The sequence below is a fragment of the Ahaetulla prasina genome, chromosome 16, assembly GCF_028640845.1.
Source record: "Ahaetulla prasina isolate Xishuangbanna chromosome 16, ASM2864084v1, whole genome shotgun sequence".
NCBI lineage: Eukaryota > Metazoa > Chordata > Lepidosauria > Squamata > Colubridae > Ahaetulla > Ahaetulla prasina.
The window spans coordinates 1386011-1497165 of record NC_080554.1 but is presented as its reverse complement, the minus strand read 5'-3'; the positions used below and the strand labels follow the sequence as shown (position 1 = coordinate 1497165).

The window sequence follows — 111155 nt, the reverse complement described above, 5'->3', positions numbered from 1 at the left end:
CCCGTCCTCCTCCACATTCGTTGCCTGCCTACGTTCATGCATGAGCACAGGTGAGTTGATGGGGTGCGTTTTTCGGGAGAAAAGCTGCACTGTTCCTGATTCCATCTGTGCTCACAGCAGACCCCACGCACGATGGTGGAAATGCTACGGCGCCCCGGGTGGAGGAGGCCTTCCAGTCCCTGAGAGGGGTGAATCACACTGGAAGAGTCTAGAGCGCTCAGAGAGAAGGCTCTCCAGTCCCTGAGGATCCCCAAATGAATCTCAAACTCTGTTCCTGATTCCATCTGTGCTCACAGCAGACCCCACGCGATGGTGGAAATGCTACGGCGCCCCAGATGGAGAAGGCCTTCCAGTCCCTGAGAGGCGGTGAATCACACTGGAAGAGTCTAGAGCACTCAGAGAAGGCTCTCCCAGTCCCTGAGGATCCCCAAATGAATCTCAAACTGGAAGGATCCTTTTGGCACAGCCGTCCTCCTCCACATTCGTTGCCTGCCTACGTTCATGCATGAGCACAGGTGAGTTGATGGGGTGCGTTTTTCGGGAGAAAAGCTGCACTGTTCCTGATTCCATCTGTGCTCACAGCAGACCCCCACGCACGATGGTGGAAATGCTACGGCGCCCCCAGATGGAGGAGGCCTTCCAGTCCTTGAGAGGGGGGTGAATCACACTGGAAGAGTCTAGAGCGCTCAGAGAGAAGGCTCTCCCAGTCCCTGAGGATCCCCAAATGAATCTCAAACTGGAAGGGATCTTTTGCCACACCCGTCCTCCTCCACATTCGTAGCCTGCCTACGTTCATGCATGAGCACAGGTGAGTTGATGGGGTGCGTTTTTCAGGAGAAAAGCTGCACTGTTCCTGATTCCATCTGTGCTCACAGCAGACCCCCACGCACGATGGTGGAAATGCTACGGCGCCCTGGGTGGAGGAGGCTCTTCCAGTCCCTGAGAGAGGGGTGAATCACACTGGAAGAGTCTAGAGCACTCAGAGAGAAGGCTCTTCCAGTCCCTGAGAGAGGGGTGAATCACACTGGAAGAGTCTAGAGCGCTCAGAGAGAAGGCTCTTCCAGTCCCTGAGAGGGGGGTGAATCACACTGGAAGAGTCTAGAGCGCTCAGAGAGAAGGCTCTCCCAGTCCTTGAGAGGGGGGTGAATCACACTGGAAGAGTCTAGAGCGCTCAGAGAGAAGGCTCTCCCAGTCCCTGAGGATCTCCAAATGAATCTCAAACTGGAAGGGATCCTTTTGCCACACCGGTCCTCCTCCACATTCGTTGCCTGCCTACGTTCATGCATGAGCACAGGTGAGTTGATGGGGTGCGTTTTTCAGGAGAAAAGCTGCACTGTTCCTGATTCCATCTGTGCTCACAGCAGACCCCCACGCACGATGGTGGAAATGCTACGGCGCCCCCAGATGGAGAAGGCCTTCCAGTCCCTGAGAGGGGGGTGAATCACACTGGAAGAGTCTAGAGCACTCAGAGAGAAGGCTCTCCCAGTCCCTGAGGATCCCCAAATGAATCTCAAACTGGAAGGGATCCTTTTGGCACAGCCGTCCTCCTCCACATTTGTTGCCTGCCTACGTTCATGCATGAGCACAGGTGAGTTGATGGGGTGCGTTTTTCGGGAGAAAAGCTGCACTGTTCCTGATTCCATCTGTGCTCACAGCAGACCCCCACGCACGATGGTGGAAATGCTACGGCGCCCCCGGGTGGAGGAGGCCCTCCAGTCCCTGAGAGGGGGGTGAATCACACTGGAAGAGTCTAGAGCGCTCAGAGAGAAGGCTCTTCCAGTCCCTGAGGATCCCCAAATGAATCTCAAACTGGAAGGGATCCTTTTGGCACAGCCGTCCTCCTCCACATTCGTTGCCTGCCTACGTTCATGCATGAGCACAGGTGAGTTGATGGGGTGCGTTTTTCGGGAGAAAAGCTGCACTGTTCCTGATTCCATCTGTGCTCACAGCAGACCCCCACGCACGATGGTGGAAATGCTACGGCGCCCCCGGGTGGAGAAGGCCTTCCAGTCCCTGAGAGGGGGGTGAATCACACTGGAAGAGCCTAGAGCGCTCAGAGAGAAGGCTCTTCCAGTCCCTGAGGATCCCCAAATGAATCTGGAAGGGATCCTTTTGCCACACTCGTCCTCCTCCACATTCGTTGCCTGCCTACGTTCATGCATGAGCACAGGTGAGTTGATGGGGTGCGTTTTTCGGGAGAAAAGCTGCACTGTTCCTGATTCCATCTGTGCTCACAGCAGACCCCCACGCACGATGGTGGAAATGCTACGGCGCCCCCGGGTGGAGGAGGCTTATGGTGAGGCATTAGGTCCTGTAATTGGTAAATAAATCTGTGTGGCCCTTTTTAATCCCAGATGTGGCCGTTCAAATCCCAAGTAGATTTCTTGCCTGGCTTAATTTAGACATGATGTTGATTCTTAGACCCAGAAAACATCTTAACGGGCCTTTTTAAGGCTAAAGTGTGCAGGTGATTTATAATAGATTTTATAGTTTTCTGCCTGGCATAAGATTAGCCATGGCAATTGTTCTTAGAACCAGGGAGGAAAAAAAGCCTCTAAGGTTCTTTTTAATGTTATGTGTAGCCAGTTACTGATAAAAGATTTCTAGTTTTCCACCTTGGAATAATATTAGCCTGGGCTGTGGTTGAAAATGCATGTTGTTTTTGACTCATAATTGTTAATCATGATAACACAGTATGTGGCCCTCATCTCAAGAATTTTGATTTCTTTTGTCACACACATTTGTCCTCTTTTTATTCTTAAAATACCTCTAAATGGGATTCAGGCTAGTTAATATTCTGTTTGACATGTATTTTTTGGAATGCAGCTGGTTTTACTCCTGATTTACTGTTGTTAAGTACTGTGATGCTTATGGTGGACAAGACATTTTATCTGTTGCCTATTTGTAATGTATCCTTCCATATCATCATCTCTTCACCAAGAGATATTGAAATGTTTGAACATTAAAGTTGTGTTTTTCTTTCGATGACAGCTGTGGTTTCTTTTACACCTCACCTTTGTTGTTTTATTAAAGATGTCATTTTAAATGAATAAACCATTTAACCCATCATGGTATTTTATTGTTGCTTTTGTAATTTTTATGATTATGTGACTTTTTGTCATCCTTAAAATATTGGATGATACCTATTAGGACTGTATTTTATGTATTATGATTTGAATGCTCAAGTTTGACTATATTTGTGATCCTGCAACTGGGAGCTGGGACCTGTTGAGCACCCTGCACTTCTGCTATTTGCTGCAGTCACCAAGGACCATCTTTTGTGAGGATTTGGGGTTTTGGTATAATCGGAAATGTCCTTTTCTACCAAAATAAACCACCAATGAAATAATTATTTTCCGTCTCTCTCATCAATCATCTATGAATCTTCTCTCTCTATGTTATCCAATCTTATTTATCCAGTAACCTTTTCTGCTATGCCTTAGAAAAAATAAAATGCCATGGACATACCTGGCCACACGAGGGCAGCAATCCCCGTTTTGCCATCCTCTGTGCCCTATTAGAAATGAAACTTTAGCTCCTGGAACTAATATTTATATCCCTGACAGCCTCTTCTGTGGCCGCTGTGAGCTTTCATCAAAGGTAAGAAACGGAAGAATGAAAATAAGCCACTCAGGGGCTTCTTTGACAAATGTTACAGCACACACAGAGTGGCCACAGGAGGGCAGACTTTCCTGCTTTTACTGAACTCACTTTTATGCCGTTTGCTTATCATGTATATCCTTTGAGTTACTCTAGAAAAAAAGCACCCGGTTGTAGGAATCATAGCAAATCACTAGAATTCCTGGCCAGGGGTTATGGGGAAAGGTGTCCACAGGAGACCGGGCTGCTTGGGGCCAAGGCAATGCAACGGGAAGGCACGATGATGGGACCTGGCATGGGCCAGGAGGGTTTTTAAAATCTGGCTGGGTGTTCTGGACCACCTGGGAGGCCAGGCAGGAGGGAAGAATTCCCCATTTTTACCAGCTGGGCTTGGGATGAAGAGAAGCCCTGCTCCAAGATCTCCTACTTGCTATCCGCACAGCCTCCACGAAACAACACAACTCCATATTTTGAGCTGGATTCCCCGAATCCCCAATTAACCACAAAGCAACAGCTAAAATCTCTGAGGTTTTGAGAAGGATTTCTCCTTTCTGTTTGTTTTTTCCTTCTAAAGGGGGGAAGAAGATAGACTGGGCGATTGCTTTGGGAGAGCGAGGGACACATTTCCCACAAGAAAACAGGGCCACGAAGGAGGTTAATATGCTCCCTGCCTAGGGAAAACTTAAAATCTCTCTCTAAACGAGCACAACACGCACAAGACAAATCATTAACACAAGGTTAATGATTTCTTTAGCAAGCAACCTTTTCTCGTCAAGCTACAATATTTGCTTCAATTTGCAAAATCTTGCTTCGCTTCCATGTTCAGTAGGGCCTTGCTCTTAATATGAAACGAAAGCAGCCACATCCGCTCGGGCAGGCCAAACCTCTCACATTTTGGGATGAGGATTATAACACCCCCACCGCCTGCCTAAATGGATTAATCCATCAGGTTAAAAAGAGATGGAGTTGACCCTCAGTGTGCCCACACCACTGTGAATGTGATGTGCCAGATCTTTGTCCCCACTTCTATACACCACTCACATTTAGGAACAACCTGTTGCTTGCCAAATTCTTGGCCAAAATAGCATTTTTGGTTCATCTGCATGACCCAGACAAGAAAGCGTCAAGGAACTTAAGGGTTTCAATCTCCATCTGAATTACAGGTAGTCCTCGACTTGTAACAGTTCATTTAGGGGCGGTTCAAATTTACAACATCACTGAAAAAAAGTGACCTGTTTCTATTTTTCACACTTACAACCACTGCAGCATCCCCGTGGTCACATGATCAAAATTCAGACAGTTAGCAACTGACTCATATTTATGACGGTTGCAGTGTCTCGGGGTCATGTGATCCCCTTTTGTGACCTTCTGACAAGTAAAGTCAATGGGGAAGCCAGATTCACTGAACAACCATGTTACTAATTCTCTATCCTTCCACTTTATTCCTTGGAGAAACTTCAGCTTTTTTGCCATTGACTGAACGGTCACTAAACGAACTGTTGTAAGTCAAGGACTACCTGTACAGGAGCAGAAACTTTTGGAAGATGTCCTGATGCAGGTTAGGAAAAATTGTAATAAGACAAGCAACTGGAAAAAAAGCAAGATTCAACCCAAATCATCTTCATCACTCATTTATTATAATTCTCATTTTCCCCCCTAGTTGCATTCAATCATATAATAACTCTAGTGTTCTACATATAAAACAGTCCATTAAAAAAATACATTTCTTTAAAGCTGCTCCTGTTAAAAAAAGCGAGATGGCTTAAGTAAATTACACACCCAGTTTGCCATGTTGTTGGATTTTAGCTAAGAGGTTTGCAAACCACAGGAAGTTTTATCAGTGACCACTGAAGTTGCAACTATCAAAAAAACCCTCCAAACTCTGGATTCTTAGCAGCCTATCCGTAGAAAAATCATCTTCTGTGCAAACCTCATGAGGACCGGAAGCTTGGTAAGAAAAAGATGAGTGCCAGATAAAGGGAAGGCTTATACATTTTTTGTTTCATACTGGATGGGTCCTTGAGCATAGCTGCATCCCTCCATTGTCTCAAGAGGTTTATGAGCCATTTTTCCATCCATAAACTTCATGAGGACCAGGAGCTTGATCCAGAAAAAAAGAATGATTGTCAGATAAAGGAGAAACTATTTCCCCCTATTGAACAGGTCCTTAAGCATAGTCTCAAGAGCCTTATGAACTATTTTATCAAATTGGCCTACAAGATATTGTATTGACACAATTCAGATACTGAATTGACACAATCTCTACAACATGACACTCATCAATATTGACCTAAGAAGGCACACTCTGGTTTTGACCTTTCTCTAGCCTGAAATTCTCAAGAATTGTCATTTTTGGCGGGGCGGGGCTGGGGAGGCACATGGGGTGAGATAGGAAGGAAGATCTCATGTAACATTTTAGTGGTTTTAGTTCACAACTGGCCAGCTCAGACATCTGTTTAGTACATTCGGACTGTTAGGAATAATCAAAATTGAGTAGCTCTCTTCAATCCCCCCCCCCAATAGATTGAATTGTATCTTCTACCCCCCGACCCCCCATTAGCGAGTGTTAAAAAGTGCAGTACAGTGGAAGATGCCCAGAGCAATATTTTCGGGGTGACCACATCTGGGGAAAAGGGAGAGATGCCCCCAAAGCTTCCAAGGGGCTGTGAAAACAACTCCCCAAACTTTCTAAAAAGTGCATATCCGGAGACTGGCTCTCTTTTTTTGCTTTTTTAAAAAATGTGCATAAACAGAGGAAATTGTTGCAAATATTTTTTTCTCTCCCCCCCCTCCTCCCCCCTGGTTTTGGGGACCCTTAAAAAATAGAAATAGACCCTTAATAGAAATCCAGCTTAGTCTGCACGGTTTTACAGCCTTTGTCGGAGTAAATCTTCTCGTCTTTGGGGAAAAAAGTCATCTCTCGGGCCACCTTTTCGACGATCTCTTCGTCGACGAAGTTGCCGCGCGATTTCATCTCCGCCCGGATACACATTTTGACGTGCTTGTACTCCAAGGGAAGGAAAGGCACGAAGTAATCGATGAGGTTTCGGTCGATCAGGCTGCTGTGCCACAGGCCGCCTGTGGGAGAGACGAGAGGTTTGAAAAAGGGGGAAGGTCTGGAAGAAAAGCGGACGTGTGGCCCACCATCAGTTTTTGTTATGCCCTCCTACTATGCATGCCAAGGTAGGAATTCGTAGCGGGGCCTTATCGGTGGTGGCTCCCTCTTCTTCCTGCAATGTTCTCCCTAAATAGATTTAGGAGATGGCTATGATTATTTCCAGAAGGTACTGCTTGAAAACTTCTGTCTTCAGCCTGTCCTTTCAGGTGCTGAGGTTGGATGAAACTTTCTCTACTGGCCTTCCTCCCTCCCTCTCTCCCTTGTCTCCCTCCTTCCTTTCCCTTCTTTCCTTTCCCTCTCTTCTCTCTCCCTCCCTTCTTCCTCCCCCATTCTGCCTTTTTCCTTCTCTCGTTTTCTCTCATTGTCTCTCTCGCTTTCTCTCCCTTTTCCCTTCCCTTCCCTTCCCATCCAACCAATCCAATCCATGTTGTCTGTCTATCCATGTCATCTATCTATCTATCTATCTATCTATCTATCTATCTATCTATCTATCTATCTATCTATCTATCTATCTATCATCTCTTCTTTCCCCAGTTTCAAGACAAACTCTTTCAGCTACCCTGGAAACTGACAATATACAGATGCCCAACTGACGAAGACATTCCCCATATCTTGGTATTTAAAAAAACCTGGCTTTTTTTGCGTGGGATTTGGGAGGTGAAAACAGCCAACGATGGGCAAACCCAAGATCACTACTCACTGTTCCGGTTGTTGAAAACGCCCAAGGACAAGACCACTTCCAAATCTTTCAGCTGGATCTGTTCCCTCTCTCGGCCGCTCTTCCAAAACTCTAGTGCCACTCTGGTGATCAGGTCGCCTCCCGCGTTGCTGTTCGGAAGCAGAGGTTGGAAAAGAACCAGCATTACAAACCCTTTCCTAGATCCAATTGGATCGCTTAAGACAACAGGGAGGCAACCTGCAGCCTCACTGCCAAAGCTCCTTGTTCCATTTTACCGCCTGCAGTCTTGATCCTGAATTTCAGTGTGCATTTTTTTCAAAAGTCAGCAACTCAAATTCCTGCAGTTTAATACGAAAAATTTATCTCTAAACCCTCTGGGGGGGATCGCATTTGCCGGGGTCATATTATCATATGTGGTGGACATGTATAGAAGCAAAAAATTACTGGTTTAGAATACAGACATGGTTAAAGGAAATGCTACAAAAATCTATAGAATTAAAGCCATAGATTTTCTTATTGGGTATTTTGCCAGAAAGATATAGCAGAGAAGAAATGTATTTAATTATTCACGTAATAACAGCAGAAAGAAATGTATTTGCGCAAAATTGGAAGTTAGAGGGAATCCCATCAGAAGGGGAAGTAATAAAAAGATTTTAGACTGTGCAGAAATGAATAGATTAACTTTAAGAATAAAAGATAAAGAGGAATCTGTGTATTTCAAGACATGGGAAAGATTCTACCTACGGTTAGAAGAGAGATAGAAATAAAAGACGATAGATAGATAAACAACGTTAAATAAATGGAAAATAAACGAGAAATTTATGTTGAATTCCTGCCTGCACCATAAGGATTGGCTATCAACATGGCAGAGATCCTGGCTTAAGCTTTCTCTGGAAAGCCCGTACATTTTGGGTTCAATTGTAGTGGTAAGTTGAGGACTATACCTGTAGTCTTATATAGCAATTATACGTTACGTTAGATGGAAGGAAAACCGGGGAGGGCTTTCCACTTCCGTTATAACAAAACTCTTGATTAACTCAGTTGGGAGATCTGCCGGTACCTGAGGAAAATGAAGATGGCTCTCCGATACGACACGCCGTCGATCTGCTCGTAGTAATCCAGGAAGGGTTTGATGGCGTCGATCAGCCCCGGGTGCAATTTATCCATTTCGTCGAAGATGAAGACGGACTTCGCGCAGCTGCTGACGTTACCCCGGATCCATTTCTGCAGCTGGTCCTGAAAACAGAAGGCATTGGAAGCTGTGCAAAGATTCCCCTCCCCGTTTCGATCGGAAAGCAACGGGATCCACTCTCCAGATTCGATCGCCTAACTCAAGATGCTTTGGTGAAATTCAACACAGGCAATCCACGACTCCAGTAACGGTTCGTTTACCGACCTTTCAAAGTTACAACGGCATTGGGAAAAAGTGACTTATGTCCGTTTTTCACACTTACGACCTTTGCAGCATCCCCAGGGTCACGTGATCAAAATTCAGACACTTGGCAACCGACTCATATTTATGACGGTTGCAGGGTCCCGGGGGAATCACGTGATCCTCTTTTGGGACTTCCTGACAAGCAAAATCAATGGGGAAGGCAGATTCACTTAACGGCCGGGCTAGTAACTTATCAACTGCAGCGATCCACTTAACAACGGTGGCAAGAAAGGTCGTAACATGGAGGAAAGCTCACCTAGCAATTGTCTCGCTTAGCAACGTACATTTTAGGCTCAGTTGTGGTTGTAGGTCTGCCTATAAATTGAGACTGGAATCCTTAACTTTAAATACCCAGAACATTGAAAGTTTTGCTTTCTATTCTTCCCAGCTTCCTCCTTCCAACTGCTTCGTCCTTTCTAGAAGTCACAAGATTATTATTATAATTTTTTACAAAAGGGGATTTCAATGCCCTGTGGAACCAGCTCAGCTTGTTTTCTGGTTTGTTTGGGTTTTTTTTGCTCTCTCCTGGAAGATCACTAGAGGACAAATAAATAGCATTTCCTGCTTGGCTGTCCAGCGTCGCAAGAGTCCTGGAGATGCCACCAAGCCCTGACAACTACCGTTGGTTTCCAGCTCCTTTCCTTCCCCTAATATTGGGGAGTGGGTTGTGGGAGGGGGCTGGGTCTTACTGTCGGGTTCCTTAGTCACAATTCTCAGGGATGCAAGACTTACTCTCACTTGGCCCGTCTGTAAAATGGACACAACGCCAGCCTGGAAGCGGCTGTAATTCTGACCAAGACTCTGCATATAACGTGCCTCCTTTTGGCACCGAACTGAAGCGACTCCGGTTTTGCTCTCACCTTGTAGAGAGGGACCAGGTGCTCGTGCGGGAAATGCAGCGTGGAAAGAAAGAGGTGCACGAAGGTGCTCTTCAGCCCGGCCGGGTAAAGGTTCTCGGCGATGATCTGGCTGACAAAGTTTTTGCCCGTCCCGGCCCAGCCGTGCAGCGAGAGGACCAGCGGCTTCTTCGGGTTGGAGTTGTGGATGAAGCCGGTCAGCGCCTTCAGGATGACCTCTTGGGCCAAGTGCTGGCCGAAGAGCCTCTCCTCCAGGGACTGCTGCAGGGCTGCGGAGAAGAGGGAAGGGAAGGGAAGGAGGGAGGGAGGGAAGGGGAAATGAACAGAAGGAAGGAAGGAAGGAAGGAAATGGGAAGGAAGGAAGGAAGGAGAGAAGGACTGTGAGCAACTCTAAACTTTTGAGTCTTTTCATAATCCTCCTTTTCCTAACAAATGGATTCCTAAACACTTGAAGAGTTCAAACAGGTGCCGAGAGGGGCTGGGGAGGATGGGAAATGTATTCCGAGAGGGGCTGGGGAGGATGGGAAGTGTATTCCGATGCTTCCACGGAGCAATCTGTGGGGAAGACCAGTTGGGGAAGACGGACACACAAACACACACACACACACGATATCCTTAGACCACACACAAAGGCAAACCCAGCTGGGGAGGATGGGATACGGACTCCTGTACCCTTAAGGCGAGCAGAGACCGGCGGAGGAGGATAGGAAGTTGCGCTCCCGTGTTTCCAAAGGCCGGCTGGGGAGGATAGGAGCTGGAGTCCGAACACACCGGGAGCAGGTGCGCAGGGATGCTGAGGAGCATGGGAGATGGATTCCCAAGGGAGGAGGCAGGGCGGGGCTGCTGGCCGGGGATGATGGGACCCAATACCTGCGGGGTCGGGGCGGTGGTCGTCCGGGGGGCAGCACTCCACGAAGGCGCAGTAGAAGCGGGGCTTGGCCAGGTAGCCGGTCAGCACGGAGGCCGCCCCGATGGCCAGGCTGACGCTGACCGGCTCCAGCGCCGCCGACCGCAGCGCCCCCAGCAGCAGCCCCGCCAACGCCAGCAGCCCCGCCGGCCGCTCCATGCTCGCCTCGCCCGCGCCCAAGACTACAACTCCCGGCACGCCCCGCGGCCCCGCTTCCGCCAGGCTCTGCGCGCAGACGCCGGCATCTTGCTCCAGGGCGCCTCTGCCCTCTGGTGGCCGGTCCGGGAATGACAGCCCGGCTGTGCAAACCAAAGACCAGCCAGCCAGGCAGCCTGGATTCCCAGGGTTTGAAGGGGGGGGGGTCTCCCCATCGTGGCTTGTTCTGAACCACGATGGCTGGCAGGATGGGTTCAACCGGAGTTGGAAGGGACCTTCTAGGGCAGGGGTCTCCAACCTGGGCAACTTTCAGACTTGAGGACTTCAACTCCCAGAATTCCTCAGCCAGCTGGCGACCCTCTTCTAGGGTCTCCAGCTTTGGTAACTGGCTGCTTGGGGAATTCTGGGAGTTGAAGTCCACAACAGGGTTAGGGTTAGGGTTAGCTGGCAAGGGAATTCTGGGAGTTGACGTCCGCCAGGCTTAAAGTCACCATGGTTGGAGACCCCTGGCTTGTTGTATTATGGGCTGTTGGAATCTGGCTTGTTGAGTTGTGGCTTGTTGGATCAGGGTTTGTTGAATGACTAGATTCTAGCCTTATCTTTAATTTAGGGCTTAGCAGCCATGTGCAGGCCCAGATCAAATTCATGAGGGCTTACCTTGGTGGCATGTAACAAGTGACCCAACTCTCCCAACTATATCTCCCAGCAAGCCTTGCTGCAGTTTCCTGCTTATCAGTTTTCCCTTTCCAATCCCCCTTTGCCAAATCCGTCAGTGGCCACACAGGGATAAGGTGCAAAGGACAGGATCCCCTCCTCCCCCGCCCAAACAGGTTTGTTTTAAGTCAGGTGTAAACTTGACATAAACTCTGTCCCTGCAAAGCAAACTTTGGGGAAACCCTGAGTAAACGGGAAAGTAATATGAGACACGCAAGAAATGTTGAAAACCTCCTAAGGTAAATACTATACTCACAGCAGAAAGCTTATCTATCTACTACTAAAACTCTCCTTATATAAACTTTAACTAGCAAAAATTCTGCTTTGTAGGACAATTTTTGAATCAAGATATGGACTAAAGCTGACAGAACGAACTCAAATTTCAGGAGCTCAGCCTGGCAAATTTAATAAAACAACTTTCCGCCTACTCCTAAAACACTCAATTCTGTATCCTTTTAACGGGTCAAAACGGGGCTCCCTAGGACAACAATTTCTGGATCCAATGACTCTCAAATACGCTTTCTAAAAGGATGCACCCAAAATTCATGGCCTGGCACTCCATGGAATTGAAATTGGGCAAATTTACTAAAACAACATTCATTGACCCATAAGACTCTCAATCTGTAACATTTTCAAGGCTAATATTTTTGAGGTTGCCCTCCACAACCCTGATTCCACTGGGGAAACTGGGAATTTTGGAAATAAATATATCCTCATCCATAAAACATTGAGCAAAAGTGTTCATTACATTGGACCACTGATTATGCTGAGTGACCCTTATTGATCCATCCATCGATCAATAATATGCCCTCTATGTAAACTTTTTATGTAAACTAAAAAGTTTACATAGTTTACAAGCAACCTCTATGGACGTCACACGTTTCAGAAGTCTCAGATTTCAACCCCCATGTTGCTCAACCAGTTAATGCAGGGTGGGGGGAATAGCTGAAAGTCTATGGAAAGGGACCCCTCCGCTCTAAATCACCATCTTCCGCCATCTTACCTTTCCATATTTCGTAACGAGTAACCGGCAGAAATCGGAGCTTCCTGTAGTCTCACAGAACCAGAAACTTTTTCACCCTTTTTGTCAATGTGTCAATAGTGACTTTTCAGCACCTTGGACAGCACCTTTTAAAAGTTAAAAAAAGGCTGAGGATCACACAGCTCAGCTGGGATCGTCAGAGCCTTTTTTTACCTTTTAAAAGCCTTTTTTTCAACCTATTCGGCCAAAGAGTTTGTAAAAAAATGCTTTTAAAAGTAAAAAAAAAAGGCTCTGACACTCGCACGGCTCAGCTGGGAATGGGGGGGGGTGTGTGCAGGGATTTTTACTACCGGTTCTCCAAACCACCTGGCGCCATTGCTACTGGATCAATCGATCCGGTCCGAACTGGGAGCATTTCATCCCCTGGTCAGTTGCCAAGCGTCTGAATTTCCTATCACGTGATTGAAAGCGATGTTGCAATGGTCGTTAGTGTATAAAAATGGTTAAAACTCGCTTTTTCCAGTATCGTCGTAACTTCAAACGGACACTAAACAAACTCTTGTTAAGTCGAGGACTTTTGTAAGCTTTTGGCTTTTTACAATTCCCTTTTTTTTTTCCTTTTCCCCCAGCTGTCTTCCTGGACCAGATACTGGATTACACTGTCAGGATCCACTCTGATCTATTTCGGAGCCAAGTCCTTAAGGGGCAGCGAGAGGAAGCACGTAAGAGAAAACGGGGATTATGAGCTTGTGAGATGCGTTAGTGGGCGAGGATTTTCGGGGGGGGGGGAACACGTCGCAGCCCCTCCAGAGGAAAATTCCCACTTCCTGGATGGTCGCCAAAGCCAACTCACCGCTTATTTTTATTTGACTTTCCGTTTCACAGTATAAATCGACTCCCGGAAAGAAAGTTTCCATGGTGGGCTGGATGGTAGCCCTTCCTGATGACCCGGAACATCCTGATATCTTTCAGCTGAACAATCCAGATAAAGGTAAGCACTTTTAGTGGGACTTTTAGAGAATGAGGTTGCGCTGAGCGACAAATAAGCAAGACCATATTTTTGTATATTTTTTTAAAGAGTTCTCGAAGTTGAGCTGTTGAATCAAAGCTCCGTGAAAACTTTTCATTAGGCTTTAAGGTAAAGGTAAAGGTTCCCCTCGCACATAGATGCTAGTCGTTCCTGACTCTAGGGGGCGTTGCTCATCTCCGTTTCCAAGCCGAAGAGCCAGCGCTGTCCGAAGACGTCTCCGTGGTCATGTGGTCGGCATGACTCAACGCCAAAGGCGCACGGAACACTGTTCCCTTCCCACCAAAGGTGGTCCATGTTTTCCTACTTGCGTTTTTTACATGCTTTCAAACTCCTAGATTGGCAGAAGCTGGGACAAGCGAGGGATTCGAACCGCTGAACTGCTGACCTTTCTGATCGACAAGCTCAGCATCTTATCTTAGCCTCAATTAAAAGAGGAATAGCTATAGAACATTTTTTTTAAATTTGAATTTATATCCCGCCCTTCTCCGAAGACTCAGGGCAGCTTACACTATGTCAAGCAATAGTCTTCATCCATTTGTATATTATATACAAAGTCAACTTATTGCCCCCAACAATCTGGGTCCTCATTTTACCTACCTTATAAAGGATGGAAGGCTGAGTCAACCTTGGGCCTGGGGGGACTTGAACTTGCAGTAATTGCAGGCAGCTGCTGTTAATAACAGACAGACTTAGTCTGCTGAGCCACCAGAGGCCCATTTGTAGCTCGGGGTTGAACTGCAGGGTCCTTGGTGCTCTCTGAGCTTGGTTGATAATCGACCAAGCTCAGAGCGAAAAGAAGGCCTCAGGGTGACATGATAGCACTCTTCTAGTATTTGAGGGGCTGCCACAAAGAAGAGGCGGGTCAACTTATTGTCTAAAGCACCAGAAAGCATGACAAGAAACAATGGATGGAAACATCCATCCATGGTCCATTTATCCAGAACTTTTCATTAACGACGATATTTTTCCTTGATGTTCCAGGTACCTGCCAACCTTATGTCATTTGAGTAACCTGCTCCAGTGTGCGGTATAACGTCCAGTGCCAAACTGCAAGATGGGAAGATGGGTTTCCATTGAAGCAAGGAGGAAAGACTTCAGAGCAAACCAGCTGTCTCTCCCAGAGCGACTTCAGCACTTTTCTACATAATTTGAAAGTAATTATGATACAGCTTCTAGAAACAGAAACGTGAATGTTATCCTTGGGACAGGATCTAACTCACTGCACTGATAAAGAGAGGATTTGGACTGTTTGGAGATGCAGCCTGACCCATCAAAGGATCCTTGGGTCCTTAACACTAGCCATGGAAGTCCCGACGGCTGTGGATTTTTGTCCTGCCACAAATTTACCTGTCACATCTCTGCAGATGTTTTTTTTTAACTGCTCTTTTTACGGTCAAGCTGCTTTATGTGACTCAAGAACTTTTGCCCATGTTGGGTTTACACTTATTTCTAATGCACAAAACAACAAACATTTGACAGTGTTAACTTGCTGCAGAGGGTCAACTTGAATAGAACGTTGTGAAACAACATTTTTATAACTTTAAGTGCATTGAGCTGCTTCGCCCTGTGGCTGCCTCAGATTTTTGTATCAAACTTAGGGAACACGACTGACATCCCGAACCGAAGCTATTTGGGAAATGTGTATTTTGGCACAAGATAAAAAAAATATCACCTGTAATTTTTCTGTTTGTAACTCATAATTAATTGTGCTGTATTTTGCGGTGGCTGTTATGCTTTGTTGTTTTTTAAGTTAACTGGAGGTACCACTAGCAACGAAGGGACTAATTGCTGCTGAAATACGGTCAGTTTTAAGGCTTCTTCTGGGTAACTTCATCCCAAAGGAAAGATTTGCCTTAAATTGTTTGGCTTGAGGGGCTGAGCGGGGGGGGGGGGGGGAGCTGTTCATCCAAAATGTCCTGCTGGACGAACGTCTCCTACATCTCCCAGGGTTAGTTCTAGAACTGGGCGCTCGTGTGGATATGTCTGTGCTCCAAGGGTGGTTATTTATTTATTTATTTTGCCTTGGGCACCTTCACCTACCCTGTCCAGCCCCGGACAAGTCGCCCTGTGGGACTGACCGCCGTTTTAGCCATTTTGGGGAATATGGTCCCCGTCCATTGATTTCCACGATGACAATTCGTGTAGCAACATTCATTCTTCTTAATTTATTAGCTCATGTAAACCTAGTGCCAAAATGCATGGTGGACTATTTTTTTTTCTTCTCCCCCCCCCCAAGTAGCACTCGATGGAGGCCAAAACCATAAATGTCCAGTTTTCAGACATTTTGGCCTTTGTGGTATCAGCCCATTTCTAGATTTTGGTTTCATTCCTCGGTGAGACATTTGCACTATTTTATTTTATTTTTTCCTCCCTCACGTCCCTTTTAGCCATATTTCCTGCATGGCATTTTATTGTAAAGGCCTTTTCTCTCCCAACCTTGTGAATTGTCTCCTTCCAGATAAACTATGGACGTTTTCACCCTCCTGTGGAAGTCTTTTTAAGTTTGGTTTTGTTGTTTTCTTCTGGCAAAAGTATTTTGTTACCTCAGTCTTCTATTGGATTGCTGTATTTTTTCAGCTTCTTACATTGGTAATAACTGTCTCACTAAATAAAGCAAAAACTTTAATGTAAAAAAAATGGCTCATTTTTTCTTCTTTGTTCTGATCGATGATAAAGCTATACAGTTCAACCTGCCCTCCTGCACCTTCCCAGGGGCTTCCTGGTGGTCCAGAACCCCCAGTCCAATTTCTATACCCCCTTCTGGCACAGGGCCAAGTCTCATCAAGGGCAGCTGTGTCACAGGGAGACCTCATTGTGCCTTCCCCATGGCCTTGCCTTGGCCCCCAGTTAAACCAGGTAGCCTGCCTCCTGCCTGCCTTCCCAGACTCCCAGGGGCTTCCTGGTGGTCCAGAACCCCCAGTCCAATTTCTATACCCCTTCTGGCACAGGGCCAAGTCCCATCAAGGGCAGCTGTGTCACAGGGAGACCTCATTGTGCCTTCCCCATGGCCTTGCCTTGGCCCCCAATTAAACCAGGTTGCCTGCCTTCCCAGACTCCCAGGGGCTGCCTGGTGGTCCAGAACCCCCAGTCCAATTTCTATACCCCTTCTGGCACAGGGCCAAGTCTTATCAAGGGCAGCTGTGTCACAGGGAGACCTCATTGTGCCTTCCCCATGGCCTTGCCTTGGCCCCCAGTTAAACCAGGTAGCCTGCCTCCTGCCTGCCTTCCCAGACTTCCAGGGGCTTCCTGGTGGTCCAGAACCCCCAGTCCAATTTCTATACCCCTTCTGGCACAGGGCCAAGTCTTATCAAGGGCAGCTGTGTCACAGGGAGACCTCATTGTGCCTTCCCCATGGCCTTGCCTTGGCCCCCAATTAAACCAGGTAGCCTGCCTCCTGCCTGCCTTCCCAGACTCCCAGGGGCTTCCTGGTGGTCCAGAACCCCCAGTCCAATTTCTATACCCCCTTCTGGCACGGGGCCAAGTCCCATCAAGGGCAGCTGTGTCACAGGGAGACCTCATTGTGCCTTCCCCATGGCCTTGGCCCCCAGTTAAACCAGGTAGCCTGCCTCCTGCCTGCCTTCCCAGACTCCCAGGGGCTTCCTGGTGGTCCAGAACCCCCAGTCCAATTTCTATACCCCCTTCTGGCACGGGGCCAAGTCCCATCAAGGGCAGCTGTGTCACAGGGAGACCTCATTGTGCCTTCCCCATGGCCTTGCCTTGGCCCCGCTAAACCAGGTAGCCTGCCTCCTGCCTGCCTTCCCAGACTCCCAGGGGCTTCCTGGTGGTCCAGAACCCCCAGTCCAATTTCTATACCCCTTCTGGCATGGGGCCAGGTCCCATCAAGGGCAGCTGTGTCACAGGGAGACCTCATTGTGCCTTCCCCATGGCCTTGCCTTGGCCCCCAGTTAAACCAGGTAGCCTGCCTCCTGCCTGCCTTCCCAGACTCCCAGGGGCTTCCTGGTGGTCCAGAACCCCCAGTCCAATTTCTATACCCCTTCTGGCACAGGGCCAGGTCCCATCAAGGGCAGCTGTGTCACAGGGAGACCTCATTGTGCCTTCCCCATGGCCTTGCCTTGGCCCCGCTAAACCAGGTAGCCTGCCTCCTGCCTGCCTTCCCAGACTCCCAGGGGCTTCCTGGTGGTCCAGAACCCCCAGTCCAATTTCTATACCCCTTCTGGCACAGGGCCAAGTCCCATCAAGGGCAGCTGCGTGTGCCTGTTTGCCTTGGCCCATTGCCTTGCCTTGGCCACCAGGTAGTCTACCTCCTGCCTGCCTTCCCAGGGGCTGCCTGGTGGTTCTGGACCATGTGTCAGCATTCCAAATAATGCACCCATTGAAAGCAGAACTCCAAGACCGATAGATTCATCGAATGATATGTTTATTGGATACATCATACTGGCATGAAACTGATGAAAACCAACTTTGAGACTTCCTGCGCTTTTCAGCTAATAAAAAGTGATTGTCTCGTTTCCTTGGTTACTCCACTCCACGTTTTTACTCCACTTTTTACTACAAAACCCCAGCTATGTATTTCCCCCACTTCCCTAGCCTTTCTTCTGCCTCGTGGCAACCCTGAAGCGTCAAAGATGGCCTCAGCCAGGTTCGCTTCAGGGTTGACACCAAGCAAGCCCGCTGTAGCCTGTCCCCTGCCTGGCTTCCCTGCCTCCCACCCAGGGGATGCCTGCTGGTCCAGGACCCCCACTGTTGGATACGTCCTACCATACCTGCTTCTAACCCTCACAAGTCTTCCTGATCAGCTCTGCTTCCACGGGAGGCCCTCAATTCCCAGATGGTTCTGCAAACGTTCAATAGTCCTAGTCTTAGTTGTTCTTCAGTTGTCCCAGCTTTGTGGCAGCCATCTTTAGATGGACTCTCTGTTCAGATGAAGTTTTTTCTCCTTTTCTTGGTCCTCCAATCACCGACATCCTCTCTGCCGTCCGTTTCTCAGGCTTGGTCAGAGTTTGCGGATCAAAATGTCCCAGCTATCCTTCCAACGTAGTGCTTGTAACTCAGATTTTAAGAGTGCCGGTTCTCCGTAGGTGAGGCGGCTGAACATGTGGTACGTAAGGTAGACGGAAGACATCCAGGCCACCACCAAAGCACTGTGCATGCTCTTGGAAAGCCTGGATCTGTGGGAGAGAAGAAAGAGACACACATAAAAAAGGAGATTGAGGCTCTAGAAAGAAAGCAGAGAAGAGCAACCAAGATGATTCAGGAGGCTAAAACAGAGGAAGAACGGTTGCTGGAATTGCGTAGGTTTAATTTAATGGAAAGAAGGACTAGGGGTGACATAACAGCAGTTTTCCAATATTTGAGGGCGCTGCCACAAAGAAGAAGGGGTCGACCTATTCTCCAAAGCACCTGAAGGCAGGACATGTTATTAGTAGTAATATAAGAATAGATACAAATAATGAATATGGTGGTAAATTTTAATTATTCTGACACAAAAATATGTTATAGCGAAAACAAATATATATACATATATGTGTGTGTGTGTACATATATACATATATATGTAATCCTTGACTTACAATCACAGCTGAGCCCAAAATTTCCTTTGATAAGGTAAGACGGTGGTTAAGCGAGCTTTGCCCCATTTCATGCCACCGTCGTTAAGTGAATCAATGCAGTTGTTAAGCAAATCCAGCTTCCCCCACTGACTTGGCTTGTCGGAAAGGTTGCCAAAGAGGATCGCGTGACCCCAGGACGCTGCGCCCGTTGTAGATATGAGTCACTTGCCAAGCGTTCTGAGTTTTGACCATGTGCCCATGGGGGGATGTTGCAGTGGTCGTTAAGTGTGAAAAAAGTTCAAGGGTCACTTTTTTCCCCCAGTGCAAATTGTACGTTCTAATGGTCACTCAACGAACAGTCGTAAGTCAGGGACCATTGTGTGTCTCTTTGCGTTTTCTTTCTTTTGCTTTGCTTCTGAGCTATTATTTTAAAAACGATTTTAAGAATATTATTATTAAAACCAAGGAAAGAAGACAGGCGAGGTTCTGTGTTCGGCTGCCCTACCTGCAGAGGAAGTCGCTGGTGTGCTGCAGAATGATGGCGATCAGGAGGATTTGGAAAGTGACGGCCGGCAGGTAACGGTAAAGGAAGAGGTTCTTCTCCATCAGGAAGAAAGGCAGGTAGTTCGCGGCCCATCCGCCCACGCAGATCCCTCCGGCCAGGAGCCACTGCTGCCAAGTCTCTGCAGAGAAACAGGACAGGGAAACGGGCAAGTCAGTTTCTCAGCCGGAGAAAATGCCAGGACGGGGCACAGAGGAGAACAAGAAATGGACCTAGTGTCTTTATACGTTAATTTTTTTTCCAAGATTTACTAGATTTGGGTGAACAAATGCTTCCTGAACGCCGTTCTGGTCTTTTCATTTTATACAGTTCTGCAGAGGAATTATTGAGTCTGTCATCTGCGCCTCTATAACTGCCTGGTTTGGTTCTGCAACCCAACAAGACAGACACAGACTTCAGAGGATCATTAGAACTGCAGAAAAAACAATGGCTACCAACCTGCCTTCCATGGAGGACCTGTATACTGCAGGAGTCAAAAAGAGGGCTGGGAAAATACTTACAGATCCCTCACATCCTGGACATAAACTGGTTCAACTCCTACCCTCAAAACGACGCTATAGAGCACTGCACACCAGAACAACTAGACACAAGGACAGTTTTTTCCCCGAAGGCCGTCACTCTGCTAAACAAATAATTCCCTCAACACTGTCAAACTATTCACTAAGTCTGCACTACTATTAATCTTCTCATCATTCCCACGGGCTCCGTCATGGTTCTTAATCGAGGACTTGCCTGTACAGCTAAAAAGGCAGCAGGACATGGGCTGCCCTGGGTTTCATACCAAACAAGGGAAATATCATACAACAAAGAAGAAAGAAAGAAGAGAGGAATAGAGGGTAAGATAGAGGAGGTGAAGGAGAGAGAGGGATGGAGGGAAGGAGAAGGAGAAGGAGAGGAGGATAAGTTAGGGGACAAGAGTAGGAGAGAAGGTGAGAAAGGAGGGAAAGAGGAGAGGAGTGGGGGAAAGGGAAGGGAAGGAGGTATGAGGAGGGAGAGGAGGAGGAGGAAGGTAGGAAAGGAGAAGAAGGAGGGAGGGAAAAGAGGGGAAGAAGGTTTGTTGTAAAACGGAGGGAAAGAAAGGGTAGAAGAGCAACTCCAAATGCAATTAAAATGTATTCTTATTGGGCTTCCCAGGGAGGAGGAAGGACAGGGTTGCTGGCCGGGCATGATGGGAGCGGCGGGGCGAGGCAGCCCCCTAATACCTGCGGGGTGGGGTCGGTGGTCGTCCGGGGGGCAGCACTCCACGAAGGCGCCGGAGAAGCGGGGCTTGGCCAGGTAGCCGGTCAGCAGTCAGACGCCGCCGGCATCTTGCTCCAGGGCGCCTCTGCCCTCTGGTGGCCGGTCCGGGAATGACAGCCCAGCTGTGCAAACCAAAGACCAGCCAGCCAGGCAGCCTGGATTCCCAGGGTTTGAAGGGGGGGGGGGTCTCCCCATCGTGGCTTGTTCTGAACCACGATGGCTGGCAGGATGGGTTCAACCGGAGTTTGAAGGGACCTTCTAGGGCAGGGGTCTCCAACCTGGGCAACTTTCAGACTTGAGGACTTCAACTCCCAGAATTCCTCAGCCAGCTGGAGACCTGTCATTTGCACCTCTATAACTGTCTGGTTCGGTTCTGCAACCCAACAAGAAAAACACAGACTTCAGAGGATAATTAGAACTGCAGAAAAAATAATTGCTACCAACCTGCCTTCCATGGAGGACCTGTATACTGCACGAATCAAGAAGAGGGCCGTGAAAATATCTACAGACCCCTCGCATCCTGGACATAAAATGTTTCAACTCCTACCCTCAGAACGACGCTATAGAGCCCTGCACACCAGAACAACTAGACACAAGAACAGTTTTTCCCCGAAGGCCATCACTCTGCTAAACAAATAATTCCCTCAACACTGTCAGACTATTTACTGAATCTGCACTACTATTAATCGTTTCATAGTTCCCATCGCCAATCTCTTTCCACTTATGACTGTATGACTATAACTTGTTGCTGGCAATCCTTATGATTTATATTGATATATTGATCATCAATTGTGTTGTAAATGTTGTACCTTGATGAACGTATCTTTTCTTTTATGTACACTGAGAGCATATGCACCAAGACAAATTCCTTGTGTGTCCAATCACACTTGGCCAATAAAAAATTCTATTCTATTGTATTCTATTCTCTTCTAAGGTCTCCAGCTTTGATAACTGGCTGCTTAGGGAATTCTGGGAGTTGAAGTCCACAACAGGGTTAGGGTTAGGGTTAGCTGGCTAGGGAATTCTGGGAGTTGACGTCCGCCAGGCTTAAAGTTGCCATGGTTGGAGACCCCTGGCTTGTTGGATTATGGGCTGTTGGAATCTGGCTTGTTGGATCAGGGTTTGTTGAATGACTAGATTCTATAATGGCCTTATCTTTAATTTAGGGCTTAGCAGCCATGTGCAGGCCCAGATCAAATTCATGAGGGCTTACCTTGGTGGCATGTAACAAGTGACCCAAGCTCTCCCGACTACATCTCCCAGCAAGCCTTGCTGCAGTTTCCTGCTTATCAGTTTTCCCTTTCCAATCCCCCTTTGCCAAATCCGTCAGTGGCCACACAGGGATAAGGTGCAAAGGGCAGGATCCCCCTCCTCCCCCGCCCAAACAGGTTTGTTTTAAGTCAGTTGTAAACTTGACATAAACTCTGTCCCTGCAAAGCAAACTTTGGAGAAACCCTGAGTAAACGGGAAAGTAATATGAGACACGCAAGAAATGTTGAAAACCTCCTAAGGTAAATACTATACTCACAGCAGAAAGCTTATCTATCTACTACTAAAACTCTTCTTATATAAACTTTAACTAGCAAAAATGCTGCTTTGTAGGACAATTTTTGAATCAAGCTATGGACTAAAGCTGACAGAACGAACTCAAATTTCAGGAGCTCGGCCTGGCAAATTTAATAAAACAACTTTCCGCCTACTCCTAAAACACTCAATTCTGTATCCTTTTAACGGGTCAAAACGGGGCTCCCTAGGACAACAATTTCTGGATCCAATGACTCTCAAATACGCTTTCTAAAAGGATGCACCCAAAATTCAGGGCCTGGCACTCCATGGAATTGAAATTGGGCAAATTTAATAAAACAACATTCATCGACACATAAGACTCTCAATCTGTAACATTTTCAAGGCTAATATTTTTGAGGTTGCCCTCCGCCCCCGTTCCCACTGGGGAAACTGGGAATTTTGGAATAAATATATCCTCATCCATAAAACATTGAGCAAAAGTGTTCATTACATTGGACCACTGATTACGCTGAGTGACCCTTATTGATCCATCCATCAATCAATAATATGCCCTCTATGTAAACTTTTTATGTAATCTAAAAAGTTTACATAGTTTACAAGCAACCTCTATGGACGTCACACGTTTCAGAAGTCTCAGATTTCAACCCCCATATTGCTCAACCAGTTAATGCAGGGTGGGGGGAATAGCTGAAAGTCTATGGAAAGGGACCCCTCCGCTCTAAAACACCATCTTCCGCCATCTTACCTTTTCATATTTCGTAACGAGTAACTGGCAAAAATCGGAGCTTCCTGTAGTCTCACAAAACCAGAAACTTTTTGAGCCTTTTTGTCAATGTGTCAATAGTGACTTTTCAGCACCTTGGACAGCTACACTTCCGATCGCATAATGCTCAGGTCTTGCCACAAGGAAGTTTTGATGGTGGATAACCGTTTGTCTGAAGTGGTGTAGGGTTTCCTGCCTAAACCGGGGGTTGGACTAGAAGACCTCCAAGGTCCCTTCCAACTCTGTTTCTACTGTGTTTGTATTGTATTGTATTGTATTGTATTGTATTGTATTGTATTGTATTGTATTGTATTGTATTGTGTTTCCCATCGGCGACAGAAGAAAATAATAAATAAACAAACCCTGTCAACTCTTACGATGTGTGGGTTTGAACTCCCAGAATTCTGGGAGTTGAAGTCCACAACAGGGTTAGGGTTAGGGTTAGCTGGCTAGGGAATTCTGGGAGTTGACGTCCGCCAGGCTTAAAGTTGCCATGGTTGGAGACCCCTGGCTTGTTGGATTATGGGCTGTTGGAATCTGGCTTGTTGGATCAGGGTTTCTTGAATGACTAGATTCTATAATGGCCTTATCTTTAATTTAGGGCTTAGCAGCCATGTGCAGGCCCAGATCAAATTCATGAGGGCTTACCTTGGTGGCATGTAACAAGTGACCCAACTCTCCCAACTACATCTCCCAGCAAGCCTTGCTGCAGTTTCCTGCTTATCAGTTTTCCCTTTCCAATCCCCCTTTGCCAAATCCGTCAGTGGCCACACAGGGATAAGGTGCAAAGGACAGGATCCCCCTCCTCCCCCGCCCAAACAGGTTTGTTTTAAGTCAGTTGTAAACTTGACATAAACTCTGTCCCTGCAAAGCAAACTTTGGGGAAACCCTGAGTAAACGGGAAAGTAATATGAGACACGCAAGAAATGTTGAAAACCTCCTAAGGTAAATACTATACTTAAAACTCTCCTTATATAAACTTTAACTAGCAAAAATTCTGCTTTGTAGGACAATTTTTGAATCAAGATATGGACTAAAGCTGACAAAACGAACTCAAATTTCAGGAGCTCGGCCTGGCAAATTTAATAAAACAACTTTCCGCCTACTCATAAAACACTCAATTCTGTATCCTTTAACGGGTCAAAACGGGTCTCCCTAGGACAACAATTTCTGATCCAATGACTCTCAAATACGCTTTCTAAAAGGATGCACCCAAAATTCAGGGCCTGGCACTCCATGGAATTGAAATTGGGCAAATTTACTAAAACAACATTCATCGACACATAAGACTCTCAATCTGTAACATTTTCAAGGCTAATATTTTTGAGGTTGCCCTCCGCCCCCATTTCCACTGGGAAAAGTGGGAATTTTGGAAATAAATATATCCTCATCCATAAAACATTGAGCAAAAGTGTTCATTACATTGGACCACTGATTACGCTATCTGAGTGACCCTTATTGATCCATCCATCGATCAATAATATGCCCTCTATGTAAACTTTTTATGTAAACTAAAAAGTTTACATAGTTTACAAGCAACCTCTATGGACGTCACACGTTTCAGAAGTCTCAGATTTCAACCCCCATGTTGCTCAACCAGTTAATGCAGGGTGGGGGGAATAGCTGAAAGTCTATGGAAAGGGACCCCTCCGCTCTTAATCACCATCTTCGGCCATCTTACCTTTCCGTATTTCGTAACGAGTAACTGGCAAAAATCGGAGCTTCCTGTAGTCTCACAAAACCAGAAACTTTTTGAGCCTTTTTGTCAATGTGTCAATAGTGACTTTTCAGCACCTTGGACAGCTACACTTCCGATCGCATAATGCTCAGGTCTTGCCACAAGGAAGTTTTGATGGTGGATAACCGTTTGTCTGAAGTGGTGTAGGGTTTCCCGCCTAAACCAGGGGTTGGACTAGAAGACCTCCAAGGTCCCTTCCAACTCTGTTTATACTGTGTTTATATTGTATTGTATTGTATTGTATTGTATTGTATTGTATTGTATTGTATTGTATTGTATTGTATTGTATTGTATTGTATTGTATTGTGTTTCCCATCAGCGACAGAAGAAAATAATAAATAAACAAACCCTGTCAACTCTTACGATGTGTGGACTTGAACTCCCAGAATTCTGGGAATTGAAGTCCATACGTCTTGGAGTTGCTATGGTTGAGAAAATCCTACCTTAGAGCCTCCCGGTCAAAGAAATGAGCAACGCTTTTGTAGTAAATTGGAAGGTAAACGATGTGAACTCTTATATCCGCCCTTCTCCCAAGACTCAGGGCTTACAGTGTATAAGGCAATAGTCTCATTCTATTTGTATATTTACAAAGTCAACTTATTGCCCCCAACAATCTTCCTTGCCTCCAGAAGTTGTGGGTGCTCCATCAATGGAGGCTTTCAACAAGAGATTGGACAGCCATTTGTTGAGAACTGATTCTTTAGCTTTTCAGAGTAGCTTCTTTTTGCTGCTCTGATCTCCCTTGGTAATACATTTCTGGCCTGATTGTACAGCATTTTATCACCTTTTCTGTAGGCTTCCTCTTTGGAACGACGTAGCTGCTTAAGTTTAGCTGTGAACCAAGGTTTGTTGTTACTGTTGTTAAGGGAATCACTGCAGTTCTCACAATAGTAACATAACATGGTTGTTAAGTGAATCAGGCTTCCCCGTTGAGTTAGCTTGTCCGGCGGTCACAAAAGGAGATCACAGGACATTGCCACCATCATAAATATGAGTCAGCTGCCAAGGGTCTGAATTTTGATGCCCGTAGATGCTGCAACCGTCATAAGTGTGAAACACGGAGTCACTTTTTTCCAGTGCCATGATAAGTTTGAACGGTCACTAAATGAATAACAGTGGCTAAGGGAGGCTGGCTTTGGGAAATGTACGGACGTGTGTCAATATTGATCTAATTTGAATGGGATTAGCCAGGTGGTGACCTTTTGGGTCAGAAAGAAAAATGATCCGATAGCTTTTTGAAAAGAGAGCTCTCTTGTCCTCATTTCAGCCAAGATGCAAATCAATTATTTAGCCGTGTCAGGCCATGCAAAAGTCTATCGCGGGTGTGCAAATGAGCTGCGTTCAACTTCTCAGTGCCCAAAAAGGAAGGGCCACCACACTCTTGGGGGACAGGTAAGTGAGGGTCTGGGGGATCTTGTCAATTCAGGGGGGGCAAAACTGCCCCCTCCCCCAAGATTTCTCAGTGTGAAATTCCGGAAGATTCTGGAAGCTGAAATCTAGCAGCTTCGGAAGGCGCCATGTTAGGAGAGGCTGAGTTGGCATCTCTGGGCAAAATTCGGTGCCACCGGAGCAAAAATGGCTAAGGTCAGCAGCTGCTGGTGGTTGTCTAGCCAAGGGGTCTCCAACCTTAGCAACTTTAAGCCTGGAGGACTTCAACTCCCAGCAAAGCTGGCTGGGGCATTCTGGGAGTTGAAGTCCTCCAGGCTTAAAGTTGCCAAGGTTGGAGACCCCTGGACTAGCCGTGTTCATTCACACAACCATTTTGGGTGTAACAGATTCCAAGTGTGAAATCCAGCGATGCTCTTAGCATCTTAAACCACGATATGGTTTACAGGTAGTCATTAACTTAGGATCCCAGTTGGGTGGGACAAAAAAACCCCCACAAACTCGTTTTTTTCTCCAGTGCTGTTGTAACTTCAAATGGTGGCTATGCAAGCCAAGGAGTACCTGGCATTAGTTTGAGCCTAAGGGGTTAGCCTGCATGCAGTTGGTCTTAGGTGAATGTGGGGTCTAGGATAGATCTAGGATAGATCCATCTAGTAAATGAACAGGGTAACGTGGTTACTTAGAGAGCTGGATGAGAGAAAATTTATTTCAACTTAAAAGGGGGTGATGGGTTCAACATACCTACTTCTTCTTTCTATCACCACCCCTTGCTAGCATCCTACTACTGCTACTCTCATCATCATTCTCTTCCTCCTCCTTCTCTTCTTCCTCCTCTTCTTCCTTCTCATTCACTTCTCCTCCTTCTTCCTCTTCTTCTCTTCTTTTTCCTCTTCTTTTCCTCCTCCCCCTCCCCCTCCCTCTTCCTCCTTCTCTTCCTCTTCCTTCTCTTCTTCTTCTCCTTCTCCTTCCTCTTACTTCTCCTTCTTTTCCTCCTCCTCCTCTTCCTTCTTTCTCTTCTTCCTCTCAATTTTCCTCCTCCTCCTCCAACTCCTCCCCTCCCCAGAAGTTGCTTCCTGTATGGTTTCATCCTTGACACTCTGCCCACTTAACCTGTCCAGCTCATCTTTGCCTTCTTTTGATGCAACAGATCCAACCTTTTTCTGATTGGAAGCTACCATCTAGACGTAGATTTGGGGTCTGGCTCTTGGATGAAATAAAACTAAGGAAAATACAACCATGACCATCATGGATCCTTGAAGGGCAACCTCACTGAACGATGGGTTTCAACACTTCTCCAACCTTCCCAGGTCTTGAAGGCAAAATACCAGGACTTGGACCAATGGAATAGACCATCTTGGACACACTGGTGAGTCCAGAGTGTCTCCATTATTGTAAGCCGGTTCTCATCTTCCTGGATCAAGTCTTCTATGATGGGAGGAGCTGTCTGCTCTCCCTTGGTGGAAATCTGGGATGTGGCCAGCAAGCCAACATCCTCCAATTCCTTGGAGCTCTCTAGTTTCTCCGAGGGAAAACCTAACTGGGCGTCGCCTTCTTCCAATGGATCTTCTGGTGCTTCAGGGTCTGTGGTCGACATCTTCAAAGAAGAAGGACTTCTAGTTTCATCTTCTCAACAGACTGGCTCCAATCCAACATTGACTAAGACTTCTGGATTCACTTAGAGATGGATTACAACAGCACGACCCATCCATCAACCTGGTTGCCCTCTCAATACCTAACCTCAATGCTTCAACTCCCAGAATTCCTTAGACCGGTGTTTCTCAACCTTGGCAACTTTAGGACACGTGGACTTCAATTCCCAGAATCCCTCGGCCAAGCGGGGGAATTCTGGGAGTTGAAGTCCGTGTGTTTTATGAGAAACACTGTCTTGGACCACTGTTCAGTGCTGCGAAGACATATTTTCAATATTACGTAATGGTTTGGGGGATGGTAAATCAGATTTTTTTTTTCTTTATTTCTGGTGGTAAGAATTGTGGCATTAATGCAGTTTATATAAAGATTTTTTTTCTACCACCAGGGGGCGGCATGAACAAGTGCTTGAAAAATCCTTATTCCTCTTAGTATTGACTTAATTCCTGGTTTATTAATTAAAACTAATTCTTAATTCATGCTTTGATGTCATCAAAAAGCACAGATCCCAGAAAATGCGCCCATTGAGTAAAAAGCTAAACGCCTCCTGCCTTTTCATACTGTGACGGTACGCGGGGTGAAAAATACGCTGCCTAGGAAAGGGTCGGATAAGAGAGGACATAGAGGCAGTCCTCGACTTAAGACCACAAACGGGAGCGGAATTGCCATCGCTAAGCAAGACTATTGTTAAGTGGGACATGCCCAATTTTATGACTTCCCCTCCATAGCTGTTAAGTGAATCACAGGGTCATTAAGTGGATCCCGCTTCCTCCATCGACTTTGCTTGCTGGAAGTTTGGTGCGAAGTCTGCTGTTGGTGATCACGTGACCCTGGGGATGCTGCGTGCGACAGTCATAAGTCTGAGGACTGGTTATAAGTCAATTTTTTTTTAGTGCTGTTGTAACTTTCAACAGCCACTTAATAAATGGGTGTGAGTCTACCCACATCCCTTTAAGGAGACATGTCGCAGGATGTGAGGGTTGAATCAATGGCCCCTGAGGAGGGCAGGAAGGTAACCCGGCTGTTCATCTCAAGTTGAGCGGAGCACACCAAGCTTAAGACCCTTCCCAGGCCGAGTTCTCCAGCTCAGCCCCCTGTGCTTGAGGGATTGGCATTGACATCAGCCCTGCTCTCTTCCCTCCGCTGTAGAAGAGCTCCTGTTTACAATAGCAGGAGAGGAACCAGAACATCTGGCAGGAAGGGAAGGAAGAAGCAAGCTGGACTGAGTCTCAGTGTCCGTGGGTCCAGCTCAGAGGGATCATCTTCCCAGCCTCCCCTTCCACTAGGCCTCTTTCCAGCTGCTGTTGTGTTTGGAGACACAACTAAGGATTTGTTAATCTCCTTTTGCATAAGCAAATCCAGTGGTTTAACAACCCCTGGGAAAGGGGCCCAACCGCACGCTCCAAACATCAACAAAGAAGTCTCCGTGAATTTTTCAGCTGCCGCTATTGCAGGGGTCTCCAAACTGGACTGTGAGCCTTCCCAAGAACTTCTATAGCTCAGGGAATCTGGCCAACTTTAACTTGTGAACTTCAATGCCCAGAAATCTGGCTGGGGAATTCTGGGAATTGAAATCCACAAGTCTTAAAAGTTGCCAAGTTTGGAGAGCCCTGAGCTATTGACGTTCCAGGGAAGACTCTTGGTCAAAAAAGTAATGTGGTCCTCTGATGAACGTGCTGGACCAAGAGCAGTCCTTGAAAGTCAACTGGATACTTATGGGCTTCCTAGAATTAAGGAGATTTCCTGATCCTTCAGAAGTTGTTGGTGCTCCATCACCGGAGATTTTTAAGAAGAGGTCGGGCAGCCATTTATCTGGAGCGGTATAGAGTCAAGGGCTGGACTAGAAGACCTCCAAGGTCCCTTTGAACTCTGTTACTCTGTTTTCTCTCTCCTTCCTGGAAAAAACAATACCGGCAGTCCACTTTCACGTTGCCCAGAAAACTAGATGGGCCTGTCCATGACATCACCAGAAGACAGGAGTGCATCAATAGACCATGAGAAGAACGGGAAGTGGTGAGAGTTTTTTGGCATCAGCATAGATCCTGGCAAACCATGGCTTAGGGCAATGTTGCGGTGGAATGTAGTCTGGATTCCCAGGAGGGAGGGGCTGCATTCCGGAGGACCAAGAGACAGTGAATGTTAGATAGTTCGTGTGTGGGAGAAAGAGGGTGGAGATAGCACCTTCTTAATAGTTCCCATCATTGCTTCAATGATGCAAGTAGTTGTCTTAGTTTGATGATCTTTCTGTCTATAGATAAAGAAAACTTTTCAAGTACTTCCAGGTGTCTTTTTTGGTTCTTGGGACCTCGATGGAGCCTCGGTGATGCATTGTTTTTATGGATTAGATGTTCTTGAAACTCACGAGTAAAGTGTTAGAGCAACAGCGAGAGCTCTTAGACTTATATACTCTTTCACGGCCCTCTCTAAGTTAGAACAATTAATCAGTGGAACACCTTGACTCCAGAAGTTGTGGAGGCTCCAACACGGGAAGTTTTTAAGATGTTGGATAACCATTTGTCTGAAGCGGTGTAGGGCAGGGGTCTCCAACCTGGGCAACTTTGTGGACTTCAACTCCCAGAATTCCTCAGCCAGCAAAACTGGCTGAGGAATTCTGGGAGTTGAAGTCCACCAGTCTTAAAGTTGCCCAGGTTGGAGACCCCTGGCGCAGGGTTTCCTGCCTAAGCAGGGGGTTGGAATAGAAGACCTCCAAGGTCCCTTTCCAACTATGTTTATTCTCCTCTCCTCTTGCCAGGTGAAGGTGTGTCCTTGTATGGGCTTTCCTACAACCAAGCCAACAACTGAGTTGGCATTTTTGGGATGCTGCTTTTATGCAAAGAGAGTGAAGGCATGCCCGAACAAGAAAGAAAAGTCCGATTGCCAGAAATAAAGATGGCATCATGCATTTTTTTCCCCTGATCACCCTTCTATATTTCGACACGCTGCTTCCAATAATTCTGAAGAAGTTTTGCCCCGGATCACTTGCAGACATGAGGAAACGCCTCTTGGCTGTTTCCTCCTCAAATCTCATTATGAAATTACTCCCTTTCCCAATCAGTCCATAAAAGAAAATTATGACCTGGGCACTACATCTCCCTATACTGCAAAAATACCTAAATAAATAATATGCAGGCAAAATCCATGTAAACAACAACGGTTCAGCCAGACAAACTCAACAGGCAGCTATCGTGGCTTGCCTTGACCTGGTTTGTCATGTTGTGTGAATGGGGCGGGGCTCAAGGAAACTGCATTGTGAAGTCAGGGATTTCTTTGTCCTTTACCGGGGAGAATATTTCAGTTAAGGCTGCTTATTCTTGCACCCCTCATTCGGTGGAAAGGAAGCCTCCATCTCAAAATTGTGGAACTCTACAGCTGGATTACCAACCTTGGCATTAGTAGGTTGTGTGAATGCAGCCAGTCTGCTCTGAAAACTCACAGGGAAAAAAGCTTAGGCAAAACTGCAGGTGATATTGACATGGCACGCCGCCCTGATGATGCTACCTAGTTTGGTAATGAGAAGTCTGCAAGCTCAGAGAGCACCAAGGAGCCCATAATTCAACCTGAACTACAAATATTCTCTTCTATCGTTAAGAAGCACACTTCAACAAACCCTGGTTTAGCACTCTGCCAAACCTTTCCTGGGTTTGCCTGTTGCACAAAACCACAACAAGCCCTCATTGATGGTTTGGCTGTCAGTTTCCACCTCACCAGGGCTAGGTCGGCCAAACAAAGCCACCTCGGCGCTTAGGGTGCTAATATAACCCCCGTTTTAATCACTCAGAAGGGCCCTTGGAGGTCTTCTAGTCCAACCCCCTGCTCAAGCAGGAAGCTCTAAGTCTACACAAACGATCTTCATCCATTGTTTCTCGTCTTCCCTTCTGGCGCTTTGGAGAATAGGTTGACCCCGCCCCCCTCTTCTTTGTCTCAACATCTGACCAAAACTGGGGACAATATTCCAAAAATGTTACTTTTATCCTAGTTAAGATTGGTTTCTTCTCCGCCTCTGGTCCAAACGCAGCCAGGAGCTCGCGTGGTTTATTAACGCGTTGCCCGAAGCGAAAGTGGCTGGCTTAGGTTGTAAGTGGCTGCGGTGTGTGCCTTTGTGAAGGAGGGCTAATCACCCACAGCAGCTCCTACACACACCCACACCCACACCCTTCTTAATCGCCAACCTATATAGTCCGTACCAGAACTCGTCAAGAAACAGATTCGTCCTCTCCGGCCAGACAAAATGATGCAAAACGAGGTTTTCGTGTCTTTCGTTTTTTTCGCCACGCTTTTGATCCTGAAGATGTACGCCGTGGCTATCCTGACGGGGCAAGTCCGACTTCGGAGAAAAGTAAGCCCAAAAGCGGCGCTTTGGGGACGGGGTGGTGGTTGGTGGGCAGCGAAAGGAAGTTTCCTTTCCTTGCAAATTCTTTGGAAAGAGGAGCAAATTCCTGGCTGCAGGAATCTCGCGGCATCACCGTTTGGACATCAACCAGCCGTCTGCTTCTCTGCCGCTCGCGCCTGTCTGCTTTTGGCAGCTGAAGGGGGGGGAGAGATGTTTTAGGGGGTGCAGGAGGTGTAACCCCATTTGAGAGGTAGTCTGCCTTCTCGGAGGCTTGGGGGTTCCAGAGCCCATTATCCCCAGCGAAGACGCTGGGACCTTCCCTGGGAGGGGAGAAAGAAGCCACGTATTTGCAAGCTGCAAGAAGCGATGCTCTTCTCCGAAGACGCAGGGAAAGGAATGTTTGAGGCTTTTAAAATATGGGGATTTTATTTTTTAGGAAAATATTGTTTTGGGATCCAATCTGGGTCGGTCCCCCGGGTGAGAGGTTCTAGCTTTCTGGAGCTGGTCCTCAGGGAATTGTGTGCTGTGTGTGGTATTTATATGGTGGCTGTTGGGTGAAGCTTTTTAGATGTAGATTGGGGTGTTGATGCTTGCTAGTAAGTGGTTGTGGTATTTATATGGTGGCTATTAAGCCACCAGCTATTAAGCCACTATTAAGCTATTAAGCCACCATATAAATACCACACTCAGAGTAGCCCAAGGCACATAGGAGTTTGGGCTCCAGCGTGACCCCCAAAACTTGGCAGAATAAACCTCTGGCTCCCCCATGACCAAGGTTGAAATCCAGCAGGTTCTGACAGGTTCTGGAGAACCGGTAGCGGAAATTTTGAGTAGTTCAGAGAACGGGCAAATGCCAACTCTAGCTGGCCTCCAAGTGGGGTGGGAATGGGGATTTTGCAGTATCCTTCCCCTGCCACACCCACCAAGCCACACCCCGCCCCGCCACCAAGCCCCGCCCACAGAACCAGTAGTAAAAAAAATTGAATTTCACCACTGCCCTTGACTGACCCAGATTGGATCCTGCAACCTTGGGACAATATACCTGGGACAAGTATATTTTCCTTCATCCATGACTATTGTTTTAGCACATTGTAATTCGTAATGTGCAATTAAAGGGGAAAAATTAGATACCTGGAGAAAACTGGAATATTAAATATGTTTGTCACTTTGTTATATATAAAAATGGGAGATAGATGATAGAAAGATCTGGGCTGCGTCCCTTTTTGTAAGTTGAAACTGTTCTTGAAAACAATTATATTTTGGCTTTATGGGGTGGATATCTTAGAAGTTTGTCCTTTTGGGTCACCGTATTGGTGTGTCCAGCATGACACATGCTTTAAAAATTAGGACAATATTGTTTTTTCACTGAGTAACAGGAGTATTTGATTTTTTTTTATTTTATGCATAAAGCTTCTAATGCAGAAAAAGTAGTGTTAATATAGTGAAAGGGAAAAAAACTGGATATAGTTTGGTTTAAAAGACCTCCAGAGTAAAAAAAATTAAAAATTAAAAATCCATGTGATACCCATTGGAATCGATGCAAAATCAATGCAGTCCTTAAGTTTCTCATTAGACCAGATCATGTAACAGAATTAGAGTTGGAAGGGACCTTAGAGATCTTCTAGTCAGCCCCCTGCTCAGACAGGAGACCCTGTTCCATTTCAGATGAATGGTTATCCAGTCACTTCTTGAAAGCCTCCAGCGATGGAGCTTCCACAACTTCTGGAGGCAAGGAGTTCCACTGATTAATTGTCCTCACTGTCAGGAAATTTCTCTTGGTTCTAGGTTGCTTCTCTCCTTGATTAGTTTCCATTCGTTGCTTCTTGTTCTACCCTCGGGTGCTTTGGAGAATAGGTTGACCCCCCCCTCTTCTCTGTGGCAACCCCTCAAATATTGGAAGAATGTCTCCCCTGGTCATCTTATATGTAAAATATACCTTCTACAGAGACACATTTCCTGTATCTATTCAAAAACTATACAAAAACTGTACTTCTCTCTTGAATCTATTCCTTAAAAGGATCCTGCAGGTTATTTCCATTTAAACTTAAATTCCTATCTTTGCAACTTCAGTAGAATTAAATATTTTTGCGAGATGCCCAATTCCGTCTTATGGCAATACGACTCCACGCTCTATTAGAATCCTCAGTTTGTAATATTCTAAAATGGGGATTTTTGTGTGTAAACGATTTGAAGTTTGAGCCAAGCTGGATAAGATCAGATCCCCAGAGTCTCCTTTATTTCTAACAATGCCAGCACATAAAAGAAATATAATAGCTTTTTTTAAAAAAATGCTGTGTTTGGGGATTAAATAGAAGGCCAGGTGCATAACTCCATGGCACACCCGACAGAAAGATTGTGTCATTTTAAAAACTTGTTCATGCTTGGAGTTAGGGCATGGACGGATCTGTGCTCTCCTGTTTTAATGGGGTATTTGGCATTTGATGCGGAAATGTCTAAATTCAGCCCTGGAAATCTCCAGGCCATTAACTCTTGATTGCTCTGGACCTCCAGTGATGGAGCGCCTACAACTTCTGGTGGCAAGTTGTTCCACTGATTAATTGTTCTCATTGTCAGGAAATTTCTTCTTGGTTCTAGGTTGCTTCTCTCCTTGATTGGTTTCCATCTGTTGCTTCTCGTCCTGCCTTCTGGTGCTTTGGAGAATAGGTGGACCCCCCCCTTCTTCTTTGGGGCAGCCCCTCAAATATTGGACCACTGCCATCATGTCACCCCTAATCCAAAAAAACAACACTGCAATTAGGTTTTGTTAAATGCAAAGAAGTGAGCCCGTGGTTTTCTATCCTTGCAACCTTAAGAGGGGTGGACTTCAACTCCCAGAATTCCCCAGAACGTAACAGTTTTAAAACTCTTGTGCAACATTGACGTCACCCGAGCTAAAAACCTGACCACCAATGTTTTCCTACCATGGCTGATGCCAAAATCCAAATGACACCATTGGCAGTGTCATGGGAATTTTTTTATTGGGGATTCCATGCCATTTCAAATTTGGGGGATTTTTTTTTTTAAAGTGTTGAAACGTGGGATATTCAAAGTGTTTTCTTAGAAAAAAAAATTGGAGGGAATGGCTGACGTCAATGGTTTTGCAATCCGGCTTTATTCTTTAATAAGAAGCAGCTGTTTTGAAGTGGTAGAAAGGGGAGTAAGATTTGAGGGTCGCCGGAAAAGGACCACGGTGGCTGTTGAGTGGGAGAGTTCTGCCGAGAAGCTGATAACCCTTCCTAGCGAGGGAAACAAGCAGCGGAAAATAAACCCCCAGTCTGTCTTTGCAATAATTCATAATTCATGAAGGTTTTAAAGCAGGCAGGAGGAGGAACTGTTTATCTTTGCCAGCAAAGTTATGACTTCTCCTCTTGAGCTCTCTTGTAAAAAAAAAAAAATTTGGCTCATGCCAGACAGTTCAGGAAGGGCTGCTTTCCATGCAGGGGGCGGGAGCAAAATAATCGTGGTTATTATTATTATTATTTATTCAATGGAGTGAAATAGAGTTGGAGGGTGGTAGGTCATCCGTCTTTGGAGGTCTTTACAGAGAAGCTGGCTCAAGGTCCCTCAAGGGTGATGGTTTCATTGGTTGTCCTACACACTTCAAAGGCTAGAGAGATGATGTTTCTCAGTTTTGGGATTTGAAGATGTCTGGGCTTCAATTCCCAGAATTCCCCAGGGAATGTGTGCAAACAAGTTGCCTTAAAAAAACTCTTAATGCTGCTTCTCACAAAGCCAGATGAGCTGGGAACCATGGAACTTGTATTCTAGCTTGCTACGGAGGAAGTAACGTATCTTTCTTTTAAAAAAGCCCCCTGCAAGTTTTGAAAGTAGGCAAAAAATAATAATACTTGGCCAAAATGGTCGTTTGTTTTCTGTTTCCTTTCCTGTGGGCAGATCTCCCCTTATTAAATGTATTATTTTTGAATTGATACCTCCCTTTGCAGAACCAATAAAGCAAAATGCAAATCTGTTTGTGTTTGTAATGGCGGATTTGGCTCGCCATGGAATGGCAAACGACGCTAAAATGTACAATTTTTTTTTAAAATTTTGAATTTATATCCTGCCCTTCTCCGAAGACTCAGGGCAGCTTACACTGTGTTAAGCAATAGTCTTCATCCATTTGTATATTATATACAGAGTCAACTTTTATTGCCCCAACAATCTGGGTCCTCATTTTACCTACTTTATAAAGGATGGAAGGCTGAGTCAACCTTGGGCCTGGTGGGACTTGAACCTGCAGTAATTGCAAGCAGCTGCTGTTAATAACAGACTGTCTTAGCAGTCTGAGCCACCAGAGGCCCTTATTAATAACTAACGAAGCCTAGAAAATTTTGTGGGGTCCTTGGAGTTCCTTGAGCTTGGTTGTTTTCTTGCGGATGTCTCATTTACCAAACTAGGCAACATCATCCGTGCTAGGAGAGAGTGAAGAAGAAAGATTGGACATCCATTGGTGTGGGGTGGTATAAGGTCTCCTGCCTCGGGGCAGGGGGTTAGACTAGAAGACCTCCAGGGTCCCTTCCAAGATCTTACGTTTCTATGTTCTGATATATTTAATTCTTGTAATTTTAGCTGCATCTGTATTGATCATTGGTTTTTGTACTTCTATTTTTATTGCCTGGTAAATAGCCCGGAGTCATTCTGGATAGCGAGATGGGCAACATATGAATTTAAATAAATAAATGTGCCCCCACCCCCAGCGCATATGCTCCTCCCTGACCCCCTGGATTTCTCCCTGCAGGGAGTTCTATTTCCAAGGAAAGGAATGAAGCAAGCTGCCAATCTCTTCCCTTCCTTCTCCTCCCCATCATTGGACCAGGCCCCAAATTCATATCTCAATCATTTCTTCAGGCATTCCTAAGGATGTTTAGCAAGGATGTTTATGTTTTGATAAGACATTAAAACTTGTACTAGTTGGGGAGATGCCACCTGGAGAAGAACAATGGAGGTTGCTCGTCTCTGTCCTGATTCACCACTTACTACGTGTAGAATATAAATGAAAGGGTTAGGAGAACTCCTCCTTGATGTCTATGGAGATTCTCAGCCATCCCAGGTCATAGTTGTCCCAAAAGGGTGTTTTTGTGTCAGGAGGCAACTGGACTGGGAAAAAGAAGATGATGTTTTGCTTCTCATCCAAGAAGCACCATCAGTCGTGATTGGATGAATGTTCTCCTTGGATGTTCATTGACTTCTCCTTCCGGCCCCTTCCAGGCTTTTGCCAATCCCGAGGACACGGTGAAACATGGTGGCATGGCGTTCCACAGAGAAGATCCCTATGTGCAGAGGTGTCTTAGGTAAGTCATCCTGGGTGTGTGTGTGTGTGTGTGTGTGTGTGTGTGTGTGTGGATCAGCCATGGTCAGCTCAGCAAGGTAGACCAGACAAAGAAACAGGCACCATGTAGGCCTACAACTACTTTGATTAGAATAGCTCTAGTGATAGAACCTTTGCAAGTTGAATAGGCTTCTCTTCTTTCCTCTCCTTTCCTTGTTCCTCTTCTCGCCTCTTCTTCTCCTTGCTCCTCTCTCCTCTCCTCTCCTCCTCCTCACTCCTCTCTTCTCTCCACTTCCTTTTCTTACAGCATGTCTCCACTATGCTGTGGATCTGTGTTTCCTTGGGGGAAGGATTTATTATTTATTTATTTATTTATTATTTTGATTTTTATACCGCCCTTCTCCCGAAGAACTCAGGGCGGTGTACAGGCAAAAATAAAACAGGCAATACAATGTACAATTTAAAATGCAAATTAAAAAACTTATTTTATAATTAGCCTAAAAAGTTTAAAATATATAATAAACTAAAACCCCATTTAAAATTATTAATAGAAAATTTAAAATCGATAAAATTTCTTTCTCGTCTCCATTCTCCATCATCAAATTAACCAAGGATAATACGGCTGGCCAATCAATTCTATCAAGTCAGTTTTAACCTCCTAGCAGGACTTTGCCCTAAGCCCGTAGGTGGTTTATCTAGGCTCAATCGTGGCTTGTCTGCTGTGGATTCAGGCAGGCCTGAGAGGCCCCCTGAGGGCTGTGGGTGTCCCCCCAATCTTTTGGGAGGAGCTGTAGAACCTTCCCCCATCGCTGGAACTGTGACCCATCTTTTCGAAGCAAAAAATGTGTGTGCCCGACCTGCAAGTTTATCTTCTCGCCTAATAAACTTTGATTTATCTAAAAAGGGACAGCCTTGCATTTCAGAGGGATGTGATTAATTTTGCAAATCTTCCTGTTAATCAGGCTGATTTCTCACAGTATATTCCCTGAGACTGATATATTTCCCCCCCACCTCTTTTTTGTTATTATTCAATCCTGGGTAGAAAAACCCAGAGGCCCCTGATGTGAAAACATCCTGCCTTGTGCAATTCCAGACTTGTAAATCTCCTCTTTTCCTGAGCGAGGCTGGCGATGACAAGATTGATCTGAAAAGGAATGTTAAGTCCCAAGTGCCAAGGAGCAGATGGGCGTTGAGTTCACGAAGCACAGCAACCCAGGTTAACAAAGCATTCCCACCCACCCACCCACCCAACCTGGCATTCTTCGCCTGGTTATTTAGCAGTCCAGAAGTTTCTTTTTATACCTTGTGGCATTTTATGTTCTTTCGTAGAAAAATACTTCGGAAATAGGGCCTGGCTATGAAAACTGCCTCTCCTTTTTCCGCCCCATAGTCCGTTCATGGTCTGTTGCAAAATAAAGAAGACAGAATAAGAGAACTGGAAGGGACCTCGGAGGTCTTCTAATCCAACCCCTTGCTCAGGAAGGAGGCCCTATACCATTTTAGACAAAGGACGGTCCAGTCTCCTCTTGAAAGCCTCCAGTGAGGGAGCTCACCCACAACTTCTGGTGGCAAACAGTTCCACCGATTAATATGTTCTCACTGTCAGGAAATTCCTCCTTAGTTCCAGGTTGCTTCTCTCCTTGATGAGTTTCCATCCGTTGCTTCTTTTCCTGCCTTCAGGGGCTTTGGAGAATAGATAGACCCCCTCTTCTCTGGGGCAGCCCCTCAAATATTGGAAGATGCTATCATGTCATCTGTTTCCCCATTGGTCTACAGATGTGTGGTTCCCTCAACCATTCACTGTATCATTTAGCCTCCAGTCCCCTGGTCATCTTTGTTGCTCTTCTGGGCACTCCTTCTAGGGTCTCCATTTTGGGGAGGTTGTATCAGTGACTAAAACTGGACGCAATATTCCAGGTGTGATCTCACCAGTGCAGTATAAAGTGGTACCATCTGTCACTTCTTGTGATCTTGATTCTGTCCCTCTGTTGACGCAGCCTAGGATGGTGTTGGCTTTTGGGACTGCCGCCGCACACAACTTGCTCGTATTTAAGTGGTTGTCCACTCGGACTCTCACAGGTGGTCCTACTGAGCCAGGTACCACCTACACTAGCTCAGGGGTCTCCAACCTTGGCAACTTTAAGACTTGTGGACTTCAAGCTTTGCTGGCTGAGGAACTCTGGGAGTTGAAGTCCACAAGTCTCAAAGTTGCTAAGTTTGGAGACCCCTGGACTAGATTGCTACATTTGGTTTTTCGTGCCTAAGTCTGTAAACTTTTAAACCCTTTAATTCTCAATCAAGGGAATAATCTTGATTTCTCCAGGCAAGAGAAAGGAATTTGATTGGGAAAGGAAGCAGCCCTTGTTTATTTAACTTTTAAACGCACCTACATTATTCCTCCTCCTCCTCCTCCTCCCTTCTCTGCTCTTATTTCAGCCAACGGGCGTAAAAAATAATAATAATTGTTTGTTCCAGCTTAGGAACTTCAGAGAAAGCAACTGGAGCTTTGGGGAAGATTTACAACATATTGTTTGCTTTCAGCTAAAAAGTTGGCTCCAGATTGTAAGCTAAACAAATGGGGTAGGACTTTTTGGCTCGGTTAGTTTGCAAAGAACGCAGCCTCCACGGCTGAGGGCTGGCTGGCTTTCATCCAGGACCTGTGGCATTTGGCTGGACGGCCCATTTTTTTTATTATTATTATTATTATTATTATTATTATTATTATTATTATTATTATTATTATTATTATTATTATTTTGCAAAGCTTGAGGGGGAGACCCGATGGAAAGAGAAATACCTTTTAAATTTAAGCTTTGTTACCATTCAGTGAATTGACTGTAATTAATGGGATTCCTTCCAGCTTGTTTTCTGCAGCCTGGCAGTTCTGGGTGGGGGAGGGGGAGGGCAAACCCTCTGGGAACTCAGGCATTTTTCAATTAATTGTAGAATCGAAGACCTAGAGGTCTTCTAGTCCAACCCTCTGCTGGAGCAGGAGACTTCATACCATCCCAGATGAATGATTGTCCAAACTTTTCTTTAAAAATCTCCAGGGATGGAGCACTCACAGCTTCTAGAGGCAAGCAGTTCCACTGGTTAATCATTCTCACTGTCAGGAAATTCCTCCTTAATTCTAGTTGCATCTCCCTTTAATGACCTTCCACCCATTGCTTCTTGTAAAGACCTTTTCATTTCTAGTACAATGAAACCAAGGGCTAAGGTGACATGATTTTATTTTTATTTATTATTTATTTATTATTTAAATTTGTATACCGCCCTTCTCCCGAAGGACTCAGGGCGGTTCACAGCCAAGTAAAAAATGCACAATACATTATAGATACAATTAAAATACTAGTAAAAAACTTATTTAAATTGGCCACAATTAAAATTTGGAGATAAAACCCATTAAAAACCCATAACTTAAAAAACTAACCCAGTGATAGCAGTCTTCCAATATTTGAGGGGCTGCCATAAAGAAGAGGGGGGGGGTTAAGCTATTCTCCAAAGCCCCTGAGGGTAGAACAAGAAGCAACGGGTGGAAACTCATCCAGGAGAGAAGCAACTTAGAACTAAGGAGAAATTTCCTGCCAATTTGTAACAATTAATCAGTGGAACAACTTGCCTCCAGAAGTTGTGAATGCTCCAATTGATGTTGGGTAACCATTTGTCTGAAGTGGTGTAGGGTTTCCTGCCTAAGAAGGGGGGTTGGACTAGAAGACCTCCAAGGTCCCTTCCAACTCTTTGTCATTCTGTTATTCATTGTCCTCAACTTACAACAGTTCACTTAGTGACTGTTCAAAATTACAACAGCACTGAAAAATGTGACTTTTGACCATTTTTCACGGTTGCAGCCTTTGCAAGGCTCCCCAGGGCCGCACGATCAAAATTTGGATGCTTGGCGACGGGCTCATATTTATGATAGCCAGTGATGATGGAAAAGAACATGTGAAGGAGGCTACTTCATCACCTTCTCAACTCTCAGAGAAATGGAGAGGACAAGCAGGAACTGAATGGCCTCCCATCAGAAAAAAAGAGAAAGTTGAGGGAGACAATTTAATGACCGAAGTCCAAAGGCTTTGGCGAAATGATTGGATTGTTCTCCTTCTATATTTTTGATGTGTTATGATTCTCCTTTGTTACAACCTCCGTGTAATCCAAGGAGAACTTGTTGTAACTCATTCTTTCTTCCCCAGTATTTCCTCCCTGCCTTGAGGGCCAAAGAATGATTTACACTCCGAATTTCCTAGCCAAAGAGGGCAGAGTTTCTCCAGAGTACAATACCTAGGCAAGAAATCCCTTCATTAGGTCATCAGAAGGTTAATCAGAACGTTAATCTTCAACCACCAACAAAATAGCTCCGTCTAGCTCAGCCCTAGGCTGAAATATGGGCAGGAAGTAGCTGAAGTTGGTGCCTTAGTTCATAACCTTGTCTTGTTTATATAATCTCCCATTAACAACTTTGGGAGAGTGCCAAGGTGGGTATGTCCATGAAAGAGACACACGGGAAATGGCTGGAGAACACCGTTGTGGTAGTCACACACTTCTTTTTTCTTCTTCTTTGCGAATGGGGGAAGTGGGGATGGAATCCAGTTCTGGGTGTCACTCCATGCAAGCTTAGAGTTGAGGAGGTTCTTTTGGCCTTGAGTTCTTCTCTTGAAGTTGAACTTAGATAGTTGAGCTTCTTTTGGGCTTGAGTCCTTCTCTTGAAGTTGAACCTAGAGTGTTGAGGAGCTTCTTTTGACCTCAAGTCATTCTTGAAGAAGAGGCTCCTGGCCAACTGTACATTTGCGTGGGTAAACAAAACCCATTTCAGAGGGATTTCTAATTGCCAAGGCTCCATTCAAGTGGATTTATTGGGTGTTCATCTGTCTTGCAATGACACAAGGGATTACAGACGTGAGCTTTTGCCTTAGATCCTCTGATCTCTGGCCCATAAAAAACCCAGGACTGGGTCTGACTTCTGGGAAGGATTTGCATGGCTGATATTGTAGATGGCTGGTATGCAAAGGCCCTTTGGATTTTTTGTGGAAGTTGTGAGGGAGGAAAGTACAGGCAATCCTTGACTGGCAGCCATTTTGTTTAGTGACTGTTTGAAACTACAGCAGACCTGAAGAAAGTGGCTTATGACCATTTTTCACATTTTTGACCGTTGCAACGTTTTAATATATAAAAATGAGAGTAAACTCCACTCCTTTGTTACCTAATCTGGCAATGAAACATCTGCAAGAAAACAACCAAGCTCAAAGAGCATCAAGGAACCCACAGTTGTCCTCTTCCTCCTCCTCCTCAGTACCTAGAAGCCCAGGTGAGTCTTCCCGAGGTCGGGTCTAAAAAGAACTAAGCATGATCACATTCCTCTTCTCTGTCCTTCTCTTGTCTCTAGAGTTCATCGCAACGACATGGAAAACATCTTCCCGTTTCTCTTCATCGGGGCCGTCTATTGCTTCCTGCATCCCAATCTGGTGGTGGCCCGGATTCACTTTCTGATTTTCTTCCTCGGACGGATGGTTCACACCGCGGCGTACCTCCTCAAGCTGAGACCTCCCGTCCGGTCCGTGGCCTACAGCGTGGCTCAGATTCCGTGTTTCTCCATGGCTTTGCAGATCCTCATTTCAGTGATCAGACGCTAGTGAGCCTCCGTCGGCGGCCTTCGTCCCTCGGTGGCTCTTGCGTGACGTTGAAGGGAGGACGCGAAGGGATAGCGAGACTCCAAACGGAAGAAAAAAACGTTTCACCTTACGGCCGAGTTATCCTTACCTGGTGCTGGCTTCTCTCTCTTGAGAGAAAAAGACTATAATGGGTGGATTTTTTAATCTCCTGGTCGCTGCTTGTAAGGCATGGACGATAATTTTGTAATGTCCAGGTTTGCTTCGGAGAAATGTTAAGGTGTGGGCAAGCCAGAAACTTCACAACTTGGGGTGGGTGTGAGGGAAAAGAGTTTTTCCTGCATCAGTTGAAGGATGAAATACTTTCTCATCTAGACCTAACTTCAGCTGAAGCACCCTGAGGTGCCCATTCCGGCTACAAGATGTTCCAAGTCCAGCGTGGGTTGAGTTACGGACACGTCTCTTCATCTTCACACCGTTTGTAACAGAACAAATAAAAACAAAACTAAAAAGTCATTTGCACTCCTGGCATTTTTCCAACTCCAAGGTTTCTTAAAATAAGCTTTTTTTTTTTTTATTTACCTTTATATCCCGCCCTTCTCTGAAGACTCAGGGCGGCTTACACTATGTTAGCAATAGTCTTCATCCTATTTGTATATTTATATACAAAGTCAACTTATTGCCCCCAACAATCTGGGTCCTCATTTTACCTACCTTATAAAGGATGGAAGGCTGAGTCAACCTTGGGCCTGGTGGGACTAGAACCTGCAGTAATTGCAAGCAGCTATGTTTTAATAACAGGCTATCTTACAGCCTGAGCCACCACGGCCCCAAGCTTGGCAGCGGGCGGAGATTTTCTTTAAAACGTTGGTGTAAAAACGCCTGTTTGTCAGGCTCTGTCTGGAGGCCCTTCAGACTGGGATTGTTTGGTTCCCAGAATTCCCTAGCTGGGAGAGACACCGCTGAGAATTCTGGGAGTTGTAGAGGCAAAGATTTCAAAGTACAGATGAGCAGATTACAGGGAAAAAAAGTGTCTAAGCAAGAAAAGGGCTGGGAAGTGGCTCAACAAGCTAATGTAGCCTGTTATTAACACACAGCTGCCTGCAATTACTGCAGGTTCGAGTCCCACCAGGCCCAAGGTTGACTCAGCCTTCCATCCTTTGTAAGGTAGGTAAAATGAGGACCCAGATTGTTGGGGGGGGCAATAAGTTGACTTTGTAAATATACAAATAGAATGAGACTATTGCCTTACACGCTGTAAGCCGCCCTGAGTCTTCGGAGAAGGGCGGGATGTAAATGTAAATAAAAAAAAAAGAAAAGCAATTAGATGGTGGAACCAATGACCCACAAGGGTGACTTCAAGCTGGGGCAGGTATCTCTCAGAAAGTCCTGAATTCTTTTCCTGAGGAGCAGGCGGTATGGGAAGTCCTCTTCCAAAGAGTTTACTATGTGTGTAGGTGCTGCTATTTGTTGTAGCTGTTTTACCAGGCTCCTGTACCTCACCAAGGTCACAACACTGGCGACACCCAGCCAAAGCAGGTCCCATCTCAAAAAGCTATAAGCACAGTCAAACCTGTTCGTACTTGAAGGGGAGACCACTCAGAGATCTCCAGGCCGTAGCTATCACCACTCATCCCATCGTGAATGATGAGCTCGTTCCTCCACACGGAGCCTTTTTGGTTGAACTCATCAGCCTCTCTGCTTGCGGGCCCTCCTGGCTGCTCGCCCATCTGTGCCAAGCATGGGGAAAACAGGGTGGTTGGGTTCCCAAGAGGAGGTGCAGAGTTCAAAGCCGATCTAAAGTAAAAGAGAGCAGGAAGTGAAATAGGCCAGAAACCCTATAGCTGTGCTTCTAATTTATTTATTATTATTATTTTAAGTAAAGGTTCTTACCTGTATGTCGTTGAAGGTTCTGACTCATCCAGGTAAAGTTATCAGGAACTTTGAGTCACGATTTCTTCTTTTTTTAAAATGAATAAATAAATAAATCCAGTTGCCATGACTCAACTTCCAGATTTCTCACCTTTAGTTGCCCCTCCCTGAATAGAATGAATGAGCTGGAAGGGATCTCTGAGGTCTTCCAGTCCAGCCCCCTGCTCAAGCAGGAGAACCGATACAATTTCAGATAAGCCGACTGTCTAGCCTCTTCTTAAAAACATCCAGCGATGGAACACCCACAGTTTCTGGAGGCAAGCCCTCTTAATGTGGAAGGATGTGGACACTTCATCCCCACGAGGGGAAAATCCCTAAAATAAACTCACACTCAGAAATGATTCCTTATCTGTGTCCACAGGAGGATTTTTGCTGGCTGCAAACATTCTGAAATGTTCATTGTGCATTTGATGATACAACACTGCCCTCTAGTGTCTCTTTCTATCTACAGCTGACTAAATCACATTTTAGATGGAACAGATTAATGGAGTTGGAAGGGACCTTGCAGGTCATCTAGTCCAACCTCCTGCCCAAGCAGGAGACCCTGCATCTGCCTCTACCTAGGATCGAACTCACAACCTCCTGATTGTGGGCCTCTGTGGCTCAGGCTGCTAATGTAGTCTATTATTAACAGCAGCTGCTTGCAATTACTGCAGGTTCTAGTCCCACCAGGCCCAAGGTTGACTCAGCCTTCCATCCTTTATAAGGTAGGTAAAATGAGGACCCAGATTGTTGGGGGCAATAAGTTGACTTTGTATATAAATATACATATAGGATGAAGACTATTGCTTGACATAGTGTAAGCCGCCCTGAGTCTTCAGAGAAGGGCGGGATATAAATGCAAATTAAAAAAAAAATTGTGAGGCAAGAGTTCTACCTCTAGGCCACTGGGTCTTGTATATAGATAATTCCCAGAAACCAGTGTTGTTGGATTCCAGAAATGGACTGCTAGAAAATATCCTGTGTACGATCACAAAAGAACTGGTTTTGTCCAGTGGCTAAGGCACCTGGCTTAGAAAGTGGGAGATGGTGAGTTCTAGTCCTGCCTCAGCCATGAAAGCCGGCTCGGTAATTTTGGGCCAGTCCCTCTTTCTCAGCTCAACCCACCTCACAGGGTGGTGGTTGTGGGGAAAATAGGAAGAAGAAAGCGGATACGTTCACCGCAGGGGTGAAATCCAGCAGGTTCTGGAAGGTTCTGGAGAACCAGTAGCGGAAAAATTTGAGCAGTTTGGAGAATCGGCCAATACCACCTCTGGCTGGCCCCAGAGTGGAGTGGGAATGGAGATTTTGCAATATCCTTCCCCCTGGAGTGGGGAGGGAATGGAGATTTTGCAGTATCCTTCCCCTGCCACACTCACCAAGCTACGCCCACCAAACCGGTAGTTAAAAAAAAATGGATGTCAACCACTCGGGGTCACCGCCATGAGTTATTTGTAAAAATAATAAAAAAAGATGGCTACAAATAAATAAAAATTAAAAACACCGCAAAGCAATGCACAGATGCTTGTCAGGTGTGAGGAATGGGATGGAAAAAAAAACCACTATATAAGACTGAGATTTCAGATTTTTATTTCTGTAGGGACTGGGTGGGCGAAGGAAACAGACTGAAATTGTTCCAAGGGTTGAGTCTTCCACTAAAAGTTCCATTCTGAAAGGAGTTTCCGGAGCAAAACTTTGGGGTCCTGTTTGAAACAGAGCCATCCCCTCCTCGGGGGCTATAAATCTTTTGATTGGGGCAATTTAAAATATTCCTTTCATTGGGAGATTCTGGGAAATCAAAATAACAGGTAGGCCTTGACTTAACGACCAAAATTGGGACTGCATCGTCTGTCCTCAAGTGATGGGGCCATTAAATGAGTCACTCACAATCTTATGACCTTTCTTTCCTTCTTGCAGTTGTTAAGTGAATCTGGATTCCCCGTTGACTTCGCGCGTCAGAAACTATCCAGGATGTCACACATGGAGATGCCACAACTGTGTGAAAAGCCAGTCACTAATCACTTTGGGTTTTTTCCAGCTCCATCATAACTTTCAACGGATGGCCATAAATTGAGGACTACCTTATGGGAATTCTGGGGAATGGAAACAGATGAGCCAGCCTAACTGGAATGTGCGACGTGCTTCTCACAAAGACGGAACAGAATGAAAATCCCTCCCAACCCCCCCCAAAAAAATTTGCGGCAACCTGTTATCCCAGCAAAATCCTCCTTAATATGTACCTTTTCCTCTTCTGGCCCGAAACTGAGCAAAGCTGGAGACAAATAAAACCGAGTGAGGATTATGGGAATGCAAAGCTGATATGGCAACGGAAACGATTTAATTGCAGCCCCCAGCCCTGTTTTTTTTTTCTTTTCTGCATCGGCCCCTCCTCAGCTGCCCATCTTCCACCACCTAAATTCAGTGTCCCTTTTCTTAAACAAAACAAAACAAAACCAAAATCTCTCTTGCAAATCCGCCCTCTGATTTAAGCAGCAAATGTTCATTTTGGAACCTGGCTAAATTGCAAAAAAAAACAAAAAAAACAACAACCACAAAACACCCTGCTGTTCTAAAGGAATCACAGCCGTGCAAACAAACTGGTTTGCTGGTTTGTCCAAGGGCTGCCATCCCTGTTTCAGACAAGTTCTTCTGAGACTTCGCTGCTTTTCCCATGAATTCGAGGCACGTGGCGAATTAGAACAAGCACCGTTTCCGTTTTAAAGCCAAGCAGAGCCCACCTGTCCTTGACGTGCGTGTATATTGCAGAGACGGACAAACTAACATGGACAGGAGAGATGTCAATTTGGAATAAAAACTGCTCCGTGCCAAATCTCAGCGGCCCCAAGGCCACCACACCCAGGCAAGGAAGGAAGAGATAATCACGCTTGAAAAGACCATGAAGTAACCAGATTGTATTTGGGTTCTTGAAGCCCGTGTTCTTGAAGTGTTAGATTTGTTAGGCTTTCAACCCAACTTGAAAGCTCTCCAAGATCCGTGTCTTCATTTCTGGTTAGCTGCATCTTCTGGATCGCTTCCTCTTCCTTGAAGAAGTCATGGCCCACCAGCAAGATCTCGAAGAGGCTGCCTCATCCCCAAGGGAGCGTCAAGAAGTTTCTCAACTCGGTTGAAGCTCTCTCCTTTGGTCTTCAGAAGAAGGAGATCAGTTGGGAGGCAGGGGAAGAGTTTTGAGCCCTGATAGACCATGAGCATCTCCAGTGTCTTGATTGGTGGAGATCGCCAGGGATGCTGCTGGTGGCAGCCGAGGAAGGATGGGCAGGTCAGTTCACGGTGGGTACCTGGTTCTGGTGGAGGCTGAACTCTTTGGCTTTAAGGCGCAAGCTGGCAATGCTGTTGGCCATGTTGACACCCGGCGTGGGGGTGCTGGGGGCGCTGGAACCATACGAAGGCATCGTGTTGCTGGAAGAGGCCGAGGAGATGGGAAGAAGGAGACAGGCGCAAAGGAGAAGCAATGGGGAAAGAGGCATTAGATACTGGAGGGGAACGAAAACGCCTTAAAAGTTAAACCGCTCGTTTAGTGACTGTTCCAAGTTACAAGGACGTTTTCACACGTCTGACCATTGCAGCATTTCCACGGTCACATGATCAAAATTCAGACGCTTGGATTTATGCCAGCTACAATGCCCGGGGGGGGGGGGCTGTCATGTGATCCCATTTTGAGGTCTCCTGACAAGCAAAATCAAACTCAAATCCAATTTGAGCCATTTCTTTGGGCCGTTTCGCCTGAATCGGTAGTAAAAAAATGTAAAACAAAAAGTTCTGACAATCGCACGTCACTCAGCTGATCGTCGGAACTGTTTTTCTGTTTTTTTTACTTTTTAGGCATTTTTTTTACTTTGGGTGAATAGGTTGTAAAAATGCTTTTAAAAAGCAAAAAAAAAAAAGGCTCGGATGATCACAGCTTTGCTGCGCGATCGTCGGAACTGTTTTGTTTTTTTTACTTTTTAAAGCATTTTTTACTACCTATTCACCCGAACTGTTCCACTGATTAATTATTCTGTCAGAAAATTCCTCCTTAGTTCCAGGTTGCTTCTCTCCTTGATTAGTTTCCATCCATTATTTCTTCTCCTGCCCTCAGCTGGACTCCCTCTTCTTTGGGGCAGCCCCTCAAATATAGGAAGATGCTATCATGTCTCCCCTGGTCCTTCTCTTCATTAGAGTACCCAGTTTCTGCAACCGTTCTTCATATCTTTTACCCTCCATCCCCCGTGGTGTCATTAACAGAGACATAAAAGGTGCAGATTAAAAAAAAATATACCTTTTAGAACAGGGGTCCCCAACCTTGGCAACTTTAAGCCTGGTGGACTTCAACTCCCAGAATTCCCCAGCCAGCAAAGCTGGGAGTTGAAATCCTCCAGGCTTAAAGTTGCCAAGGTTAGGGACCCCTGTTTTAAAAGGTATGTGCGAGCAGCGGCTGCTATGTTAAAAAAAAAAAACATTGCAAAAAAATGTACATTGAAATTTTTGCGTGGAGCAAATGAACCTTTCAATGGGTGACTGTCGGGGAGTCTTTAGGGATCCCTTCCAGGGGGTCTAGAAAAAAATTCACCGGGTGAGGCTAGCCGAAACAACGGTGTTATTAACAAAAGGGCATAAAAAGCCCAGATTTCTAGCCCTTGTATCTCAAGGCTCGCTCTTGTATCCAGCGAGAGCAAATCTGCGCAAAGCAGGCAAGACACTGCTTCTCTTCTATAGCCAAGAAACCCAATCTAATTTTAGCTCAGCGTTCCCCACTTCCCCTCCTCTGCCCCAGAAGAAATGTGTTCCTTGGCCCGCAGAGCAATAGAGCCTCTATTTTCCTTTCCTTCCTCCGTTTGGTTAGCACTTTGAGTTGAAAAGTAACATAACATTGCCATCAGAGCCAACCTGGAGCAGGAGGAAACGTGGGGGAAACGTGAGAAGCAGGGATGGGGGGGAGGGCGAGGAAGGGAGGGAGGAAAGGAGCTCGAACCAACCTGTAGGGGGTGGTGCTCGACCAGGATAGATAGTCGGGGCTGAGGGTGGTGGGCCGGGGAGCGACGGGCTGCTCGATGGCTGTGTCTTGGGTGTAGGATTTGAGGAGCGATACCGACCGGTTGGCCAACATCGCTCTCTCGTTCCGGCGAAATTTTGCTCTTCGGTTCTGAAACCAAACCTTGGAGGGGAAGAAAAATGCAGATAGCAATAAAAGAGAATATTTTTTAGCTCCCGGTCCTGGAGGCTCTCTGAGCTTGGTGGTTTCGTTGCAAACGTCTCGGGCCCCAACTAAGTAACATCATCAATGCAAGCGAGTGTAGGGTTTCTCCAGCGGTGAAATCCACTAACCTTCGCTACTGGTTCGGGAATGGGAGCACGCTATGCGCGTGGACCTCTCCTGCGCATGCATGGGATGTAATAACGTCCTGGAGGGTTCAGCGACCTGGATAGAACCGGGGGGGGGGGATTTGACCGCTGGGTTTCTCCCTGTTTATATACGGTAAGCCTGAGCTGGGTTGTTTTGTTTGTTTTGCAGATGTTTCACGACCCAACTAGATAACGTTATCAGTGCTAGAGGGAAGTAGGGTTTGTGGAGAGGAGGAGGAGGAAATCAGAGGTGACTCACTTAACAACTGGTCCCAGTTGTGGTCATAAGTTGAGGGCTACCTGTAGATGAATCCAATCACTCTCACCTGGACTCTGGCTTCACTCAGGCTCACCCTTCGGGCCAGCTCCTCCCGCACGAAAGCATCCGGATAGTGGGTCCTCTCGAAGACGCGTTCCAGGGCTTGGAGTTGGCTGCTGTTGAATGTGGTTCGGTTCCTCCGTTGTTTCTTCTTCCGTTTAGAGGAGGAGTGGGTTGGACTCAAACTCTGCCCTGTGGTCAGAAGAGAGAGGAAAAGTGGTCAGGGGTTGTGGTCCGTCAACAGGTGGGGCCAGGGCCATCGGGGAGTGATTTGCAGACTCCGGAGCCTCCAGAGGCTGACAGTAGCGAGGCAGAGAAACAGGAGGCGCCTGTTCCTAATGCGCACATGAGTAGAGCTGCCAGAAGGCAAGAGCAGCTGAAGCAAAGGGGACGACTTGGGAGTAAGGCCAAGAGACGATTAGCCCCTCCCATCAGGCTTAAAAAACCAGCAACGGTGTTTGGGCTCTTTGCCAGAAAACAACATTGATAGCTTTGTCTTGCTGCATTTATTTTTGTATTGGTGACTTCTGAATGTTTGCCAAGAAAGGCCTTTGGCAGTTTGCATAATTGGACCAAGGTTGGTGATAGGACTGAGGAATCACTGGTATATTGGGTCTCCCGCACAAGCAAGGGGTTGGACTAGAAGATCTCCAGGGCCCCTCCCAAACTCTATTATTCTATGTTCCAACCAGCAGAGCGCCCTACATTCCTATCAAAACGTCTCCCCCATATTCAGGCTCGTTTCCACCTTATTTGAAATCCCTTCTGGGCCTCCTTCGCATATTTTTTAAAATGCCTCCCGGCAACACCCCGTTCTAGGATCCCAGCAAATCCCACAAAATTTAGACTTTTTTGGGGAAGGGACAATCCAGCAGCGGAGAAGGCCGTTCCCGCTGCGCCTTCATTTAAATTCTCCTCTGAAACACGATCTAGCCATTTGGCCCCAACATCTGCTTTCCATTTGGTCTCCAACAGAAGGTGGGGTGGGCTGGGGAGGAAGAAAAAAAACCCCCTTTATTTTGGGATGGTTTTAAAATTTGGAATAGTTTTATGACAGCTCTCTGATTTGTACCAGTTACCCTGAATTCCTCTGCTATATGTCAAGTTTGAGCAGTTATGATGTGGCAAAAGGAAAAAAAAAAGACGGGGGGTGGAAAGTGGGGGAGAAAAGATAGAAAAAATATTTTGCCCACTCGGAGAATTCCTCCGTAAAAGGACCTTTGAGAATTTTGTCCGGAAACGGCATCGGAGCGATGCAAAAGGATACCAATCAAAAAAAAACCCAACAACCTCACTTTAAAATAATCTTTGCTTTCAGTTGTTTTCTTTCCTGCAGATGCGTATGAAAATATGCCTCCCGCCTGCCAACTCTATTTGCAAGAGTTTATAGGTTGTCCTCGACTTACAACCGTTTAGTGACTGCTTGAAGTTACGACATCACTGAAAAAAACGGGATTTACGCTCTTAATGATTGGCGCAGCGTCACCTGATCCAAATTCAGGTGTTTGTTCTCAACGTACAACCACAATTGAGGCCAAAATGTATGTCCCTAAGTGAGTTGTGAAGTGAGATTTCTCCACACACACACACACCCAATTTATTTATTTTTCAGGGGCTGTGATAGCTCAGGCTGTTAAGAAGCCTGTTATTAGAACACAGCAGCCTGCAATTACTGCAGGTTCAAGCCCGGCCCAAGGTTGACTCAGCCTTCCATCCTTTATAAGGTAGGTAAAATGAGGACCCAGATTGTTGGGGGGGCAATAAGTTGACTTTGTAAAAAATATACAAATAGAATGAGACTATTGCCTTATACACTGTAAGCCTCCCTGAGTCTTCGGAGAAGGGCGGGGTATAAATGTAAACAAACAAACAAACAAAATTTTACGACTTTTCTCGCTGCATTTGTTAAGTGCAGTTCTTAAACTCGCCACACGGTGTTTAAGGGAAACTGGTCAGAAGGTCGCAAAAGGGGGATCGCATGACACACCCTCGGGATACTGCGACCGTCACAAATGTGAACCGGTTGCCAACATCGTTGTCATGTGGCCATGGGGGGAAGGGGGGGAATGCTGCAATGGTCATAAGTGTGAAAAACGGTCATAAGTCACTTTTTTCAGTGCCGCGTAACTCTGAATGATCTTAACTACAATGTGACTCACTGAACAACTTCAGTGATTCACTTAACAACCGTGGAAAGGAAGGTTGTAAGAGGGGGCAAAACTCACTTAACCACTGTCTTGCTTAGCAACAGAACATTTGGGCTCAGTGGGTCGTAAGTCGAGGACCGCCTGTACTTTCAACCACTCAATTCAGGTTTGATCCTATTGCAAGTGTTGAATTTCAGATGGAAGGAAGGAAGGAAGGGGAGAGAGAGAGAGAGAGAGAGAGAGAGAGAAAGAAGGAAGGAAGGAAGGAAGGAAGGAGAGAAAGAAAGAAAGAAAGAAAGAAAGAAAGAGGGAAGGGAGAGAGGAAGGAAGGAGAGAGAGAGAGAGAGAGAGAGAGAGAGAGAGAAAGAAGGAAGGAAGGAAGGAAAGAAAGAAAGAAAGAAAGAAAGAAAGAAAGAAAGAAAGAGGGAAGGGAGAGAGGAAGGAAGGAGAGAGAGAGAGAGAGAAAGAAAGAAAGAAAGAAAGAAAGAAAGAAAGAAAGAAAGAAAGAAAGAAAGAGGGAAGGGAGAGAGAGGAAGGAAGGAGAGAGAGAGAGAAAGAAAGAAAGAAAGAAAGAAAGAGGGAAGGGAGAGAGGAAAGAAGGAGAGAGAGAGAGAAAGAGAAGGGAGAGAAAGGAAGGAAGGAAGATTCATTTTGAGAAAGGAAGGAAGGAGAGAGAGAGAGAAAAAGAAAGAAAGAAAGAAAGAGGAAGGGAGAGGAAGGAAGGAAGATTCATGTTGAGGAAGGAAAGAAATAAGGGAAGGGAGGAAGGAAGGAAGGGACTTTTTCAAGAAAATAGAAGTCTTTTGCAAAAGCTAAAAAAATATCAAAGCCCTACAATTCAAAGCTTCAAGCCTTTTTAGAGTTACAAAAAAGAGAGAAATAATTTAGAAACACCAGAAGCCACCTTGAATTCCTGAAAGTTTACAGGGAGAAAAAAAAGCTTCTGCACTCTTAAACAGCACGATTGCCCTTGAAAATAAAGACGTACGTATTCAAATTTCATAATTGTAAAAATTAATTGGACATAAGCCCAGGCTTGTGAATTACAAGGATGTCAAATTCAATTTACAAAGGAAGTAATTTTGAATTTCGGCACTATCCCCGGGTCAAAGTTTGTTTTCTCTCCTTTCCATTTCCCCCTCCTTTGGTCTCATCTCTCTATTCTCCCCTCCTTTTTTCCTTTTTCCTTCCCTTTTTAAAAAAATTATGCAGTTTAACGGCGTGGACCGAAATAGCCTGAAGGCTATTAGTCGTAAATTCTTCCGAAGGAAAATAAATCCTGTCTCCTTTCTAACTTTCCTTCTTCTTTCAACAAGTCCAGGACCGATACTACTTTTCTATTGAAATAATAATTATAGCCAAGACAGCCTGGGGGATGCAAGGACTCCTAAATCAAATAAATAGATTTTATTAATTAACCCAGGTCATTCCTGGATGCCAATTTGTTCTTCGGTCTCGGAATTAAGAAAAACAAACAAGGCAGGGTCGGGTTCTTAATGTGGATTTTACATCAGGAATAGTTTGAGTAGGGGAAAAAAAAACCCCAATGTTTTGCTTTCTATATGCTATTACAACTTTCCTCTTTGGGTGTAACCTTTAACTGGGTGAACAGTGCATCGTATGGCAACAATTTTAGAAGAAAGTAGCTCAAGCGGACTAATGACAGAATAGAAGAATAACAGAATAACAGCATTGCACGAGACCTTAGAGGTCTTCTAGTCCAACCCTCTGCTCAAGCAGGAGACCCCAATATCATTCCGGACAGATGGGCTAATCCAATCCATCCCAATTCCAGGAGCCATATCTCCCGTGGAATTCAAATCCGGCAAATTTTATAAAACATTTTTAAAGACACCAACATGATCATACACTGAGAGCTTATGCACCAAAGACAAATTCCTTGTGTGTCCAATCACACTTGGCCAATAAATTCTATTCTATTCTATTCTATTCTATTCTATTCTATTCTATTCTATTCTATTCTATAAAGCCTTTTATGATGTTATACAAAAACTTTTCGTGTGGTCAGCTCCTGACGTTTGACGGTACCGGACAGTTCAACCTGGGCTACATTTCTGAATATTTGTGAAAGTTTGAACATCTTTCAAAAGGGGTTTGTAGCAGTGGGGACATACAAATTTTTTAACTACCGGTTCTGTGGGCGTGGCTTGGTGGGCGTGGCAGGGGAAGGATACTGCAAAATCCCCATTCCCACCCCACTCCTGGGGGAAGGATATTGCAAAATCCCCATTCCCACCCCACTCCTGGGGCCAGCCAGAGGTGGTATTTGCCGGTTCTCCAAACTACTCAAAATTTCCGCTATCGGTTCTCCAGAACCTGTCAGAACCTGCTGGATTTCACCCCTGGTTTGTAGAATCATAAGGCTGGAAGGGACCTAGTCCACCCCCTGCTCAAGAGGAAAGCTTATATCATCCTGGACAAATGGCTGTCCAATCTCTTCTTAAAAACCTCCAGGGATGGAGCACACACAACTTTAGGCTGTTCCACCAATTAATTGTTCTCACTGTCAGGAAAGTTCTCCTTAATTCTAGGTTGCTTCTCTCTTTACTGAACTTCCACCCATTGCTTCTTATAAAGACCTTTTCCTTGGAGTAGCATGGGGCTGGTAATGTTGAGGTTAGCATTAGTTTTATATGAAATGTGTTGGATTGGTTTAGTTAATACTGGGTTGTTGTTGTTTTCAGGATGGTTTATGAACTAATGGGGTTTTTCAATCAGAATAGAGCTGGAAGGGACCTTGGAATAGAATAGAATAGAATAGAATAGAATAGAATAGAATAGAATAGAATAGAATAACAGAGTTGGAAGGGACCTTGGAGGTCTTCTAGTCCAACCCCCTGCTCAAATGTCCCGGCAGTCAGCATCTTCTAACCGTGCCTCTATTTGGAAATACAACCTGATTGTGTTGTCGTGCAAATTGATCAACAAACAGTAACTCTTTTTAGATATGAATATTTATATTTTTGTAAATTTACATAGCCACCAACAACTCTAGCCTGATAATGGAGGATTAAAGCAATCAATTAAATCCCCTGTAAACATGGACATGACGTTTTCTATCTAGGAATGCCTCCGCTGATCTTAAAAAACAAACAAACTCAGACCTATTGGAAATTTGATAGAGGTAGTCCTTAACTTACAACCACAACTGAGCCTCAAAGTGAGACCGTTAAGTGAATGTTGCCCCATTTTGGGACCTTTCTTGTCACAGTTGTTAAGTGAATCATGGTAGCTGTTAAATTACAGAGAGAGAGAGAGAGAGAGAGAGAGAGAGAGAGAGAGAGAGGGAGGGAGAGGGAGAGAAAGGAAGAAAGGAAGGAAGGGAGGGAGGCAAAGAGAGATGGAAAAGAGAAAGAGAGAAACAAGAGAGAAAGAAAGAGAGAGAATGAAAGAGAGTGACAGAGAAAGAGAAAAGAAAAGGATAAAAAAATAGACAGTGGAAGAGAGAGAAAGAAGGAAAGTGAGAGAGAAAGAGAGCAAGGGGGGGGGAGGAGGAATGGTTTTCCAAAGTTTCTCCATCCACCCTGATTGACGGCTTCCTTCATTTATTATGCCGCTCAGAGCTCTTTGGGGAATGAAAATCTCTTCATTCCCCCCCACACACACACACACAATCCCACCTACCCTCCCCGGCCCCCTTCCTCCCCAGCCTTTGAAAAGCAGCGTTGACTTTTTCCTCCAAGGGGGTTAGAAAAATGCAAAAGGGCAGCGTTTTAAACCCTGCCAGGGCAATCAAGGAGGAGGAGGAGGGCCGAAGGCAGGTGACCCCGCTGCCTCTGAAGTCCCCCATCTGAAAACGTTTAAGGGCATCTCAGTTTTCCTTCCGATCCATCCAGACTGTCAGAAAGCCACAGGGCGGGAAGAGAAAGAGAGAGAGAGAGAGAGAAAAACAACAACCCGGTCCTCCTTTTTCCTTTGCTCCTCGCATGGAACGGACGGACGGACAGCAGGGTTGGAAAAAGGAGGGATGGTCAAGAAGGGGAAGCCTCTCTTAGCCTCCGTGGACAACTTTGGCTCTGGGCAGGAGAAGCCGAGCAGAAACTTTGCAGCTAGAGAGATGATAGATACATACATATAGATAGATGATAAAGAAATGAAAAATACAGTAGATACAGTATAGACTCATAGATAGATAGATAGATAGATAGATAGATAGATAGATAGATAGATAGATAGATAGATAGATAGATAGATAGATAGATAGACAGACAGACAGACAGACAGACAGGCAGGCAGATAGATGATACCATAGACAGATACCATGGATGGATGGATGGATGGATGGATCAATGGATGGATCCATCTATCTGTCTTTCTGTCTGTGTCTGTCTATAGATAGATACCATAGATGGATGGATGGATGAATATCTATCTGTCTGTCTATCTGTCTGTCTGTCTGTCTGTAGGTCTATAGATAGATACCATAAATAGCTATCATGGATGGATGGATGGATGGATGGATGGATGGATGGATGGATGGATAGATAGATAGATAGATAGATAGATAGATAGATAGATAGATAGATAGATAGATAGATAGATAGATAGATAACCATAGAGGGATGGATGGATGGATGAATATCTATCTATCATCTATCTATCTATCTATCTATCTATCTATCTATCTATCTATCTATCTATCTATCTATCTATCTATCTATCTATCTATCTAGACAGAGACAGATAGAGTTAGGTAGGTAGGTAGGTAGGTAGGTAGGTAGATAGATAATCAGATTTATAAGCAGCCAGTGGTCTCTTGTTCCTCATCTCCTCCTTTGAACGTACAGCTTCTTTTCCATTTTTCTCCACCTCTACCAACTTCGCTGGGTCTCCCCACCCAACCCCACCCAGATTTTTTCCATGCAGTACTTTTGGGGAAGGACATTTGCACCCCCCCCCCTACTCTCACCCACCCACCCACCCACCCACCCCCGGCACCGGTTCACGCTTTTCCATGTGCCTTCCAGGTCTCCTCGCGTGTGAGGCCCTGCAAAAGGCCAGCCTTCTTGGCTGGGAACCATGGCGCCTCTCCACATCTGGTTCGAAGTGGAAGCCTGGCGCCGGCCTAAAGCCACAGACTTCAGTTGAGAGAGAGAGAGAGAGAGAGAGAGAGACGCAGAACTTTAATAGACTCGTACAGTTTGCCGAGCCAGGGCTACGGCTACAAAGGAAGAGGGGTTTTTTAGGGAGATGGCAGGTCCGCCCTCGCCTTTAGAAAAAGGAAAGAAAGAAAGAAAGAAACGGAGGTGAAAAAGGGATGCAGAAACAAGGAAGAGGCATGGAGCTGTGGGAAGATGCTGTCTGCAAGATAGGGGTGAGTTCACAGCCTGCCACTCCTGGGCTTTTGGAGATCAAAAGCTCTCAAGCCCAGAGGTGTGTGGAATAGCAGACCCTAAAGAACGAGTTGGAAAGGACCTTGGAGTCTGGAACCCAGACCACATTTCTGACATCAATACAATTGAACGTGTCCAGAAATATTTTACAAGAGGAGTTCTCCACTCCTCTGAATACAACAAAATACATTATAACACCAGACTTGAAATCCTGGATTTAGAAAATTTAGAACTACGCCGCCTTCGGCACGACCTGAGTTTAACTCATAGAATCATCTATTACAATGTCCTTCTTGTCGAAGACTACTTCAGCTTCAATTGCAACAATACACGAGAGCACACAACAGATTTAAGCTTAATGTTAACCGCTCCAATCTTGACTGCAGAAAATATGCAAAATCCCCAAAGCTTCAACCAAAAACTGTCTACTATTGACCTCACCCCACTCCTAAGAGGTCTGTAAGGGGCGTGCATAAGAGCACAAGAGTGCCTACCGTTCCTGTCCTATTGTTTCCTTTCGTTATATCCAATTAATATAGTTATTACATACTCATATATATGCTTATATATTGTATAGTTATTTCATGCTTATGCTTATATATACTGTGTGACAAAATATAATAATAATAATAATAATAATAATAATAATAATAATAATAATAATAATAATAATAATAACAACCCCCTGCTCAAATAGAAGATCCTATAGCAATCCAGACAAATGGCCATCCAGTCTCTACTTGAAAAGCTCCAATGATGGAGCAACCAGGAGAGGAAAAACCCTGCTTAGAACAGAGAATCGTAAGGTTGGAAGGGACCTCAGAGGTCTTCTAGTCCAACCCACTGCTCAAGCAGGAAACCCTATAACATTTTCAGAGAAATGTTGTCCAATCTCTTCTTGAAAACCTCCAGGGATGGAGCACTTACAACCCCCGGAGGCAAGTCGTTCCAATGATGATTGTTCCCCCTGTCAAGAAATTTCATGTGGTGGACATGCCCGGAAGCCAAAAACTATTGGGAGAAAATAAAGGGGATGGTTAGAAGAAATAACCCAACAACATATTGATTCAAAACCGGAGTCGTTTTCATTGGGGATCCTACCAGAGAAAATTAGTAAAGAAAATATTTATTTGATTATACATGTAATTACAGCAGCAAGAGTTTTTTTGCACAAAATTGGAAAGCAGAGAAAATGTGCCTGGAAGGAGAAATTATTAGCAAAATCTTAGGCTGTGCAGAAATGACTTTGATGATTAAAGAAAGAGAGGATTCAGAATATTTTAAGACGTGGGATAAATGTTATCATCGGTTAGAAGAAAGGTATAGATAGTTGAGCAATGGACAATTATGTAAGAAAAGGATAATGATGTATCTGTGGAAAAATGGTAATTGTTTAAATTGGAGTGAAGGAAGAAGAAACAACAAAAGAAGGAGCCAGGAAGAAAACACCGAGACGTCACATGGAAGGAATGACGGATGTTTTAAATGCATGTTTGTCTATAAAATAAAATAAAAACTTTTTTTTTTTAAAAAAAAAGAAATTTCTCCTTAGTTCTAGGTCCGCGAAGGCAAACCTAGGACATGCGTGCCCGAGCCGTGTCACCTGGCACATGCGGTGACGCCCGTTCCTCTTCTGGGTTTCTGGCACACATGCGTGTGCGACGATCAGCTGGCCTTTGCGCTGGCATCAGAGCGGCCCTTCCATTTACCAGCATGAGCATGTGCGCTGGCCAGCTGATTGGCGCGTGTGCATGCGTGGCAGTAAGCTGAAGACTTGCCGGCTGACATGCATGCGCGCGCCGGAAACCGGAAGTACATTTTCTGGCGCGTGCACACTCGCCAGCTGATCGGCCGTGCGTGGCAGTATTCTGAAGACTTGCTGGCAGTCAAGAAGAAGAGATCTGAAGAATCTGCAAGTATATTCTCTGGTACATCCCCTGGGCAGCTCCTATGCCTGGTCTCGGCCCAGAGGAGCATGCGCAAAGTGTTCCCTTTTTGGCCCTCGGTGCTGAGTGTGCACGCACACACTCTCTTTTCGGTACTGGGTGCTGAAAAGATTCACCATCACTGGTCTAGGTTGCTACCACTGCCTTCCATTGAGGACCTGTATACTGCACGAACCAAGAAGAGGGCCCTGAAAATATTTACAGACCCCTCGCATCCTGGACATAAACTGTTTCAACTCCTACCCTCAAAACGACGCTATAGAGCACTGCACACCAGAACAACTAGACACAAGGACAGTTTTTTCCCGAAGGCCATCACTCTGCTAAACAAATAATTCCATCAACACTGTCAAACTATTTACTGAATCTGCACTACTATTAATCTTCTCATAGTTCCCATCACCAATCTCTTTCCACTTATGACTATATGACTGTAACTTTGTTGCTGGCAATCCTTATGATTTATATTGATATATTGACCATCAATTGTGTTGTAAATGTTGTACCTTGATGAAGGTATCTTTTCTTTTAGGTACACTGAGAGCGTATGCACCAAGACAAATTCCCTGTGTGTCCAATCACACTTGGCCAATAAAATTCTATTCTATTCTATTCTCTCTCTGATAAGCTTCCATCTCTTATTTCTCAACGGCTTTGGAGGTCTCCTCTGGGACGGCCCCTCAAGTACTGGAAGACTGCTACCATGCCACCCCTAACCCTGGCGTGTGTCCCCCCCCCAGAGAATCTGAGCTGGGAACTGGGTTCCTTCCACCCTGAGGTGGTTGGGGTGTCCTTGACACCCCACCTTCTGCAACCCGCCTTCCCAGACAACCCTCCGTCTTTCTTTAACCAAAACTGGCTCGAAGCAAGTCCAAGTGTTTAATGCCTTACAAATGTTTGGCGTCTTTGTGCGTTTGCACAGCATCACGCCGAGATGTTGTGGTAGGGTTGGGTGACAGAACACCCAAGATACAGCTGAGGTTGCCAAATTGGGAAAAGGTTCGATCACACTCAAGTGATGTCAAAGGGCGAGGGGAGGGGATTGGTCATTGCCCAAGATTTCTTCACAGCTTTCCAATCCTGGCCTTAGTTGACTTTTCTATTGTTTAAAAGTTCTTCCAGATGTTTCGTGGGGGGAAACCACTAGCCGATTTGCATGCCGGCATGGTTTAATTAAAAGTTGCCCAAAGCCAGGTTGCCCCTGAAGACTGCAGTCATCTAGCTGACTTTGAAGACTCGCTGTCCGTCACAACCATCAACGTAGTGGATTTATCTTAGTCTAAACCAGGGGTCTCCAACCTTGGCAACTTTAAGACTTGCGGACTTCAACTCCCAGAATTCCTCAGCCAGCTTTGTTGAAGTCCGCAAGTCTTAAAGTTGCCGAGGTTGGAGACCCCTGATCTAAACGGCCTTGATCGGTGAAGCAAGCCGCCAAAGGAGAAGTCCGCATAGTCCAGGGGTCAGCAACCTGCAGCTCTGGAGCCGCATGTGGCTCTTTCATTCCTCTGCTGCGGCTCCCAGTCATTCAAAATATGCGTCACAACAGCCAATGTACAACACCCGCCGGCATGCGATTTATTGAGCTTTTCAACCTCTGGTAAGCCAATCATGGATAAATCCAAGACAAGAAAAGTTTCAGAAGAAAACAGAACGTTTAATTCAACCACATATGCTAGTTTTGTGACCGCTCAAGAAATAGTCAGGCACGAGAAGGGTTTTGTGGCTCTTGGTGTTTTCTTTTCTTGGGAAACAGGTCCAAATGGCTCTTTGAGTGTTTAAGGTTGCAGACCCCTGGCATAGCCCACTAAAAGCCTTTTTTCTTTTGCTGGTTTAGGTCATGAAAACCCATGGGTCAACCTGTTGTCCAAGAAGCAATGGATGGAAACTTATCAAGACTGGAATTAAAGAGAATTCTATTAATTCCACAACTAATCAGTGGAACAGCTTGCCTTCAGAAGTTGTGGGTGCTCCATCAGGTGACATGCCCAGTTCCTGCAACCGTTCTTCACATGTTTTAGTCTCCAAACTCTTCTCTGCACACTTTCCAGAGTCTCCACATCCTTTTTTGGTAATATGGTGACCAAAACTGGATGTTGTATTCCAGGTGTGGCCTTACCAAGGCATTATAAAGTGGTACTGAAACTTCACGTGGTCTTGATTCCCTCCATGGGTCAGAACTGCCTGCCTGACACCCTCTGTTAAGGCAGCCAAGGATTGAATTGGATTTTTTGGCTGCCACTTTGATATCTGAACTGTTTCTCACTGTTCTCTCCATAAACTGTTCTCACTGTTCTCTCCATAAACTGAAGACAAAATCTATTGTTACAGAACTGGGCAACCGCAGACTTTCGAAGCCTCCCCCCCCAAAAAAAACCACTTATATTTATTTATTTATTTATTTATTTATTTATTTATTTATTTATTTATTTATTTATTTATTTATTTATTTATTTATTTATTTATTAGATTTCTAGACCGCCCTTCTCCCGAAGGACTCAGGGCAGTGTACAGCCTTATTAAAACACATAGGTACACAATAAATTTAAAATACGTTTAAAATGAAATATTTAACCGGCCAATTTAAAACTAAAAACGGTCAAACGACCGATATAAAACCCTAAACTATAAAATCATAAATAGATTAATACAATTTAAAATCAATTAAAACTAAGTTAAACTAAAATATCAAAATTAAAATAATATTTTTAATTTTTAATTTAATTTAATACTTCTGGGCAGAGAAGCAGAGTGGCTGAAACGCCTCCAAATTTCAAGAAGAGATTGGACTGCCATTTGTCAGAAATGGTGTAGGATCTGCCTGGGCGGGATGGGCGGGATGGGGTTGGACTAGATGACCTACAGGGTCCCTTCCAACTCTGTGAATCTGTTAAAATCATCCTCCAGGGAAACTCTCCAAATATTTCTCCAGTGTGGACTTGACTCCTGTCCCACTAGTGGCAAAAGGAGGATCTTTACAGGTAGTCCTCACTCTACGACTGCAATTGGGACCAGAATTTACATCAATGAGCAAGGCAGTTCTTCAGCGAATCGTTCATGATTTTATACCTGGAATACAGCTTTGGCCCAGTTTTGGTCATCGCCATATAAGAAAGATGTTCAGTTCCTTGAAAGAGAGCAGAGCAGAGCAACGAAGATGCTATATAGGTAGTCCTTGACCTATGACCAAAACTGAGCCCAAAATTTCTGAATTTCAGTTGCTACGCGAGATAGTTGTTAAGTGAGTTTTGCCTCGTTTTATGACCTTTCGTGCCACAGTTGTTAAGTGAATAACTGCAGTTGTTTTAAGTGAGTAACACTGTCATTAAGAGAACCTGGCTTCCCCATTGACAATAGAATAGAGTAGAGTAGAGTAGAGTAGAGTAGAGTAGAGTAGAGTAGAGTAGAGTAGAGTAGAGTAGAGTAGAGTAGAGTAGAGTAGAGTAGAGTAGAATAGAACAGAACAGAATAAGAGGCGGGTTTCAAAACCCGTCACTACTGGTTCGCTCATGGGTGTGCACACACTCGCGCGCACACGTGATGCTTCTGCACATGCACAGAAGCGTCTGGGCAGGTGGGCGGAGCCTCCTGTGGCCGCCACTACCAGTTTGCCCAATCAGGGGCGAACCAGTAGCAACCCACCACTCAATAGAGTAGAGTAGAGTAGAGTAGAGTAGAGTAGAGTAGAGTAGAGTAGAGTAGAGTAGAAGAATAGGATAGGATAGAATAGAATAGAATAGAATAGAATTCTTTATTGGCCAAGTGTGACTGGACACACAAGGAATTTGTCTTGGTGCATAGGCTCTCAGTGTACATAAAAGAAAAGATACATTAGTCAAGAATCATAGAATAGAATAGAATAGAATAGAATAGAATAGAATAGAATAGAATAGAATAGAATAGAATAGAATAGAATAGAATAGAATTCTTTATTGGCCAAGTGTGATTGGACACACAAGGAATTTGTCTTGGTGCATATGCTCTCAGTGTACATAAAAGAAAAGATACATTAGTCAAGAATCATAGAATAGAATAGAATAGAATAGAATAGAATAGAATAGAATAGAATAGAATAGAATAGAATAGAATAGAATTCTTTATTGGCCAAGTGTGACTGGACACACAAGGAATTTGTCTTGGTGCATAGGCTCTCAGTGTACATAAAAGAAAAGATACATTAGTCAAGAATCATAGAATAGAATAGAATAGAATAGAATAGAATAGAATAGAATAGAATAGAATAGAATAGAATAGAATAGAATAGAATAGAATAGAATAGAATTCTTTATTGGCCAAGTGTGATTGGACACACAAGGAATTTGTCTTGGTTCATATGCTCTCAGTGTACATAAAAGAAAAGATACGTTCATCAAGGTACAACATTTACAACACAATTGATGGTCAATATATCAATATAAATCATAAGGATTGCCAGCAACAAAGTTACAGTCATACAGTCATAAATGGAAAGAGGATAGGATAGGATAGGATAGGATAGGATAGGATAGGATAGGATAGGATAGGATAGGATAGGATAGGATAGGATAGGAAGGTACCTTGGAGGTCTTCTAGTCCAACCCCCTGCTTAGGCAGGAAACCCTACACCACTTCAGACTTTGCTTGTCAGAAGGTCACAAAAGGGGGGGGTCGTGTGACCCGGGGACACTGCAACTGTCATAAGTACATGTCAGTTTCCAAGTGTTTGAATTTTGATCAGGCGACCATGGGGACGGCTGCAATGTACTGTGTGAAAAACGGACATAAGTCACTTTTTTCAGTGTCATGTAACTTTGAACGGTCACTAAACGGACTGTTGTAAATTGGGGCCAGTCTGGAGGCTAAACCACATGATAAACCATTAAGGGACCTGGGTAAGTCTAGTCGAAGGAAGAGAAGAACTAGGGGTGAGAGGATAGCATCTTCCGGCGCTTGAGGGACTTTTCACAGAGAAGAGAGGGTTGACCCCAAAGCAACTGAAGGCAGGACAAGAAGTAATAGACGGAAAATCATGAACGAGAGATCCAGCCTAGAATTAAGGAGACATTTCCCAACAGCGAGAACAACTAATCAGTGGAACTCCTCGCCTCCAGAAATTGTGGGTGCTCCATCACTGAAAGTTTTTAAGAAGCCAGTCATTTGTCCTGATCGGGGGGGGGGGGGGAAGGGAGGGTTGGACTAGAAGACCTCCCAAGTCCCTTCCACCTCCGTTATTCTGTCAGAATAATTCCTCATTACATTCAAGGGAATGTTTTTGTCTGGTTGAAAAATAACACAACTCCAGGCTGACCTTAATATTCCTTGCTCGGTAGCACCGGCTGAATCCAATGGAAGCAACATCCAAGAAGTTTTGAAGCCAGATTAGGCTTAGTTAGCTTCCTGTGTTTAACACACACACACACCAGACTGGTTGACAGAAACATGGTTTGGATTTTACAAGGGCTCCCCCAAATATCTGCTTTCTCTCTCTCCCCGGGAGTTAGCATCAGGACACCGCCCAACCTTCAAGGTGGAATTGAACAGCCCCAAAGCCTAAAAACCAACTTTTCTGACAATCCCAGACACATGGTTCCAGTTAGCGGCAAAGGAGCTCGGCAGGCCGGGCTGAAAGAAAAGGAAGCCAGAGACACATACATTTTTTTTAAAAAGGAGAACGAAAAAGAAAATAAAAAGAGAAAAGAGAAGGGCGGGATGGTCGAAACGAAAATTTAAAAAGTAGCTGTTCGGATGGCAGGTGTCCAAGAAGGGTGGATCGAGATCAAGATGAATTAATTTGGGTGGAGGGAGGTAAAAACACCACATTGTTCTCAATCGTTTTTTTGCTTTGTTCTCTCGTTCTAATTTTGCCCTTTTTTAAAAAAAAAAATGGAAACCACACAGTTTTCCTTCACCAGAATTATGGCACGGGGTTTGCTGAAAAGCAGACGCAAAAGCCGGTTTCCCACCAAACCAGTCTTAAAATGTGACTTCGAGATGATGCGTGCAGCCAAAGCTGGCCACCATCAGAAGGAGACGCTGGCCACCATCGGAATTTCAGATCTGGGTCATCAGTCTCCTTATTCTAGCCCCCTTTTTTCCCCCCCACATCCGGTCGTAAATCGAGGATTCCCTCTTAAAGCCTTGCATGGACCCAGATTGTGAGGTTGTGAGTGTGGCTTCAAAAAAAAAGGAGCTTCCACACCTCTGATGAAGCTTGCAGGCCTGAAGGTTTCCAAAAATGGATGGAGTTGGGTAAGGAACATCGTATCCAGTTTCTGTTTGGTCCCCAAGTGCAAACGGATCTCCTCTTGGTTTGCCAGGAGGAAATACCAGAAAAGCCGAATCTGATGTCTCGCCTGTGAAGGACGATCCTGGTTTCTCGGAGGAACCAAATGTTTTTTTTCTCAAGCTGGAGAGATCATGGGGGTTGTGTTTACTCTGGAACCTGACTTGGACATGGGAATGTTCTTCAAGACAGAAGGGCCCTGCCTCCAACTTGTACAAATAAACCCAGAACGTTTTATGGTCGGGCAGCTAAAATCCCCAAAACTCATCCGGGCATTGTTTCGAGAGAAGGGAAGTACTCAAATTTCTTTGGTTAAGCTGAATTCTCTGATCGTCTCTCCAGAATGGTTTAAATACAACTCTGGCCCCATCTCTACATTGTAAATAGATGATAGATTAAAAAACCAGGTAGCAGATTCAAACTTGGGATCCCTGGGAATTTAATAACGTCTGTAAGTGCCCATGCAGAAATAACCTAGAAATTTTCTGACAGTGAGAACTATCAACCGATGGGACAGAAGTTGCCTTCGGAAGTTGTGGGAGCTTCATCACGGGAGGCTTTCAAGAAGAGACTGGACTGCCATCTGTCAGAAATGGTGTAGGGACTCCTGCCTGGATGGAGGGTTAGACTAGATGTCCTACAAGGTCCCCTCCAACTCTGTTATTCTGTTCTGTTCAGAAGACAAGCAGTTTGGTTGTCCTTTATCGTATAGGGCATTAGCAACGGAAAAGAGAAAAAAGAGTTGGCTTAAAAATGAAGAGGTCCTAATACATTCCTAAGACAATTTTTTTTTTTTTGTTTACATTTATACCCCGCCCTTCTCCGAAGACTCAGGGCGGCTTACAATGCCACTGAATGTCATAAAAACATAGAGCTGGAAGGGACCTCAGAAGTCTTGTAGTCCAGCCCTCTGCTCAAGGCAAAGAGAACTTATACTATCTCGGTTAAATGACTGTCCAGGCTATTTTTGAAAGCTGTTGTGACCCAGGCCCAAGTAGGTAGTAGTCAGTTCAAAAACAAATAGACTTTATTAGAACAGCTGAGAATTCACTCATTCTCAGCCTCGTCCAAACTAAATCAAAACAAATTCTTCATAACACAATTCTTCAGGCTTATCACCACCCTTGGTCTAATTAGGAAAACTGCCAAAGGCTTTTCTTCAAAGGCAAAAGGTAAAAAATTCAAAAGCAGAAGACGCCGACGATAAATAAATGCAGCAAGATAAGGACTAAGTCTATCAATGTTGTTTTCCGACAAGGAGCCCAAATGCGGTTGCTGGTCTTTTAAGCCTTATGGGAGGGGCCAAACATCTCTTGGCCTTACTCCCGAGTCGTCCTCTTTGCTTGAGCTGCTCTTGCCTTCTGGCAGCTCTTCTCATGCGTCCATTAGGAACAGGGTCCTCCTGTTCCTCTGCCTCACTACTGTCAGCCTCTGGAGGCTCCTGAGTCTGCACCTCATTCCCCGATGGCCCTGGCCCCACCTCAGCCTCTGATGCAGAGCCCTCATCTGGGCCTTCCCCAGCCTCCAGGACTGGCCCATTCTCTTCCCCAGCCTCATCGCTGTCCGACTCCGTTGCCAGCTCCGCAGACTGCTTGAGGACCACAACAAAAGCCTCCAGTAATGGAGCACCCACCACTTCAGGAAATTTCTCCCTGATTCAAGGTTGAATCTCTCCTTGATCATTTTCCATCCATTGCTTCTTGTTCTGCAACCTACGGTACATTCTACTCCTTCATTTCAGAAGCAGAACAGCTGAACTGATTTTTCCATTATGGCTTCTAATAAAATGAATAAATAAGGAGGTTTCCTGCCGTGTGTGACTTATTCATTCTTTTATAACCCTATCCAGATCATCTGAGGATTTCATTATTATGTTACACGGCTTTTTTGTGTAACAATAGCCAAGTTTCATCTCAAGATTAATCTTATAGTAGCTATTACAGACGTTTGGTGGTCTAATTTTCTTGGGAACTAAATTATCTGGATGGAGTAGACAGTCATAAGAGGGAGAGAGGGAGGAAGGACGGAAGGGAAGGAAAGAAGAAATGGAGAGAGGGAAGAAATAACCTAGAAAGAAGAGGGAATGAAGGGGAAGAAAGAAGGAGGAAAGGAGGAAGGGAGGGAGGGAGGGAAGGGAAGGAAAGAAGAAATGGAGAGAGGGAAGAAATAACCCAGAAAGAAGAGGGAATGAAGGGGAAGAAAGAAGGAGGAAAGGAGGAAGGGAGGGAGGGAGGGAAGGGAAGGAAAGAAGAAATGGAGAGAGGGAAGAAGGGAAGGAGAGGGAATGAAGGGAAAGAAAGAAGGGAGGAAAGGAAGGGAGGAAGGAAGGAAGGAAATATCTAACATAGATTGCATCTAAGGTAAAGGTAAAGGTTCCCCTCGCACATATGTGCTAGTCGTTCCCGACTCTAGGGGGCGGTGCTCATCTCTGTTTCAAAGCCGAAGAGCCAGCGCTGTCCGAAGACGTCTCCGTGGTCATGTGGCCGGCATGACTCAATGCCAAAGGCGCACGGAACGCTGTTCCCTTCCCACCAAAAGTGGTCCCTGTTTTCCTATTAGCATTTTTTTACGTGCTTTCGAACTGCTAGGTTGGCAGAAGCTGGGACAAGTCACGGGAGCTCACCCCATTACGCAGCACTAGGGATTCGAACCGCCGAACTGCCGACCTTTCGATCGACAAGCTCTGCATCTTAACCACTGAGCCACCATGTCCCTTAGATTGCATCTAGTCCCAGTGTAAACAGGCGGGTTTTCCTTTTAGCTAAATTAAGTTCAGGAGATGAAGTGCCCATTTCTATACGTTCAAAATACGCCGTCGCTTTTTAGCCTGACAAAGGCAAACGGACCAGCCGCCGTTGAGAAATGGCTGATCTCAACCGTAGGGAATGTTAGAGCAGGAACGCAGAAGCGTTACACACACACACACACCCTCTGTGTGATGACTACGTTACTGACGGAATGAATGACGCACGCAGGTCAATCTGACCAGCTTCCATTCTTCCACCTTTTGCAAGGACATTATTATTATTATTATTATTATTATTATTATTATTATTATTATTATTATTATTATTATTATTATTATTATTATTATTATTATATAGGGTTTCCTGCCTGAGTAAGGGGTTGGACTAGAAGGCTTCCAAAGCCCTTTCCAAGTCTGTTATTCTGTTAAATATTTGAGCTAAATGTTGGGATGTCACAATGTATAGAGGGAATATTTGACCAGGCAATGGGGGGAGAAGAGATGAGAATCCCTTCCATCTTTCCTTCCACTCTTCCTCCTCTCCTTCTTTCCTTCCCCTTTCCCTTTCTGCTTCTGCTTTTATCCATCCATCCATCCATCCATCCATCCTCTCATATGCCACTCCATTTCCAAAAATTTAGTTTTTAACTAACAACAAGAAACATTGCCCCTCTGAAGAAAAGCAGAGAGAATATTTACAGAGTCAATTGTGCCATGGGAAAAGAAATCCCTGCCAACTGCCCCGTCTTCAAACTATTGAAGGATCTTCTTCTTCTTCTTCTTCTTCTTCTTCTTCTTCTTCTTCTTCTTCTTCTTCTTCTTCTTCTTCTTCTTCTTCTTCTTCTTCTTCTTCTTCTTCTCCTCCTCCTCCTCCTCCTCCTCCTCCTCCTCCTCCTCCTCCTCCTCCTCCTCCTCCTTCTCCTCCTCTCCTCTTCCTCTCCTCCTCCTCTGTCTCCTCCTTTTCTTCTTCTTTCTTCTTTCTCCATAGCTCCACTCTGAAAGGCTCCTGAATTCCAAAGGGTTGCATGCTAACTTAGTGGTTGAATTTTGGAGCTGCCAATAAAATCTATGATGCTTGAAGAATGGAATCCAGAAGGAAAAGAAAGGAAAAGGTATTCAGATGATCTGTAATCTTCTAAATGAAACCAGGTTTGGTTTACAGGATGCGGACAAGAATGTAAGAGTAAGTAAGGATGCCGCCTTTCTACTCCAGAGGAAATACCACGGAGAGAAGTCTGCGTATCCACTGGGAAAGTTATAAAGTGGCTGTTTCTAAGTCATCATGATCACAGTCTTGCTTGGCAGGCAGAAAGCCCGATGAAATGAAGGGAAGTAAAATAAATAGGTTTCGGAGATGCCACGTTTTCACATGTGCACATTTAAAGCCTGATTTGGAATGAAAGGAAGGAAGGAAGGAAGGAAGGAAGGAAGGAAGGAAGGAAGGAAGGAAGGAAGGAAGGAAGGGAAGGAGAGGGAAGGAAAGGAAGGAAGGAAGGAAGGGAAGGGAAGGAAGGAAGGAAGGAAAAAAATAGGATAGTTTATTTGATTTCCATTGGACCATTTCTGAACAGACACCATCATGAACTCAGAATTGCATGCACAAAATTCACCTCTGTCTGGATGTCTTCTTCTTCTTCTTCTTCTTCTTCTTCTTCTTCTTCTTCTTCTTCTTCTTCTTCTTCTTCTTCTTCTTCTTCTTCTTCTTCTTCTTCTTCTTCTTCTTCTTCTTCATCATTCTAGCCACTGTCCATCCACACACAGCAGGATGAAGAAGGCCCCTTCTGCATGTTTCCAACCTAGGCGGTCCTTTTCTGTTTCTTTTGCCAGTTGGGCCTGCCCATATTTGCCGATCCATCTTGTTTTGGGTCTCTTCCGCGGACCCTTTTGACCAAGTGGGATCTGTTCTGCGGCTGCCTTGGTCCACCTGCCATCCCGTTCTTCTTCGTGCTTTTCTCCAAAGAATTTCAGTTCTTTGGATGGCATCGGATACTTTCCTTTCTTCTCTAATCCAAGTGCAGGTCTTCCTATCTTCCCTTGAAGTGACGCCAGAGTGCGTACCTTTTCATGCCTCTTTGCGCCCCTCGTAGCTTTTGCAGCGATTGTGAGGTTAGGGTCCATGTTTCACCATGCAGGTAGCTCACGCTGATCGAAAACTTTTCTCTTCGGGCACAGGGGGAGGTTGTTCTTGAAAATTACGCTTCTCTGGATGCATCTAACTTCAAAGGGGCTTCCATTTCCATGGTAATAACGCATCGCCTCCATCACTTGAGTGCCTTGTTTGCATCTTATGTACGTTGGATTCTCACCAAGAGGAGAAACAATTCCTGTCGCTGGTGGGGTTTTTTTTCCTTATCGTGGCACCGCAAAAGCATCCAGTCAGTGATTATTAAGCTCATTTCACCAATGGGGAAACCAAGGCCTGGTTCTCTAAGAGGTGAATCTGATATTGCAAGTCAGAAACAAATATAATAAAATATTTGGACTCTGGCTGTTTTGGGAATAGAGCGCTCCCGCCCTCCACATGTGTCCTTAGGTTTTGATGACCGATTGTATGTATAGACACATTTTTATGACTCGAAGCTGCCCAGAGTTACCCCACGGTAAGATGGGCGGCCAATAAAGTTTACAGATAAATGCAATTATTTTTCACTGGCGTGGCAGGATGGAAGAAGGTCCTTTTTAAGGTTGGTTGAGTCGGTGAAAATCAGTGCAAGACTTTGGTAATGAATGTTAAATCAAGAAACAGAAATGTAGACTCTGACCAAGAGGGAAAAAATTAGGGTTCTGCAAAAAAAAAAGCTGACAGCAGATTTTTCACCTTTCTGTATAATAGCCAGGACACTACCCTGTTTTCAAGACAAAAAAAAATCTGCTTTTTCTGTTGCTATTCCATTTATGGGGCTGGTGAAACAGACATCTTTAAATATCGCAATCTGTTTGGTATCCAAAAGACGGTCAGGGTTAGTTCCCTGCAAGTAGTTTCCTATTCGGCGGCTTCAAATGTTTTGTGCGTGAATTATATATATGGCAAACGGAAAGGGAGGTTGTGTCCCGTAATTGAGATGGGAGGTACAGAAAGAATGATGAATATTTTTAAAAAAAATGAAATGAAATGACAAAATTAAAATAAAATAAAATATAAAATGAAATAAAATAAAAGTGTCAAATACGAAAGCAGGTGAAGCTATACCACCTGGCACCCAGAACTATAAAAGAAAGAGTAAATAACCAACTGCGTTAAGAGTCTTTAAAGAGTCGTCTTCACCTTACTATCACGTAGAATTATCCCCATTACAATCCACTAATAGAATTACCAATAATTACCAGTCACCCATCTCCTTCCACTTATGACTGTATGACTGTAACTTTGTTGCTGGCAATCCTTATGATTTATATTTATATATTGACCATCAATTGTGTTGTAAATGTTGTACCTTGATGAACGTATCTTTTCTTTTATGTACACTGAGAGCGTATGCACCAAAGACAAATTCCTTGTGTGTCCAATCACACTTGGCCAATAAAAATTCTATTCTATTCTATTCTATTCTATTCTATTCTATTCTATTCTATTCTATTCTATTCTATTCTATCCTATCCTATCCTATCCTATCCTATTCTATGATTCTTGATGAATGTATCTTGTCTTTTATGTACACTGAGAGCATCTGCACCAAGACAAATTCCTTGTGTGTCCAATCACACTTGGCCAATAAAAAAATTCTATTCTATTCTATTCTAAAGGAGAATATTTCTAACTCGAGGTTGAATTGTGAGGTCCTTGATGCTCTCTGAGCCTGGTGGTTTTCTTGCAGACATTTCACGACCCAACTAGGTAACATCATCAATGCTCACTATCAGAGCATGGAAGATGTTACCTAGTTGGGTTATGAAACGTCAGCAAGAAAACCACCAGGCTCAGAGAGCATCAAGGACCCCACATGAATAGAATTCCTCTGCCTGTTTCCACACCTGTCCCCCTTCTTTTTCTTTTCTTTTCTTTTTTTTTGCAATGTGTCTGAGCCAACTTAGTTGTTCACCATTTCAAGCAACTCCTGATTCTGACTAAACGGGGTTTGCTGGATTAACCTGCAAAAGGCTGTTTACTTTTTCTCCCCTGTTCCAATATCCTTGCCGGACATCCAGACACGATGAAGGAAGAAATAAATACGAAATACTACAGATTCTGGATATTTGACAGCATCTTTTCAAAGGCTGGCTTGGATCTGTTGGCTTTTCTCCCCGATTCCCACCGTCTGAATCGCCCCCCCCCAAAGAAGGTTCTTTCCCCCCCCAAAAAAAAACCCTATAGAGATTGTCAGTCATCCATCAGGTCCTGGAGGTCCCAAAGGTGTGTGTTTTTTTCCCCTCCAAAAGACAACTGGACTTTCTGGTTTTTCTTTGAAGATCTTTTGCTCCTCATCCAAGAAGCTTCTTCAGCTTCTTCAGAGAGTCCAGTTGCCTCTTTCCCCCCCCCCTCACCCCCAAGCCTCTGGGAGGGGGCAGGCTCCCCAAAGGGCCCCTAGGCAAGAGCCCTTCCCTCCCAAAGGAGACCTCCCCGTCTCTTCCGCGCCCTTGGCTTCCCTTTCCCCAGGACGCGCGTTCCGAGGCGCTCACCTTCCCGCAGCGCGTCTCCTCCTCCTCCTCCTCCTCCTCCTCCTCCTTCGCTGCCGCTGCTGCCCCCGGAGGGGTCGAAAGCCCCCTTGCCGCCTTCCCGAGCCTCGGAGCCGGTGTCCTGGGCCGTCCCGTTCATGCCGACGGCCGCTTCCTCCAGATCCAAGAGGTGACTGACGCTGAAGTTCTTGCGCGCCTGGGGGTTGTCTGCAGGCTCCAAGATCCGGACCGGGTTGGGGGCGAATTGCTTGTCCATGCCGTAGGCGGCCACCGCTTCCATCGCGCCCGGATCCAGCTTGTGGGGCAGGACAGAAGACCCCCCCCCCCGCCCGGCCAGGAGCTGCGATCCGGCGAGCCTCCCTTGGCTCCCCCCAAACCGACTCAACGCCCCCAGAAAAAACTTTTTTTCTGCTTTGATTTCCACACACACAAAACACACACACACACCCGGTCTCCCTCCTCCACCTACGTTTTCCTGGTGGGGTGGGCACGCGCGCGGTGTGTGTGTGTGTGTGTCTTTGTGTGGGCCTGCTTCTGAGGGTGGGTGGGAGTCTTTATTATATTCACTGTCTCTCGGTCTGACTTTCTTTCTTTCTTTCTCTTCCTTCCTCTCTTTCTCCCTTTCTCTTTCTTTCTCTCTTCCTTTTTTCCTCTGTCTTCTTTCTTTTTCTTCTCTGTGAGTCTCTCTTGCTCTTTTCTCTCTCTCTCTTTCTTTCTGTCTCTTTCTTTTCCTCCTTTCCTCTATCTGTCCTTCTCTCCCTCTTTCACTCTTTCTCTCTGTGTGTCTTTCTTGCTTTCTTCTTCTCTCTCCTTTCTCTCACTCTCCTTCTCTCTGTCTTTCTTTCTTTCTTTTCCTTTCTCCCTCTCCCTCTCCCTCTCTCTCTCTCTTTCTTTTTTTCTTTCTTTCTCTCTTTCTTTCTTTCTCCTCTCTCTCTCCTTCTCTCTTTCTCTCTGTGGGTCTCTCCCGTGTAGCTTGTGAACCAGCGAGAGACAGAAACTTCTCCAAACTTTTTACTAGGGGTCTATCCGTCGCCGGCCCCCCATCCTCCCCAGCGCACCATCTCCGCCGCTCCGGAAAACTTCCCTTCAAGTCAAAAGTTGGAACCAAACTTTTTTTCTCTCTCTATCCAGATTGAAACTGACTCATCCCCGGCCGCTGTTTTCTCCAGGAACCGACTGATTGAGCCTTCTTGAAGTCCATAAACGTGACAAGCCCCCCACTCCCTCAACTGCCCTCCCCCCCCCACGCCTTTCGCACTCCCTCAACCTGCCCTCCTCCCCATTTCAACCCCCACTCCCAGTTTGGAAAGAGGAAGGGTTAAATTAGAGGAAAGCCAAGCCAACTTATTAAGACTAAAATATAATTTGGGGAGGGGCGGGGAGGAGAGAGAAATTCCTTCTTTGCGTCCTTTCCCTGGACCCCCCGCTGGCTGGCCCCCTCCTCATAAAACCGGGCTGCCTTGCAAAACCTTCTGAAAGCAAATCGTGGGACATTTGAAACTTGCAAATTCACCAGAAGGAAAACAAAACTAAGCAAAAGAAAATATAATAATAATAATAATAATAACCAAGAGGAGGGGAAAAAGGACCTTAGGGACATATACCAAATTGTCGCCCCCCTCCCCCCCGCGGGGGTGTTAAAATAAGGCAATGTTTGTTTCCCTAAATGTGTCACCTTTCGAGGGCGGAGTTATGCAGATGAAGGAGGCAGGCTTATCCAATTAGGACCCGCTGTTTTTCAATGGAACTTTTAAAACTTTCCTGCAGTATAAAAAGTCCCCTTTGATATTTTTCAATAAATAAATAAATAAATAAGTGCCTCTTTGTGTCCTGCTGTTTTTAGGACAAAGGTGCTGCTCTAGTTTCTTGGATTCCTTCTGGATTGAATTTTCTTAAATTTTCCAGTCAACCTGACAGCTCTAAGATCTCCTGGTGGTCTCTTATTTATTTATTTATTTATTTATTTATTTATTAGATTTTTATACCGCCCTTTTCCCGAAGGACTCAGGGCAGTGTACAGCCAGAAGATAAAAAACTCAATATATATACAATTAAAACAGAGCAAATTACAAAAAGGCCGACATTAAAAATTTAAAAGTTTAAAACCCTAAAGCAATAAAACCCCAATTAAAATTTAGTAAAACTATTAAGCCATAAAGGACAAAAGCAAATATTTGAAATCAGAATGTCAACGAATTCTTTCTCCGTCTGGTTCTCAAAAATGTCCATAAAATACACTTAAGAACAGAAGCAATCATCGTTTTCCTATTGTCCTTTCCATCTCTGAAAGATAACAAACAAAGAGATCAAAACTTTTTGGGGGAAACTTATTGTAGTCCTCAACTTACAACTATTCGCTGAGTGACTATCTGAAGTTACAACAGCACTAAAAAAAGTGTCTTAGGACCGTTTTAAAGGGTCACTAAACAAATGGTTGTAATCAAGGACTACCTGTAGTAGAAAATTCAGGGAAACTTCCAGAGAAAAAGTGGCTAAACTTCGTTGTCCTAGGTTTTTTTTTTCTCTCTCTACAAGAGGGGGCTGGAAGAATTTCATGGGTAGGTGAGTTCTGAAGGTTTCGAAGCTTTAAAAAGTGCCTTCCCATCAGCCTAATAATGAAAGAGAAAAAGCAGGATTTCAATAGTGAAGTCTAGGAAAGGTTGTAAGGGATATTTCAAATAACCTGAAAAACAAACAAACAAGGGATGGTGAAATCGACACGACCAAGAAACTCGAGTTTCTTCTAGCTTTTTAGCTCAAATGCTCCTCAGTCTGTTACCTTTTGATTTTATGGGCCATCCTGGAAAAGGAGCACCTGGCTCTTAACCACCATCACAACCGTGTCTTGAGAAGGTCCCAAGAGACAACGCGGATTGTCATGAGGAGAGGTCCAAAAAGAACAGCGCTAAGGAAAGGTGGAAGTTCTCCAGAACTATGCTCCAGGAGGTCAGGGGCCAGGCAGAAATAAAACACGCAGAGAGACCAGAGGTCTCTCCCCTGAGGGCTTGCCCAGGATCTGCCCATACGTGACCTCTGACACCAGAGTCAAAATTTGACTTTTGTGTGGGGTAGACCAGCCACAGCACCAGGAAAGCTTGAGTTGAGGAACTGCAGTTGAGAAGTTCTTGTTACACCTCAAATCTCTTGATAGGAAGGAGAGAGATGGCGGATCTAAAGTTGACCTCAAGAAGATGACAATCGCAAAAGACTTTGGTTCTGATGTTAAAAGGTAGAAGAGTGAACTGAACTTTATGATTTGTGTTGAAGGTCTCCTCCTCCTCCTCCTCCTCCTCCTCCTTTTCCCCCTCCTCTTCTCTCCTCTCCTCTTCTTCTTCTGACCCTCTTCTTCCTCACCTCTTCTAGCACAGCAAGTAAACATGGTAACTCTCCTTTCTTCAATAAGCCATGGATTAACCAGGGGTCTCCAAACTTGGCATCTTTTAGACTTGTGGACTTCAACTCCCAGAATTCCTCAGCCAGCTTTGCTGAAAGTTGCCAAGGTTGGAGACCCCTGGATTAAACAATGAGCACCCACTGCCTGCGCCGGTGGAGAATTGTGAAAGTTGCTGTCCATGTTGCCCTTCATAGATCGTTGAGTTTATTCCATGTGGGCAGATAAGGGTTCCAGAAAGAAAGTGACGAAGGGGTAAAGAGGTTTGATCCCTTCCAGGATTCTGGCTAAGATTCTTTCAAACTGCTGAAAATCAGCTTACTGGCACAGATATATTTTATTTTTATTAGATGACTTGAAAACACATGACTCTATTAATTTTTTTTAAAGAAAAGTTTTCCAGTGGGGAAGATGGCCAACTTGGCCGATAATAATGCCACCAACGTCCAACTTTGTTACATTACTATATTTTAAAAACCTAAGACTGTTGTGGCTTTGATATTTTTCTCCTTTTCTTCTCCTCCTTCTCCTCCTCCTCCTTTTCCTTTTCCTTCTTTCTTCATAGCTCCAGTCTGAAAGGCTCCTGAATCCCAAAGGGTTGGATACTAACTTAGTCACTGAATTTTGGAGCTGCCAATAAATAAGCTTCTTCTTCTCCTTCTCCTTCTTCTCTCCTCCTCTTCCTTCCTCCTCCTCTCCTTCTCCTTCTCCTCCTCCTCCTTCCTCCTCCTCCTCTCCTTTTTCTTCTTCTTCTCCTTCTCCTCCTTCTTCCTCCTCTTTTTCTTCTTCTCCTTCTCCTCCACCTCCACCTCCTCTTCCTCCTTCTTCCTCCTCCTCTTCTCCTTTTTCCTCTTCTTTCTTCTCCTCCTCTCTTCTGCTCCTTCTCCTTCTCTTCTTCTTCACCTCTCCTCTTCCTCTTTTTCTTTCTCTTGATAATTGGCCCAAAGTCACCCAGCCGGCTTTCATGCCAAAGGCAGAAGTAGAACTCCCCATTTCCTGGTGATTGGCTTCAAGTCACCCAGCTGGCTTTCTTACCTAAGGTTGGACTAGAATTCACCATCTCCTGGTGTGTTTGGCCCAAAATGTCCCAGCTGGCTTTCGTGCCTAAGGAGGGACTAGAAGTCAGTTTCTCCTGGCGATTGGCCCAAAGTCACTAGGACTAGAACTCCCATTCTCCCAGTTTCTATCCGGCTGTCTTAACCGCTAGAATGATGTTCCTTTAGAATTCCTCTCTTCTTTCTGTTTCTTTGCCAGAAGAAGGCAGTCTGGGATGGGAGGCCAGCCAAGGTGGGGAGGGGGGGAGAGAGAGAGTACCCCCCCCCAATGCATCAGAGTAGCTGCTCAGGGCGTTAAATAATGATGTGGAGAGCATAATCAAGTCTCCAGCCTCCCTGTGGATCCTCCAGTCCGATGATTGCTGGTATTTGGAAAGTGAAATACGAGCGTTTCATTTTTTATGATCAAAGGAAAACTGAGTTCTAAAGCAAAAAAGGAGGGAGGATTTGGTTGTGGGGGGGGGAATTGAGACGTGGGGGGGGAAAGAATTAGGGGTTGCTGATTGGGGAGGGAAAGGCCGAAAGTTTTCTTGGCAGGCGGCTAAAGTTTCTTTAGACACGCCAAGACGTATGCGCTCTGCGGCAGGGGGACCCCCAAAATTACCCCTGGACCTTTTGCACAGCTGGAACAGTAAGTCATTGAGAAAATTTTGGAGGTTGGAAAGAGGAAGAGGGCGGCGGGGGGGGGGGAAAGCAGATTGGGAATCTCACAAAGCCCTTACACACACACACACACACCTCCCACTTCCCCGCTCTGCAAGTCCAAGTGTTGATTTGCAAAGTCAAATAAATAAATTAAACAAGCCACATTAATGCCATTTCCTCCCTCCTTCGGGTACTTAAAGGCACTGGGCAGGACCCCAGGGGTGGGGAGGGGAGGGGAGGGCCTGCTACTCCTCTCCCCCCTCCCCCTCTGCCCTGTTCTTCTCTCCAGCTTCAATCCTTGAGATGGGATTAAATGCATTTAGTGCCTGTCTGGTTCTTTTTAAGAGGTCCCAGTTATAAGGATGAGTGTCCCGGCGGGCGGTGGGGGGTGGGGGTGGGGGCAGAGGGGGTGTGGGGGGGCAGTCTGCCTGGTCACAATTAAAGAGAATCAGGTGCTTTTATCTCCGTTTGTCGGTTTCCTTCGATGGATGAAGGGAAGTGTCAGTTTTCCATCAGTAAATTTGCAGACAAGGAATAAGGAGCTGTTAACAAGCTTATCAGCCTTATACTGAAACATATTCTTCTATCTATCTATCTGCTCTAGCTGTATCTCTCTCTCTCTCTCTGCCTATCTATCTCAATCTATTTATCTATTATATCTCTCTATCCATCATCTATCTATCTATCTATCTATCTATCTATCTATCTATCTATCTATCTATCTATCCATTTCTATCTATCTATCCATCCCTATCTCTCTCTCCCTATCTATCTCAATCTGTTTATCTATTATATCTCTCTATCCATCCATTATCTATCTATCTCTCCTTATCTCTCTATCCATCTCTCTCTTTCCCTATCTCTATTTATTTATCTATTTATCTATTATATCTATCTATCTATCTGTCTATTTATCTATCTTTATTTGTTATATCTCTCTATCCATCCATCATCTATCTATCTCTATCTCCCTATCTAATCTATCTATCTATCTATCTATCTATCTATCTATCTATCTATCTATCTATCTATCTATCTATCTATCTATCTATCTACTCTATCTTCTCTCTCTCCCCTTATCTCAATCTATTTATCTATTATATCTATCTATCCTCTCTCTCTCGTCTATCATCAGTATTTCTATATCTCTCCACCGATTTTCCTTGCCAGAAGCCAAAGTCTCTGTTTCTGTTGCTAATCAAGACAGTTGTTGAGTGAATTTTGCCTCATTTTAGGACCCTTCGTGCCACAGCTGTTAAGTGAATCACTGCAGTTGTTTAAGCGAGTAACACCGTTGCTAAGCAAGCTCGGCTTCCCCGGCTGCTTGTCCAAAGGTTGGAAAAGGGGATCACAGGATCACAACCACCATCACCAATAGGAGCCAGTCAGTTGCCAGGCATCCAAATTTTAATCACGCGACCATGGTCGTAGTGTGAGAAACGGTCATAAGTCACTTTTTTTCAGTGGTGTTGTAACTTTGAACGGTCACTAAACATTGTAAGTTGAGGACTACCTTGCATGGTGGTCTCCTTGCAAACAAGGCTAGGAAACTGTTTCCTGGACACCAAAAACTTGATGGACCTTTTTTTTCTTCTACACTCTTGACCTCAAGAAGGGTTTTGCAAGACCGGCGTCTTCTCCCCTCTCTGGCTCTTCAGTCCTTGAGTGGCACAAACTGATTTTTCTCTTCCTTTCCTGAGTCCCTCAACGCCCTCCAAGCTGGTTACACTTTTGACCTCTTGTCTTTCATTTGTTCGAAGTCTGTCCCGGAGATGAACTGGAAGGTCAAAGCAATAAATTTCCTTTATTTACGCTAGAGGTTAAAAGGAAGGGGTTTGGACTAGAAGACCTCCAAGGTCCCTTCTGTTGTTGTTGTTGTTGTTATGACAGTATACACAGCAAACGAGATAACTATGCTGGATTTCGTATCACAGATCACTAGTCGAACACTTCCCAAGCGTTTAGGACTGCGTGATGTATCGGCGAATTATGCAAGCAGATCCCAGTAAGGTGGCCTTCTGCAGCTGACCAATGGTGATCCTGTCAGCGCCAATTGCTTTTAAGTGCTTGCCTAGGTCTTTAGGCGCAGCTCCCAGTGTGCCGAGTACCACTGGAACCACCTGCACTGGTTTATGCCAGAGTCTCTGCAATTCGATTCTCAAATCTTGATATTTGGTGACTTTTTCAAGTTGTTTCTCATCGATTCTTCTGTCACCAGGTACAGCAATATATCATCATTTATTATTCATATTTGTATTATTCATATTTTATTTAATAATTATTAAATAATTTTTAAATAATTATTCAATATTATTATTATTATTATTATTATTATTATTATTATTATTATTATTATTATTATTATTATTATTATTATTATTATTATTATTATTAACCAGTGGAACAACTTGCCCCTAGAAGTTGTGGGTTCTCCATCACTGTCAGTCACAAAAGATTGGACAACCATCTGACTGGAATGGTATAGGGTCTGCTGCTTGGGCAAAGGGTTGGACTAGATGACCTTCAAGGTCCCTTCCAACTCTGTTACTCTGTGTTCTATGGCTCTTTAAAAGAGCAATGAGCAATGATACAAGTTCATTCCTTGTTACTTAAGCCCAAGGATGCCTTTCCCTACTTTCCTTTTACACGTTTTGTAATTCCACAAAATGCAGCTTTCCTAACTCCCGCTCCTCCAGCTTCTTCCCTCGCTCCTTCATGGGAGAATGGACTTCATCTCTGGGGAGTTCTAGCTGGCTACTAGGAGGGTAATTCCGTAGCGCAAGGGACATAAATCAAGGGCCAAATCCTTATAAGTCACTCCATGACTAAGGCTGTAACGTTTTGCAAGCTTTGCTGGAATATTTGCTCAAAGCCCAAAGGTGGAAAAATTGCAGACGATGAAATGCAGGTCGAATTGAGAGGATTTGAATTCGCTTCCCCTGGAATGGGGAGAGTTTACAAAATCAATTCCCGCTTAAAAAGCAAGCGAAGCTATCGGTACAAATTGCAAATGAGAAGAAGAAAAATAGTGACTGACATTCGCACCCTGCCAGAAATTCTCTTTTGACTGATTTCCTCTACAGGTAGAGAACTAGGTTCGGGTTTCAAGCAAGGTTTGGACAGCCTGGGATGATCTGGCGATTCTGGGTTGGACTAGAAGACCTTCAAGGTCCCCTCCAACCCTATGATTCTATGACTATCACTTGAGTGCTGCATCTTATGATTTATGACGATTGTATTTTATGATTATGATCATTATTTATCAGTTGTTGCTTGTATGTACACTGAGAGCTTATGCACCGGAGACAAATTCCTTGTGTGTCCAATCACACTTGGCCAAATAAAGTTTCTATTCTATTCTATTCTATTCTATTCTATTCTATTCTATTCTATTCTATTCTATTCTATTCTATTCTATTCTAATTATTCTATTCTATTCTATCCTATTACATTCAAAGTTACAACTGGTTCATATTTATGACGGTCCCAGCGCCCCGTGATCCCCTTTCACGACCTTATGGCAAGCCAAGTCGATGGGGGAAGCCAGATTCACTTAATGACCACGTTACTAACTGATCCGCCGTAGCGTAAGAACTGCGGTGAGAAGAGCTGTAAAATGGAGCAAAATTCAGGTAGCAACAGTCTTGCTTAGAAATTCTGGGCTCCATGGCAGTCGCAAGTCGAGGACTAACGAGCTGTCGAAGGGAGATAGAGGGACGGTAAAGAAGAAGGTTCCGATTGTGAGAGAGATGAAGCCGTGGTCCAACTTGCCTGCTGGGTCTCCATCCGAGGAGGGTTTCAAGCAAAGGCTGGGGTGGCGTTGGATGGTCTGAGGGTCCTTGCAATGGGCAGGAGGGTGGGATGGAGGATCTCTAAGTGTAATGGTTCTACATATTTATTTTTTGGGACGTTTCAGTAAGTAGATTTCCTTCCAATCATAGGACCTTCTTATCCACCCAAGATTGTTCCAGCTACCTCCTCTTTTCTCTGTTGCTATCCCCCTACACACACACACATACGTGTGTGTGTGTATCGAAGTCTCACATATTGAATCCAGATGTGTGTTCTACGGCACACAGGCCTTCCAGCAATTTAATTAAATTTCCCCCAGACAGCCAGGAGGGGTCCTTAATGATCGAATTTCTCTGGACCTTTTCCTAAAATGCCCCCTCCACTCCTTTCCTCCCTGATGGCTTCTCTCCAGGTCCAATCAATGTTCACCAAGGACCAACCCCAGCCTCTCGCACTGTTTGGGTAAGAAAGGGAAGGGAAGGGAAAGGAGAGATAGAGAGATGGATGGATGGATGGATGGATGGATGGGGAGGGAGGGAGAGGGAGAGGAGGGGGAAAGAAGGGAGAGGAGGATGCATGGATGGGGAGGGAGGGGAAGGGAGGAGAAGTGGATGGATGGATAGATGGATAAATGGGGAGGAAGGGAGGAGAGAGAAAGAAGGGAGAGATGGATGGATGGGAAGGGAGAGGGAGGGAGAGGAGGGGAGGTGGATGGATGGATGCACGGATGGATAGTGGAAAACAGGGAAGCAAAGCCAATGGGGAAGCCAGTTTCACTTAACAACCATGTCACTAACTTAACCACTGCAGCGATTCACTTAACAACTCTGGCAAGAAAGGTCGTAAAACGGGGCAACAGTCGCTTAACAACTGTTTCACTTCACGATAGAAATTTGGCGGCTCAGTTATGGTCCTAAGTTCAGGATTACCTGCATAAACAGAGGGATAGAATCAAGATCACGTGAAGTGTTAATACCACTTTATAAGGCCACACTTGGAATCCTGCATCCAATTTTGGTCGCCACGATGTAAAAAAGATGCTGAGACTCTAGAAAGAGTGCAGAGAATAGCAACAAAGATGATTAGGGGACTGGAGGCTAAAACATACGAAGAACGGTTGCAGGAACTGGGTATGTCTAGTTTAATGAAAAGAAGGACTAGGGGAGACATGATAGCAGCCTTCCAATATCTCAGGGGCTGCCACAAAGAAGAGAGAGTCAAACTATTCTCCAAAGCACCTGAGGGCAGGACAAGAAGCAATGGGTGGAAACTGATCAAGGAAAGAAGCAACTTAGAACTAAGGAGAAATTTACTGACAGTTAGAGCAATTAGTAAGTGGAACAACTTGCCTCCAGAAGTTGTGGGTGCTTCATCACTGGAGGCTTTCAAGAAGAGACTGGACAGCCGTTTGATCGGGATGGATAGGGTCTCCTGCACAAGCAGAGGGTTGGACTAGAGGACCTCCAAGGTCCCTTCCGACTGTTATTCTGTTAAAAAACCTCAAAGGGCAGACTCGACAGACCACTGGGACTTTTTCTGCCGCCAGTTTTCTATGTTTCTATCCATTAAAAAAAAAACCCTTTTTGTTCAGCTGTAATCATCACGCATCCTGGCAGTAACTTTCGTGAAATCAAATTTCACTTGATTTTAAGAATTAGGTCTGTTCAGCGATGAAGGTTGGGGAAGATGGGAGAGAGAAAAAAGAAAGATTGGTCCCTGGGAATTTGGCAAATTTTTGCAGAGCGAGGCACGAGGGATCAAAGGGGGTGGGGGAGAACCCCTCTCTGAGAGAGGAAAGCTAATAAAGTCAACTTCGACTAGAATTTATAAATTGCAAACAGATGGGCCAGAATAATAGTGAGGTTTTTGAAAGGGGAAAACTTCTGCACGCCGTGTCAAAGGGCAGATTAATTTCTCAAGATAAGAAACTGCTAAGTGGGAGGGGGAGTATTTGGTGTCCCCAAAGGTACCCCTTCCCCCCCCCCACACACACACCCCAAAAGCATTGCAATCATTCAGCAACTAGCGTTGCTGGGAAAATTCTCCAAGCGTTTCGTCTGGAACAATCTGGAACTGAACACGCTCAAAACCGTAGAAATGGTGGTAGACTTTAGGAGAAACCCTCCCATTCTTCCACCTCTCACAATACTAGACAACACAGTATCAACAGTAGAAACCTTCAAACTTCTAGGTTCTACCATATCGCAAGATCTAAAATGGACAGCTAACATCAAAAACGTCATCAAAAAAGCACAACAAAGAATGTTCTTTCTGCGCCAACTCAGTAAGCTCAAACTGCCCAAGGAGCTGCTGATCCAGTTCTACAGAGGAATTATTGAGTCTGTCATTTGCACCTCTAGAACTGTCTGGTTCGGTTCTGCAACCCAACAAGAAAGACACAGACTTCAGAGGATAATTAGAACTGCAGAAAAAATAATTGCTACCAACCTGCCTTCCATTGAGGACCTGTATACTGCACAAGTCAAAAAGAGGGCTGGGAAAATATCTACAGACCCTTCACATCCTAGACATAAACTGTTTCAACTCCTACCCTCAAAACGACACTATAGAGCACTGCACACCAGAACAACTAGACATAAGGACAGTTTTTTCCTGAACGCCATCACTCTACTAAACAAATAATTTCCTCAACACTGTCAAACTATTCACTAAATCTGCACTATTATTAATCTTCTCATCGCTCCCATCACCCATCTCCTCCCACTTATGACTGTATGACTGTAACTTTTTTGCTTGTATCTTTTGATTTACATTGATATTGTTTCCTGATTGCTTATTTGTTCCCTATGACTATCATTAAGTGTTGTACCTTATGATTCTTGATGAACGTATCTTTTCTTTTATGTACCCTGAGAGCATATGCACCAAAGACAAATTCCTTGTGAGTCCAATCACATTTGACCCATAAAGAATTCTATTCTATTCTATTCTATTCTATTCTATTCTATTCTATTCTATTCTACTCTACTCTACTCTACTCTACTCTACTCTACTCTACTCTACTCTACTCTACTCTACTCTACTCTACGCTACTCGACTCTATTCTATTCTATTCTCTGCCCAGTTAGAAGGTTACTAATCTAAGCCCCATTTCTGATTGCGGAAATATTTTTCAATGCTAAATCTAAAGCAGGAGAAAAGAGGAGATATCCACAAATCTATTGATTGATTTAGCTGCATGCCGCCTTTATTGTATTTTTTACAAATAACTCAACACAACACACATATCCAAGACATCTTCCTCTTCCTGTTTTCCTTGCAACGACAACCCTGTTCTCAATCAGAATAGAGCTGGAAGGGGCCTTGGGAGGCCTTCTAGTCCAACCCCCTTTTCAAGCAGAAGAGACTTATACCATTCCAGACAGGTGGCTGTCCAGTCTTTTCTTAAAAACCTCCAATGATGGAGCACCCACAACTTTGGAGGCAAGTCGTTCCACTGGTTAATAACAACAACAACAACAACAACAGCAACAGCAACAACAACGAGTTGGAAGGGACTTTGGAGGTCTTCTAGTCCAACCCCCTGCTTAGGCAGGAGACCCTACACCACTTCAGACAAATGGTTATCCAACATTTTCTTAAATTTTTCCAGTGTTGGAGCATTCACAACTTCTGGAGGCAAGTTGTTCCACTGATTCATTGTTCTAACTGTCAGGAAATTTCTCCTTAGTTCTAAGTTGCTTCTCTCCTTGATTCGTTTTTTATCCGTTGCTTCTTGTCCTGCCCTCAGATGCTTTGGAGAATAGCTTGATTCCCTCTTCTCTGTGGCAGCCCCTCAAATACAGGAATACTGCTGTCATGTCTCCTCCAGTCCTTTTGCTCTCATGCATTGTCCACCTGGCTACATAAATGTTAAATAAAAGACCTTAAACTTAAAAACCAAAATTCTTAAAAGAAAATTTAAAAAATGCATCTTTAAAAACAAAAAAATATTCCCGGCCAAGCGCGCCCTCTAGAGGTCATTTGAACCTGAAACTCGGATGTTTTTTTAGCAGCCAGCAATCTCCCTTCAACCTGCAGAGGGCAAAATTGGGGGGAAAAAACACATCATAAAACCAGACCGAGGTTCTTTCTGCAATTTTGCAATCGAAAGCCGAGCTTGCTTTTTTTTTCCTTTTTTTTCTTCCGCTTCCTGCATTTCCCCGGATGCAAAAAAAAGAAGAAGAAGAAGAAGAAAGAAGAAAAAAAAGGAGAAGAGAAACCCGTGTGAATGAATGGTGGGCTTCAGAGGTGCAAACCTAATTGAGGAGTTTTTGATCCGAGACGGTGCGTAAAAAAAACGCGCTGCGGTATTTGCAACGTGGCGACGGGAAGGACGGTGCAGAGAGCGAAATTCGGCTTTGCGGACGCAGATGAAGTCACTTTTGTTTTATTTTGGAAGGTTTGGCTAAATTGCAAGGTTGAAAATATCCATCAATATTCCTCCTCCTCCTCTTCCATCCGCTTAGCTGCTTTCTGCAAACGAGAGGGAATAAAAAGCGCTAGAGAAAGAGGGAAACATTTGCAGAGGAGGGAACGAGAAAAATAAACGCTTTAGGGAAGCTGTGGCGGGTTACTCTCGAGTAAGCAGCTTTTAAAAGCCGTCGTAAATCGGGCGAGTGCGTGATCCGGAGGAAAAAAAACAATAACTGCACAAGAAAGTAGAATTTTAAGGTTGCTCCCCAGGAAGTATTTTTAATGGGTTTTTTTTAAGGCCATGCATAAATCAAGTCTATTGATCAGGAAATAATATCGATAACGACAATTAATAATAACAATATTGCGTAAGAAGGGGAAGGTAGAAACAGCCTGCTCCGAGATTAAAAAAAAGAGGCAGCCAATTTATTCTCCCAGTCTTTTATTCTTGGAGGAGATCTGCTACAAGTTGGTTTATTTACTGCTGGAGTTGCTATTAAGTTTTATTTATTTATTCCTGAAAATGGAGCTTGTTTTCTTGTGGTTGTTGCAGTTTGCTTTGTTTCGTCTTCAGCCAGCGGGGTTGCCATTGGGTTAATTTCGTTTATTCTTTTGACAGCTTGCCTAAGGCAGTGATGGCAAAAGGTCACGCGGAAATACCGCACACACATGCGCTCTCCAGAAAAGCCAAACTTCTGGGTTCTAGCGCACATGCGCGCCCGACGATCAGCTGGCTGCCGTGCGTGCGTACACCGGTTTTCGGCACTGCTGCACACGCGAAGGACAGCTGATCATCGCCAGAAACCCGGAAGACAAACAGGCAAGGCCATGCGTGCCGTGTTATTTGGCCTCGCGTGCCATTTTGGGCAGGCATGCCATAGGTTCGCCATCATGGGCCTAAGGCCATCTCCAAGGGGACCACTGACTCCTACAAAATAAGGGGACTGAGAAGTTTGTTTGTGTAAGTGTGACATCCCTGCCCTGCCTCTCAAACAACTGGCTGTTTCGATTAGCCTCTCTCCACCCTCCTTCTGCATGCAAAGATAATCTATTTTTCTTTCTTTTTCTCCTTCCTTCCTTCCTTCCTTCCTTCCTTCCTTCCTTCTTTCTTTTCTTTTCTTTTCTTTTCTTTTCTTTTCTTTCTTTCCTTTTTTTTAAATCATGGGGCCTCCACCAACCTCCCCTGTTGCAAACCATTCTCGGATTCTGGAGATGGCAGTTGAATCCAAGAATTCTGGCAGGGTGGGGCGGGGGGGGAGCAGCCACTGGTTGGATGGTGAAGGACAGCTAGAAACATGAAGGGCAACTATAGCTTTCTCTGCCTGGTAGAAATCTGGTCAACGTTTTGACCACCAGGGCTAGGAGATGTTAGGGTCCAAACCCCATATTGACGTGATCTTGGGTTCTCCTACATAGACCATATCTCCAGGGCCCCCTCCCAAGAATTTCTGCTGGAACTGGACGGCAGGGTCTCCGTCCTTGGTTGAAAGGTCTTCAGGATGGACCTGAAAGAACTACTAGGTTGGTGTTTCTGACCCCACTCTTGTCCCTCTTTCCTGAAAGTTCATGGACGGTTTTTAGTCTGGGAGGGAGGGGATCAGTTCGCAACTTGGCTTACCAAACGGTCCACAAAACGCTGCATCCAACGTTGGCAGGTGGTTCTTACCTGCTCGAGTTAAATGGGTCAACTGGGAAAGGGTGAGATTGAGCCATCTCCTTCCTGAGATCTCATAGGTTCCTGCCCGAAATCTTGTGGGATTTCAGCATTCTTGGCTTGGAATCTTATGGGAGCTATAGAGAGAGGGCCAAAATCTCGTTGCCATCAATCATAATTCAAAATTACTTTAAGAAAACAGGCTGCCCTAAAGGGGAAAGGGTGTTGCTCCTTCTTCTCCATCACTTCTCTTTCATCTCCTCTTCTGCCATCTCTTCTTCCATCATCACTCTTCCCCCTCTTCCATCTCCTCCTCCTTTTCCATCTTCTTCTCTTTCTCCATCTCCTCTTCTATCTCCTCCTCCTTTCTTGCATTGGCAAGAGGTAAAAAAATGTCCCTGAAACCAAACTACAAGCCAACCATGTTGATCTTCCCCTTGGCATCCGGTTATGGTTTCAGTAGCTTCCTCAGCCGATTCTTATTTATTTTATGGGATAAAAATCCCTATGCTTTGATTTTGAAACAGGCCGAGGAGAAGCTGGAGTGAAACAACCATTGGGCTGGGCGTGAAGGAGCCATTTCTGGATGACTATCGGAAAGAATGCCGTTTCTTCATGGCTTCCGTAGAATCATCTTCGAATATCAGCCTTTAGTAGATGCGATCTTGGAGTCTCTGGGATTACAAGATCCCGAAAATCAGGAGTTGCCAGAGTGGTAAGCAGCTTTAAGGACGAAGAATTGAAAATAAGGAATTTTCCCCCCCACTGTCCTAGGTCAAAAAATGGGGGGGGGTGTTTATTTGCTTATTTATTTCCCATCTTTATTACTTTGAAGATGGTGAGCATACTTATCTGTCATCTGCACCTCTGTAACTGTCTGGTTCGGTTCTGCAACCCAACAAGACAGACACAGACTTCAGAGGATAATTAGAACTGCAGAAAAAAAAATGGCTACCAACCTGCCTTCCATTGAGGACCTGTATACTGCACGAGTCAAAAAGAGGGCTGTGAAAATACTTACAGACCCCTCGCATCCTGGACATAAACTGTTTCAACTCCTACCCTCAAAACGATGCTATAGAGCACTGCACACCAGAACAACTAGACACAAGGACAGTTTTTTCCCAAACGCCATCACTCTGCTAAACAAATAATTCCCTCAACACTCAAACTATTCACTAAGTCTGCATTACTACTACTATTAGTCTTCTCACCCATCTCCTCCCACTTATGACTGCATGACTGTAACTTGTTGCTGTATTCCTAGTATTTCCTAGCTGATTTGTACCCTCTATCATTAAGAGTTGTACCTTATGATTCTTGACGAATCTGTCTTTTTTATGTACACTGAGAGCATATGCACCAAAGACAAATTCCTTGTGTGTCCAATCACACTTGGCCAATAAAGAATTCTAATGTTCTAATGCAGAGGTCCCCAAACTTGGCAGATTTAAGACTTGTGGATAGAGCATAAGCTGGCTGGAGAATTCTGGGAGTTGAAGTCCACAAGTCTTAAAGCTGCCAAGTTTGAAGACCTCTGTTCTAATGTTACGTAACATTCCTCCCTTCTCCTGTTTTCCCCACAACAACAAGGTTGTTTGTATGAGGTGGGTTTGGCTGAGTGTGTATGTGTGTGTGATTGGCTCAAAGTCACCCAGCCAGCTTTCATGGCGAAGGTGACTAGAACTCACAGCTCCTGGTTTCAAAGCCAGTAGCTTTACCGTTTAAATTGGCTTCCATGCTACATCCAAGCTAGACTTCGTAAAAGCTAACTCACACTCTTCCCTCTGTGCTCACAATCTCCCATCTGTCTGTCTGTCTATATCCTCTCCTGTCATCTATCTATCTACCTCTCGTCCATGTTTTGTATCGTTTGTGTAATAAGACGATTCTGGAAGTTTCTCTCGTATTCATCCCGTCCTTATTTTGAAAAGCTCCAGGTCTGCGGCGGCCGAAGACCACAGCAAATTTGTGGTTCTCCAGAAACTTCTGGAAAGCGAATCCCATTCGGCTTTTTACCAAGAAGGCGTGAGCTACACGTTGCTGAAGGTCTCGGAGCTTGGGCTGGTCCAGGTGGCTGAAGTCCTCTTGGACAATGGGGCGGACCTCACCTTTGAAGGTCGGGCTTCCCCACTCTCCCCTCTTTCGCCTTGATTTTGTTTTGGGGGGGGAGGGAAAACTTCAGGAGGTGTTTGACCTGGAGGGGGGAGGGGGGGCTGCTTCCTTTTGTGTACCCCAGTACAGCCACTAAAGGGGATTGTAATTCAAATTTGAAATCTGCTGCTTTTGGACAATTATCGTTCGTTGTTGTATTGCCTGTTTCTCACCAGTAGATGTCGCTGTGCCACTGTTTTCATTTTAGGATTATTCCCCGGGATAAAAATGGGTGTAGGTAATCCTCAGACTTATGACTGGATCAAGTTATGACAGACCCCCCCCCCAAAAAAAAGTACTTAATCACCTGGTGCCACCCCCTCCCACAGTCCTATGATTGCATTTTGCCCCCCTTGGCAATTGCCCCATATTTACTGTAGTCACATGATCACAAAAATGCCCCCCCGTAACAAACATTGGTTGGTTCGCTTAATGACGACGGCGTTAACTTAACAACCGTTGCAAAAAAAAAAAAGAGGTGATCAGATCGCGTTGGTTTCATGGGTAACGGTCATGACTTATGACCGTAATAGTCGGGCCCCATTACAGTCGTTAAGTGGAGGACTTTTGGTATACACAGCAGGCTCAGGATCGATATATAAATCAAAGAAAGGACGACTCCAATTATTGCTTTGCAGGTCACCAGGTTCCTGCTCCCCCCCCCCCACTCAGGTAAATGGGGGGGGGCATGCCTGCTGCAAAAGTGAACCCTGATCTCTACCCCTTCCCACCCCCCCATCCCCATCCCCATCCCCTGCAATATAATGTCTTTAGCCTGGGAAGTAGGATAGCTGGCAGCATTTTGGCCAGCCAGTACAGGTAGTCCTCGACTTACGACCATAACTGAGCCCAAAATTTCTCTTAAGTGTTCTTAAACGAGTCTTGCCCTATTTTTTTGCCATCTTTCTTGCCACGGTTGTTAAGTTAGAAGCACGTTTCTTAAGTGAATCTGGCTTCGGTGCTGAATCTGCTTGTCAGACGGTCACAAAGGGGGATAGGTCACGTGACCCAAGAACACCGCAGCCGTCATACATGTTTAGTCAGTGGCCAACCGTCTGAATTTTGATCACGGGGATGTTGAAATGGTCATACTTTGAACGGTCACTAAATGAACTGTTGTAAGTCAAGGGCTACCTGTATTTCTCCTCTTGGCCTCTAGCTCCACCCCTTCATCCACAGGCCCCGCCCCTTAATTGGTATGCACAGCTAAGAATAGCAAAGCTAGCCTCAGGCTCCGCCTCCCAAGGTCCAAGCTCCTCCTATGGATGACGTCATGCCAGACAACCGTCTCCGGGGCAACATGGCGGCTTCCCTGCGAGGCTGGCCATCTGGTTTTTTCAAGGGTCCTTGATTGTGGGGGGCGATGGGGAGGAAGCGGGGAGCCGGCTGCTTCTTCCCCTGCTGGCTTTCCTATTGCGGAGGGACAGTGCTTAACGGTAGGCTTCCTTCTTGCCAGCTCTTGCAACACCAGCCTTGTAGAGTAGGACAGCAGGTGTTTCAGAAATGGGGGAAGGGCTCGAGGAGCCACACGCAGCCCTTGAGAAAAGCTGGGGGCACGTGGACCGCAGCTCAGTTCGGTGTCGGTCATGCCAAGAAATGACAATTTTAAGATTTTGGACTGGGGCGGAGGGGAAGATCCAGGTTCTAATCCACCAAACACCCTGGAAACTTGACTTTCGGATCAGCCTACTTTGTAGGGTTGTTGTGGGGGGGGGGAAACAAAGGGGGCGGGAAGTGCAGCCAGTCTCCTCGATCCAAGGCGGAATATAAAAATAAAAGAAATAGAAAACGGCCGGCTGTTGATGCAGATTGGGACGGAATACCCCAAAATAAAGGAATATCCATCATGTAATTTCTCTCTCTGCCGGCCTTTAAAATAATAACTTTAAAAAAATCTTTTTAAGACTAAAAAGAGAATTCCTGTAGTTCAGGGAACTGTGGGGTGATCTCTGGGCGTGGCTGTTTTTCTACAGACGTTTTATTATCCAGCTAGGTAATGTCATCAATGCTAGAAGGGAGGAAGGTGTGCGGAGAGGAGGAAGAGAGATCCTTAATGCTCTGAGCTTGGGTCTAACAAGATTATATCATCAGGACTAATGAGTGACTTGCTTCCTGTATATATATAGCAGCTCTTTTGCCCAAAGAGGAGAATTCAGAGATTAAAAACCTCCCTAACAAGGGAAGAGCCGCATCTGGGGTTTTGCACTGAATGTTTTCTGATGAAAATTTTTTCTACCTTTGATATAGATCCGGTCACTTATTACACAGCTTTACACATCGCGGTGCTACGAAACCAGCCCGACATGGTTGAGCTCCTGGTGCAGCGTGGCGCAGATATCAACCGCAGAGACAGGGTTTGTAGCCAGCCAAATCTGGGGTGTGTGTGTGTGTGTTTTAAAACAACAACTCCTGGATTTTCTGATGGTTCTGAGGTTTGGCAATTCCAATCCGTGTAGGCATAGCCGAGGTGGTGGGATAGGAAGATGGGGCTGCCAGTTCTCTCTGTCGGTACCCCCCCACTTTCACGTCGATGGAGGATAAAACAGGGAATGGGGTGGGTGACTCCCCCTGAGCCACATTTGGGAGGGGTGGGGGTAGAAGAAAGGGGAAGGGGTGGTACATGGCTGCAACAACACCTTGTAATTTTCGTCCCTGGAATAACTGCAAAATCAGCAAAACCTCTACTGCAAATGGGGTGGTTTTGTATGGGGACTTAGGGTCCCCTTAAGTCAAACAAGGTCGCCAAATGGAGCCGCTTGGGGAACGACACCCTCCCCCTAAGCCAGGTGGGTGCAACTGGGGAAGTGTGTAGATGAACAGGTTGAATTGGGGGGCGGCGTTAAATGGGTCATCAGCTTGGAGTCGCTGCGCCGCCACGAAACACCCAAGAACCGACCTTCCTTGAATTCTCTTGACCCTTATCTGCTTCCAATTTGGCTTTAGCCATTAGTTAACCAGATTCTTATATATGGGTAGTAGAGAAAGCCTTCGACTTATGACCACCGTTGAGCACAAAATTTCTGTTGCTAAGCAAGACAGTCATTAAGGGACAAGATTTCTGTCCCGTTTTATGGCTTTTCCTGCCATGGATTCATTAAACCAGGTTTGACTTAGCTGGCTCAGGGTCACTGGGTTAGAAGCCCGGGGGCATTCCTTCCAGAGTTTAATTGGGACGGGCGTGTCTACAAAGGAATAATTGTAGAAAGGAATAAAATTAACCGCAAAGCATCAATTTCAGGCCGAAAGAAACACGACTCTAATATTTCCCCCACCACCACCTTCTCCAATTGTTCCTAGATTCATGAAAGCAGCCCACTGGATCTAGCCAGCGAAGAGCCAGAACGCTTGCCTTGTCTGCGGCGTCTCCTAGAACTCGGGGCCAATATCAACGCCGCTGATAAACATGGTTAGTGGCTTGACTTTTTAAACTCTGGTTTCATTAAACCACAGAGGTTCACGCCTAGCTTCTTCTGGAATCGCTCCTGCAGAATCCTTCAGGGATCCGTCTCCCAGAATTCCCCACCTAGCATTGAGAAAACCACAAAAGAATTCTGGGGCTTGAAGGATTTGAGGAAACGTGGGATTGGCTTCTGCCAATCTGTCCTATTTTTCCTCTTCCCTACTCTTCCTCTAATCCCTTTCTCCTTCCCTTCAGGAAAGACCGCTTTGCTGCATGCGCTGGCCAGCAGCGACGGGGTTCAAATCCACAACATCGAAAACATTCGACTTTTGTTAGAAGGAGGTGAGTTCGGGGGCTGAAGTGCTCCCGGTTCGGACCGGATTGGCCGATTCAGTAGCGATGGCGGCGGGTGATTCGGAGAATCTTAAAAATCTCCAGTGATGGTGCATCCACAATTTCTGGTGGCAAGCAGCTCCACTGGTCAATTGTCCTCAGAGTTAGGATTTTTCTCCTCGATTCCAGATTGCTTCTCTGCTTGTTTAGTTTCCACCCGTTGTTTCTTGTCCTGCCTTCTGGTGCTTTGGAAAATAAGTTGCCCCCGCCCCCCTTCCTCATCTTTGGGGCAGCCCCTCAAATATAGTAACAAGCTGTCCAAAAACTTTTTTAAAAAAAGAGATTGAGCAAACGTTTAATTTGCAAGCCGTGCCAGTCTTCTTTTAAGGGCGGTGCCCTAGTGGTGACCAGTATTCCATACCTCCCGCCAACCCCCCCCCCCCCGTGCAATGAACCTCCCCGTTTTCTCCCCCCAACCACCTCCCCAGGCGCAGACGTCAAGGCCACCACCAAAGATGGGGACACAGTTTTCACCTTCATCATCTTCTTGCTGGGCGAGACGGTGGGCAGCGATGCCGAAGAGGCCAAGATGATCCACCGCTTCTGCTTCCAGGCCACGTGGCTGCTGATGGCCCACGGCGCCAACCCCAGCGAGTGCCCGCCGTACGAGTCCCTCACCCACCTCTGCCTCAAGAGCTTCCGGCTGCATTTCCCGCTCTTGCGCTTCCTCCTGGAGTCGGGGGCTTCGCACAGCTGCTCCCTCCACGGGCCCACCTGCTGGTCCGGCTTCGACATCATTTTCGAGCGCCTGTGTTCCCATCTCAGCGAATCCGAAGACGACAGCTTCTCCATCGACTTGCTGCAGAAAGCCGAGACCGCCCTGGAGCTGATGATGGCCAGCGGTCCGGTGGTCAAGCTGCCCGACAACTTCCAGATTGACCTGAGCCACTGCCGGTACCACCAAGAGAAGATCCAGGCGCTCTTCAGGAAGCTGAAGCAGCTGGAGAACACCCCGCCTACCTTGAAGCACCTCTGCCGAGTCTACCTCCGGCAGTATCTCCAACCTTGGCCCGTAGACGTCAAGGTGAAGGCTCTCCCTCTGCCCAACCGCTTGAAGAGGTACCTCCTCATAGATCCGAGTGCATCTCTGGAGCAGGTGTGACCTCCTGGGACGAGAAGTGGACCTCGGATATTTCCCATCCCGGATCTCCTCGTTGAGAGCCAGCGCATGAATGACAAGATGTCCCTTCAACGTTCAACAGCCGATGACGTGGTGTATAAACCGTGTCCGCGGCAATACATTTGAGTGGCGGGTAGGTGGGAGCGGGTTGGGGGCACCTAGAATTTGCAATGGAATCACATCCCCAGGGCGACTGAACTGGCGGGAAAACCCTTTGTGGAGTTGCGTACCAGCTGAGGAAGAATTTGTCCCTCTGGTGCCAAAGGATTGTGACGTTGCGTAGGCTTATGTTGGAGCCCTACTGAACACCCAGGGTTGAGACAGGAATGCCAACAGCTGATTAAAAGAACGCACCTAGGCTCTTTACGTATTGTCGTGCTATGGATAAGAACACTGTTCCAGTTTGCGATCAATCTATGACAAGCAGTCCTCGCTTACTGACGATAATTGGGATTGGGAAGTCTTTGCCGCTAAGCGATCATAAGTATCACATGACATCATACGAGTTCAGTGACTTACACTGGTAGTTCCAGAAATCCTAGTTGCCATTGTTAGCCAAATTTCATGTGGTCGCTGTCGGGCGATCATCATTTTTGACATCCCGCTGTCTTCCCCATTGACTTTACAAACAGATAAGTCCTTGACTTACGATTGCGCCCCAAATTTATGTTGCTCAACGAGACAGTTGGGAAGTGAGTTTTGCCCCATTTTACGACCTTTTCTTGCCCGAGTTGTTAAGTGAATCACTGCAGTTGTTCGATTAGTTATGCCGTTAAGTGAACCTGGTTTCCCCCTTGACTTTGCTCGACAGAAGGGGATCACGTGACCCTGGAACACTGCAAAGGTCATAGATGTGAACCAGTTGCGAAGCATCCGAAGTTTGGTCATGTGACTACACACATGGAGCAACGGTTGTGTGAAGCAACCACAACTTCTGGAGACAACTTCCCTTCCACTGGTTAATTGTTCTCACAGTCAGGAAATTTCTCCTTAGTTCTAGGTTGCTTCTCTCCTTGATGAGTTTCTATCCGTTGCTTCTTGCCAGGTACTTTGGACAATAGGGTGACACCCCCCCCTTCTCTTTGTGGCAGCCCCCCAAATATTGGAACATTGCTATCAGTTCGCCCCTAATTCTTCTTTTCTCTCAAGTCACAGAGCCACCGCGTCGCTTTCCTTTCACCAGGCTAGACATACCCAATTCAGGATCTTCAATCTGCAGTTCTTGGCACCCGAGGCTGCTGTTGTATCATCCTAATTGACCGTGAGTTTTAAGGAAAACTTTTTGTTTTTTGTTTTAAAAAAAATTGCAAAGCAAAATGCAGCATCTTGAGCCTGTTCGTGGTTTGTTTGTTTTTTTTCCCCTCTTCCCTCCCCATCTCGTTTCCCTCTTGGGTCATTTCGGATCGCTTGGAAACACGGGGATTGTTCTTAAACCCCATCTGGGGTTTAATTTTTGTGCGTGGTCGTTTTGGCACAAAAACTCGGAACAAGCCAAAAAGGCAGATTCTAGAGATTCAATTCGGCAACTTGCCTGCACCGTACAAGGTGTATTCTTCAGGTCTTTTTTTTTTTTTCCAACCATCATAACAAACCAACATAGGACACTACAATCAGGCTTACCTTTACTTCCCCTGCCCCGGTCTGTTTTTGCCGCCCAGGGACACAACCACCATATTTCCCTCCCTGCTCCCCACCTCTTGAGATCCCCTCAGCTGATCTCGCCTCTTGGCCCTTCCCTCCTGGACCGCTGGCCACCGTGGTTTGTCCTGGAACACCACGGGAACGCTTCCCGGATCTCCTTCACCTCATGGCTAAGGTATAGACGTGGTAGATCTCGTCTGGAAAGTTCTCCTGCTTCTCCTGGGCCAGAAGGCTCAGCCCGGCGTGGCGGATGATCTTACAAACCACCTCCAGGTCCCGGCAGACGCTACTGTCCACTTCGTCCATGATGACCCCTTCTTGGGCCATGTTGTCCTTAATGACGATGATGCCGTTGGGGCGGAGTCCCAGGCGACACCTTTGCAGGAAGTGCAAGAGGTGCTCGTCCGTCAGGTGTCCTGTGGTGGGGAAGGAGAAACGGGGCCGCGTGAAAGCCTTGCGGGATCCAAGAGGGTCAGTCTTGCTAGGTAGGCCAGACAGCAAAGGTAATTCTATTTCATTGTCAAGGCTATATTGACAAGAGTCTTGGAAGTCTGAAAGTGCAAATCTCCCGCTGTCTCCTTTACAGCCTAAGAAACTAGGGAGGGTTCCTTTCTGAGCCTCTTTCTTTATCCATTATGCAGCCCTGGGCTATGCCGTCTCTTATCTGACTGTTCTCTAAAGCTACGTTAACAGAACCTTGCAAATCTGAAAGTACAAATCTCCCACTGTTCCTTCTACAGCCTGAGAAACTAGGGAGGGTCTCTTCTGGGCCTCTTTCTCTGTCACTTATGCAGTTCTGGGCTATGCCGTCTCTTATCTGACTGTTCTCTAAAGCTACGTTAACAGAATTTTGCACATATGAAATTGGGAAATTTGTTTGGGCACTCCTGCGGGCATCACTTACCAATCACCCACTGAATCCAAATAACGTCATAGGTGTTAGGCTCTGGGCTGAAGTCTTGCAACCCACAACAGAAGTAATTTCGGACCCGTTGGCCTTCGGTCCCGAGGTATGTCCTGGCTTTGTTCAAGAAATCTTCCGTCACATCTACCATGTCCACAGATTTGAAAAGAGGCAGTAACAGACGCTTCGTGATCCGCCCGATGCCGGCGCCACAGTCTAAGGCCAAGGCTGTGCCAGTCCTGTTTGGCCCATCCTAGACCCAACAAAAAAAAAAGGCCATGAGGGCTAGAAACTTGACCCTCAAAAGCAAGCAATGTTTTTACCCTTCCAGTCATCCGACCATCTTAAAAATTGCCAAGGCTGAGAAATAGTTGAATAAAGGCTCCTTTGCTAAAACAGGAAAAGACACTTCTCGGGAGCACAGAACAATAGCAAGAATCTTCCCTCTTCGCACAATTGGTCTGGTGAGAGAGAGAGAGAAGAAGAAGAAGAAATAGAAAGAGAGAGGAGAAACAGGGAAAATCTTCTTTGAGAAATTCTGTGTGTTTTTGTATGTGTGTGTGTAAAAGAGAGAGAGATAGAGAGAGAAAAAGGGAAAGAGAGGGGAAATAGAAATAATGACAAAGACAGAAAAAGAGGAAATAGAAATAAGAGAAAAAGAGATAGAAACAAGTGAAAGAAACAGAGGAAACAAATAAGAGAATGATAAGAAAGACAGAAAAAAAGAGAGGAAATAGAAATAAGACAGAGAAAAAGAGATAGAAGAGAAAGAAAGACAGGAAATAGAAAAGAAGAAGAAAGAGAAAGACAGAGGAAATAGAAATAGAGAATGATAGAGAAAGACAGAAAAAGAGGAAATAGAAATAAGATAGAGAAAAAGAAAGAAATTAGAGAAAGAAAGAGGAAATAGAAATAAGGATAAAGATAGAAAAAGAGAGGAAATAGAAATAAAATAGAGAAAAAGAGAAAGAAAGGCAGAGGAAATAGAAATAAGAGAATGATAAAGACTGGGGGGCGGGGGGGGAACCACAGGCCAGGCCAGGGGTCCGCCAACCCCACCCCCTCGCAAAATCATCTCACCCTCAAAAACCGGTGCAAAAATTTTCGGGAGCTGCTAATGTCGATACTGGAAATATGCCCGTAGCCCCCCAACATCCCGTCCACGGTGGGGGGGACGTCCCTCCAATATTTTTCGGCCTTGGAGTAGAATTCCAGCTCATCTTCCACTACGTCGCTGGCCATGGTTGCGGTCTTCTGTCTTCCTCCAGAAAAGCCAGGCGGGTTTTCTCCCTTTTTTTTAAGAAAGCAGGAGAAGGGTTTTCAAAACAAAACAAAACAAAAACTCAACACCCCAATTCATTCTGAAGCCGGATAAAATGCAACGTCTTCCTCCTTTTAGGTGCAAAAAGAAAAACGAAACAAAACCACCAGCCCACAGGATTCGCACCCGTGTCCCAAGGTGTCGAGTCAGGGGGGGGTGTCACTCCGTCAATCAAATCTTTGTGACGGGTCATTGATCAGCAGAACTGAGTTGGGGTGCCTAGTCCCCATTTGGTTTAGGCTAGAGGGTGAACCCCAGATTCTTGGCAAAGCAATTTTTCTGTGTATCTTGCAAAGCAATTTGGCTGCAGTTCTCAGCCAGGGTCCGCCAATTTTATCCTGTCTTGGTCCAAATCCAATGCTTCTCCCCTCCCCTCCTCTCCCCTCCCCACCGCTACCTCCCCAACAGCTGCTATTCAGTGGTATTAAACAAAATGCGACATTCCCTATGCCGTTTATAATGGGCTGCTGTTTTCTTCTACCCTCCAACTTCTGGCTTTCCTTGCGTGTCGAAACTTTCCAGGCTGTTTTGTGTGGGTTTTTTTTAAGTTTTTAATTGATTATTAGCAAGGTAAAAATAGCTGAAATAAATCGTGCCTTGCTTAATAACCACAGATTGATCTGTGACTGTCCCCAGAGGAATTTAATCTGCTTTTTAAAGCCATCGCAATGGAACCAAAGCGCTCCAAATGACATGTCGTTTCTTCTAATCCAGATTTCTGCGTAGGTCTTATTAGGGGAATTCTTTTGCAGAGAAGGAGGTCTGAAGGCTGGGGCTTATGGGGAGGGGAGGGGGGTTTGGCTATGCACTGTGTACAAAATGCAGGCTGCGTTGTAACTGCCGAAATATGTGTGACCAAGACGGATGGGCCTCGAGGACTAAATATATACATTCCTTGGGAGAGATGCCATTCCGTGCCCAATTATGGAAACAGGCTGCGGGCCGTGCCAAGATCCTTTCGCTACAAGCCCACAATGAATTAACAGCCCTGCAAGGCAAGCGTAAACAAGCCAGGTTAGCAGCATTCACGTCAAACACTAAACCAGGGTTTGCTAAGCCACCCAGTTTGTACCCCTAGCTAAGCTACAATGGTTTGCGTGCGTGTCTCCTAGGTTTGTTAACTAGGTTTCATCCGCCTGGGTTCTGAGCCACAATTAGCCCGCTGTGCGAATTGAGCCAAGTATAATGCTAATCACTAGGTTCCTTTCTTCCGTAAGTCTGTTTCTTGAGCGAGGCACGGTTGTGTGAATAAACCTCCTTGGTTAATAAGGCCAGAGATGCTCAATTCCTTGGGACAAGGCTTGGCAGCTTCTCCTGTAATGCGATTCTTTAAAAGCCATGATCACACAAAGCTTTAAAGCAGGATTGAGCCACCGCAACAGACGCATTCACACAATGGGTAAATTAAAATTAAACAGATGTAATGCTTTAACGGCATGTATAAAACACTCATTTGTTGCTGGCCAAGGAATTCAGACTAGGCCTGAACGTGGTTTAAACATAACCCTGGTTTAGTTCAATTCCTAACCTACCTTTTGCTCTCCCAACAGAGCAAATGAATCAGAAGAGAGCTGGAAGGGACCTTGAAGGTCTTCTAGTCCAGCCCTCTGCTCAAGCAGGAGACCCTATACCATTTCAGATCAAATTCAAATGGTCTCCTGTAACCCATTGCCATGTTGAAGGTTAACTATTTCTTAGTTCTAGGCTTATCCTTCATTCAAACAAACCCTGATTAAAGATCCTGGCCTAAGATTGTATTAAGAAAAATATACCGAATTAACAGGGCTGGGGCCAGGGGGAAAATGGGGTACCCAGTGGGTCAGCCCCAAGGCAGAGAAAGCACCGCCTGTTATACCGGTAACCAACTCAAGGATGGAGCGCAAGGCGGGATCTGAGGCTGCGCCTCTGTGCCAGGCAGGCTCCCGCGTGAAGACCTAACGTGTGAACTCGGTCCGGCTGCTCTGTCACCGTGTTGGGGGTGCAGGACAAGGCAAAGCGGGTAGCGACCCCCACGCCGGGCTGGAGGGAACGGGCTTAACTCGGGCGTAGCAAAAACCAGACAATTACCAGCAGCTTGGACACGGATTCGCCAAACCGGGGCACATGGATACAGCCGCACCCCAATTTAGAAGCGCATAAAGGGGGAGGGGAGAAGAGAAGAGGGGCTGCCAAGCTGCGGAGAAGGGGGGGGGGCTTTCCTCCCGCTGCAGGACAACGGAGGAGACCCCCGCGCCCCCTCCCAGCGCCCGAGCCAGCCACGTGGAGAGGCAGGCAAAGCCGCCTCGGCGCTTCTCCAGGTTCCTCTCTTTGCTCCGGAGTCGCCCCTTTTTTCCCCCGTGGGAACTCACCGCCCGGAGAGCGGCCGAGGCGGCTGCGGGAAGCAGGTCCGCTCCTCCGCGCTGCCCTGGCCGCTTGGCACGGCACCTCCTCCGGCCGACGCTCCGCCTGCGGGGACCTCTCCTCTCCGGCGCGCCCGGGCGCTGCGCATTGGGCCGGCCAGTCTCCTCCTCCGCGGCACGCAATTTCCTTCGCTGCCCGAGAGGTGGAGGAGGAGGAACGGAGCCACCGAGCGCAGGGATCGCGGCTGGCCGTGCGCAACATCCCCTGGCATCACAAAGGGCTGCGCCATCGGGATCCGGGCACAGCGCAGAGCGCGCCTCCTTCGCCCGGGAAGTCCAAGCGGCAGAGGAGGCAGGAAGGCTGGGGTCCCCTTCTTGCAAGCGCGGGGTGCCAAGAAGGTCAGCCCTGGTTTGGGGCATCGGGACCCTGGCTTTAGCGCAGGCTGGAAGGGGTGAACGTCTGTAAAGATGCAGGACGGAGCAGATCGAGATGGTTGGACTAGAAGATCTCCAAGGCCCCTTTCCAACCCTGTTCTTTTGTCATTCTGAATTCAGGATGGGGAGAAGAGGCTTCGGTTAGCTAAACCTCTGTGCCTGGTAGATAAAAGGAGGTTTTATGTGTGTGTGTGTTTTTTTTTTTTTTTTTAAAAGTGGGATTTTCTTCATAAAAGAACGATTGACAGCGTGGTGTAAAAAAAAACCGCAACAGGTGAATTGTTTATCGAAGAAAAATTGTTGCAAGTGAATCAGGCAAACATTTATGAAAATTAAAAAAAAAACTGTTACAAATGAGTCAGGCAATTATTTACGAAAATAATAAAAAAAAATGGTTTGCAAATGAAATTAGGCAAACCGGCAAAACCTCACCCCTGTGGGGCCCGAGTCTGAATCCAGTTGGAGTTTTGGGGAGGTGGGTTTCCTCCATGCAGCCAACTAAGTAAAAAACCAAGCCGGGAATGATAGGTTAGTTGAAGTTCATATTATTGGGTTGAAGTTGAACCGAGAAAATAGTTCAAACACGAGCATTGGGTTTTGTTAACGCAGCTTTAGACACATCAGTAACAGTAATAGACTTGGAAGGGACCTTGGAGGTCATCTACTCCAACCCCCTGCTCTGGCAGGAGACCTACACTATTTCTGGTTGTGTTGTGTGAACTCCTTGGAGGGTAGTTGTGAGGATAAAACAGGGTTGGGGGGGAAAGAGACTTATTTAATAACCTCCTGGTTTAAGTCACGGAAATTTTTCGTTCCTATTTTGATCCTAAGTCAAAGGTTACCTATAACCTTGTGTTCTTTATGCTTTCTAAAAAAAAATTAACATCATTTTTTAAAATTTTAAATGGTTTTTCTGTGCACAGCTCAGAGTCATTTCTTCTGAGATGGGTGGCTGTATAAATTAAATAAATAAATAAATGATAGACTGTCTAATCCATGAAATAAACTAACCATGGTTAGCTAATTGAGCGCATTATGACAATGGAATCCGTTGCTCCTTTAATTAACTTGCTTAGATATTTTGCATGGATCTGTCACACTAAGTTAACAAAATTCCACAACACGATGCTTACACAAATAAATCATATTCTAGCTTAATTTGAGCTCCTTCACTACCACTTTAGTCTTAAACTACACAGCTCTGTTTTAATTGAGTTTTGCATATTCATTTGAATTGAATGGATTGAATTGAATTTTCATCCAATATAAACAAACATACTGCACAGACTGGATTTATGCAGGTCTTTTAACCTGGTCCAGGACAGACTAAATTTGATTATTATTTTTTATTTTAGAGAGGTTTTTCAATTTTTTTGTTTATTTTTTAATAGATATATTTTTATAGGTAAGTCTAATACCATTATTAAGGGATGCGATGGCTCAACGGCTAAGACGCTGAGCTTGTCGAGTGAAAGGTTTGCAGTTCTGCAGTTCAAATCCCTAGTGCCGCGTAACAGGGTGAGCTCCCATTCCTTGTCCCAGCTTCTACCAACCTAGCAGTTCGAAAGGAGGTAAAAAATGCAAGTAGAAAAATAGGGACCACCTTTGGTGGGAAGGGAACAGCGTGCGCCTTTGGCGTTGAGTCATGCCGGCCACGTGACCACGGAGACGTCTTCGGACAGCGCTGGCTCTTCAGCTTTGAAACGGAGATGAGCACCGCCCCCTAGAGTCGGGAACGACTAGCACGTATGTGCGAGGGGAACCTTTACCGTTACTTTTAATGCCATAATTAGAAGGTAGGATAAAGTACAACCTCAAATATCCCAGTGGTACTAAAATCAGGAAAAAAATAGAATAATAAGTGCCATTTTCAGAAACTATATTAACTAAAAGTGTTAATATTTAGAACAGTGTTTTTCAAACTTTGCCTCTTTAAGACATGTGGACTTCAACTCCCAGAATTCTTCATTTTGCTCATTTCCCCCCTCCCTTATAGAAGTCCACCCACACTGGCTGAGATATTCTGGGAGTTGAAGTCCACATGTCTTAAAGTAACCACGTTTGAGAAACACTGATAGAAATCTAGCTCAACTTTTAAATATGATTAAATCCAGATGAAGGTTATATATATATATTTATATATATATATTAGGTTAGCACTTGCTATGAAACCAGCGCATGTTGATGGTTTACAGGAATTTATTTGACAAACACAGAAATATAATTTTATGTCATTTTATTCTATTTTACATATTTATGTATTAAATTATTGTATTTTATCCTATAACTATTATATTTTACCCTACTCTTATTTTAAATGGTTTGTATAGGATTTTATTAGTAATAACGTATTTGAACCTTGTACGTTGATATGGCCTATAGGCAAACAAACAAACAAATAATAAATAATACAAGATAATTCAGAACCCAGGTCCTGGAGATTATCTGCAGGTACCTGCAGAAAAGGACTTCTTGATATGCCTGAACAGACTTAGGGTTTAAACAGAATTGCAGAATAACAGTTGGAAGGGACCTTGGAGATCTTCTAGTCCAACCCACTGCTCAAGCAGGAGACCCTATAACCGTGATGGTGAACCTATGGCACATGTGCCACAGATGACACGCAGTGCCGTCTCTGTGGGCATGCATGCCGTCGCCCCAATTCAGCTCCACCGCGCATGCACACGTGCCTCCCGCCGGCCAGCTGGTTGTTGGGTCTGTGCCATGCATGCGCAGGGGCGGGGCATCTGCGGGAGGCAAATGGAGGGGAGCATGCATGGGCACGATGCTTGCAGGGGGCCACACGCACATGTTTGGGCAGTGCACATGTGTGGGAGGCACATGTGCAGGGGAAGGGGTGCATGTGCCGGGGGCATGCATTCATCCATGCGCGCGCTTTGGGCACTCGGTCCAGAAAAGTTCGCCAGTCCTGCCCTATCACCTTCCAGACAGGTGATTTTAGGTCAATCCCTCTCTCAAGCGAGTCCACCTAACAGGGTTGTGGGGTGGGGAAAATAGGATGAAGCCCACTTAGCACCCTGAATTGTAAAAGGATGTGAATATATCAATTAAAAGAGAGTGTATGAGCAAGAGACCCATAATCGCAGCGGTGTTGAGAAATTGTCCCTGCCAAGGGGCACCAGGAAGGTTTGCCATACGTGGACCAAAACGGTTGTCTGAACGCAGCCCCTTCTGGGACCCTGGGGGAGAGAATAATAGGAAGTGAAAATATTTTTTTACCTTTGTGTTAACGAGGGGAGGTGAAGGTTGCGTTGCTGCATAAGCGGAAATCGGTTGGCAAAATACCGGTAATGGAACTCACCAGTAAAGATGCTAGCCAATCGAAAGGAAGAGAGGTAGATGGCCAAGATGGAGGTCATTCTGTGCTCTGTGGATTATGGGACTCTGGTGGGGAAGAAGGGGGGGGGGAGAATAATAGGTTGTGTGAACCCAACCAAGCTTGGATAAAAGTTTGGATAAAATGCAGAACTCGTGGATCGTGCAGTATTGGCCTTTGGCCACAAGGGGGCAGTGTTGCAATGATTTTGGCTGGGCTTTTCTTTCAAATCTCAACTGCAGGGCAACTCAAAAGGGAAGAAAACTCCCGGCAGTTGGTTCTCCTTGATTTGTGTTGGCTTCACACAACGCAGGAAAGCTGGGCTGGGTTGGGTCTCTGGCGTAAGCATGCAGTGGGCAAAGTTCTCCAACTTGGGCTGATGAAAAATCCTATCCTTGCTTGTCTAAAAACGGAGGCGTAGAGTCAAAATCACGTGAAATATTAGCACCGCTTTGTAAGGCCACACCTGGAATACCTGCATCCAGTTCTGGTTACCAGGTTACGAAAAAGATGTTGAGACTTTGGAAAAAGTGCAAAGAAGAGCAACTAAGACGATTAAAGGCTTGGAGACAAAAAAACATATGAAGGACAGTTGCAGGATTTGGGTTTGGCTACAGAAAAGAAGGACGGTGGGTGACACGGTAGCAGTCTTCCAGTATTTGAGGGGCTGCCCCAAAGAAGAGGAAGAGGGTCAACTTATTTTCCAAAGTACCAGAAGGCAAGACAAGAAACAACAACGGGTGGAAACGGAACAAGCAGAGAAGCAACCTCGAATTGATGAGAAAAATCCTAACTGACCAGTTGAATTGCTTGCCACCAGAAATCATGGATGCTCCATCGCTGGAGGTTTTTAAGAAGAGATTAGACAACCATTTGTCTGAAATGGTATCAGGTCTCCTGCTTGCGCAGGGGGCTGGACTAGAAGACCTCCAAGGTCCCTTCCAGCTCTGTTCTGATTAAGGTACGGTTCAGCCAAATGTGTCTGAGTGTATTGTATGAACTGAGCTGGCTTATGCTGGAAGGAGAAACCACATGGAGAAACAGGGAATCACAGACTCTTAGAGCTGGAAGGGACCTTTAGAGGTCTTCTAGTCCAACCCCCTGCTCAAGATGGGCCTCTGTGGCTCAGACTGGTAAGACAGTCTGTTATTAACAGCAGCTGCTTGCAATTACTGCAGGTTCTAGTCCCACCAGGCCCAAGGTTGACTCAGCCTTCCATCCTTTATAAGGTAGGTAAAAGGAGGACCCAGATTGTTGGGGGCAATAAGTTGACTTTGTATACAAATATACAAATAGGATGAAGACTATTGCTAACATAGTGTAAGCCGCCCTGAGTCTTCGGAGAAGGGCGGGATATAAATGCAAATAAAATAAATAAATAAATAAAAAGATAGGTGACCTTATTCCATCCCGGACAAACTGACAATCTTTTCTTGAAAACCTCCAGTGATGATGGAGCTCCCACAATTCCAGGAGTTGTGAGTACAGGTAGTCCTTGAATTACGATCAATTACAGTTGAGCCCCCTCCCCCAAATTTCCGTCGCTAAGCAAGACAGTTTTTTAAAGTGAGTTTTGCCCCATTTTACAAAATTTCTTGGCACGGTTGCTAAGAGAATCAAAAGATTTTTTTTTTCCCCCCAGAAGGCAACTGGACTTTGTTTTTACTTGAAGACGTTTCACTTCTCATCCAAGAAGCTTCTTTAGTTCTGCCTGAATGGCAGGAAGGATGGAAGGACGGATATTCCTGGCAGCCCTCTGGTCGTTCGTGCTCTTTCTCGGGCCACTTGGAGGCTTATCTGCACCCTCAGGGTCACCTGAATAGTGCAAATAGTTGTGGAGCCTTCTTGGAGCAGCTGAAAGGACGGTGTTATAAACAGGAGATAGGTGGTGTGGTATCCCTCAAGGCTGAACCATTTTCACGATTCTGGGGAAAGAGGAAAGAAAGAAAGAAAAGGAGACAATTTTACGCAGCCACCCATTTTGCTTGCCTTGAGTCAACACCAAGGTTTTTCCTCGCCCAGGGTGGGTGGGAGAGTGGGGAGGGGGGGATAGGTGACCTTTGCCCTGCCTTCCTGCTCTCTGGCTTTCTTCCCACCATATGCTTGACCCCATCCTCAAATTCACTTCTTCTCCGGCTTGGCCTGAGCCTCCAAACCCTCCACTCCCCCAGCCTCTTTTTCCTGCACTCCCCTCCGCAGCCAAAAGCCAACAGGCTGGGCCAAACCTGAACACCAAATGTGACCACTGTGAAAAAAAATAATACTATAATGACACACACACACACACCCTGCTGTTCCCTTCCATCCTCGGTTAATTCACAGGGTCTTTTGACTGTCAGCTTGCGAACCCTGTTTGGCTTCCTCTCCTAGACCCATCGGCCATCCATCCATGCCGGGTTGTTATTTTTGGTCCTCGGCTTCCCGTTCTCTTCCTTTCCACCCTTCTCTTCCTTACACTCCCAAGTATGTGCCAAAGAGCCAGCAAAGACCCGAATCCTTCTTCTAAATCCTGTAGCATCGACCCTTCTGATTTTCTGATTGAAAAGAAAGAAAGAAAAAAAACAAAGTTTGTGTGTGTGTGTGTGTGTTTGGGGGAAAGGACCCAGCATCCAGCAGATGAAGGACTGCCCCCAAATTAAATCTGGGTTGGAGTGAAGCAGCCTCCAATAAGTCTTGGAAGATTTACTTCGGGGGTTTTTTGTGTTTTTTTTTTGCACATGCTTTTCACACAAATCATCCAAACTTATCGGTCTGCAAACACAGCCAACGTGAATTCCCAGCAACCGGAGAAATACAAAACAGTTGTCCTGTTTCTCCAGCTAGAGGAAGGTTAGGAGAGCCACGAGGTGGCTAATTGTTCTCTCCCTTTCCTATCTTGTCCCTCCCCACCATGGGGCAGGTGCTTAGCAACTGATATGCAGCTCAGAGGCTGGCTGGAGGAAACAGCCTCAAAAATTATCTGGAATTTCTGCGGAGATTTGGCATGGCCCAATAGATACTCCAGGTTCCCTCGAGGGTCCTAAAATCATAGCTGTAAAATTTCAGACAGCCACCAGATGGCAGCCAAGAATTAGATTTTTGCGTGCCTCTTTCCTGACCTCTGCTGATTATTTCGAATTTTGCAATCGTAATTAAGTTGTTCTAGAACACAACCACTCCCGAAATACAGAATACAGACTAGCAGAGTTGGAAGTTGCCTGCAGGTGCTTTGGAGAATAGGTTGACCCATCCTTGTCTGTGATGCCCCTCAAATAACAGATGAGATTGTTATCGTGTCGCTCCAGGTCTTGATGATGAAAAAAATGATGGAAAGATTTTTTTAAAGCCCATCTTAATTTTCTTGTTTTTACTCCTCTTTCTTTTTTCTTTTGGCACTGTCCACTTGTCCAGAGATAGTTTGAATTTTCATTTTTATAGTAGGAGAAAGGAAAAACAGCCAGAATAGAATAGAATAGAATAGAATAGAATAGAATAGAATAGAATAGAATAGAATAGAATAGAATAGAATAGAATAGAATAGAATTCTTTATTGGCCAAGTGTGATTTGAGCTTTCTGAGTTGGGTGACATTACAGGAGTTTTATTCAAAGCTTTCTAAGGACGATCTTGTAGATTGTGGTTAAAAAAAATATTTTGGAGTGCTGGAAAGCAAATCCTTTAAAAAGTTCAATCTCGGTATCAACAACAGAATAACAGAGTTGGAAGGGACCATAGAAGTCTTACAGTCCAACCCTTTGATTGAGCAGGAGACCCTATACACATGTCAGACAAATGAATGTCCAGTCTCTTCTTAAAGTGATGGAGCAGCCACAACTTCTGGAGGCAAGCAGTTCCACTGATTAATTGTTCTCACTGCCAGGAAATTTCTCCTTAGTTCTAGGTTGCTTCTCTCTTTGATTAGTTTCCATCCGTTGCTTCTTGTCCTGCCCTCAGGGGATTTGGAGACCTTCTCTTCTTTGTGGCAGCCCCTCAAATATTGGAAGAGTGCCATCGTGTCACCCGTCGTCCTTCTTTTCACTAGATTATGATCACGAAGAAAGTGGACACATGTTGAGGAAAAAGAAAGACAAGACAGACGGTTACATGAGGGAGGGAGGGAGGGAGGGAGATGGATGTGACCATCAGACGTGGATGGATGGATGGATTTCTGACCACTGATACATAAAATAAAATGGTTAGCCTTGTTTCTTTTCTGTAGGCTTATTTGCAAAATCAATTAGAAGAACTGTAAGCATTTTCTGCTGGCAATGAGGTGATTAAAACCCTTGAATCTTTTGCTTGATGGTGCCATCTTCTGTTCCCCCACCTCTCTTTCCCAAACACGCCTTTTCAACAGGTGAGAAGGTAGCAGAAATGCCACCTGTGCCAGAGTCGGGGTTTAGCATTCTGGTTTCCTTTTTTCCAGCCCCCTTTATGTTATTAAACATTTTCCCCTGAGTAAGAGACAAAAAAAACCACTCCCACCTCCAGCTTCGGCATCACGATTAGGGACCTCCAGAATTATGTAAAAATATTTCTTTTACGTCTTCTTGAAAAAAAAAGGCTCCTTCTGGCCACTGGATCAACAGGGGAAGAAACCTCAATTAAACTAGGCTTGTTATTTTCACAGCCTCTCTCCCGTGTCTCCCATCTGCTGGCAAACAGAGAGGTAGAGACAGAAAGAAGAGGAAAACAGAAGTCCAGCATTTTCCAACCAAGGTTTTTGGGAGCAAGTTGTGGCTTGGTTAGGGGGGACACAAACACAGAGAGAGCGAGACAGAGAAAGAAAGAAAGAGAGAGAGAGAGAGAAGAGAGAGAGAGAGAAAGTGACAGGCAAAAGAAAGACAGAAAGAAAGAAAAAAACAGAGGGAAAAAGAAAAAAACAGGGAAAGAAAGAAACAGAGACAGGCAGACAGAAAGAAAGAGAAAGAAAGAAAGACAGTCAGAAAGAAACAGATAGAAAGAGAAAAAGAGAGAGGGAAAAAACAGAGAGAGAGAGAGAGAGAGAAAGTCTGGCTAAATCTGTTGACCGGAGTGGGAAAAGAAATTTCCATTGCTAATGGCTGGCCTATCGCCAATTTTCCTTTTTCACTCCCTCGGAAAACCGGGAGGCTGCCTGGGCTGCGGGCCGGCCGAGACGGAGGCCGCCGTGATCTGGGACATCGAGGCAGCTGCCTGTTTTTGTGTCCCCAGGCAGAGCTTTCTTCTCCCCACTGCTTGGGGGGACGGGATGGGACACAGCCTTCTTTCCAGCACGCCCTCCGTCCATCCTGTCCAGTCTGCCCCCTGCCTCCTTTTGCTGTCCATCTGCTTCTCAGCAGCCTGGGGGCCTCCTACCCACCCCTCATGGGATGGTAAGGGAGGCCCTGTGCTTTCCAGCTGTGGACCTGGTCTATCGTGCCCCCCCCACCAGCTGGATTCAAGGCAAGTTCTCCCTCTAGGGAACCTCTGCATCTTTGTTTCTTCGACCTAGGAGGTTGTGCGATGTGTGG

General features: G+C 45.4%; 6 protein-coding genes and 1 long non-coding RNA gene across 11 annotated transcripts; 3 read left to right on the top strand and 4 right to left on the bottom strand.

The window, feature by feature from the left end:
* Window positions 1-5215: 5215 nt before the first annotated feature.
* On the bottom strand, window positions 5216-10783 carry LOC131186126 (torsin-1B-like). Its single transcript, XM_058159412.1, has 5 exons — window positions 10560-10783; window positions 9693-9958; window positions 8458-8633; window positions 7419-7546; window positions 5216-6678 (listed from the first exon to the last, which is right to left on the bottom strand). Exons 1-5 carry the CDS (start codon window positions 10753-10755, stop codon window positions 6437-6439), a joined length of 1008 nt encoding a protein of 335 aa, XP_058015395.1. The 5' UTR covers window positions 10756-10783; the 3' UTR covers window positions 5216-6436.
* A 2301-nt stretch (window positions 10784-13084) lies between these two features.
* On the top strand, window positions 13085-16010 carry LOC131186129 (uncharacterized). Its single transcript, XR_009152307.1, has 3 exons — window positions 13085-13170; window positions 13334-13439; window positions 14460-16010. It is a non-coding gene; the product is annotated as an uncharacterized LOC131186129 (long non-coding RNA).
* Window positions 16011-17860: 1850 nt separating this feature from the next.
* On the bottom strand, window positions 17861-27797 carry LOC131186198 (protein O-mannosyl-transferase 1-like). Its single transcript, XM_058159542.1, has 4 exons — window positions 27503-27797; window positions 24761-24811; window positions 19494-19671; window positions 17861-18607 (listed from the first exon to the last, which is right to left on the bottom strand). Exons 1-4 carry the CDS (start codon window positions 27795-27797, stop codon window positions 18433-18435), a joined length of 699 nt encoding a protein of 232 aa, XP_058015525.1. The 3' UTR covers window positions 17861-18432.
* A 4015-nt stretch (window positions 27798-31812) lies between these two features.
* Window positions 31813-43568, top strand: PTGES (prostaglandin E synthase). The gene is made up of 3 exons (XM_058159413.1): window positions 31813-32186; window positions 37389-37471; window positions 42830-43568. Exons 1-3 carry the CDS (start codon window positions 32079-32081, stop codon window positions 43074-43076), a joined length of 438 nt encoding a protein of 145 aa, XP_058015396.1. The 5' UTR covers window positions 31813-32078; the 3' UTR covers window positions 43077-43568.
* A 2259-nt stretch (window positions 43569-45827) lies between these two features.
* PRRX2 (paired related homeobox 2) lies at window positions 45828-74379 on the bottom strand. Its single transcript, XM_058159495.1, has 4 exons — window positions 73692-74379; window positions 50630-50814; window positions 49937-50115; window positions 45828-48380 (listed from the first exon to the last, which is right to left on the bottom strand). The coding sequence occupies exons 1-4, from the start codon at window positions 73966-73968 to the stop codon at window positions 48242-48244; spliced, it is 780 nt and encodes a 259-aa protein (XP_058015478.1). The 5' UTR covers window positions 73969-74379; the 3' UTR covers window positions 45828-48241.
* Window positions 74380-86718: 12339 nt separating this feature from the next.
* Window positions 86719-96066, top strand: ASB6 (ankyrin repeat and SOCS box containing 6). Of its 4 annotated transcripts, none has more exons than XM_058159188.1 (7): window positions 86721-86858; window positions 89169-89356; window positions 90576-90760; window positions 93043-93149; window positions 94093-94201; window positions 94451-94537; window positions 95017-96066. In XM_058159188.1, the coding sequence occupies exons 2-7, from the start codon at window positions 89244-89246 to the stop codon at window positions 95688-95690; spliced, it is 1275 nt and encodes a 424-aa protein (XP_058015171.1). In that variant the 5' UTR covers window positions 86721-86858; window positions 89169-89243; the 3' UTR covers window positions 95691-96066. The 4 variants fall into 4 exon arrangements, with proteins under 4 accessions (XP_058015173.1, XP_058015171.1, XP_058015170.1 ...); XM_058159187.1 differs by lacking the exon at window positions 86721-86858 and adding an exon at window positions 87278-87948; XM_058159190.1 differs by lacking the exons at window positions 89169-89356; window positions 90576-90760 and having other exon boundaries at window positions 86719-86858.
* Window positions 96067-96874: 808 nt separating this feature from the next.
* NTMT1 (N-terminal Xaa-Pro-Lys N-methyltransferase 1) lies at window positions 96875-103286 on the bottom strand. 2 transcript variants are annotated; one of them, XM_058159192.1, is made up of 4 exons: window positions 101642-101903; window positions 99334-99543; window positions 98254-98506; window positions 96875-97765 (listed from the first exon to the last, which is right to left on the bottom strand). In XM_058159192.1, the coding sequence occupies exons 2-4, from the start codon at window positions 99493-99495 to the stop codon at window positions 97509-97511; spliced, it is 672 nt and encodes a 223-aa protein (XP_058015175.1). In that variant the 5' UTR covers window positions 99496-99543; window positions 101642-101903; the 3' UTR covers window positions 96875-97508. The 2 variants fall into 2 exon arrangements, with proteins under 2 accessions (XP_058015175.1, XP_058015174.1); XM_058159191.1 differs by lacking the exon at window positions 101642-101903 and adding an exon at window positions 101923-103286 and having other exon boundaries at window positions 96876-97765.
* Between the last annotated feature and the right edge of the window lie 7869 nt (window positions 103287-111155).

What these genes read in the sequence shown, in the direction of transcription:
- PTGES (XM_058159413.1), top strand. Translation starts at nt 32,079, where the DNA reads ATGATGCAAAACGAGGTTTTCGTGTCTTTCGTTTTTTTCGCCACGCTT. An exon ending in AAGTCCGACTTCGGAGAAAA is followed by an intron (nt 32,187 to 37,388) that starts GTAAGCCCAAAA and finishes GGCCCCTTCCAG; the next exon opens with GCTTTTGCCAATCCCGAGGA. An exon ending in TATGTGCAGAGGTGTCTTAG is followed by an intron (nt 37,472 to 42,829) that starts GTAAGTCATCCT and finishes TCTTGTCTCTAG; the next exon opens with AGTTCATCGCAACGACATGG.
- ASB6 (XM_058159188.1), top strand. Translation starts at nt 89,244, where the DNA reads ATGCCGTTTCTTCATGGCTTCCGTAGAATCATCTTCGAATATCAGCCT. An exon ending in GGCGGACCTCACCTTTGAAG is followed by an intron (nt 90,761 to 93,042) that starts GTCGGGCTTCCC and finishes CCTTTGATATAG; the next exon opens with ATCCGGTCACTTATTACACA. An exon ending in TCGACTTTTGTTAGAAGGAG is followed by an intron (nt 94,538 to 95,016) that starts GTGAGTTCGGGG and finishes CCACCTCCCCAG; the next exon opens with GCGCAGACGTCAAGGCCACC.
- LOC131186126 (XM_058159412.1), bottom strand. Translation starts at nt 10,755, where the DNA reads ATGGAGCGGCCGGCGGGGCTGCTGGCGTTGGCGGGGCTGCTGCTGGGG. An exon ending in CCACCGCCCCGACCCCGCAG is followed by an intron (nt 9,959 to 10,559) that starts GTATTGGGTCCC and finishes TCTTCTCCGCAG; the next exon opens with CCCTGCAGCAGTCCCTGGAG. An exon ending in CGTTTTCAACAACCGGAACA is followed by an intron (nt 6,679 to 7,418) that starts GTGAGTAGTGAT and finishes TCTCTCCCACAG; the next exon opens with GCGGCCTGTGGCACAGCAGC.
- LOC131186198 (XM_058159542.1), bottom strand. Translation starts at nt 27,797, where the DNA reads ATGTCGACCACAGACCCTGAAGCACCAGAAGATCCATTGGAAGAAGGC. An exon ending in TCGTTACGAAATACGGAAAG is followed by an intron (nt 19,672 to 24,760) that starts GTAAGATGGCCG and finishes GTTTCTCTGCAG; the next exon opens with AGACTTGGCAGCAGTGGCTC. An exon ending in ACCAGCGACTTCCTCTGCAG is followed by an intron (nt 18,608 to 19,493) that starts GTAGGGCAGCCG and finishes TCTCTCCCACAG; the next exon opens with ATCCAGGCTTTCCAAGAGCA.
- NTMT1 (XM_058159191.1), bottom strand. Translation starts at nt 102,333, where the DNA reads ATGCCCCAAACCAGGGCTGACCTTCTTGGCACCCCGCGCTTGCAAGAA. An exon ending in CCTCGGCCGCTCTCCGGGCG is followed by an intron (nt 99,544 to 101,922) that starts GTGAGTTCCCAC and finishes CTTAAAAAAAAG; the next exon opens with GGAGAAAACCCGCCTGGCTT. An exon ending in TTGGATTCAGTGGGTGATTG is followed by an intron (nt 97,766 to 98,253) that starts GTAAGTGATGCC and finishes TCCCCACCACAG; the next exon opens with GACACCTGACGGACGAGCAC.
- PRRX2 (XM_058159495.1), bottom strand. Translation starts at nt 73,968, where the DNA reads ATGGAAGCGGTGGCCGCCTACGGCATGGACAAGCAATTCGCCCCCAAC. An exon ending in AGGAGACGCGCTGCGGGAAG is followed by an intron (nt 50,815 to 73,691) that starts GTGAGCGCCTCG and finishes TTCTGACCACAG; the next exon opens with GGCAGAGTTTGAGTCCAACC. An exon ending in TCGAGCACCACCCCCTACAG is followed by an intron (nt 48,381 to 49,936) that starts GTTGGTTCGAGC and finishes GGCCTCTTCCAG; the next exon opens with CAACACGATGCCTTCGTATG.